Consider the following 144,179-nt stretch of genomic DNA (forward strand, 5'->3'; position numbering starts at 1 on the left):
CCATCCTATGGGCTTCCGCTTTGTGGTTCAGCTATCGTGGGCAGCCATTTCAGATCTTCAGGGGTGAGACCCACTTGGCAAACTGGCCACTAGAGTGAGCTGAATGTGGAAACATCTGGGTGGATCAGAACAATGTTCTGCTGCTGAAAAGAGAGCAGAAGTACAGTAAAGTGTACAGCTTTCTACCTCAACCAGAAATTATTTGACACCTCACAGGGAAGAATTGTTCCAGTATAGAACAAACACAGAAAAACAGAAACCATTGCTAGATTCAGGTAAGTCTACAGATTTTACTACACTAGTCTCCCTGCTTGGGCAGAGAAGCCTAAGTCAGCCCTGCAGTGTTATGTGGGCTGAACATAACATCGCATGAAAGTTGCCAGCAACTCACGCCGTCCATGCTGTGTAAAGAGTGGGGTTGCACCAAAAGCCTCTTCCTCTTCCTGTGTGCTCTGCAGAAAACTAATTGGGCCTGAGGCTCAGGGGAACTGAGAGGAAGACTGTGGGCTTGCTGAGAGAAGCATGCCAATTCTAGACCATTGCTTGAAAATACGAGCAACGTACTGGAAACACTAAACTGCTTCCTGAATGAACAGGACATGATTTTGGACAACTGCAGTAATAACATCACTGTGGCTTTCAGCTTGGTTCCCTGGCAGCTTCTGAACAATATACAGTATTTATTGTCTTTATCAACTCTCATCTCTGAATTCTGCTATGACAGAATTAAATGCTCTCTTAACTAATTCTGACTTAAAAAGCCTACTTTGTCTATCCAGAAGTGCATATAAGAGTACTTAATATTGAGAACAGCTTTATAAATAACAAGAGGGACTTGCCCTTTTCCACTTCAACAGACAGACTCGTGCACAGCCACAGGAGGGGATGGGGGTGATGGGCTCTGACGTGAGCATTCCGTACTTGGCTGCACACACCCAGGCAAGAAATTCCAGCGCCCGGAGGCAGCTGACAAAACACGTTGCCCTGCCCTGCTTCCCCTCATAGGGCCTCTCCCCTCCTCTCCCCGGCCTTCTTTTGCTCCTGCACTGCCTGGAGCCGTGGGGCTGAGCGAGGCAGCAGCTGTCTCAAAACCCCCTTCGATACGGCACAGTGTGCACATGCATCAGGCTTCTGGTTGTATTGTCAGTTCTTTGTTATTTTTACTGTGATTGTTCTCGGTTATTTTTTATGTGCCTTTCAATAAAGGGGTTTGAAATTGTGCTTTAAGATAACACTTCAAACAGAAAGTGGGAATATTTGCTTCTTAGCATTTTGCAAATTCCACTCGGTGAGAGAGAATCCAGAGAAAAGACTGTTAACACAGAGTGCAATTTATCAAGTTCCCACAGCACATAAATTACCTCTTATCAAGTGATGAAGAGCACTTTCATGCAGGGAGTTTGTACCCCTCCAGAATCGTTCTGCACCAGTCTGATCTCAAGGCATCAAGAGTTGAACCAGTTCATTTCTGGCTCATCTGTGGTAGGTTTGAAACTCCAGCAAAACCAATTTTTCTTCCAATTAATTTGGCTCTATAAAGCTTGGTGTGGTGCATTTCGTGGTGTGTAGGAACTCTTGCCTCATGACATCTCCTACTCCTGAGCTCCTTCCACCTTTCTCAAGGAGAAAAATGGCTTCATCAGAACTGTTGGATTAGCCAAATGCGTACAAGATAAAACAGAATGTAGATGGGGAAGGGTGTGCCCGCATATATGCAAGCAGTTAATTTTATTTCTTTTTGCAGGATGGGGGTGACTGAAGTTCTTCCTCCAAGACCGCTGGAAACTTGAGTGGGGTAGTAATAAAATGTTCTGCACTCCTTATTCTTTCAGGAGATCTCAGGCTTTTGAGTTGTGGTGACTTCCTAAAATAATAAATATATTGTATGTGTTTGACCCCTTCCCCCATTATGCAGATATGGTGAAATCAATAGTATTTGGGATCTTCTTGACAACTATGTTACTAGTCAACTTTGCCAGTATCCAGACGGACTAGTTATTGTTGCTGGTGATTTGAATGCTCGCACTGGGGAGTCAGATGCTTTCTTACAAGCTCATTTTAAATTGGTCTCTCTCCACCCCTCCCACAAAGATGGAGACTGCCCTTTACAGGCTGGACAGTCTAAACACTGTAATACAGCAGGGTTCTGACTGGCCCGGCTTATAAATAGTATGGATCTGATTATACTAAATAGCAGTGCCAGGGGATGCTTAAATGGAGAACTATTATATTAGGAACACGGAGAACTTAAGATGAAGGCAGGAGAACAACTGACTGCAGAGGGGTTTAGTTTTCCATGGTTTTCATATGCACAATTAAGAGAAAGATTTAATATAGATAAAAAGGTAACAGGAATTGAACAACATAGATGGAATTTGACACTGAACTTCATATAAATGATGAACATGGGATTGCTAGAAAGTATAAACTTTCATTGAGATTTGAAATGGAAGAAGAACAAGTTAGAGTGCATCATAAAATGGGCTAAAAATTTTGGTTATAATACACAGTTGGACCAATGGGAGAGAATGTGATTAAAAGAACAGAAATTCTCATTATGTTATAATTTAAGAGAGAAGTTTTATAAAATGATGTACTGTTAGTATATGACACCAGAGAAATTATCTGTATAAAAGTACTTCTAGTTAGTGTTGGAAATGTGAAAAACATGGACATTTTACCATGCATGGTAGACTTGTGAAAAAGCAAAAAAAAAAAAAAAATGGATACAAATACATAGGATGATACAAAGAATTTTAAAGATCAATATTCAGATGAAAGCAGAACTTTTTTTATTGGGACTTATGGATAACCAATTAGAAAAGACTTATGGGAGGTTGGTTTTGTATATGGTAACTGCGGCAAGACTACTATATGCACAAAGATGGAGAAATCCTGAAACACCCACAGCGGAGGAGTGGATTGTGAAGATGGAGGATTTTGCAGAAAATTGTCCTGTTCGATCAGGGATAAAACAACAAGTATTTTCATAAAAGACTGGAAACGTTTTAGGACCTTTTGTTGAAAATGGAGAAAAATGACAAGGTGATTTTTGGATTTGCTGATTAAAAAAGGTTGAATATGGGATAGAAGGGAACTATGTAATGTAATTTTAAAGAGGGAGGAGTGATATTAAGTTGGTTTGTAACTACTGTAAAGAAGATTGGAAGTCACTTCTTTAATTACCTTTTTTCCTTTTCTATTTGTATTGTTTTCCACACTTTTTCTTTTAACTTTTTTCTTTTTCTTAACTTTTCTTTATATATTTTCATGTTTTACCCCTGTAAAAATAATAAAATAAAAGTTACATAAAATACACTTTTTAAAAATAAAAATATATATTTTTATCCCGCCTTTTTAATATATAACTCAATATAGCAAATATACCTAATACTCCTATTTTCCCCACAACAACAACCCTGTGAGCTGAGTTGGGCTGAGAGAAAGTGACTGGCCTGAGGTCACCCAGCCAGCTTTCATGCCTAAGGCGGGACTAGAAAGGCTCCTGGATTCTAGGCCAGCACCTTAACCACAATACCAAACTGGTTGTTGAAAAAATTAATTTGGAGGGGCTCCAAAAGAACCAGTGTGGTCAATTATATTATGGTTCCATGTAATTATGCTCATTTAATAACCCACTTCTGTACTGGAAATCACCCTGTAGTGGCCATTGATTTATTTTATTTTATTTTGTTCAATTTATATGCTGCCCAACTCCCAGTGACTCTGGGCAGTTTCCCATAAATCTGATGGCTGACTCCTAAAGTAACTACTAAGTTTCTAGGCATAGCTCTCTGTCCCCCTGGGGCTACCATAAAAGGACATATTTGGAAATACATAAATGGTCTTTCAGAGTGGCAAAAAACCTGTCTGCTCTGTTGAATTCAGAACCCCTTCCTCAACTTCACTCCCATATTTCTTCAGCTGACTCCTCTGAACAGGTATCATCGTGAGATCAGTCAATCGTCCATACTCTCCAGGCTCTGCTCTCTAGACTCCCATCAATTTGCTCTAGCCTCCCTCATAGGAGATCCAAACCTTGGTCTGATGCAGATTATTACAAGGCAAAAATGGCCCTTCTTGCTGCAGTATATTTTTTATATACTGTTTGATCTCACAACTCATTAGATTCCTTTAATGAGCATAAGAAGATCTGTAATTCTCTTTTAAAATCTAAGAAATAGCAAGGTTGAAAGAGGATTGGGGGAGATTAATGGCAGCAGCTAAGCTTAAGAATACTGCCTGGTTCTGGCACCTAGTTAACTGCTTTCCTATGGGTAGTTGCTTGTGTCCTGTCTGCCAAATGCCTGCAGATATTTGAGAGTTACTTTCAAAGCCCTTTCCACTTAGGACTACCAAATCACTGAGTGGTGGTCCCCCATTGCAATGCACCTCTCAAATGGCCACCTGTGTCTATAGCCAAGGTTAAAGATTTCATCACACAATTAAAAGTCCCCTTTTCGGGAGAGATGGGGGGGGGGTGATAGAAATTTGAAATATCAATCAATCAATCAATCCTGGGAAAGCTCCTGGAGGGAAATAAAATAAATAAATAAATAAATAAATAAATATATGTCCGTATATTCTTCAGCAAAGGATCATTACCTTGTCGTGGTGCTGGAGCTTGAGCACCTCAGTGATGCCATGAGCTAAACCGTGAAGGGCCACCCAAGATGGGAAGGTCATGACAGAGAGGTCAGACTAAATGTGATCCCTGGGGAAGGTAATGGCAACCCACCCCAGTATTCTTGCCGTGAAAACTAAATGGATCAGTACAACCAGAGATATATCGGTATACCATCGGAAGATGAGACCCCCAGGTCGGAAGATGGTCAAAATGCTACTGGGGAGGAACAGAGGATGAGTTCAACTAGCCCCAGACGTGATGACGCAGCTAGCTCAAAGCCGAAAGGACGGCTAGCGGCCGACGGTGCTGGTGGTGAACGGCGAATGAAATGTTCTAAGGATCAACACACCATTGGAACCTGGAATGTAAGTTCTATGAGCCAGGGCAAATTGGATGTGGTTATTGGTGAGCTGTCAAGATTAAAGATAGACATTTTGGGCGTCAGTGAACTGAAATGGACTGGAATGGGCCACTTCACATCAAATGACCACCAGATCTACTACTGTGGACAAGAGGACCACAGAAGAAATGGAGTAGCCTTCATAATTAATAGTAAAGTGGCTAAAGCAGTGCTTGGATACAATCCAAAAAACGATAGAATGATCTCAATTCGAATTCAAGGCAAGCCATCTAACATCACAGTGATCCAAATATACGCCCCAACCACAGATGTTGAAGAAGCTGAACTAGAGCAGTTCTATGAGGATCTGCAGCACCTACTGGACAACACGCCTAAAAGAGATGTTGTTTTCATCACAGGAGACTGGAATGCTAAGGTGGGCAGTCAATTAACACCTAGAATTACAGGTAAGTATGGCCTGGGAGAACAAAATGAAGCAGGACATAGGCTGATAGAATTTTGCCAAGACAACTCACTCTGCATAACAAACACTCTCTTCCAACAACCTAAGAGACGGCTTTATACGTGGACTTCACCAGATGGACAACACCGAGATCAGATTGACTACATCCTTTGCAGCCAAAGGTGGCGGACATCTATACAGTCGGTAAAAACAAGACCTGGAGCTGACTGTAGTTCAGATCACGAACTTCTTCTTGCACAATTTAGGATCAGACTAAAGAGATTAGGGAAGACCCACAGATCAGCTAGATATGAGCTCACTAATATTCCTAAGGAATATGCAGTGGAGGTGAAGAATCGATTTAAGGAACTGGACTTAGTAGATAGGGTCCCGGAAGAACTCTGGACAGAAGTTGGCAGCATTGTTCAGGAGGCAGCAACAAAATACATCCCAAAGAAAGAGAAAACCAAGAAGGCAAAATGGCTGTCTGCTGGGACACTAGAAGTAGCCCAAGAAAGAAGGAAAGCAAAAGGCAACAGTGATAGGGGGAGATATGCCCAATTACATGCAAAATTCCAGAGGTTAGCCAGAAGAGATAAGGAATTATTTTTAAGCAATGCGTGGAAGTGGAAGAAGACAATAGAATAGGAAGGACAAGAGACCTCTTCCAGAAAATTAGAAACATTGGAGGTAAATTCCAGGCAAAAATGGGTACGATCAAAAACAAAGATGGCAAGGACCTAACAGAAGAAGAAGAGATCAAGAAAAGGTGGCAAGCATATACAGAAGACCTGTATAGCAATGATAACAATATCGGGGATAGCTTTGACGATGTGGTCAGTGAGCTAGAGCCAGACATCCTGAAGAGTGAGGTTGAGTGGGCCTTAAGAAGCATTGCTAATAACAAGGCAGCAGGAGATGACGGCATCCCAGCTGAACGGTTCAAAATCTTGCGAGATGATGCTGTCAAGGTAACGCATGCTATATGCCAGCAAATTTGGAAAACACAAGAATGGCCATCAGACTGGAAAAAATCAACTTATATCCCCATACCAAAAAAGGGGAACACTAAAGAATGTTCAAACTATCGAACAGTGGCACTCATTTCACATGCCAGTAAGGTAATGCTCAAGATCCTGCAAGGTAGACTTCAGCAGTTCATGGAGCGAGAATTGCCAGATGTACAAGCTGGCTTTAGAAAAGGCAGAGGAACTAGGGACCAAATTGCCAATATCCGCTGGATAATGGAAAGAGCCAGGGAGTTTCAGAAAAACATCTATTTCTGTTTTATTGACTATTCTAAAGCCTTTGACTGTGTGGACCATAACAACTTGTGGCAAGCTCTTAGTGGTATGGGGATACCAAGTCATCTTGTATGCCTCCTGAAGAATCTGTATAACGACCAAGTAGCAACAGTAAGAACAGACCACGGAACAACGGACTGGTTTAAGATTGGGAAAGGAGTACGGCAGGGCTGTATACTCTCACCCTACCTATTCAACTTGTATGCAGAACACATCATGCGACATGCTGGGCTTGAGGAATCCAAGGCTGGAGTTAAAATCGCTGGAAGAACCATTAACAATCTCAGATATGCAGATGATACCACTTTGATGGCTGAAAGTGAAGAGGAACTGAGGAGCCTTATAATGAAGGTGAAAGAAGAAAGTGCAAAAGTTGGCTTGCAGCTAAACCTCAAAAAAACCAAGATTATGGCAACCAGCTTGATTGATAACTGGCAAATAGAGGGAGAAAATGTAGAAGCAGTGAAAGACTTTGTATTTCTAGGTGTGAAGATTACTGCAGATGCTGACTGCAGTCAGGAAATCAGAAGACGCTTAATCCTTGGGAGAAGAGCAATGACAAATCTCGATAAAATAGTTAAGAGCAGAGACATCACACTGACAACAAAGGTCCGCATTGTTAAAGCAATGGTGTTCCCTGTAGTAACATATGTCTGCGAGAGCTGGACCATAAGGAAGGCTGAGAGAAGGAAGATCGATGCTTTGGAACTGTGGTGTTGGAGGAAAATTCTGAGAGTGCCTTGGACTGCAAGAAGATCAAACCAGTCCATCCTCCAGGAAATAAAGCCAGACTGCTCACTGGAGGGAATGATATTAAAGGCAAAACTGAAATACTTTGGCCACATAAGGAGAAGACAGGACACCCTGGAGAAGATGCTGATGCTAGGGAGAGTGGAGGGCAAAAGGAAGAGGGGCCGACCAAGGGCAAGGTGGATGGATGATATTCTAGAGGTAACGGACTTGTCCCTGGGGGAGCTGGGGGTGTTGACGACCGACAGGAGGTTCTGGCGTGGGCTGGTCCGTGAAGTCACGAAGAGTCGGAAGCGACTAAATGAATAAACAACAACAACATGTCTGTATATTAACAGCACAGCACATTTTTCATCAGAGTGGAATGAGGCCATAGACATCCCTTTCTGTAAGAAAATAGACTTGACCATGCCAATTACAAACCTATTAACTTGCTTAATACAATAAGGAAACTATATACAAGATGAGTCAGTTTGGTGTAGTGGTCAAGGCACCGGGCTAGAAATTGGGAGACCGTTTTAGTCCTGGCTTAGGCCCGAAGCCAGCTGGGTGACCTTGGGCCAATCACTCTCTCTCAGCCCTAGCAAGCAGGCAATGGCAAAGCACTTCCAAAAAACCTTGCCAAGAAAACTCAGTGACCAAGAGTCACCACTAACTCGAAGGCACAAATACACACACACACACACACACACACACACACACATGAGCCTCATGTGGTGCAGAGTGGTAGGCAGCAGTATTGCAACTGAAACTCTCCCCACAACCCGAGTTCAATCCCAGTGGAAGCTGGATTCTTGGGTAGCCGGCTCAGGTCGACTCAGCCTTCCATCCTTCCGAGGTCAGTAAAATGAGTACCCAGCTTGCTGGGGAAGGTGACGCCTGGGGAAGGCAATGGCAAACCACCCTGCTCTATAGTCTGCCAAGAAAACGTCACGAAAGCAGCGTCCCCCCAAAGGGTCAGACATGGTGCTTGCATAGGGGACCTTTCACTTTCTCACACACACACACACACACACACACCCTTTATTTAAAACTATTGGATTGGGTCCAAAGTGAAATATTCTTGTTGAGGAGCAGGTGGGATATAGAGGGGACCATTCAACCTTGGACCAATGGTCCTGCACCATTTACCCGAAAAGTGCATCTTATTGTCCAAAGGCACCTTTTTGCAGCTTTTGTGGATTTCAAATCTCCTTGTGATTTGATTCCAAGGGAGAGGCCATGGGAAAAATTACAGTGATCCTCCATGGGTATAAAACTGCTCCTTTTTATCCAGACTCTTTATGCTAATACCTCGCTGAAAATCAAATTTTCCTCCTGGGTGCATCTTTCTGCGGCTGTTACCACCCAGAGAGGGGTAAGGCAAGGGTGCGTTCTAGCCCCCCTACTTTTCATTCTATACAATAATTCAATGATTGAGGCTCTCATGTCATTTGCCATCACTCTGCAATGTTAGCAGATTCTGCAATTGCAGCATTGCTATATGCAGACAGCATAATAATGTTGTCTGTCTGCCAGGTGGGAATGAGAAGGTCAGTGAGAGCATTGGTTTCCTTTTGCCTAAAAGAACAACTTGTAATAAATTATAAAAAAGATCTTAAAGTGTTAGTTTTTGTGTGGCACAACTATAGGATGCATAAATAGGACCCCAATAGAGCAGGTGGATACTTATAAATATCTTGAGGTGCAGTTCCTGGCCTCATTATCTTGGAGCACATATTTTTCCTATCCAGGCAGTGTTGCTCAATGTAACTCCTCAGCTGTCTTGAGATTTTTCCATTCAAAGGGAGCACATTTTATTCCTGCAGCTTGCAAGGTCTTTCTTGCTGAGGTTATTTCTCAGCTTCTTTATGGCGTTCAGATCTGTACTTTTACAAAGTCTAATACCCTGGAAGCTTACTCTCAAAGAATTGAAGCTGGTAGAAGGTAAAACAATTGCAGATTGTTTTCAAACTGCCCTTGAAGGACAGAGGAGGAGAAATGGTGGCATTAGGAGTTGAGAGCAGCCAGTGTCTGGGAGGTGGATTTCTGAAGCTGTGGCTCCAGCAAGATGGCATGGGCCACATGATGGCAGTGGAGATGGCGGGGAAGATGATCCCTCCTGGATCCCTCCTGGTCTCCGCCGAGGGTGGCAACTGGAACTACCTGCAGAGATGCTGGAGGCATTGTGGAGGAGAGCGGGCTGCTGGCTGGACTTTCTGCTCCGGACATTAGAAGCCTTGGACTCTTGGAGGCGATGAAGACAGCAGCTTTGAAAATCAGCACTACATGATGATTGGCTGGTGCCAGCAGCAGCAGCATTGGGTGAAGTGCAACCTGTTCCCCAGCTGCTGAAGAGGCTGCATGGCCACCCCACACTGCTAATGAGAAGCCCTGCACTGTGTGTTTTAGGAGGTTATTCCTGGACTGCTCTGTGTGTATGTGCAGAGCTTGTCATCTTGCCCCGTGAAGCTACCTAGGGATGATTCAGGGGCTGTGGGGTGGTCAATGGGGATTGTAGTGTGTGTGGTTGATCCTCTCCTCTGAGTGAGAGGCGGGGGGGGGGGGTTGATGGAGTGGCTGCCTGCTGGGGGGGTGAGAGTGACCAGGCAGCGAGGTGCTTGCATTTGGGGATACATGTGGGGGTGGGTGATGACCTACAGGTGCTGAGAGCTAGTGCTATAGCACCTGTTGGGTTTTTACTTTGCCCCTTGGTTGTGTGTATTCTGTATGTATGCTGTTTGGAGGGGGGTTCTCTTTAGATCGAGAGGGGAGGTTCGAGGATGGGGGATGGAGACACTTGTGGGGTGGATAGAACGAGGGAGCAGATCTCTGTTATGTCAGGTATGGGGAAATATGGTGGGAGATGTGGGGGTCGTTTTCAGGGAATGCAACCTTGATGCCTCATACCGATCTTGCATTCCACCCCACTGAGCTTAACCCAATGGCCTGGTCAGCAGATCTACAACTGCCCGGGTTTTTGGCTGCTGCTCCTGAATGCCAGATCTGTCTGCAATAAGGCTCCTCTTACTGCTGATCTTATCATCGCATAGAAGGCTGGGGTTGGGTGGGGGGAGGTTCCTCTCTCTGAAATGTGCCCAGCCTGTTTTCGAGTGTGGCACCAGCCTAGACTGCAGGCAGGGGAGGAGGTGTTGCTGTTGTCATCCGAGAAACTCTGGTGGCTACCAGGGGCACTGCTCCACAAGTGCCCGGTTGTGAGACCCTTTTTCTTAGGTTGGGCTCTAGGGATCAGCTGGGATTGCAGCTGCTGTACCAGACTCCCTGCTGCATAGCAACCTCCCTACCTGAGCTGCTTGACCTCACCGCAGGGTTGGTGGTGGTTTCCCAGGCTTATGGTTCTGGGAGACTTCAACCTGCCTTCCCTGGGAGTGGGATCAGAGGTAGCTTGGGAGTTCATGGAAACCATGACTTCCATGGGCCTGTCCCAAGTCATCCACGGCCCAACTAGGAATAGTGGTCACACTCCTGATTTGGTGTTCTTGTTGGAGCATTGCTTATGTGATCTGGAACTGGTGAACCTATCTTTGGTCCTCCTGCCATGGTCAGATCACCCCCTGGTGGCTATGAGCTTCTCTAGGGCCACACCCCTCCACAGGGAGGCAGGACCTATTAGAATGGTCAGCCCCCAGCGACTGATGGACCCAGTTGGGTTCCAGAGGGAGCTAGGGGTTATAACTGAGGATCTGCTGTGCAGTCCTGCTGAGACCTTGGTCACACCTGTCTGGGGCTCTAGACAGGATTGCGCCCATGCGACCTCTCCTGACCCATGGACCTCATCGGGCCCCGTGGTATACAGAGGAACTGAGAGGAATGAAATGGAACAAGAGATGTCTAGAGCATCGCTGGTGGAAGATGAAGAACGAATCTGACAGAACACGGGTAAGAGCTGCTATTAAAGCCCACCTTGTGGCAATTTGTGTGGCGAAGAGGCAGTACTTCTCCGCACGAATTGCATCTGCAGATAATCGCCTGGTGGCTCTTTTTAGGGTGACCCGTCTCCATCTGGGTAAGGAGGATTCGGGGTTGTATCTGCAGGGGTGCACTGAGGAATTTGCAGATTTTCTGACAGATAAAATCACTCAGATTCATTCCCAGTTGGATGCCAGTGTGGATAATGGTCCAGGGGAGATCCCTGGGGTAGGTTCTTGCCCAGTTATCTGGGAACACTTTGACCCTGTTGCTCCTGAGGAAGTGGACAGGGTCCTAGGGACTGTGAGCTCAGCCACCTGTGTGTTGGATCCATGTCCCTCCTCACAAGCCTCCTGGGAGGTGACATGTGAGTGGTACTGGTGGTGACTAATGCACCTCTGGAGGAGGGAGTTGTGCCCTAGCCTTTTAAAGAGACTGTGGTTCGCCCCTTCCTTAAGAAGCCATCGCTGGATCCCACCCTGATGGACAGTTTTTGTCCTGTCTCCAACCTCCCCTTTTTGGGGAAGGTTGTTGAGAAGGTGGTCATGCTGCAGCTCCAGAGGATCCTGGATGAAACCGATTATCTGGACCCCATTCAGTCAGGATTCAGGCCCGGATATGGGATGGAAATGGCATTGGTCACGCTTTTCGATGATCTCTGGTGGGAGCGGGATAGAGGGTGTGCAACCATCCTGGCTCTACTTGACCTCTCGGTGGCTTTCGATACCATCGACCATGGTATCCTTCTGGAGCAGCTTCGGGGGGTGGGGGGCACTGTGTTGTCCTGGTTTACCTCCTTCCTCCAGGGCCATTTCCAGTCAGTGTTGATTGGGGGTGAGATGTCCCACCCTCGGCCCCTGCTTTGTGGGGTGCTGCAGGGGTCGGTGTTCTCTCCGCTCCTGTTTAACATCTACATGAAGCTGCTGGGTGAGATCATCCGTCACCGTGGGGTGAGATAGCGTCAGTATGCTGATGATACTCGGTTGTACATCTCTGCCCATGGTGAGTTAAGTGATGCCTTGACCGCCCTCTCTCGGTGCCTGGAGGCTGTTGAGGTCTGGATGGGGAGCAACAGGTTGAAGTTGAGCCCTGGCAAGATGGAATAGCTGTGGGTTCGGGGCTCTTTGGTTTCCAGAGAATTACCATCTTTGGTCTTGGATGGGGTCACACTGCCCCAGACAGACTCTGTGTGTAACCTGCGGGTCCTCCTGGACTCACGACTCCTGCTTGAAGAGCAGGTGGCAGTCGTGGCCAGGAGAGCCTTTGCACAACTACATGTTTTGTGCCAGCTACGCCCATTCCTGGACCAACAGGCCCTTCTCACAGTCACCCACACCCTAGTCACCTCCCGTTTGGACTACTGTAATGTGCTGTACATAGGGCTGCCCTTGAAAAGTATCTGGAAGTTTCAGTTGGTTCAAAATGCAGCAGCCTGCATAGTTTTGCACAAGCCTAGATTTGCCCATGGGTTACCTCTTTTGCGGGAGCTGCACTGGTTGCTGATTTGCTTCCAGTTCCAATTCAAAGTGCTGGTTATGATCTTTAAAGCCCTACATGGCATGGGGCCAGGTTATTTGCAGGACCACATTTCCCAAGTCACATCCACCTGGCCCACCAGAGCGGGAAGGCAGGGCATATTGTGGGTCCCTTCTGTTAGGGAGGTACATCTAGTCAGACCAAGGAAAAGGGCCTCTTCCATAGTGGCTCCCTCCCTTTGGAATATCATTCCCCCAGATATTAGATTGGCTTTCTCCTTGCTCCTGTTCCAGAAGGCTCTGAAGACATGGTTCTCTCAACGGACCTGGGGACCCCAAGCTGCTTTGGAGCTAATCAAGTGGCTGGTATGAATGTGTTTGCTGCTGCCAGGGGGTGGGGTGGGGTTGTCTATTGTGTTTTTATGGTTCTTAATTCTGTAAGCCGCCTGGAGTCACTGTGTGTGAGTTGGGCGGCCTTATAAATCTGTTTAATAAACAAATAAATAAATAAATTAGAGGAGTGCTCTCAGATGACCTATTAGGCTAAGGCTTGAATCGTTTACCCTCTTTTCTACTGCTTCCCTAGCTTTGTGTAGAAGTAGGGGGGAAATTGCCTTATAATTTAGCAGGATAGTCCAGAAGCCAGACTTAAGCCAAATAAACACAACCCTATCTCCATGGCATAGTTCTAACATCTTCTATAGCAAGGCCCTTGGGACATGGCATCAATCAAACCCAAAAATATGTGATGGTAGCAGTAGCACATGAGCGCAATCTGGAGGGTGTTCTCTCCCTTCCTATTGTATTGTTTGTGGTTGTCTTTTTGGTCCCTTCAGATAGTGAGACTAGAGGAATCCTGATCATGATGGCTAATCACTGAGAGGGCAGAATCAATGGGATTCTAAACTGAGCAGAATCTGCTCCCAAAGAGATGAAGAAAAAACCAAAAACCAAAAACCCAACCATCACATCAAGACCACCATCTGACAAAGCAGACTGGGATCCACAAATATATAAAAGATGTGCTAGTTTTTAAGGTGCTATAAAATACTTCTGAAAGTACTTGCATAGTTTACAATGCTATGAGAACAAATAAATGTTATCCCAGTATCAGGAGGTCAGCAGCGTAAGTACTTCACTGGGGAGAGAATTCCAGAGATGAGGCACCGCCATGAAGACATCTAGTTCCTGCAGAATAAGCTCCCCAGAGAACGGAAGGTATCCTGGACATGGAATTCAGAGTGCAGGGGAAGGAAGCTTGTTACCTAGGCAACCATTTAATGGTTATTCTAGTCTGCACTATTGGGAGGTTGGTATGAGGAATGAGGAGCACAGTGGAATCTGTATTATTCCTGGAGTGGTGGGATGGCAATTGAATGAAAGAACTGTGAAATACATTGTACGCTTATTGCTGTAAGGAACTATCTCTCAGCCTCATGTCTCCCTTCTCATACAGCACAAATTTTAATCTGCTCACTTGTGTGTACAGGAATTAGGACAACAACACTGTTTTGCAGCATGCTTAGATTTTACCGAAAGCAAATGATGGATCAAAAAAGGGGATTGGTATGCACTGCGCTTTCAGAGCCATTCAGGGAAGCTTTTCCTGACCTTCAGTTGCAGCTGGCTTCAGTTCCCATAATCCACAGCCACCATGCCCAAAAGAAGGTTGATGTAGTGCGAATGAACCAAGATCACAAAGGCCGGGGTTTAAATTCTACCGAACATTACACTTACTTTTCTGTTTGCTGTTCCTTGCACAAGGCTTTTATGATTATTTTTTACGAACATGTGAACAAGGAAAAAATTATTTGCCTAACAGCTGAACTGAAGTTTTACTTTAGTAAAGGTCACATTTGTGATTTATGACTAGACCTTGAGAGTTATGTGCATTTTTCACTGCAATGTGCATCCAAGGGGCCATACTTTTCATACAAGGTCATTCTAGCACCAACTTGTCCAGCATCTTTCAAATTCCAGCATTGTCACTGGCTGCTTCTTTTATCAAACCATTCTAATTCATTTTGCCAGTGTTTCATTTTGCTGGCTTTCAGAGCTTCCTTACTAATCAGTGACCAGCATCCTTCTTTATCTACCCAGAAACTTCTAGCCAAGCTCTTCCACCTACCTGGGAGTGATGATGTACAAGCATGTGAGTGGGAATGAGGGAAAGGTGGAGTCAGTCACACATCTCTCATGTAGGACAGAAGTATATTGGCCAGGTGGGAAAGATCAAAGTGACTTTTTCTGGGCACAGGTGTAGTGGTCAATCAGATACTCTATAACAGCCAAGAACAAAACAATGGAGAACAAAATGGTTTGCAAGCAGCTTGACATCAAAGGGACCTTTCAGTTATCTGAATTAGTCACTCTCAAACTTTCACTAGTAGAATTCTCATAGAACTCACTGTTTCTGCAGAGGTTGGTTTGTAGGTCATTCAGAACCCCCATGAACCTCATATGCAAATTAGCAAAAGGTGTTCCAAGCTCTGAAGACAGAAAAGAGCACTGAGGGGTGTGTCTGGCCACATCCTTCCACCTTCCTATTCTGCCAGGTGCTGGAATTATTCTTCTATCCCCTTCCCCCATAGCTTCTCTGGTAACCTTGTGGGTGCTCGTTCATAAAATGTTCTTTCTGTGCAGAACAGAAGTGCTAGATTCAAAATCGATAGATGGCCCTCAGATTTTGGTACCTTTAAAAGTACTGATAGAACCAGAGATTAAGCAGCTGCGGTTCCTGGCGCCCGTTCTGCCCTCAGCCGTTTCCCCTGCCTTTCTCCCCTCTCTGTTTTGTGGCCCACCTGGAAGAGTGGAGGCAAGGACATCTGCAACAGCTCTTTTGGAAGTTCTCAGGGTGCATATGAAATCTTCATGCTACATCAGACAGACTTATTTGCCTCGTATGTTTTCTCCTCTTCTGTTACAAATCTAACCAGGGCAATATTTTTTGTGGGTCTAGAGCAGCCTTTTCCAACCTGCCATCTTGAACTCTCCTAGGAAGTTGCCCTATTGTAGAACATTACAACTGATCAAATATTTTTCTATACAATGCATGTGACACATTGTTATGGGAGAGTAGATTGGTAAGTATCTACACTAAAATAATCCCATTCCTTACTCAAAATTGTTTTCTAGGAAACCTAAAACCTAAAGCCATGGTGATTCCAGTTCCGTGAAGGGTCCCCATTGAGAGAGGGAGGAAACGACGCCTAAATATAGTTCAGATTGTTATTATTATTGTCGCTGTTGTTCTTCCTCCTGAAAGAGACTGCAGGGATGTACAAAAACAAGATAAAAGCAAATTCTCATAAAAGTAATTTGAAAGCAAGAATTAAACTAAGTCCTATAAATCACAGAAAATGACTGGGGGACTTTAGGCCAGTCCAATCTATCTCAAAAAGTAGGTGTTGTGAGAATTGAAGGGAGATCCCTACGCAAGCCACCTTGAACCCCTGGAGGACAGACTATACACTCGCACAGGCACACATGCACACACACAATACAATACTGTATATACAAATAAAACAATAAAATAAAACAACTGAGGTACAACACTTCAAACTTAAGGTTAGGAGGCAATAGGGGTCTGGGCAGTTGTGCAAAAGTCCAGTTGAACAAGTATGTTTCCAATTTATGTTTAAATCAATAGAGTGTTGGGAACAACTGTTCATCTACTCTGAGAGTTCCACAACTGGGATGCTAAAATTTGGAAGGCCCTACTTTTGCCATAGCATTGCGAGCAACATTTCTTTTATGATTTTATTTCTTTTACGAATTTCTTTTATGATCCTACAGATACCAGGTATTTGTGGCAGGGTATTCAGACCATCACCGATTACAAGGGTACTCCGTCACCGAGTGAGGAGAATATAGATTTTCTTAATGAACTTAATATGTTTTTTGGCAGATTTGAGGCATTTAACAATATCCCTGCGAAGACGGCTGTTCCTCGTCCTGATGAACAGACGGTTATCCTTGATGTAGTAGATGTCCGGAGGACCCTGAGAAGAATGAATACGCGGAAAGCTGTGGGCCCAGATAATATTCCAGGGCCGGTACTCAGGGTCTGTGCTGATCAGTTGGCCAGTGTTCTCATGGACATCTTTAATGTTTCATTGCATCAGGCTGTAGTCCTGGTATGTTTTAAGATTGCAACCATTATACCTGTGCCTAAAAAACCTACGATCTTAATGACAATCTACCACGTCTTAATGATTATCGCCCGATAGCACTCACTCCTATTATGATGAAATGTTTTGAGAGGCTGATAAAGGACCATATTGTCTCCAGACTTCCTCCATCATTTGATCCACTTCAGTTTGATGCAATCTTCTCTGTTCTCCATTTGAGCTTGGCACATCTAGAGGAGAAGAACAGCTATGTGCGATTGCTGTTTGTTGATTTCAGCTCAGCATTTAATACAATTGTTCCTCAGCATCTGGTAGATAAACTGGGCCCTCTGGGTTTTAGTACTCCTTTGTGTAACTGGCTACTTGGCTTCCTCACTGATAGACCCCAGTCGCTGTGAGTTGGAAACAGTATCTCCAGCCCTATTTCCTTGAGCATTGGTTTTTTTCAGGGCTGTGTCTGGAGCCCACCGCTGTTCACCCTGATGGCCCACGACTGTCGTACCAGGTTCACCACCAATTCCGTTGTGAAGTGTGCAGATGATAGGGCGGTGGTGGGTCTTCCCAGGGATGGCAACGAGTGGGCTTATAGGGAGGTGAAGGGTTTGGTGGATTGGTGTAATATGAACAGCCTGGTTCTAAATGTTGAAGAAACCAAGGAGATGATTACCGACTTTAGAGAGAACCAGCCCAGCCAGACACCACTCTTTATTCATGACATAGCTGTGGAGTCAGTCAGTAGCATTAGATTCCTGGGGCTGCAGATAACGAACAGTCTGACTTGGTCTCTTGACACTGCATTTTTGGTAGAACGAGCACAGCAACGTCTGCATTTTTTGTGCCGGATGAGGAAAGCACATCCTCCACTTCCCATCCTCCTCACTTTCCACAGAGGCACTAGAGAGAGCGTTTTGACCAACTGTATTTCCATCTGGTCTGGAGGCTGCGGTGCCTCGGATAGGAAGGCTGTGCAGAGGGGGGTGAGGGCAGCAGAGGGGATAATTGAGATTTCACTTCCTCTCATTCAGGATATAGTGCATACACACAGTCTGTCCAGAGCCCAAAATATTGTTATAGTGACCCCTTCCACCCCCATCATGGCTTGTTCTCCTTGTTACCCTCTGGGAAAAGGTTCTGTTGCATTCGATGTAGAACAGTTAGATTAGATAATAGTTTTGTCCCCTGGGCTATTAGACTCCTGAACTCTTAATAATCCCTTCTCACTCCATGGGTACACATGCTGTGTGTAGGACTGATATTTATTAGGGATCAAGATTAGAGGAGTGGAATGGGTAAAGAATATATATTACATATTATAGTAATTATGGTATTCTTATTTTCTTCTTCTTCTTAGCGTTTTTCCCGTGCTACGGCAGGGTCCGCTTGTCGGCATATCTGTCTCCATTTGGCTCAGTCCAAGGCATCTTCAGGGGTGACATTCATGCATTCCATGTCCTCCTTAATGCGGTCCATCCACCGTTTCTTGGGTCTACCACGGGGCCACCAGCCGCCAGGGTCCAGGCACATGGCTGTGCTTGCCACCAAGTCTTCTTTGCCGCTTATGACTTGTCCATACCATCTAAGCCTTCCTTCCCGCAGTTTTGCCACGATTGGCGCGACTCCCAGTCATCGCCAGGCGTCTTTGTTCATGGCGTGGTCACATTGCGTTAGTCCAAGGCACCATCGGAGCATTCGCACTTCCATCACTTGCAGGGCCTGTTCATGCTTTGCTGTCACTGGCCAGCACTCCAATCCATAGAGAGTGACTGGGTGCACTACCGTTCTGTAGACCTTTGACTTGAGGCATAGGGGCATCCAACGATCACACAGGACTCCAGTCACCTGGCGCCACTTCATCCAGGTGGCATTGACACGGGCACAGGCATCCGGAAAGCTATCGCCGTCGCTGCATATGAGGGAGCCGAGGTACTTGAATTGCTCTACTTTCTTCAAGTCTTCTCCACCAATGTTGATGGTTCCATCAGTTTCGGGGCCACATTCCATATATTGTTTTCTTGATGTTCAGTTGAAGTCCAAATTCGCCGAGTCGTTCATTCCATTGCCGCATTTGCTTTTGGAGGCCTGCACGTTGTTCATTCGCCAAGAAGACGTCGTTGGCATAGAGGAGTTACCATGGATGAGGCAATTGGAGGTCATGCGTCACAGTGTCCATGCAGAGGACAAATAGTAGGGGCGAAAGCGCCGATCCTTGATGTACTCTGACGTTGATGGTGAAGGGAGGCGATGTTCCCACTGTGCATCGGAGCATGCTGGTGATGCTGCGGTACAGTAGTTGGATCCACTGGATGTAGGCTTCAGGGACATTATGAGATTGTAGGGCGTGCCAAATGAGTTTGTGTGGGACACGATCAAAGGCCTTTTCCAGGTCGAGGAATGCCATGTGGATGGGCTTGATCTTCTTGCGGTGCTTCTCTAAAAGCAACTCAGCAGCATGAATGGCGTCTGTCGTTCCACTCCCTTTGACAAAGCCACATTGGTTCAGAGTGATGGAGACAATCTTGCAGAGCCTGGCATCAATAACCCGTTCAAATATTGGTATTCTTATTTTATTGCTCAAGCCAATTGCAACGAAATTTTATTTTAATGTACACTTTGGTGTATAGTGAAATGACAATAAAAGTTTATTCTATTCTATTCTGTTCTGTTCTATTCTATTATTCTTATTCTAAACATGCTAAGGGTTGTTTTGCTTGACCTCCTTTTAATGGCCAATGTTGGAGTGCTCTCTTGGCTAGTATTTTCCTAGGATGGCTTTCTCTATGCCAATAGAACATTGCTTTGGAGACTTACTGTTCTAGATCATGCTATTGCCCTCTTGATAAATTGTTAGCTAAATATTAAGGATCAGATACAGGGCAGGACATTTATTGGGGACTTTTGTTTCAAATCCAAAGCTTGGCTTATATGTCTCAGATCTTCTACTTGTAGAGGGAATACGGAATGGCCTTGAAGGAAAGGAAGAAGAACCACTACCAAGTCAATGGTATGATAAGAGGGGTTTGAGTCTGGGCCAAGAAAATAACTTGAGAAAACATCTCAGGCAAGCCCTTCCTTAATTCACATGAAGATAAAGTGAGGGAGGGGGAAGCACATTCAGACTTGCAAAATTCTATTACTATGGCTATTACAAAAAAAGTAGTCCTGACATATGTGGCATTAGTTTCTTAGTCTGGTCTATCTTGTTGGGCTGACATTACTCTACCTGCCCAGCAATGCTCCAAATGTTTGGCCAGTCTGGAACAGCAGTGGTCCTATTTGAGCTAAGTTGCCAAACCAACTGTGTTCCATGACCTGTTCATATTTACTGCCTCCTTGACCAAAGACACTGTGCAGCAGACACAGGTAAGGGCTCAGCAGAAAGTGTTCTGGCAGGACAACCCTGGGGGTTGCAGTTAGGCCAAGCCATATACAAGGCAACAGGGCAGGAGAATGCAAACAGTATGCCTAACTGAATTCCCACACTTAGGGGGAGGGGAGAGGAGGGGAGAAAGAACAAAGACTAAATGATTTCCATGGGTCACTGCAATAAACAATAAGCAATAAACAAGGACAAACAGTACTGGAAGACAGCATCTTTCACCTGTGGTTTTAAACTACTACATTTATTGAATTTTATGTTCTTTCTTGATCTTTTTCCCTGCTGGGAAGCAGAATGTAAAGAATATACTCATACAGATTTTTTTAAAATGCAGTAATAAGAAAGCATCCTAAGCCTGTGATGGCCAATCTGAACAATATACAGTGCTCCCTTGGATCAAACTTTCTATCACTGTTTTGTCATGTACTGAGTGCAAAAGTGATAATTTATGTGGTAAATGATAAATTGTATAATTAATCTGTGTACCACATAGTTCTTCATATCAGTTATAATTATAATATGGTTATTATAGACCTTGTTTGTCACTGTGAGCATCAGATTGTCACCACTGAATGCCATCTGATGGTTACTGTTCAGGTACCTGAACACACCTCCTTGCCCAGGTCTTCCCACTATGAATGTTTCATTGAATGTGTGTTTTTTAATATATAACTTTGCCATACATTTTATTTCTATTTTCACTTTAAACTGCTTTATTGATTTTATGCCTAAATTATCACTAAGTAGAAGGGTTCAATCTGCATTCCAATATCCCCCAAAAAGAAGACTTTTTCTGCAAGGCAAGCTACTATAAAATATCCCCATTTTAGTTTTTTAGAGTCAAAAGTGTAGGTGAATGGTAAACATACAAGTAACGTTTTCATCACAATTGTGTCTCATGTTAATTCTGGGCAAACCGTATACAGCAGGAGTACAAAAAGTACAGCCTGGGTATCAGAGGTGACCCACTAGTACTCCTTTTGCAGTTTCCAGTAAGATGGGCCCCCGAGTTTGGTCATTTTTACTTTGGATAGGAAGCATAGATGCTTTAAGATACCCATTTATCCTCATAAAATCCTAAACCCAGCCCCACCCCTCAAAATCAGGTCCACTTTGGTTCATGTTCCCATCAGCTTTCTGGATGCAGGTTTTAATTACAGAAATCTAGTGTGCCCAAGATAAACGTTTTGAACCCAATGTACAGAGATGGCTGTGCCTTTAAAATCCAGGGTTCAACAGACAGTAGTCACTATGTAGCTCACTTAATTCAAGTTTTCATAGAAATGGAGGGAAAAAAGAACCACTTACATCTTTCACTAAAGCAATCCCTATTCCCAATATTGCACTAAGTAATAAGAAGGGATCCAACCTCCTAACCACCGAGGTATCTAAACTACTTCAAATGAACATCACACATGATGACCACATGCCAGTACTGAACTTCTTGTTGTAACTTGAGCTTTTGCACAACTGCTTTGATTCCAGATAAAGTAGCAGTAAAATATTTACTGTTAGGAAGATCTGACTGCTACTCTACTGCATGTGTAGTAACACAGACATGCTGAAGTGATGAAACAGTAGTAAATCCAAAAGTCAACCAATTAAGTGATCTGAACAATTATATTATTTTTTTGTTAAAGGGGGTGTACTTGTTAAGATATGTCACAGTATACAGTCAGGACCAGAAATATTGGAACAAGGATAACTGTTTTGGCATTTGGCCTCTGTACACCACCACACTGAAGTTGAAAGGAAACACACCCAGATGGGAGCGAAGTCAGGACTTTCAGCTGTAATTCAAGGGGTTTGACAAAAGTGGGACACTAACCATTTAGGAATTACAGCCTGTGGCATACACACACCCCCATCGTTGGTGGCTTGTAAGTAATGGAATGAATGGCTGACAAGCAGCTGCATGGCCAGGTGTGGCCTGTTTCCTGGATACCCCATGACCAATCAAGCAGATAAAAGGCCTGGAGGTGGTTCTGAGTGTTACATTTGCATTTGGTAGCTGTTCACTGGAACTCTCAGCATGAGGTCCAAAGAGGTGTCCATGTGAATGAAGGCCATCATTAGGCTGAGAAAACAAAATAAACCCATCAGAGAGATAGCAAAAACATTGCAAGTGGCCAATACAACAGTTTGGAACATCCTGAAAAAGAAGGAATTAACTGGCAAGCTCAGCAACAGCAAAAGGCCTGGAAGACCACAGAAGACAACTAAAGTAGATGACCGCAGAATTCTGCTCATGGAACCCTTTCACAACATCTAGCCAGGTCAAGAACGCTCTTGAGGAGGTAGGCATGTCATTGTCAATATCTACAGTCAAGAGACAGCTTTATGAATGTAAATACAGAGGCTTCACAACAAGGTGCAAACCATTGGTAACGCTCAAGAACAGAAAGGCCAGATTAGACTTTGCCAGCAAACACCTAAAAAAGCCTGCCCAGTTCTGGAATAAGATTCTTTGGACTGATGAAACCAAGATTAACTTCCACCAGAATGATGGGAAGAGAAAAGTATGGAGAAGGAAAGGAACAGTGTATGATCCAAAGCATACCACATCATCTGTCAAACATGGTGGAGGCAGTGTTATGGCATGGGCATGTATGGCTGCCAATGGAACTGGGTCACTGGTGTTTATTGATGACCTGACTGCTGATAAAAGTGTATATGGCTGAATTCTGAAGTGTATAGGGCTATACTTTCTGCTCAGATTCAGCCAAATGCTGCTGCCAAACTGATAGGACGCCACTTCATATTGCAGATGGATAATGACCCAAAACATACAGCAAAAGCTACCCAAGAGTTTCTCAAGGCAAAGAAGTGGGATGTTCTTCAATGGCCAAGTCAGTCACCTGATCTCAACACAACAGAGCACGCTTTTCACTTACTGAAGGCAAGACTGAAGGCAGAAAGACCCACAAACAAGCAGCAGCTGAAGGCAGCTGCAGTAAAGGCCTGGCAAAGCATCTCGAGGGAGGAAATTCAGCATTTGGTCACGTCCATGGGTTCCAGACTTCAGGCAGTCATTGACTGCAAAGGATTTTCATCCAGGTATTAAAGGTGATCCTTTTGTTTGTAATGATGTTGGTTTGTTCCATTACTTATGAGCCACCAACAGTGGAGGTGTCTGTATGCCACTGGCTGTACTTCATGAATGGTTAGTACCCCACTTTTGTCAAACCCCTTGAATTACAGCTGAAAGTCCTGACCTCGCTCCCATCTGGGTGTGTTTCCTTTCAACTTCAATGTGGTGGTGTAGAGGCCAAATGCCAAAACAGTTATCCTTGTTCCAATATTTCTGGTCCTGACTGTAGATTATGTAACAATATCAATTTAAGTGATCTTTCCAACAATGCATTGCTCTTCTAACATCAGGCAAGCAGAAATCAAGATGTTAACATTAGATCTTGTTATTAGTTCTATTCATCAGCTGCATTGTAAAGAACACGCAGAGAAACACTGAACAGTCAAATTAGAAATTAATGTTTTATTGAGTAACTTCCATTTTGTGAATGAATTAACACTGCTGCCATTTTTCCAGCCTCTGGACATTGTGCCATCCTGATCCATTCCTTTTAGAACTGAAGAAACAAAGGGCAAGGAACACAATGCATAAAAGGAGAGGAAGGAGTGTTGTTTGATGCTTCATAGAACCTATAGAAATAAGTCAGAAAGAGACATGGTCAGTAAAATATAAAACATACTAAGGGAAAACTTAAAAGGGAAAAGGGAAATATAAGCATCACTAAAACCACCCGAGTAGCTGGCTTCTTCGTTGGTAGCCACCAGAGACTCATCAAGGATACTGATTAGCCTTGAAGATGATTCTTCAATATTGGGGGGAAAAGGCACAATAGAGAATATGAGCAAAAACCAACTGTAAAAGCATGCTGCTGCCACCGCCTCCTTGTCATGCATTACCTGTTCTGCAGTGCAAAAATTTCAGTCTCTGGGCTGCTGACCTAGCATCAAAGAGCCCTGTGAAAATATTTAATAGAAAAGAGAAATGTGCATAAGTGATTTCACAACAACTTAATCATAATCTGTTTCCCTGACATTCCCCCAGTTTTTCTTGGAAATTGCCAACTGATACAAAACTATTTCTAGAATTCTGAGAGAAGCAGTTTGCCTGCAAGGCCGTCGGGAGGAAACTTGCTCATGTCTTCAATAGTACCAAAATATACTCAGTCACAGTGCTGAGTTCTGTTACCCATGTGTGGGACAAATGCATCTATGTGAAATCTTCTCTTGAAGATTTCCCTTGAAAAGAAAAGGATAAAAATGAAACCACCTTAGATAAAATTCTCATTCCTTTAAATGGCTACCTCCAGATTGATGATACGATCAGGAATCTAACAGTCCAAGAACAAGATTGATAAATTCATTACATATGGAAGAATACATTTATTATATGTAAAATTATCTTGCTATGTTGATTAAACAAAATATATGATTGAAATGCATTGAATTTTAAAATGTAAAATGAAGCATGTCAGCAAAACTAATCCCTTCTGCATTATTTCCTGAATTGAGCTCATTTCTGCTACTGTAACTGAATTAAGAAAATTGTTTGAAATAATGGAATGCAGGTCAAAAAAGCAGGGGCCTGGCTTCATTCCTTTCACCCACACTTCATTTTACATCTTAAAAAATCCAGCACTCTTCACCCTTCTGTTTAATACATGGAGTTAGAAAATACACCCGTCTGTCCTATAATACATAATTTACTTATAGAGAGTGATTTCATCTTTTGTCAGGAAGTGGAATTTAAACGAAAGAAAAGTTTCATGATGTCTAAGGAAAGAAAAGGGTGTGTGCTATTGGGATGAAGAAGAAGAGTGAGTTCACTTCGAGAAGAGAAAGCAATGCTTGGTAAACAAATTAGTTGGGAGCTTAGAAAAAAGCTCAAGAAACAAGGGTACAAAAATAAGAGACAAGATGATTGAAAAAAGAAAAAGCTTGATCATTTATTTAATTACAGTGATAGACCACCTTTCTTCAACAGTGGATCTGAATATACTATACATGGTGTCTCTGGGTGATCTTCTATCCAAATACTGGTCAGGGACTGACATGCATCTTTAGATGACTATTAAAAGTTCTTACATGCAGGAGGGTTTTTAAAAAGTAACTAATAAAACAAACTTGATGGAAAGAATACATGGATCTAATACTATGGGAAAGAGAGAGCAAGCACGACAGAAAAACTTACAGAAGAGCAATGAGAAAGACCTACCTATATTTCGTATGTCAAAAACACCATGAAGTACTCAGCTACATACCTATGACACTCACTTTACATATTATAGGTATAATTTCAAATATAAAGAAGAGTCAAAAGATGAGCGTTCTTGGGTATCTTTATTCATTTTTCCTTTTAAAATAAAGATATGGAATGACACACATTATCTTTGCTTCAAAGTCATCCAGAGGTGAATGCATTAGAGCTATAAATTAGACAGAGACCTGTGTCTTTCCTGAAAAGCTGCACAGCACTGTGGGGAAGCTGCTTTCTGCAGAGGAGGTCTGGTGTTTATCTTCTCCCACTTCCTTTTTCTACAAACCTGCAGGGGAGAGGCTGTATTGGGAAACATCAGAGGTAAGGTAACTGATCATTTTACATTTCTCCTGCAGTATACTCCACCTGGGACCCTTAATATGAAGCTTCTTCTTCTTCTTTGCTTTTATGCAGAGAAAAAGGATACACCTGGATTTCAGAATTTCCTTTTTAAATGCTGCAAAGGCAACACTGTTTTAAGCAATGCTACCTTGGTCCCTTTGGGGCCAAAAGGAAACATAAAAATAAACAAATGTTACAAACTAACACAAATCTTCCTTTAAACTGCTTATGAAAAAAAAATGTTACCCTGGATCCAGATGAAACCTAAATTCCAAAATGGATTGGATAATTCAGGATAGATTCTTGTTTGCATAAGGCAGAATGGGTGGCGCAAATATGCTTTGTTCTAATGCAAAGCTCTCACCCACTTTCTGATTCCTAGTCATTCCTGTGCTTGACATGCTGCAAATGGTGCCACTGCAGCAGCCAAGCTTAAAGAAAGCTTTCAAATGCTTGTATGAAATGCCATAACAGAGCAGAAGGAGCAGGACTGGATTCAGTTTTGGACAAATCAGTCCTCAAAATCAGGCCATGGTAACATACCTAATCAGAATGATATCTTCAATCAGTCCATTACAGCAGCATCTCGAATGGGCAACAACACACAAGATCAGACTATTCCCAACCTCTAGAGAGCTACGGATATAAACTTGCATGGTTTTGCATGGAAAATACAGCCAGTCCTGCCCTCTGTTGAGGATGTCTAAGGAGGAGCTGTGTTCAGAAGCCTTAAAAAGAGGGAGGGTCTATTTCCTTTTCAAAAGGGCTAAGGTGCAAGGTCATTCTTTCCACCAGGTATACAGGGCTCCAACTATTCCCTCATGTTATGCATGAAGGAATTTTTTAATGCAACAGAAAGAATCTTTCCAGTAAGATTATAAGGTAATGTTTTGATACCACAGTCCAGAATTAGAGAACAAATTGAAATAAACTACTCCAGGACAATTCAACTACTTCCACAATCTTGAGTCCAGCTCGCAAACTGAGTCATACAGCCTCAGCACAGCCTTGTTATATTTTTCCTTGTGGCTCTGTTTTCTCTGTGATTTAGGCTTTCCTTGAGATTTAGGCTAGGAAGCTCATTTCCATTACTACAAAAGATCCAGATGCTCATAAGTATAAGAGATGTAAGCTAAATTATCATTTTCAGAATCACAATTAACCTAATAATAATAAAATAAAAAATCAGAGATCTTGTATAAGGAACAGGTTGAATCATTCTTGTTGCTATTTGACATTTCATGTCGAAAGAAAATAATGTCTGGTTACTTTTATTATAATAGACCCACACTGTTTAATGTATGTATGTATAATCAATTCATTCATCAGTCCATCCATATTTGACTGGTGCCTTTTCGTAAGCATAAACATTTGCCTTTCCTGTTAACTGATGAAATCAAACCTCCTCGTTTTTATCATATATCAATAGAGGTAGTCTTTGTTTAGCAACTGACTTGTCTAGTGACTGTTCGCAGTTACGACAACGATGAAATAGTAACTTTACAATCAGTCCTTCACAGGTCTGTGAAGCAAAGGAAAGCTGAAGTACGATCATAAGCACACTTGCGGTTTCACTTAGCAGACTGCTTTGTTTAATGACTACATTGCTGGTCCCAACTGTGGTAGCTAAACCAGGACTACCTGTATACGTAAGTTTTAAAAACCCAATTTTATATATTATGGCTATATCTCATTACATTTTATCACCCAGATTTTTTATGAGTGTATACTTAGGGCTACCTATAATATTTTTTTTATCTGTTCAATCATGTCCGATTCTCGGAGACTGCCTGGACAAGTCCCTGCAGTTTTCTTGGCAAGGTTTTTCAGAAGTGGTTTGCCCTTGCCTGCTTCCCAGGGCTGAGAGAGAGCGACTGGCCCAAGGTCACCCAGCTGGCTTTGCATCTCATGCAGGACTAGAACACATGGTCTCCCAGTTTCTAGCCTGATGCCTTAATCACTACACCAAACTGGCTCTACCTATAATTAATTTCTGTTAAACAGTAAACTAGCCAATAACAATAACAACAACAGTAAAATTCGAAGGCATATAATAGGTTCACCCAAATAAACTTTGCATCCTATGCTAAACTATAATCAGGGTAGATACTAAGCAGAAGGTATTTCATAAACTAGAGCCTCACATAAGCAAAGGCCTTATCCTCCACCATCACAACCTGTCTAAACTTCTAAGGAAAATGCAGGACAAGGATCTTAAAGGACCTTAAGAGTGGTAAGGTGTGTATGGGAGAAGACTTTCATGGTTTGAACATTAAAAATTAGCACTCTGAACTGCACCTAAACCCCAACTGCAAGCCAAAACAGATCTTTTAACCAAGAAATGTTTGTAATGGTGGTTCCTGACTGCTGCTGACCAGTTTCCAAATGCAAAGGCAGTCCTATTTTTAATCACTATGCTAATCTGATTAATTCAAGTCAGAGTGCCACCTAGGTTTGCACAGGCTGAATGCTATCTTCCTGGTTAGCTTAAATTTGCCCAACAGCACTTTGTTTTGCCCGAGCTTTTGCCCTCATCCATACCATTACTAGAATCTGCATCATTCATTGTTTCATCTGAACTGAAAAAAAAAGTCTGTCTCATCCATACATTTCAACTGCTATAGCCTGTTCAGCTATTTTTTCCCAAAACGAACGGCTTGAGCTACAAACACAGGGCCTATCTGCTACCTCCTTCAAGGAACTGGGAATGCCTCCTGTCTTTCTGAAGTACTTAGATCTCCCAGACCAAGACAGTTGTTCCACTTCTGCAAAATGTTAACTAGGTGGGGCAAAGTTAAACACAATTAGCAGGAAATATTGGGTGCAAGAACTGATGTTCATTCAATCACCTAAGACAAACTTGCAGCATTTGATATGGATGCAAGTTTCAATAAAGGAGATAGGGGAAATAATACTTTTGTCTCCAAAAGACTTAGTAATTTATTTAGTTTATTATTTATTAAATTGATTTACATGGCCGCCCATCTTGCAGATGTGAACCTGGGTGGCTAACAACACATCAGAAACAATACAGAAACCAGTATCAATAAAAGCCTAAAAACCTGCAATGGTCACCAAGAACAAACCCAATAAACATTCAACAATAACATGGACCATTTAACCTCCCAACCCCATACCCTGGAACACATCCAGGTTTTCAGCACTTTGCAATCTAATTTTGTGGGTATGGTATTCCAGAGGGCAGCTGCTGTGACTGAAAAGGTCTGCTTCCTAGGTCCCATTAGGTGGTATTCTTTAATTGAGGAGACCTCAAATAATTAAGTCACTATTGAGGATTCATTATGATCACCCTGAGAACCTACAGCATAACTGGGAAATCACCTCTTCTTCAGGGCCACATTTCCTCAGACTAGTGTTGTCCAGGGCTACGTATCAGTGGATGTTACAAGTGGAGACAGTTGGCACATGCTATCATTCTTCCTGCTAATTTATTGCCATGCATGTTCATTCCTCTATCTACCTCTTTCAAATGCTACCCACCCCTCAGTTCCATCTGCAAGAGAATAAGGCCTGAGGGGAGGGGATGGAGTACCAATTAAGCATTTTCAAAATCTTTTTGCCACATGGGCATTTGCAAGAAGTGAACTGTTGCATGGAAGCCAAGGTGAGGTCAACCCTTGCCTCTCCATATATAACCCTTTCCCGTGAAATTGCTCTCATCAAGCAATTACACTAATTTAAAAATGCTTTTACAGATATCAACTACATTTTAAAAATCTGATAGAAGGAGAGGCAGGAAGTGAGACTGCTGGCACCAAACACCTAGTCAGCCAAAAAGTTCTAAGTGGACCTGATGCTGGCAAAAAGACGTAGCTCTAGTTCATGACTGGCTGGACCTATCCTGTTATTTTCTCTCACTTAGATTTCAACAGTTGTTTTGCCATTCCATCACAATCTGTAGTGCATTACTTATCTTAGCCAATTAGCCTCATTTATTTGTTTTTTATTATCAAGGAAATGCTGTACATATTTGTATGTATTTTGTAAAAAGTAGAAAGAGAAAATAGGATTTTTCAGAGAGTGAAAGAGAATGACAAATATTTGAAAATATCACACTTGCTCAATATAAAATTATCTTCAAGCATAATCCTAATACTACATTTACCCAAACAGTGATGGACTCAGGCCCCCACTCTTAGCTGAAAAGAATCCTATGCATATCCAGGTACACAATCTTAAGTTAACAAAGTGGGGGAATTCAACCTATTTCTATAAACTTATGCACTGTATTTCTATATTTTGGAAAAGTATGATACTTAACTATATTGTTCCAGCCTTCCTTGCTTTTTAAACAGGCTTGGCAGGGGGCAATAATATAAAATGGTTACTACATGAAGCTTGTCGTTATAAGAATATTTAAAATTTCTATATAACTTCTTTCTTACAAAGAGACAGGCTAGGGTTAGAATTATAAATCATATTGCACTTCTCAGAGATGCAGCAGGAATTTTAGCCAAATACACACCAGATACGCAAAGAACATTTAAAGTGGAGGAAACACCTATTTAAATGCTTATAATGTAGCAGTATACAATATTAATGAATAATGTAAATCTCCTATACTCCTTTGTGACTCCCTCCTTCCCTCCCTCTTTTGCATGTAATAAAAACAAAACAAAACAAAAAAATTAAAATGCATGGGATACTTTGTCAAACTATATACCATGTTCACATATATGGCATCACAAATAAATTACTTCTCCTAGGACATGTTTCCTGCAAATGGCAATACTGCATGGATTCTAGTGATTCCTACAATTATCACAGTCATTCAACTGTGAGGGAATTGTTATTTTCACAGAAAGCTCTTCAACTGAGGAGGTACTGAATGATTTACATTGTGGTTAAAATACATGGCTCCCAAATTAAGGGTGATATGCCTTTTAACTATTAACAACAGTTAAAAAAAACTTTCTTAATCACAATTTTTTTTTTTTTGCAATGCTACAACTAATTTCTAATAAGCTTCAAACATTGGGAGGTTCAAAGAATGATTTTAAAGGCCAATAAGGAAAATTTGAGAGCCCGAGGAAATTAATTTTGATCTTTTAAGAGCATATGTTCTTGCTTGTCATTTATTTAGCTGCTGAAACTTTCTTCTTAATGAGTTCTATTTCTGCTTTTCCATTTCACACAGTATATTAGCTTTGGGCAAATAGTCCTATGGGGATAAGTGCTCCTAAGAAATTGCTTCATTTCCCTTCCTATTCACACTGTAAGCCAATTTTCCATCCTTAGTGTCAGCTTCCTATGTACATGAATAGAATCAATGCAAGACAGAAGAAAGTGATAAATTATCTACAACATCACTTTTGTATATTTAACATAAGGAAGTGGCTGCTACAGGAAAAAAGTTGAGAATAATTGCTTGCAAACCTTTTTTTTTTAAGGAACTGGTCAAGAAATCAAGAGAAATGCCTAAATTTGTCAGCTCCCTCTTAATCAGCATTCCAGATTAAACAGAAATGTGGACTTAAGATATCCATTATGGTGGATAAGAACTGATCAAGGGTCAGACTCACCATGCAGAGTAACAAGTCAAGGAAGCTGTCTCTCATCTTTGCACGTTACATCAGCTAATATTTTGGAATCCATCTCTCCCCACATGGCAGCATTCTCTGTTCTCGGGTGCCATCTGCATAAGCTCCTTCTTCTGCTGCCACCTACCAGTTTTATTATTCTGTTGCAGCACAAAGGCATATAGAAGAAGTTCTTGTTCAGCTCACAGAAAAATCATACAATGGGGATCCTTTAAAGGCATGAAGCTCATTACAACCTTTCCTCCCACACCTCCCATCCCCTTCAGCAAAATATGGGACAGAAGACCCAGATAATGGTCTTAGGAAGGCATCCTTACGGACGGAGCTATTAAACGGCAGATTAAAAATACAAATGCCACAAGGTGCTTCTCTGTTACCGTTACACATCTCAACAGAAAAGCTTTTCTGCTGCATTAAGCATACCTAGTTTCTATTTTCCTCTTTCGTAGTACACTATTTCTTTTTTTTTTTCAAGTATTTTAACAACACTTTTCCCCTTCTCCCACCAATTCCAGCAACCATTAATTTGCATGAGCTTTGACAATTATAAGGAACAATTTGCAGCACGATCCTTTCTCCTCTTTAGCTTTTTTAAGTCACAGAGTTTCACTAGGAATCGGGTTGTGTCAAAAAGCCTGAAAATTGGCAAAAGAAGGGGAAAAAAAGTCTGTTCACTAGCCAATTCTAATCTAATGTTTTTCCCTTTGTGCAAGTGCCTCTGGGTCAAATATAACATAACAGCGAAGTCAATTTTACAAAAGCTTTGCAGAATAGCCTTGTTTTGCTTCTAATAACTTTGCAAAGAAGTTAGCTACGCCAAGGACACGAAGAGAGAGATTAAGTGTCTGTGAAAAATAGAAACTGTAGAAATAGTGTGCAACAGTATCCGTGAAATCTTGCACATAACAAAAATAAATACTGCTTTTAATGTATTTTAGCAGAATAATTTGGCCCTTTTAAATTTCAAAGCATTTGATACATAAGATTAACCTGACAGGAAAAAAAAATTTTTTTTCCTTGATGTAAGAAAACATGTGTGGGCACATACGCAAAATGACTTGGGGGAGTGTTCATCTGAAGCATTTTGTTCTTTCATATTAGAAATTATTTCTACCACTGGCTGTATCATTGCTGTTGTATGTTTATGCAGATACTTGGATGTTAAATCAAATGTAAAGTATTAAGAGGTCATTCAGATCATTCAGTATTACCATTAAATGGCAGTATGTTGAGCGACACGTATGGAAAATTCCTGAAATAAAACCCCGCTCTGAATCTTCACAAATAAATACCCATTGCCCTCCACCCAAGCCCTGCTATGAGAAATAGAAAATTATATAACTTTTTACACCTAATTTTTCATACCTGTTAACTGATGCCGATTAGTTTTGTGCTGACTGTGCCCCTGGAAAGCACCAAAGCCCTGTAAAACTTAAGCCAAGAATGTATATTGGGGGAAGGGGCAGTGAGAAGAGGGAGGTACATGGGAAGGTCGAGATGGCAGAATCTGTGGAGTTACACACCATCCCATCCCTTCTTTCTGACACTGCACACTGCTTAAATTTTCCCTTGCCATGATCCTACTTGAACACATGGATCATGACAAGCTTTAAAGTCTGACTCTAGTAAATATATAAATAATTAAGAACAAGAAAAGAAGAAATACCATTCGCTTCCTAAGACTCATTCTTTTACAGCAGTAATCATATTAAGACTGAGGGAGAGAAGAAAGGAAAGCAGTGTTAGCTAATATGGGATGATCAAAAGAGCTGAAAGTTACCTGCCAAGGGGTCGGTACTGGATGCCACCAGGCTGCTGTGTTTATTGTTTTACCACGGGGGGGGGAAGTTTAGGGAGGAACATTCTCAAGGATTTTCACAAGCTCTCTCTCTCTCTCGTCATCAGAAAGGGGAGAAGGGAAGTTTTTCTCTGGATTGTTTGACTTTTTTGGCTCCTGAAAAGTTTTGCAAAGAACAGTAAGAAAGTGTGAATTGTTAGAACCTTCAGAAAAAAAGGAGTATGTATTACATAGTGGTTCATTAAATGCTACAAATTCCCACCCCAAAACATCAAGTTATTGACAATGCATTAAGGAAATAAAAGACATTCAACTGAAAACTGTAACAGGAGGGACACAGAAATTTCCAACGATGGTCCAAGCCACCATTAGAACATCCCAAAATTCACCCTCCAATATCAGGAGACTCAAATATATATTAAAAAAGAAAAGGAAAGGAAAGCAAAAAGATAACCTTTTGTCATAAATTCTATAGTACTTTACAAATTCCTAGAACAGTGAAAAATTAAAAATGAAAGAGACAGTAGCAGCAGAGGTTACCTGTCTGAGCACCTACAATTCCATAGAGAGAACAGGAGTGGGTCGTGAGTCTCACACCAGCCAAATAGCTCATAAACCTTCTCAAAAAGAGTGAGCCATGAGAAAGAATTGTACACGTTGATACATCTTACATAGTTTAAACCCTTATACATTTAACCAACTTGAGCTTTGCTTTTATTAAATGGGAGGATGTGAAGTTTAAAATAGTTTATCCAACTCATCAAGTCTGGTACATGTCCAATGCAGCACTTCTAGAACTGTCTTTTTATTTTTTTTCCAAACTTCACAGGTTCAGAGCATTTTTCTTGGCCGATCTTCTATGATATATTGCTGAATAAAGTCACTGTAGTTTGATCCAACAGCTTGAAAGTTTGGTGGAACACAACAACAACAAAAGTAGTCCACAAATATGCTGTCCTCTCATCATCTGTTATTAATGCTCTATCAAAGTGTTCCAGAATGAGAGGGTTTATCAACAATGTAAAATCTGAGAACATACAAAGCTACAAACACAACCTGTAATTCTATACAGTACAAAAAGTATAAATATAGCACTTTGATCTGCAAAGTAGAAGCACAAACAAAACACACAGTACTCCATCAAACCCCATCGTTACCATCCAACCCCAAACCTGGTTCCATTTAAATGCTATATGCAATCACTGACTGTGCTGACGTTCACTATAGCTTCTATTTTCCCAACTGTTCAATTCTGTTTTACTAGCTGTTCATTTCAAATTATGGTAAGTAATGTTGGTACTCTTAATGTATTCATCAATTTTTCCCCCCAGGGAAGTATGATATGTAGCACTACTCCCTACAGAAGTTAAACCCTAGTTATTAGGAACTCAGTTCATTTTCTTCACCAATAGTAATGTGTTTAAGACTTCCTCTACAACATTTTTCTAATGAAGTTACACTACATAGGGAGGGAACGTACTACCCCATTTTCTAAAGCACAGAACTTCCTATGTGATTTTAACATGCAATGCCAGCTTCTATTTCAACAATGTGTGAGACTTTTCTTTGCCCAAAGGTTATTCAGTCTCTTTCCCAACTTTCCAATACAACCACAAGGTACCCATGGCCATCTCATGACAAGCAGATAAACCAAAGTATAAAATCCCTTAATGTTTTGCTTGTGTATGATTCGGAACAAAGTGTATGTGTCATTCCATTGCATTTATACTGGTGGAAATTGGGTCTACACATTTTGAAAAAGTTTCATGTGAAAAACATTTGTCATAAACTGTTTTCCTCAAGCAATGGAGAAACTCAGTATAGCCCAAATCAGAAGTGTCAAAGAGTTGTCAAGCTTCTTTTGGCATCAACTTTATTTCCTGTGAGTGCTGCAAATTTTGTGAAGTTCTGTTAGTTAACAACAGTTAATTCTTTGCTCATGTTCTTGAAAGGTGTGCAATGCTTTAAAGAAACCTTTTAGAAAGCACACATCTAGATAGCAAAGGGGTGAAGGGCCACAAAGCAGAAGGAAAGAAAACCACTTGGGAGTTTTCTGAGTTTTTTTAAATGAAAACCTTTGTATTTTTCTTCAACTTAGACACTCTAAAATACTGTATTTGTTTCACCAGCTAATGCCAACAATCAACCTTCTATTTTGCTTTTAACAGTAACATTTAATTCTACAAAAAGGTCATTATTACATTTAAAAACCTGTACAAAGAGGCACAACCAAACCTTCATGAAAGCAGGCTAATCCTTTTCTGTTTATTCCTAGTGTCTCTGTAAAGTGTCCGCAAATGGTAAGTGTTTAATAGCCGAGTGGAAGTAAGACAGCTGAGTGGTGGAGCTGGCCAGTGGCATGGAGCTCAGAGCCCCAGAGGGTAAATTGCTCCTTTGAAGCCCTGAGACAAAAACAAACCTGCACACAGAAGCTGCCCACCCTCCAAAACCCTTTTGTCAGCCAACTTCCTGTTACAAATATTCTACTGTGTGGTGTTGTGGATAGCTGTTTTTAAAGTAACAGGGTTTTTATTTACATTTTTCTATAGTTTCCATACTGTATATTCCCCAAAGAAAATAAATGAGTGAGAAATGGGTGAGGAGGAGGAGGAAGATGAGGCCATTAAAACAGACCCAAAGCTGTTGTTTTGGTTCTTTTATCAAATTTAATAAGAAAATGCACAGCCAGAAGTATCAGGGATGGATTGGGAGAGGAGATCATCAGGCATTCTGGAAAAAAGACTGACGAACTGGACAGACAAAAACCAATGACAAAAACAAAGCAAAATACAGACACATACAAAGGGGCCTGAGATCCACACACGGGTGGCCTTAAATCATATTCCCATTCTGGCTGGGCCTTACTGGCAAAGTGGTTCCCAAAACCAAAAGCAAAACCAAAACCTGTTTGTTTCTCTCGGGATTTATCCTTGGTAAATCACGCCACTTTAGATTTTAATGCCTTCTATAAAGGAAAGCTACTATCAATAATAGTAACACATTAAATTTACGAAAAGTAGTTTTGAAATTTGCAACCATTTCAACCCTCCTCCACACCCCCTCCCATATTGTCTAGGCATCAGATTTTTTTTAAGTGTTTAGGTTTATTACTGTTAGTGGTGATGTTGAGTAGTATGGGTATTTTTCAAGTTGGGCCGCTATTAAAGATGCAGGCATGGAGAAGGAAGTGTTGGACGAGCATGTATTAAAAATGAAACATTAACACAGCATATATCTTGCAAAAAGGACTAAAACACTAACAAATACAAGTCAATGCACGTTTGTTTTAAACTAGTGTTATTCTTTTTCACATTGGATTAAACATTATTTTGTACACCAAAAGTTAACAGTGCTGTTTATCTTGGTTCCTGTGCAAAAGAAAACATGCCACTTCTGCCATCAATGACCCAAACTGAATTTTATACACAGCTTCTCCCCTTCCTGACCTAAACCTAGGATTTAAAATTATTTTAAAAATCCAGACACATAGTAAAATTTTTCTCCCAGGGAAAGTGAGTTTTGTTTTAAAGCATGTGGACATCTGTTAATACAGAAATGGCAGAAGTTGCAGGTTTATTTCTAAAGCTCATGCTGAACTAATCAATGTTGCACCCTGTAAAACTGCTTAAAGGTCGGAATTTCAGAGGCCATTATGAGCTGCATGTCAGGGATACAATTTTACAGATCTTACTGATAATAGATGGAACCTTTGAATGAAATAAAAATTGGCTGTTCTAATTTCTCTCCACTCCTATGGGACATAAAGCAAGAGGCATAAAGTAACTAATAGGAATTAGCTCCAATGAGGTGAGGGGATGGTTGGCAAAGTGTTAGTTCACAAGTGCTTTTGGGGTGTTAGCTTTTCAAACTGCAAAAGCACAAATCAAGATGAAACATTTTCCTATGAAATGAGTTTAATGATCATAATGGCATCCCTATCAAAAACAGAAACGTTTTATCCAGTTCTTTGTCCCCCATTCCCCAAGGCAGACTTTAAACAGAGCATTATCAAATGATAAATAGTTGTTAAAAATAACAACTAAACGTATGTTCTGCAAGGTTAATAGGTAGCAAAAGCAGCATTCACAGAACATGCGTGTTTTGATTCTGACCCCCAGGCTAAAACCCTCACCTCACCTCCATAAGCTGCTTCCAATAAACAGCACGACAAGTTGGTTGTATTTTTAAAAAATTTACAAGAAAGTTGGTCGTAGTTATTTACACGTGGCATCACTCCACCAGGAGCTTAATCTCATTGGCTATTAGCTGGTTCATATTGAATATCCCCCCCGGGAGCTTGGTGAGCAACTCTCTCTCTGTGGTTTCAGGGTCGCTGTCGACAGAGCTGGAGCTGGCACTCATGTTGTCGACAGTGGCACTAGCTGGAGGTCCCAGCTCTGGCTCGCTAGTCTCGCTAGCCGTGGACACCACAGAGAGCAAGGACATGCGTCGTGTCAAGCGGCCGGGAGGAAGCAGGGAAGCGGCATAGTCCGCTATGATACCAGCTACATCTAGATTGCAAGCCTTGTCAAAGGCAATGAAACCTACATTTGCATTGGCCTCACAGACGCAGAACGAGCCATCATCCTTCATCAGGAGGTCGATGCCACACACATCCATCCCCAAGATGTTAGAAACTTGGACTGCCAGTTGTTTGCCTTGTTCACTCAGCGAGCACATCATTCCTATACCACCTGGTAAAAGAAAGAAAGCTAAATCAGAGGACACGAGTGTTCCTGCTCAAATTCTCTATCTACAAACCTACCTGGGCCACAGAGAGCACTGTGAGATCTTAATGTTTGTTACGGTATTGAGGCTAGCTTTTAAGAAATTTTGTGGGGACTTTACACCTTAAATGACAAAGGAATCTGACTGCTAGTGTTAAAACTAAATGCGTTCTAAGAAAACTTTGAGGGGTGGACAAGACGGTAACCCAACAGAGGCTGATATTACTTATTTAATATCTGCATATTATTTTCAATCATACCACTTCTTTAAGTAATTTACAATTACACAGTTAGGCTTACCTATGTTTGACAGTGCATTTGCCTTTGGTTCCCCACTCTCATCTCTGAGAGATGAAATAAAGGGCTGAATGAAATAAAATAGGACTATGGAACACTTACCAAAGCCAATGAAGTAGTGTTAACCTTGGAATAAAGGCCCACAAAAAAGAGAATTGATTAGAATATGGGCCATTTCAGAGTGTTAATTTCCAGATACAAGAAATGATTGTCCACTTTATTACTACTACAAAGGCAGTGTGGCACTCCCAGACACCAAGGCACCTGCAGTATTCACATAAACCCATTTTAAAAAACAGGTTTTTGAATTAAAAATAGCAGAAATCTCATGAGATTTCAGTATACTCACATATACTGACTCTCATGATCAGGGCTGAGAAAGTTAAATTTTTTAAGATCTTGAGGTGAGATTGTTTTAATTCTTCAAGATTTAATGTTGTGAGATGTTGGTATTAAAAAAGGTTCTGGTGATTACACAGTTGTATGAAGTTGCATGAAGTTGCCTGGCACATAACATGGCCTACTGATCCCTGCTACTTCTTAAACGCAGTTAATTGACAGGGGAGAATGTTCCAAAAAGAAACTGAAAAAACAATGTAAATGCGAAGACAGTCTGTGAGAATACAAATAATATTATATAGCAAATCCTTAATTTAGTGAGCACAACTCCTATATGGTACCCAGCTTGGTCCCTTCTCCAATTTTGCATCATTGGAACTTGTGCAATCCAAATAGAAATTTATCCAAAATGTGTCTCTAATGCCACTCTGAGACTAGAGACAGGCCTCATGAAAGTGGAGGCTAGGGTATGGGTGGTCACACTCAACTATTGGCTCAGATTATCCCTTCTTCCCCTTGGCCTTGCCCCATTAACTATGAGGGATGACTTTCAGCCCACATGGAAACAGGCAGTGGCAACTAAAATCTCATCCCTGGGCTTCTCTCCGGGTCTTCTATTCAGCATGGGATACGATCAGGCCAAAGCACTCATTAAACAGTGTGTAGCAGACACAGAGCACCAATTGGACATAGCCAGGTCCCCAACCTTTATTGCCAGTGAATCCAGCAGGTATTCTGCCTCCCCATGACATACTTAAGTAAACTCAAGATACCTAAACACCAGAGGGCCTTTACTCTGGCACGATGTCATGCCCTCCCCTCAGCTGTCCTTGAAGGCTGATACAGGAAGATTCCTTACCCAGAGAAACAATGCCTCTGTGACTCTGGTCACACAGAAGCAACAGAGCACGTGCTCCTCAAGTGCCTGTATTATAGACATATTCGTACTAGCTTACTATTCATGCTCATCTTACCATTACTGTATAAATACCCAGGGCGCTCAGGACAATTTTACACCTCCCTGCTGCTGTCAGATACCAACCCTGCTACAACATACAAGGTTGCCAGGTCTGTGCAGCAGCGCTTAAAATTCAGCAGATGATGACTGGTGCCATAAACTAAATTTAATGAGCATCTAATTCATCACACTAGAGTACTGAACTGACAGATACACTAACCTTTATGCTCCCCTACACCCATCTAATGCTCCTACCCCTCCTTTTAGATTCTTTTCTTTTTCTTTTAGACTTCTGAGAGACAGACAGACAGACAGAGAGATGTAAAGATTTTAATGTATTTTCTATGCTTTTAATGACGGTACCCCACCCTCCTTATGCTGCTCTTTGACCATAATAAAGATTTGATTTGATTTAATTTGATTTAATTTAGTGGACTTCAAATTTCATGGATCAAATCTGCTGGATCTGAGTTTTGGTCAACTTTCAGGGCTTTGTCCCAAACAACAAACCAAATCTGTTGTTTGGTAAAACAGTCCATATAATAATCACTGGTTCTCCTCAAAACAGGTACTCATGTTATTAGTTTTCCTATGTATAAGTGTGTTTTGGGACTTGAAAAATCTGATTTGCCATTTAGTGCATTATGTGGGCTTTAATAGACACCCTTTCCCCCTTTAGTCCACTAAATCAAGGTTTACTGTATTCAAGTTTCTTTCAAGCTAATCTTTAAATTATTTAAGACAGCACTGTATATGAAAAATGTATGCCTTAAATTAGAATTTAAAAATTCAACATACATAGGGAATTCAAACACATTTTCATTCTTACCAAGTGAGCAATTGCTCTGCATTCTACCATCTGTTGAGCAACGCAGCATAGTGCCCACGACACGGCCTCCCACCACGATGACACGCACATCTTTGCCGTGAGACTCCTGGACATATTTTTGGAATAGGTAAGGGGCTTCGTGACGAATTAGATGGCTCAGGTCTGCCAGATGGTGTTTGTCTCTGGCTAGAAACACAGCTTTGCCTGCATCAAAAAAACACAGGAGATGAAGAGTAGTCAGTGATTTTCCTGCCTGTTTTTTAGAGTTGGAAAGGCAGTGTGTCTATACATCCTCAACTTCTGTACTGAAAACATTATCCAGGCAACAACTGGTGAATGAATAAATATAAATAAAAATGGCAAACCACTTTATACATTTAGTGCTACTAAAACAGCAAAATTTGGAAAATATTACCTTAAAGTACACTCACAATTTCCAGGGCTTATTCCAGTTCTCAACTCCCTCAGTATAGATCTCTCAGTATCCTTCAATCTTGGCCTGTACCATTCCGTGCTATTCTAGTAGAACTAGGTTGCAAGAGTGTTTTGCAACAGGTTTGGGATTCTCTAGACACATAAAACAGAGGGCTGCACCAATCACAGTCTAAAGATGGCAGAGATTCCAAGGTGCTGTTCATGATTAATCGATGAATCAAAGCAAACCAGTCCCAATTAAATTGCAATTGCTGATTAAAGTCATTAGTATAGCAATGGAATACAAAACTTATTTTAAAAAAGTTTGATCTTGCCAAACCAAAATCCATGACATAAATACATTAAGATTCAAATGTTAAATTTACTGATAAATATCCTTTAGTTGCATACAACCATATTTAGGATAGTATCATTAATAAATAAAACTTCTTGCAGTCTTAAGGAGGATTTTATAAATAATCAAAAATACCTCTTTAATTCATCATAACATTATGCCCCTGAAGAAATAAGATCCTTATTATCCAGCCTTTTCTTCCACCCCAATTGCTTTAATTGATAGTTTTAATTTTCATCCCATGAAACAGAAGAGGCTCTTTGAAGAGAATTTTTTTTAGCAACTGATATGAAAGATATTGCTTCTATTTAAAATTTCTTCATTAGGGAATCTGATTTACTCATCTATCTATTCAATGAAATTCTACATAAGTCTTGGGTGGTAAGCCTGTCATAGATTACAAAGCATACCCTAACATAAACAACTAAATAATTACTAGAAATGAAACAGTACAAAACAAAACCCACAGACTGAAATCAACAAATAAGCCTAGGTTCCAACCCTTAGATGAAGCTCTAAGCAAAATAATAATAAACACACATTATCTACAAAAATTGGTGACCTATATACATTTCTGCTTTCATTCTCTAATACAGCAATTCAGCATAACATGGATGAACTGATGCTGATCTCTTGGATCTGGAGAAACATCAGTTTCAGTATTGAAAATAGAGATGCCAGTAACATACTGTCCTTATATAAACCAATGGTGCAACCACATCTGGAATATTGTGTACAGTTCTGGTCACTACACCTAAAAAAATGACATGGTGGAGCTAGAGAAGGTTAAGAAGAAAGCAACTAAAATGCTCAACGTGCTGGAAAAGCTTCCCTATGAGGAAAGGTTGTGACACATGGGCCTTTTTTGGCTAGAAAAGTGAGAGAGGGGATATGATTGAGGTGTACGAAATCATGCATGGTGGACAAGGATAAGCTGTTTTCCCTTTCCCAAAATACTAGAGCCAGAGGTCACCCAAGGAAACTGAATACTGAAAGAATCAGGACAGATCTTTTTTTATACAACATGTAATTAAACTCTGGAATTCGCTAGCACAAGATGCTGCACTGGCTACCAGCTTGACTGGCTTCAAAAAAGGGTTGGACCTATTCCTGTGACTCCTCTGAAGGCTACCTGCTGGGAGACTATTAGGCTTCCTTGAGCAGTCAGTTGGCCACTGTGAGAAATTTATTCCACTGCTGCTGGTCTTAGGAGTTTCCTTTCCCATTCTCTGGCAAAATTTTGATCCCCCATACAGAGGTACTGAACTCTTCCTGCAGCAAATCTGTAGGTTCTCTATAATCTTCCCTCCTACTGAGCTGGGAAGATATGAGGGTGATACAATAATACCTTCCTTTCCTTTTAGTGCCTGCATTTTCCTTTTCAGCCATCCCCATGTGGAACTATTCCCCTCTCCACCCCAAGCGAGGTGGCAGCCTTGGATGAAGCTTAAATAAACTCAACTCCCTACCCAGGCATCCCTGGGATGTAACTGTTCAGGATTTAATGCTGAATCGTCCGTGATGTTTCATGGGTGCAGTGGTGTTCTTCCTTTTGCTATGGTGTTTTTTCTGGCGACACAGAGCAGCCCACCGTAATTTATACCACCCAGTGACATGACAGCAGAACAAAATCATAGGATGGGCCCACTTGAGTGATACAATTATTTCAGAATTGTATGTTATTTTTTTTTCTTTAGCTACTATTGCATTATTAACTGTTAACTTAAATTTCAAAAGGTGTGTTCATATTACCTATTCTTTTCTGAAAAAGAATGGTTCCCCAAATGCAGTAATTTCATTTTGAAGTCATCCTCAAAAGCAACATTATATCTGAAATTGTACTGAAGAACATCAGGCACTTTTAACAGCAGAGTTAAATCTGAAGCCTCCTTCTGTAGACTTCTGCAATACCTGTAATATAATCATCTTACATTGCTCTTCCAAGAGTTCTCACTTTATTTTACTCTCTTCAACTACCCTATTTTAAGTTGATTTAAAACAGAATGTTCTCACTTGCTTTTGGGGAGAAAAAAATCAGATGTAACTTCAAATTAACCTAAAGTAATTATAATTTTACAAGATTGGATGGATGAAACTGTATCAACAAGCTGCATGGAGATGAGAAATACTACAGAGGCTATGTGAGGAGTTATTTACGAATTTATTTATTTATTTAATTTGTCCCCGCCCATCTCCTCCCATTGGGGGACTCTGGACAGTTTACAATAAAATAATTGATTAAAACAATGAACATACAATATAAATACGATGTATAAATATAGCATTATAAAAATAAGAGTAAGAATAAGAATAAAGTCCAAGTGGCAGAAGAATCCGATACAGCCCGTATGTGGGAGGAGTGGTCTAAGATACCAGCCATCCCCATGTGGAACTATTCCCCTCTCCACCCCAAGCGAGGTGGCAGAGCCAAGTCTTCAGGCTCCTCCGGAAGGCCAGGAGTGACGGGGCTAATCTCACCTCCTGGGGCAGCGTGTAGGAATGAATACAGTGAAACAAATTACAAGTAGCATAATTTATTTGATTTTTTAATTTTTTTTCAAAAATCCTAAGAGAAAGTGTAAGTATATTAAATCATGATTTTCCTGCCTAGAAGATATGTAGGCATTACAATATTCTGCTGCATTTATCTAAACAGATGCAAACCATTAATCCTCTGCAATGCTTAATTAATCTAGGTTGGACTTTAAATAAATCCTCATGATCATCAAACTTAAAAAGGGAGATTTTCACCCCTATGACATCACCACATCAGTGGAGACACTCACAATGGCTGCTGCTGCTGCTATTATTGTTGTTGTTGTTGTTATTATTATTACTTGCAGAACTGAGAAAGAATTATGGCCATTTCTTTTCTTATTTTTATTTTATATCCCGCCTTTATTGTTTTTATAAATAACTCAAGGCGGGGAACATACCTAATACTCCTTCCTCCTCCTATTTTCCCCACAACCACAACCGTGAGGTGAGTTGGGCTGAGAGAGAGGGACTGGCCCAAGGTCACCCAGCCGCCTTTCAGGCCTAAGGCAGGACTAGAACTCACAGACTCCTGGATTCTAGCCCGTTGCCTTAACCACTAGACCAGACTGGCTCTTTATCAGCAGAAATTTATTCCATTAACAGAAATATAACAGGGGTTTCCATCTATTGTCAAGTTCTGTTTTATTTCAGAGAAGAGCCATCTTTTATTAATTTTATAAAATGAAAATTAAAAGTAACTTGAAAAATACTAATACGGTGGGATGGAGTTCGAGGAGTTGAAAAACATCTCAGAAGGCGGCAATTGTAAACCACCTCTGTGCTTTTTGCATAAAAACCCCTACATGAACACATCCCTGAAGTTAACAAAAGTTACGCTCAACTCAAGGGCATTTTGATGAAGAACGCTTCACTAATTCATATGGAGAAACAGACAGACACAAAAGTTGTTCAAAAAACTTGACAATTTAAATAAAAACTTTACATTTAAACTGAACTGTTGGGCCATAATTCATATCAATGAATTATGTTTTGTGGTAGTTGAAAGAAAAAAATGTTAATTTCTATTATTACAATAATTCATTATGCAAAACAGTAGTGTAGCTATGTGTAGTTAGACAAAAAAACCTATCTAATGTTGATAAATGCATACAAGATAAATTGGGAAATGTAAATATGTTCAGCATATTCTGAAAGCAAGAGTTGTTAATACTATGTTATTTTAACAACCTTTGCATTTGTGATAAGACTAAATGTAAGATATTCTGAGCATTTTGTACGATTTTGTAGCTAGAAATAGAAGAGTATTTTGGACAAACCAACTCTCATATACAGATTCTCACACTCACCTCTATGACCTCGGGTGTTCTTCACGACCATGGGGAACTCCAACACTTCTGCTTCATCAATCATTTTGGCAAAATTTTCATGACCCCCTAGAAAGAAAACAGACAAAGCTAAAAAAGTAGGGATGTGCACAAACATGTGTGTTTTGGATGTTTTGTTGTGGGTACAATGCAAAATTCAGTTATTCTAGCCAGAAAAAAGTATATTACTCTCAAGTATTCCAAGGATACACCCATTCTAATAATGTTCAAAAGTTCACATCAATGCATAAGGGGAGTTTGAAATCTCCACATCTCAGAGTTATGGTATACATCTAATTGTGCCCTGGATAAAAAGAATTTCATATAAATACGTATCTTTTAATACAAAATTATCTAACATTATATTGATACGTTACGGCTTTCCCTCTCACAATTTAAAAGGCCTAAGAACAGAGCTGAAATAAGCACTAACGTTGGTGTTCAAGCTCTCCTTTCTGCATGGCATTGCATTATGCTAAAAAGTCTGATTTACAACCATAGGCAATTGGCTTATACTGTACAGTACAGCAATTTGCTGAAGGCCCAGTGAGCCTCTGTATGCATTGTCTTGTCAGTTAAGAATGGCAGGCTATCTATAACCTTTCTTAAACATAAAAAACTTGGCCACAGCAACTGAACTATTCCAATGCATTTGAAAATCTCCTCGAACACTTGAGTAACTAGAGTGCAACTGCTGTACTCTTTATTAAAACTGCCCCTTCATTTTTGTAGATAATCTTTTTAACAAACACAGAGAAAGAAGAAAATACCAAATCTACAGATTAAAACCTTTGGGCAAACAAAGATACTTAGCTAGCATTAAAACAACTGTAATGCTGGTGCCAGATTGGGTTTGCCACTGTGAGGGCATCATAACCTAAAGATTCTCATTGTTGATGATGCATAACAAACCCTAGCCAACTTGGACAAATGTCAAGTCACAAGGAGGTTGACATATGCAGACACTGGTTCAAATGTTTAGGCTTCAAGCAGTTTCAGACTTTAAAGGCAAATATCTTTGGTTTGAATATTGTGTGCAAATGCTGAAGGTCAGCGCTGAGGCCATTCTGCCTGATTGTTCTATTTACAGTTTGACCACTGCATTCTGAACTACTTGAAGCTTCCAGACGACCTACCAGCACAATCCAACATTAACGCATAACCATATTGAGAAATTACTGGGGCACGATTCACTGTGGCCAAGTCATACCCACCAAACAAGAGTTAAAGCTGAAACAGCCATAGCTGTAAAAAGTAGGGATGCAAACAAACTTGTGTTTTGGATGTTTTGTTCTGGGTATCATCTGAAATTCAGTTATTCCAGGCAAAAAGTGTTTCAGTTGTTCGGTTTTAGCTACTGTGATTGGTGGTTGTCTCTTGCAAGTTGGGTGTTATCATTTGAATTCTCCTGTGCAGTGTTCTGTACTGCCTGACTGAGCCAGAGGAAGGTGAAGGGACAGAGCCTCTCCAGTACTGAACAACCAGACTTGTAACCGTTGCCTACAGTACATCTCTTCTCCACCAACCAGCATCCAGAACAAAAGAGTGTTCTCCAAGGCAGATAATGAGGTATTACTGCATTATTCAAACCTGGAGGCTTACTTGCTGGAGCACCTTGTTTTCTTTTAGAACAATCTCCCCTTGCTAGATTTCTCTGACTCTGAGGAGGACTAAGGGTAGCCCCTTAATTCACTCTCCAGACTGCTACCAGCAGCCTGTTCACTGGTCTTATATAGCCAACAGTGCCTGTCCCCAAGCCATCAATTTACCTGGGTCATACTCTGAATTAGTCACTTGCTTATTGAGCAACACAAATGAGTGAAACTCACTCGGGGGGAAACTCCATCATGTGAGTCTCACTATAAGAGTTATGGAGGGATTCACCTATCCTCCTTTGACCCCACTGGCATGACTTACCTACCTTAATGTATGGCCGATGAAGACTCAGCAACAAATGTGCTGATTCTGATACATGATGCTCTGACTAGCAGCAGAACACAAAGCCCAGACAGAAGAAAAAGGACTGTTCTTCTCAATTCAGCAAGCTATTGCCTAACTGCCTGGAAGATAAGCTACTGCAGTTTTTTGGAAAGATTCCTGTGGGAAAGCTGGACTTCATGTGGATGGGGTAATGTGGGTGGCCTTCAAAAAAAAAAGCAGGCAAAGTACATGCACCACTGTGCTTAAGGTCAGACACAAGTGAGGTAAAAGCAAAAAGAACCCGTATGTCCTGATTTGGTTGGTCTGCTGCCTAGCTGTATTTATGTGTATTGTGTATAAACTCTGTGCATGGTGTTTGTTCCTGTTGATCCTGAGCTTCCAGATGCCTTGATATACACAGTGTCTTTATCTTTAGAGACATTCTGAAAGCTCCACAATCAACAGGACAAAAGAGCACGCACAGAGCGCATATACACAACTAACCTCAGCAAGCCATAATCAATTCAGTTTACTTTTTTTTCCCCAAAAAGTTATTCATTGTTGTTGGTTTGCTGGTATTTTTGGAATTTTTGATTTTGATTTAATTAATCCTTTTGCAACCTGTGCAATGCATTCTCTTGGGCCTGGGAACCCCTTATAGAGGCATTTGGGCTAAATGAATCCCACTTTTATTCTGCTATGTGTGAGTGGGAGGTCAGAGGGAAGGAATCTGGCTTTCTGGTTGTTTGTCTAATATTATGAAATGTGTCAGAAAAATGGGGAACAGTGGGGCATAGAAAATGACCTGGGGGCAAACACTAAAATAGCAACTGGTAGGAGGAGATGTGGTAGGAGGGCTGCAACCCATCCACTGTAGGGAAAGGAGGACAGGTGGGCCTCTGTCATTCACAGACTAGAGAATCTACCTCAAATATAACCAGAGGAAGTTATACCAAATAACCCAAGCTAATCTTTGCCCTTCAACAGAGTTCCACTGCTCTCTATCACAAATATGAAATTAGGAAAAAAGTTGTTTATCATGTGAAAGAATACAACAGCCAGACTGCTATCTGCCATTCTGTCACTTGAGTTTACAAATATACACACTGTTCTTTCAGCTGATAACACAAAATTGGAGAAGGGATTACACACTTTTTTCACAGGCAGCAACTTTCTCACAGGAAAGGGGAAGACAGGAAGTTGATATGGGCTAAGCTGACTGGCTAAGGAAAAGGGGGAGGAGTGAGAATTCTAGAAAAGGTGATGACTGGAGAACCAAGATGGATTATAGGCAGCAGTGGCTGCTAAAGCCTTGTTAGTTCTAGAGGAGACTGGGGTCAAGGCAAGAAACGGAACTGGTTGAAGTCAGAAAACCACTAAAAGAAGAAGGTGTGGACAACAAGGACCTATCTTTCTCATGAGATGGCTTTCATGAGGCTGGAGAAAACTATGTCCTACCAGCTAAGGAGAGATTGCCAGCTGACATAATTTATGCCAGACAGCATAATCAATGCTATTACTTAGATTTAAGTGGGGAGGGGTGTGGGTGTGGGTATACATCCCCCCACCCCAGAAGACAGATTTTATCAGTAGCAGGAAGTTGCTTGTGCTAAAAAAGATTACAAGAAGGGACCTGGTGTGCTATGTGGTGGATCATTTCCTGTCAACACAAAAGCTCTCATGATACGCTGGATATCAGTTTTAGTTAATATTTCACAGATGCATAATAATTATGGAAAGTTTCTTGGCTTACCATAAGAAAAAGTGTCTGGAAGAGGCACACCATGACCAGCCAATTCTTGGAAAGTCCAGAACTTGTTGACACAATTTAGTATGGCTTGGGGACGGTTCATCAGCCGGCAGCCCATCTTCTCCAGATGGCGAAGAACTGTAATATCACTGTCACTCTGCACCCATGGTGTTGGTACACGAACCACCACTACTTGTGGGTAAGCAGTGATGAGTTCCCCATTGACTCGAAGACCTGCAGGAAAGAATAACAAAAATATGCAAATTAGAAGGAAATCATGATTAACAAGGAAAAAGCACTATATTTAATCTATCAGAATGGTATATACAGTCCACCTTCTTTTAAACTTTCAGAAAGAGGCATACAGTATGAGGTTTTACATGATTTTCACATGCACACCCAAGCTCCTGGTGGTCTGCATAAGTAAAAGCACTATCAATTATATACTATATATACTATAGTATATATAATGAATTAAAACAGTAACAAGCCAGTTATAGGACACTGGAACCCTTGAAAAAACATGACCTGGATAGTTCTGTTTTCTTCCAAGCTCAGGACAACACTTCCAACAGTTCTAAGCTTGGTATCTTTCATTTAAGCTTGGCAACTTTCAATCTGGAACATTTTGAACTTGGAACATTCAGGAAAGCTTCTATTGCTGGAGATAGAAGAACATGAGCTCTTGACTTTTTATTGCTTCTCTTCCTTTTTAAGAAATTGTATTTTGTTGAATTGTGTTGTTGCTGTATTATGGTCATGGGGTCATGCCACCAGGCATCTATTTGCCTTTTTGTAGTTCAAACTATTTCCCATACATTCCCCTTAATATATAGACAAAGAAATCTGTGAATTTATGTGCCAATGTTCTGATTTTATACTGAATGGTTGTAGAAGTCTCATTTCACTGCTTATTTGTGTTTCTACAATGCTCTGTGAAACGTCAGGTCTTTTACTTTTGTCTTGCACAAAATTTAGTTTAAAGCCTCCTATTCAAGCTTGCTGGGCTTTGGCCAAATACATTTTTACCAGTCTTTCTGAGGTACAAACCTATTTCATGTCAGTACTCTGAATAACCCAGACCATGATTACAGAAACCAAATTTCTCACACCATTTGTGTAGTCCCTGACTTGGAGAATTCTATTTTCTCTTTCTGGTCCTCTGCCATGAACTAAAACATACATGACAGCACCACCCAAGGCCTCCAGTTTTGACCTTTCTTCCAAGATTTCCAAATACCATGACAATACAGTTGCAGTTGTTCTTTGCAATATCATTTGTCCATACATGTATGAGCAGAAATAGAAAACTGTCATGTGGTCTGGATGAGCCTTGAATGTTATCCTAACACATCCCTGATAGAAAGTGTGTTTCACAAGCTGCTGGATCTGGTCAACATTTGTTTTGTGGAATTTCTCATAGCAGTGACTCATCAAGTCATTCTCTCTCAGCCCAACTCACCTCATACGGTTGTTGTTGTTGTGTGGAAAATAGGAAGAGGAAGGATTATTAGGTGTGTTTGCCACCTTGAGTTATTTATAAAAAAAAACAATAAAAGCGGGATAAAAATAAAATATAAATAAATAAAACTACCATGAATCAGGAGTCTAGCACCACCTTTTCCAACTAATGCACCTTATTGCAGGTATCCTCACTTAACAACCATTTGTTTAGTGATGGTTTGGACTTACGACGGTGCTGGAAAAATGATTTGTGACCGGTCCTCACACTTATGACCATCGCAGTGGCCCCCCCGTCGCATGATCACAATTTGGGCACCTGGCAACCAGTTCGCATTTATGACCGTCACAGCATCCCATGGTCACGTGATCACCATTTTCAACCTTCCTGCCCAGCTTCTGGCAAGCAAAATCAGTGGGGAACCGTGTGATTCGCTTAACAACCACGTGGTTCACTTAACACCCACAATGATTCGCTTAACGACCACCACAAAAAGGTCATAAAATCAGGTCAGATTCACTTAATGACCACTTTGCTTAGCAATCAAAATTCTGGTTCCAACTGTGGTTGTTAAGTGAGGACTACCTGTAAAAGCTTTTGTGAGCTGTAGCTCACTTCTTCAGAAGCACAGAATGGATTAACTGACTTGAAGATGAGATGAGGCAAGCTGTGGTCAAGAAAGCGTGCTTATGCAGATTACATAAAGACAGATTATAAATAGCCTTTTCAAACTCTTTTTAGCTTTTCCACCTCACTTGTTCAGTAGATACTATGATGTAAAACTGCTTCTGCAATGCACTCTACACATGGCTGTAGACCATTCAGAAACTGCAGTTGGTTTAAAATGCAGAAGGCCACTTGTTGACTGGTATTAATTGTTATGAGCATATTGTAACTATTTTATGGGCTTTGTGTTGGATATCAATAATTCCAAGGTACAATTTGAAGTGTTAGTCTTGACTTAAAAGGACCTATATGGCTTGGCACATAGGACTGCCTACACCAATTGGATTCAACCCGACTGAGGAGATCCTCTCAGGAAGGAGCTGCTTGTGATACCCACTTCCGTATTGTGAAGGGGATTAAGGCTAGAAGACACTGCTTTTCCTTTGTGGTACCTACATTACTGAACAGTGTTCCTTTAGAAATTAGGCTAGCCCTCTTTGTTAATGGCCTTCCAGAAGTTTTTAAAGACTAAGCTTTCCTGGACAGCTTTTGGCGAACAATTGGGATGTTTCTTAATATATGATATTATAATCACTGTCATTATTAACTGTATTATTTTAATGTTTTATTACTCTATAGATATTTTTGCTATGTTTTAGTGTAATATTAGCTATTGTGAGTTGTGAAGATTTGATGACATACAAATTTAATACATACAGAAATAAATAAAATCATTAAAAATTCAAACATATCTTTTAAGGGGACCTTTAACATATAACTGCAAAGTTTTTAATTAAGCAAATGGAACAAGAAATTGTAGAGTTGTTATATATTAATACAGACACGGCTACATCTCTATCTTTGGTGTAGGACATTTTCAAAGCATTTGAGACCGAGTTTTCACAAACACTTATCTTAATTGGTTTAAAATTTAAATTTATTAATTTGGCTTAAGTTAAATTCTTAGAACACAAAGTTAAAGAATTTTTAGGTTTTGTGTGTCCCATCCATATTCTAACTGATATATATTTTGTTTTCTGCTAAATGTGAACATAGGTTTTGTGCTTTCAAAACAGTTTTTATTGTATGGCACATTTAAAATATTAAAACTGGCCCACAGGTTAGTGTTTGTTCTTCAGACAACTCTGCACTCAACTCAGGTTGGATTTATACAGAATTGCCAAATTTCTGACAATATTGGATTTTTAGTTATAATTTCTTTGGAAACTGAGAAAACTTTTAGTAATTTTTTGACACAGGTTTTAACTTTTAATTTATACTTTTAAGTTAACCTCTACATCCCCCCCAAATTGTTTAACTTCTATTGGTTAAGTTTACGCAGCGGTACATGCCAACGTTTTTTCCCCCCTCCCTTTCTTTTTAATACACCTTTAGGACCTCTTTCCTACCTAATTTAGAAATTACAAAAACATTAAAGTGTGTGTGGGGAGGGACCTACAGGATTTTACTGTGTGCTAATGGCATGTTTCTTAGTTAGACCAACACTTTCTATTCCTTATCTTATTTCAGTGATACATAAGCTTGGTATTCTGTCTGGTTATTGCATAAATTAGGAAAAAACAAATTTGATAATGTCACTGGATCATAGCAATTATTTCAATGAGTATATTGATTGAGGTTTTAGGCTATGTGGGTTGTAAGTAGGTAGCTGGATTACGTATTTTATTTCTGTATCATTCACATAAGTAGTGCTCAAACAAGCTGAAATACAAAATTATAAATATACACATTTATAAAATATAAAACCAATTCTGTTAAATTTAAAAAAAGAACCCTCCCTCCAGAAAACTTACTTCGGCAAACAAGTCAGCCTATAAACCATTTTGATTGGCTAAAATTCTTTATGCCAGTCTATTCAGGCAGACAATTTCGGTAATAATAGTAGTAACCTACGAAGACTCTTCTGATTGGAATGGGTGGTAAAAACAAAATAAATAAATAAGCAACTATGTGGATTGACTTTTTTGACTTTCTAATGGGAACAAACAGGACAGAATTTAACAGGGAGAATGTAAAGTTGTACATCTGGATAGGAAAAATGTAAGGCTCAAGTATATAATGGAGGAGACCCTATTTATGGGCCTGGTCCCATAAATACTGCTATGCATTTATGGGTTTATATAAACTGATATAAATTACAAAATAACTTGTGAAAGGGATCTAAGAGTCCTTGTTGACCAAAAGTTAGCCCCTATCTGGATACGTCTGGTATTGTATGAGAGGTTTTGTATGCAGCATTCACTACCCTTCTCATAAAAAGGAGAGGATGAGGAAAAGGGAGAATTGTAGCTATCATTCTTCTTTCATGTGCTTCCACAGGGTAATATGTACAGGGTGGGTGAAATAAAGGAGGAAATCACACTACTGGTAGTAGTGCAAACATTTTTTTTAAACGGGTAGACAGCAGATCTCCCAAAGACATTTGAGTTATTTCCGCTCAGCAACTTGGCAATTACCTCTGGGTAGTTGCTTATCATTAAGCTAGTATTCACACGCTCTATGTACTTGCTGGATCATTTTGAAGCTGCTGATGTAAAGGGAGAGCCAAGCCACTTTGGCTGTCTTTAGTTTGTGCTTCCCCTGGAAGCAAATGGCTCCCCCTTTGAACTGACATTAGTTTCTCCCCTTTCTTAGAGGAAGTAGAGGGTGAAAATGGATAAACTTGTTCGACATGTTCATGAACTGAGTTTCAGGAACACCTTCCCCAAATGGAATGTGTGAAAGGTGCTTCTGTGTTCCTCATCATTCTAGAAGGGAAGAAGAGAAAAGGAAGAACACTGTTTTGCCCTTTCTAAAGAATTCTCCAGTCTATTCTAAAGAATAGAGAACATTGCTACTGTCCCTACCTGCTCCATTAGATCTGGTAGGAGGGGCATGATCTAGGTTTCATTGATTAGAGAATGTCACCTGGTGGGACACAAGAAACATGCTTGTTCTGTCATGGTGTCTTCCCTTTGGAACATCATACCACTCAAGTTTAGATTGGCCCTCATCTTGCATGGGGTTCAGGAAGTTAGTGGAGCTTGCGTGTTTTGTTACTGTAGGTGAGGAATTACCCTTGGCTGCCATTTTTTGTTTTTAGTATATGCTGAAAGATTTTGTTATTTATTATCAATGCTGTTGTTTTAAAATTCTGTTTCCTGCCTAGCATCATCTTGGTGAGATGGGTGGCTTTCTAAATTAAATAAATTAAGTTAGGCATTATCCCCCTCTTTCTGTAAAAAAAAAAGATTCAAGTTTCTTTGAAAAATAAAAGTAGAAGATAAACAATCTTTCTTTTTTAAAATATATTTTGTGAGATAGTCAATTACCTGTTGCTAACAGGGCAATTCTGGGAAGCCCCTCTCCCTTGCCATCCTAGAAACTAAATATGTCTTAGCAAAGGAGGTGATAAGATTTGACAAATTTCTTCCAGCACTTTAGCTTGAAACATAGTTCCTTGTTTCTCTTGTTCTCCTGCTACCCAACATACATTTCAAAGTTCACTCTGTGGCAAGGATAAAAGACTTTAACTATACACAGCTTATGGTGCTTTCTGCTCTGCCTATCTAGACATTTTTCCATATCAATGCTTAAAAACCACAGAAGCCAAGCCAATTCATTCACTGTCCTTCTTTCAATCCTGATTTTTCAAAATGTTACAGAAAAAAACACTACTGTAAAGGGCAGATTTTGCTGTAAGATACTTGGTTAGCTGTGAAGCTAGCACTGCTGCTGAGCTGTGCTTAGACATTTACTGCACAGAGATGCACTAATTTCCAAGAGTTTAACTTAATCAAACCAAACCAAACAAGAACATTTACAGATAGTCCTTGCTTAATGACCACAATTGGGACCAGCATTTTGGTCGCTAAGCGAATCACATGGTCATTTAAGCGAACCATGTGGTCGTTTATTGAATCATTCGGTTCCCCATTGATTTTGCTTGCCAGCTGGGAAGGTAAAAAATGTGATTGCGTGACAATGCACCATAAATGTGAAATGGTTGCCAAGAGCCCAAATCACAATCATGTGACCACAAGGACGTTGCACCAGTTATAAGTGCAAGGACTGGTTGCAAGTTGGTTTTTTCAGTGCTGTCGTAAGTCCAAACTGTTGCTAAATGCATGGTCGTTAAGTGAGGACTACCTGTACAGATAACTAGAAGGCTATCATACCCTATACATATTAAAGGATTATTCTAATTTGGCACTCAGGTCATTTGATACTGTCAGTGTGGCTAGTTACCCACCATATTGTACAATTGCAAATATAGCACTGCACATATGCAGTTATGTAAAGGTTTTGTGAAGTGAGAAATGAAGAGAAACAGAAGATTTCACACCACAACCTATTTTTTTTCTAAGATTTTTTTCAACTTTCTAGTGGGAAAATTGGAACATGCTCTCCTAAACACCATGTTTTACTTTTAGAGTTATGACTGAAATGCTTTTTAAGGCAGTTTAAAATTATGCTAGCTGAACTACTATGAACAACTGGTTTCCAAAAATGACCTAAGTTAATCTACAGAGTATTAAAAAATTACAATGACAATATATTGTTGATAATATACAAACAATAAATTCTTTAAATTCTCAACAAATTTATTAGGAGAATTAAAGTTCAACTAGACTTTAAATGACATTATATATTTCATAGAACTGGTACAGTTTGAAATTGGGACAGTTGTTAAGCATAGAGTTAAGTCATATTACTGTATTATCTTAAGTAGCTGACATAGATTTTTTTACATTGATTCTTCATGATGCTAAGTGTGAAGACTGTTACAAATCCAAACATCTTTTTGTTTTCTCCAATTTTATGTTGTCTGAACAATATTTTTATTTTCTCAAGTAAAACTAAGGTTATCTTGGTACTTGGGGATGCTGAATCTTGTTGCACAATAGCACCATTGCACTGTTCTTATTGTTTTGGTACAGTACACCCAAAATATGAGGATTTTCAAGACTCCATACTATCACCCATGCTCTTGCACTTCTATATAATGCTGGGAAAATCAAGCTGTGTAGAATGGAATGTTTTCAAAATGCTGACAATACTCAACTATATTTCCTTGTCACCTGAATCAGACAAGACTGTGAAAGATGTTGAACCAATGCTTGGATTTGGTAATAACAAAATGGGAGCTAATAAACTGAAGCTAAATTCTGCTAGCATAGACAAAATGAGTACAAATGATCCTCAGGTCCAAATGACTTCTTTTTTGTGAACAATCCTATATCAGCTTTCTTACCAGAGATCCAGAGAACATTTCTGTCTCTGGTCAGCTATGATAATTCTTGGAAAAAGGATATCCTGGTCATAGTGATTCATTCACTGACAAGCTCTCTATTGGTTATTACAATGCATAAGTATGCCTTCTAAGAAAGCTCTGATCATTCTTCTAGTGAAGAATGGCCACCACAGATTGTTCATGACTACTTCAAAGTTCATGCATTTTGAAATAATTCCATCAGGTATTTGTTTGCTTCTTGCCCTAATTAAAAGCTGATATATATATTTGAAGGCATGAGTGAGACTCAAATAACAATAAATAACTTCCAATATTGATCTTCACGTACTTAAAAACTTCTGCTGGTTTTTAATGGTAGTATCCTAACTATGGAAAATACACCTTGGCCAAAAATAATTCATCTGGCATCAATTTGACAATACTCCTGACACTGGGAAGACACATTTTTGCTTGCACACGTATTTTAATCTGTTGAAAGTTAAACAGAATTTATTCAATTTATTATTATTTATTCCATACCACTCTATAAAGCAAGGAAGAATGAGAGGGAAAACATTTTAAAAAACAAATAAAAATAATGTTGTAACTTCTTGTCTCTTCAGAAAAAAAGTTCCAATTTGAATATTAGAAGTAATAATTCAAATTGAAGAGAATGCTGGAGGGGTGCATAAGAACTGTTGGGAATCTATAAAAAAAAAAGCCATAATTTTTTTTATTTATGAGATGTAAATAACTATGTTATTATTTCTGAAGTCACAGATAAAAGATTCAGGCAATAATGGTATTTTTGCTATCTGGGACTTTACTGAACAATTAAAATCTTTTAAGCATCTCCTGGTCTCAGAAAGATTAGTACATGTATGATCAGGATTCTTAACGGAAGGTTTCTTTTAAGGCCACCTTAGAATCACAGTCTTGAAAATAAAAATAGGAAGAAAAGCAACACATTAAAAAAGGGTTAAAGATAGAGCTTCCGTTAATGTAGCTGTATGAAAATAACTAAGCAAAAGCACTCTCTCAAACTTTCTAAATATGTGCATAAAGAGTAAGGGAAGTAGAATCAAAAGCTAATTTCCTGTCTAGAGGTGAATCAGCACACAATCAAAATGTGAAGCTACACAGAGAACATGAAAAAAACCTACCTATTGTAAACTAATGGGAAAAAATAATCTTACAATAAAGACACGCAATGGGACATTCCACAAGGAACTAAAGAAAAGACATTTGCTACTACTGCTACAATTTTACTATCCCCATTCATTTGTTTATACCTGGTAACTGAGAGCCACATTCCTACTCCAAATACTTGGGGAGTAAGTATATACTCAGCAGTATCTTTTAGCTTTGTGGCTGCATTGGTATGATCGTTGATATTTAGAAGGCACAATATTTTGACACATTCTCATTTTCAGTAACAATCCAGGGGATGGGATTAGCTGACAGAGAATGAAACACTTTTCTTTTGGCAAGATTATAGAATCAGAAACATACTTGAGACACAGAGAACATGTGCAGATATATGAACAGTTCTGCTTGTAGTGTTCCGCATGGGCCCCATCTGATATTTTGTCTTTTACTTTAAAAAAGGAGTAGACACAATGGATAATTAATAGAAGACACACAATTCCCTCACACTCTTTAAACAATAAATGCCTTTCATGGGATTAATGGAATATGGCTTCAGTAATGTGGAAGAAAAAACGTAATAGATCTATTTTCAGAATTCTTCTGAATAGGAATAGTTTTGTTTTCTTAAAAACTGTCATGCACTTTTTCAAATAAATATTAACAGTTTTTCAAATACAGTATAACATCAAAATAGCATCATAAATAGCTTTCAAGACAATTTGGTTCAACAAGCATATCATTTTTATGTGCGTAGATTCCTGTTAATCACTTGCACACCGTCAGAAAGATTTTTATAACCAAGCTTCACTTATAATCATGAACAGATTAATGATTTTCACGCAACAAGAGCAGTATTATATACACAATTTATCTGCTATCCTTATTTCTGTTATTAACTCCAGTAAAGATTCAAGTTCAAGAAAAGCAATAGCTAGACAGAGTGCCATCATGCATTAACAGTGGAAGGAAGGAAGGAAGGAAGGAAGGAAGGAAGGAAGGAAGGAAGGAAGGAAGGAAGGAAGGAAGGAAGGAAGGAAGGAAAAAGAAGAGAAGGGAAGGGAAGGGAAGGGAAGGGAAGGGAAGGGAAGGGAAGGGAAGGGAAGGGAAGGGAAGAGAAGAGAAGAGAAGAGAAGAGAAGAGAAGAGAAGAGAAGAGAAGAGATCCTAGGAGAAAATATAAGTTATGGAAAGCCTTGAAGTTTATGTGAAATAAACTGGCTGTAGTAAGTCAGATGAGAGAAATGCAATTATGTTATACAAACTGATTAGAGGTGAAAGATGACTTAACAAAAAAGAGACATCTAGATAGATTAAGATTCTAGTATTAAATGCAAATGGAAATTTGGCTCTTGTTCATGCAGAATTGGCAACAGGACCAAACCTGGACTTTTGGCAGGAGAAAACGGAAACAAATTCAAGAGAAGCAGTAAAATATTATTCAAACAATGTAACAGATAACAGAAAGAAGGGAATTGTACTTTTTCTATATTTGGATGAGATAGCAGTAACAGAAACAGAAAATGTGACCTATGGAACTGCACAGAAAGTACAAATGAAAGAGCACAGGGTCAAAGTTCAAGGTTGTTAGATATTTAGGTTGTGAGATACCCCTCCATGAAAAACAAAGTGTCTTCTAAAACATTAAAATGTTTCCTCAGAACAGTGAGAAGGAAAGGTAAAGTCAAATCACAGTAACCTGTGTGTTTTCATATGAATGACTTAGTGTTTGGTCTCTTTTATGTGCCTGAACAATAACTCATGCCCTTATTCTACGCAGCTGGACTACATGGCGCTCTACATGGGATGGCTTCTGAAGACAACCTGGAAGATGCAGTTGGTCCACAACACAACAGACTGTCACCTGTCAACAAGAGCACATTACACCAGTGCACTGACTACATATTGGCTGGCAGATGCAATTCAAAGTGCTGGTTTTGTCCTATAAAGCCCTCTATGCTTGGCACAAAGGCATTTTCATGCTTGCCTCCTCCAGTCAGAATGGGCCCCCTTTATGTACAGTATATATCCTGTTGTTGTACACGAATTGTGGTGCACGAGATGGGTGGCAGAGAAATTCAATCAATCAATCAATCAATAAAAAAAATCCTAGGAGAAATTACTACTGGTCCCCTACTTTCTGTAAAGTGAAGGAGACTCAGGTTCAAAAGAGCTGGTTTCAGCGGTTGTGCCTTTGCTATGAACAGCCTCCTTTTAGAGATCAAACCTACTTCATATGGCTGGCTTTCTAAAAATTATTAGAAACAAAACTATTGTTTCTAATGAAGAGAGAAGTACAGCAGCTGTTGTTCTATTGCTTTTGCTGCTTGTATGTTTTTTGGAATTTATTATTTTCTTTTACTGCGGACATCTATTATATTCCTATAATAATGTTGAACTATTTTATTCTTAACATGAATATTTCATTTATATTATATTCTTGTGAATTTTGTTAACCAGCTGATTACAGTGGATACAAATTGCATAAATAAAACAAATAAATCACAATGAATAACTTATTTTTATAGATTATTAATATATGTATGCTTATGTGATATTGCCTTTCTGCAAATTTAATGTGGAACATTGACTCAGAAATTAATTCACTTCCTTCAGAAATTGAACATCCTGAAGATGAAATAGAAGAGCTTTCACCACCTTGAACCACTCCCAGCCAGCCTAACTGAGAATCTGGGGAATTAAAGTCCAAAAATCAGGTGGGCCCACACCGGGGAAGGCTGCAGTAGGAAATATAAAGCACTGGACCAACCAAGAGCTTTCCACTGCCGTTGAAGTATACTGACAGAACAGCACAATGGAAATAGGCCACGCAGCATGGACCAAATGTTCAATGCCAGGACAGAACTGTTGGCAGGACACGCCCATATTACATGGCACTGCCACTATGATGAGGCTACCATGTTAATTTTTAAGCTGTTTCTTAAATAAAGCAGTTTTTCTAACAGAACATGACACGATGTCAGACTGACCAAATACAATCATTTCTGAGATTTCCATATTCTTCTAATTGTCACCAGTTCATTATCTTCTTTACAGTATTCTTACCCAGGTTTCCTTGCTCAATGGTCAAGACCACTTCATCCATCATTAAAGCTCGGAAGTCTAGATCCTCTTCACAACATTTGGCTTTAAGTGCCCTTAGAATTTCCTGCTGAGGATAATCTTCCCGGATACGTCGATCAGTTAAAAACCAGAGCCTTGGAACAACAGAGCTACACATCTTGAAGTAGTTCTGCAGACTTTAGTTCTCCTTTGAAAGGAATATCTAAAAAAAATAAGAAAGAAACTTAGCCTACACTTACATATAAAGCTTTCCAAATGACAGTTCATTTCCTTATAGAATTTGGTAGAAGCTATTTCTTGCCCAAACTGGAGCTGGGGTGGAGTGGGGGACAGAGTAGAAATTAGCTTTAATTATAAAACGATGAGAACCATTTATTATTTAGGGTATTTTGGTTTTTCTGTACTGTTTTAGTATAAAGCCTAAAAATTAGTTATAAAATTAGTTATAAAAGTAAGACAGTTCTCATACGGACATGAAATCAATATAACAGGACTATCTGTTGAAGAAAAATTAAGAAATATTATAAGAGCTGAATTACAGGAACTTTACACGAAAATTATTAGATGATTTACATTAGAGGAATAACAGGAACTTTACAGGAAAATTATTACTGAGATTCAAGAACGATATCTCTGCCCATCCAAACAATTCCTTTTGGAGTAATAGAAGTAATATCAACGGGTGTGTGAGCCCAGGGTGCGTGATTGAGCCCATATCTTGGTCATGTTGATTGTGTTATGTGGTTTTACCTTTTATTTACTGTTTTGCTATTATGTCTTTATCTTGTTTTTATTTCCTCTTAGCTGCCCAGAGCCATATGTCTGAGATAGGTGGCAGACTTTCAGGGGAGGCAAACTGAAGACAGCTCTGCAAAAGTGGAGCTGACAACCACAGCAAAGACTAAGGAACCAGTTCCTGTGCGTAGACTAGTTCCTTGGAATCTCTCCAGACAAGGAGAGGACAAAAGATTGCCCACATGTGCTCTGGATGGCTGCTCCTTGCGAGGAGACTGCAGGACAGCAGTTTTCCATCGGTTTGTGTGTCGGGAGATGATGGGATCAGCCATCTTGCTTGCAACTGTAGCGGAGCCTTTTAAAGGACACTAAGTTCATAAACCTCACTTTCTAATCACTTTTGGAAATTGCCTATTAACCATCTTAAAGCTAATAAATATGATAAATAATAATAATAATAGAGACCTTCAGAACAAGTTTGAAAAGTGTTCATCGGGTGAGTTTATCTTCAACTCTGCACAAACTAATAATTATAAGCTTTAAAGAATTTGAAATAAACAGCAAAAAACTAAGTAAGATTTTCATCTAAAAAGTTATTAACAGATTAAGGGTCCAGATAAATTTGGAATATTGACTTTTAGTATAAGATTTTGGAATAAACAGCTTCTTGCTGGAAACAGATTTGTTTTGGTTATTACAAGACATTACAAAGGTAAGTAATTTTATGATTTTAGAAACTGGACACTGTTAATGTTTTCTACGACAGATTAAGGTTACTATGGTAACTAAAGGTTGAATTTAATTGTCCTCTTTTCGAATGTTAATTTTTGCATCTGGGGGGAAGAACTTGCCTGGACTTGTTTTAGTTTCTGTTTCCCTTCTGTGTAGGCATGTAGAGAGTTAAGCAGCTCTCACTGAGAGCTTGTAAGAATGCAAGAGCCTTTAAATATGTTTGTTTTCTGTAAACAAAATTATTTTTATAGAAATGCCTGGTGTGTGACTTTTCTGATCTCTCCTGGGCCAAAGGCTTTCCTAGCAATCTGCTAAAAGGTTATGGGTCCAGTAAGCAGCCCAGTAAGCCCAGTAAAACCCAGAGAGAATAGAGATCAGCTCCACACCTCATACACAATTTAAAGGCAGGTAGCAAAGACCTGTGAAGATTTTCTTTGGAGCCACCTGGAGATTTTCCAGCAACTGCTGGTCTACAGGACAAAGAAGCCAGCTGAGGTGACTTGCAAAAGAAGGAAGAAGCCATGGCTACCTCCCAGCCCTCAGCGATGCCTCTGGAGCGCCTATCAGAGACCAACTATTTGAATTGGGCCCTGAAGATGGAGATGTATCTTCGCAGAGAGAATCTTTGGCTGCCAATTGGTGAGCAAACCTCCCCAAATCCCAGTGCTTAATGGCTGAGACAGGATGAGTGGGCTAGAGCCACCATTATCCTGGGAGTTGAGGACAATCAGCTAGTCCACGTGCGAGGTATGCAGTCTGCAAAGCAACTTTGGGACGCTTTGAGAGACTTATATGTAAAGGCAACAGCAGGGAGTAAAGTTACCCTGACAAAAAAGCTGTACAAAGCCTACCTTGCAGAAGGAGATAGCCTTCCTGAGCACCTGCATTATATTCAGCAGCTGTTTGTTGAGTTACAGGACAGAGGAATGGAATTTAGACCTCTCACAAAATCATATATCCTCCTGTCCTCACTGAATGAAATGTGGGACATGCAGATTTGTACCCTGGAGGCTATGCCTGAAGCAGACCTCACCCCATCGTATGTTATACAGCGCTTACTCGCTGAATGGGAGAAGAGAGAGGAAAGATCCCCCCCCCATCTCTTCTGGAAAGCTGCAGTACCAGAAAACAAGGGAAAAGAACGGAAAGGAAGCTGAGGCCACAGCGCTAGCCAGCCAGTGATGCTTCACTTGTGGTTCAGCTGGACATTTGCAGAAAGACTGTGCCTTGAGACCCAAGAGTAGAAAGACAGAGAAGAAGAACACAAGGGCAACACAGAAGAAGGCTCTTCAGACAACCCAAATTGCACAGGTTTCTGAGAAGGGTAATTCTGATGTATGGGTGTTAGACTCTGGGGCCAATTGTCACTTATGTAATTGTAAAAGCTCTTTTGTTTCACTGTCTAAAACCGACAGACAAAGTGTATCTTTGGCTGATGGGTCTGTGACCAAAATTACGGGACAAGGTGACTTGTATTTATCCTGCCTGGGAGAAACTGTAAAAGGTGTGTTGTATGTGCCAAATTTACAATCAAACCTTTTATCTGTGGCACAATTGGCTGCAACAGGGTATATCATAACATTTAAGAAAAATGGTTGTGAGATACATAAAAATGGAAAATTGTGTGCTACTGGTATATTAAAAGACTCCTTGTACATTGTGCAAAATGCAAGGAAGCCAAGCTGCAAGGCTGCAGTTGGCAACATGCCATATCATGACCAATGTGTACACCTGATGAACAGGAGATTTGGTCATGCTAATTTCAAGTATATAGCACAAATGCCACAGCTGTGTGCTGACCTAAAGATAAAACCCTGTGATAAATACTTAGACTGTGTAGTTTGCAAAGAATGCAAAACACGAAAAGCTCCTGTGAGTAAGCACAGTGACAGAGTTACAACTAGACCTTTGGAAATTGTACACTCTGACATTATTGGTCCTTTTGCTCCAAGTCTTGGACAAGCAAGGTATGCAATGACCATCATTGATGATTTCTCAAGATACACATTTATCTACATCTTAAAACATAAAGATGAAGCATTTGAGAAATTTAAAGGTTTTGTGACATGGGCAAATAGAAAATTCCCTAGGCCTGTATCTGCACTCCAATGTGATAGAGGAGGAGAGTACCTTTCTCACAAATTCAAAAGGCTCCTAGTGGAAAAGGGGATAGAACAAATTCTTTCTAACCCTTACACCCCTCAGCAAAATGGTGTTGCTGAAAGAAAGGGCAGAACCTTGCAAAATGCGATGGAATGCATGCTTAAAGATTCACATTTACCTTTTAAGTATTGGGGAGAGGCAATATCTACTGCCTGTTATGTACAAAACAGATTGTATAACTCTGTGATTCAAGACACTCCATTCCATTTGTTTTATGGTGTGAAACCAAAGGTAAACCATCTCAGAGTGTTTGATAGCTCTGCTTGGGTTCATATTCCAAAACAACAGAGAAGGAAAGGAGGCCCCACAACAAAGAAAGCCATCTTTGTTGGCTATGAACAAAGCCAAAGGAGCTACAGGTTCATAATGGGAGAGAAATTAATAATTAGCAAAAGTGCTTCTTTTGCTGAACAAAACTGGGGGAGATTAAACTCTAGCTCTCCAGTTGATCTGACCACCACAAGAGAACAGCAAGGACTTACTGATGGTGATTTTTTGCCTGATGAGGACATTAAGCCAGAAAAGCAAACTGAAGATCTGTCTGATGAGATAGATGCTTCTCAGGAAAGTGATAGGAGTCAAAATTTAAGCCCTGTATTACCTCGCAGATCTCAGAGGAGTAATAAAGGCGTTCCTCCATCACGTTTTCAGGCTGAAACAGTAAAGGCATTTCACATATTCACAGAACCTGAGTCTTTAGAACAAGTGAATGCTTTACCATCTGAGATTGCACAAAATTGGCATTCTGCCATGCAACCGGAGTTAGCATCCTTGAAAGAAAATAAAACATGGAAACTGGTAAATCTACCTCCCAATGAACGCTGTCTGGGTTGTAGGTGGGTTTTCACACTGAAAAGGGATGCTGATGGCAAAATCCAAAAATATAAAGCAAGGTTGGTTGCAAAAGGGTTCACTCAAAGGAAAGATTTAGACTTTGACAAGACTTTTGCACCAGTTACTAAAGGTGAATCAATTAGATTACTGTTAAAAATTGCTGCACTCAAAGGAATGTCAGTTCACCACTATGACATTCAAACTGCATTTCTCTGTGGTGATTTAGACCACAAATTATACATGCAGCAACCCCCTGGCTATGAAAAAGGGGAGAATCTAGTCTGTGAACTGCAGAAGTCAATCTATGGGTTAAAACAAGCTGCTAGATCCTGGAACCAAAAATTAGATGAAAAACTGCAGAATTTTGGTTTTGAAAAAGGAAAAGCAGATCCATGTGTATATATGAAGAAAGACAAACAAGGCTGTATGTATCTGTGCATTTATGTTGATGGTTTGCTGCTGTTCACATCAACAGAAAAACAAAGGCTTGATTTTGAAGCCTGCATGAAAAGCCATTTCACATTAAAAAGCCTTGGAACTGTAACAAATTACCTAGATTTGGAAATACACAGGAAGAAGGATGGTAGCTTTCTGTTAAACCAAAGGGGAGATAATGTTAAAATATTGTGAATGGAAAGACATACAGAGTTGTAAAAAAAAATTGGTTTGTATCTTATTCTGTAGTATAAAAAGGGGAGTGTTAATATGTTTTCTACTACAGATTAAGGTTACCATGGTAACTAATCATTTTGGCCTGAAGAGGTTGAATTTAATTGTCCTCTTTTCGGATGTTAATTTTTGCACCTGGGGGGAAGAACTTGCCTGGACTTGTTTTAGTTTCTGTTTCCCTTCTGTGTAGGCATGTAGAGAGTTAAGCAGCTCTCACTGAGAGCCTATAAGAATGCAAGAGCCTTTAAATATGTTTGTTTTCTGTAAATAAAATTATTTTTATAGAAATGCCTGGTGTGTGACTTTTCTGATCTCTCCTGGGCCAAAGGCTTTCCTAGCAATCTGCTAAAAGACACTAGAGGGGACTAAAGTTCCTAAGCAGAGGGAAAAAAATAGAAGACTGCTTTTATTTACTGAAAATATTAAAGGAGGTTTTTGAAGAATGAAGCCAGAAATTGGTAGCCACAATATCATCAGTGTCAGTAATGACGTCTACCTCTGTAGACAGACTATGCCCAAAAGATATTATTGAAGAAATGACAGATGTGGAACAAATTTTGTCTGACAAGATACAGATGGTACCGACAGAGATGGATTAACAAATGAAAGACCAAGAAAACGACTTGGAAAAGGATGCTTTGCTGGATATGCAAAAGAAACTGGCTGATGTTTTAAAAAATCAAAAAGGAAATACAAATGACAAACCAAGGAAGTGACCTGGATGATTTTTTTCTTGTTGGATTTACAAAAGAGGCTTGTTAAAGCGTTGAAGAACTTTGTGTGATGGGACAAAGAAGAATTGGAGAGAAATTAAATCCTATGACAATATTTGAATGAACTAAAGATTAAGACTATTAGAAGTAAAACAAAGGAATATAAAGTTGGTTTCTTTGATCAAGGTTAAAATAAGACTTATTGTTACAAAGCTGGCAACCCTTCATGGACTTTTTGCTGATGTCTGGACTGAAAAGTTGATGCTTTGTGGATTTGCCCATAAATAAGAGATGGGATATGGGATGAAGAGATTGTTTGTAACTTTATAGGAAGGAGGTGGAGAGCCACTAAAGTATAAATTTGTTTATACTTGTGATGAAGGTTGGAAGTCACTTCTTTATATATTTCTTTTCTCTTTATTATATTCTCAGTTTTATTTCTCTTTTCTTACACTTTTTATTCTTTCTTCCTATTCTCTTCTCTTTCTTTGGTTTGTATTAGTTTTTACTATTATAATCAAAACTTTTTAATAAAAAGTATATATATATATATATATATATATATATATATATATATATATATATATATAAAGAGATTGGTGGCAATATAAATTGAATAAATAAATAGCTAAAGTTTTGTGTAATCCTAAAGTTACCAGTTCAGCTCTCATTTTCATCAAGTGTATTTATGAAGACACATAAGAGAACCTGCACACTGCTCATGCAAGACAGGAAAACGAAGAGACAAGTGACAAAGCTTTCATTCTTTTCTTGGCTTACTTGTGCACAAAGCACTCTCCCATCTGTTCTGCCACTATTCCGTTTATGCCACTTGAACTCCTTTGCAAGCATCTCCCTGGTGCTGATCCAGCAACTGTTGTTATTTCAGATCTGCCTCAGTTGCTAGACCTAAATGCTCTATACATGCTTACTGATATACTCCATATCGCAACTTTGCTGGCTATCGTTTTCATACCTTGTGAGATCTTCTTTGAATCTGTTAAGATTTTAAGTCTATGTATTTATTTTGATGTCTGTGATAACAGTAACAGATTATATTCCAGGATTCTGATTTAGCCTATCTTCGGATGGCAGGGGGCACAACAAAAGTGAGTGGTTAGGGACTGCAAATTTTATTAATTTTTTTAAAGTAGTCTAAGCTGCACTCTGCAGTTTATGGGACAGCAGTTAACAATGCCACTAGAGAGACTAGTCTGGAAATATCTGCTGTGTTGCTTTGGGCAGTTTCACATTTCTAGGTGTGCTAAGCCCAACAAGCCTATCATAACACATTCTCTTTTATTTTTCACCAAAAGCTGGTGGGAAGTCACTTAGTTATTTGGTTGTTTGTTTCCAAACTCTGGCATTATGACTTCAGAAGGAGTGTGAGTACACTTGACATCACACACAATTATATGATGGTCCCTGCCTCTTTAAAGGTTGCCAATCCCTGCAACGGTGTTTTCAATATCTTAAAATATAAAATGTGAGTATGAATAAAATCATAGATATGTTACTTTTGCCACATTTCCCAGCCTACAGGAATGGACTCTTGTCACTCAATGGATTTCAGATGTTAATGTCATTTAATATTTTGCTAATTCCTATACATAGATGGAAAGATCTATACAATGGTGGAACAGTCTACCTTATGGTTTGTGGGTTCTCTATCTCAGGAGGTTTTGAAGAAGAGGCTAGACAGCTACTTTTCATGAATATTTTTCCTGTACATTGCAGAGAGTTGTACTAGACGATCTTTGTGATCCCTTCCAACACTAGAGTTCTATGAGTCTATGAATCTAGCTAACTATTTTCAGGTGACATTGCAACAGTATTATTTTCACATTATTTGACACACTTCAGCTTAATCTGGCACAGGTCATATTTGTAAGTGTGTAAGCGTTCCATATTTCTAAGGAACTTTAATGCCGACAACTCAGCTGACTTAACAGAAATTCTGTCCTATTACTTGTCAGCGCCCCTTATATATACAGTTAACCGCCCAGAGTCCCTCTGGTGGGAGGAGATGACGACAAATTTGATAAATAAATAAAATAAATAAGTGGGAATTAAAATCCAGATATTGACACTTTCAAATCAAGACTTAGATTATAAGAATATGATCAAACATGTACAGTATAAATTCTGTGTCTAGTACAATAATAATTTGGAATATGGATTTATATCTATGCAGAGAAAGTTAAATGCGAAGCTCCTCAAAGCTCAGGTTACCAGTACTTTTTGCAATCCAATCCTTTTTAGCACAGCATCATATAATACATGATTAACCCATTATCTTAATGAAAGCTAGAAGCCTCTTACTTTTACATTTTTAAACTTACATTAATCTATAAGGTAGGTATAATTATAGCATTCTACTTTTATAAGATTTAATGTATATTATATGTAATAAATTAATCTAATTGATCCACATTAAAGTAACCAAGCCAATAAACACTGTGAAGTCATTTTTCAGCCCCTTTTAACTGACAAGAACAGGAAGGCCTTTTTTTCTGATTTAGCTTGCTTTGTCTACATTGAAGATTTTGCACTAAGCAGACTACAGATTTTACATAGATCTCTCCTGTAAATATCAAAGTATACCAGTTCTATATTAGAAAACAACAGCTACATGCTGTGTATTTTAACCTTTAAAATGTTAAATTTATGCAAGAACTATGAATAAAACTCCTTTTCACCACGTGGCTTCTAGAACATTTTACTATTTGATATGAGATCTATAACACAAGGCAGTTGAGCCTTGTTCCTTCTCTTCTTTAGAAAGACCTGAAAAGGCAAACAATGTAAGAAAAAAAACAGTTGCTTTGCCTAACACTTGGACCAGACTCTAATCTAGGATTATACAGTGCCTATCAAAACTAGTACAGTGTGAAAGCTTTTAAAAATAAGTTTCCAGATATATGTTGTGGAAATGGGAAGCAAATAATAGCATAAGTGAACCGCCAGAGTCACTGGTTTGAGATGGGCTATATAAATTGAACAAATAAATATAAATAATTTGAAAACACATTTATCTAACTCAATTACAAGTTACCATCAAGATACCATATTTAATCAAGGTAAGGAAGTTACATCAAGAGAAGACTTCCTGAGTAAGTTGATATTGGGACTTCTAGGGAAATGAGAAAATATCCATGGCTCCAGTAGGCTGAAGAAAAGGCCCTATATATTATAGCAAACCTTCAGAATTGTCTGTGTGCAATAGAGTATCCACAATACCATGGCCAGATATTTATTCATATTGCTATGCCAAGGCCTCCAACTTTTCCATCAGCTGCATCTGATCAATTTAACTGATGATTTTAACTTGAAGATAGTCTATATACAAAGCAAATGTATATATAAATAAGCCATTAATGTTAGGGAGAAACTATATCCTGTTATTTTCTCAGTTGCCTTAGGCTACACTTTACTGTTTTATCAAATAGTGTATCCCCTATAAAATGTAATGAGAAAAGAGAAAACCTGTGGCTGCTTTGACCACCCCTCAATCAGTGTAACAGGGCTTTTATAAAGCAAGGTATATTGATACAGTCAAACAGTATCTAAACATGATATTGCTTCCTTCTCTGGGGAGAATTTAATCATCTGAAATATCTATGCCCTGGGAAAAAGTGGGATAATTAGGTAGGTGCATTCCTTTTATCCTATGACAGAATTAAAGTCAGTTTTTGATTTAACTAAGAGAACCACATATGGAAAAAAATAAAAAATCAACTGCCATGTTAGGGAATCATAAGTATTCTCTACACTATAGTAGATTAAAATCATAGTCTGTTTCTCATAAACATTTATTTAAAAGGCCACCACAAATATTACAAAATCAATAGGTGAAAAGAATCAATGCAGAGTTGGTATAAACTATATAAGACATATATTGATTGAAAATGTTGTTTTGTGTTCTATATAAACAGAATTATTTGGAATTTACAAAATGAAAGTTCAGTTGATCTAAAAATATTGATTTACTTTATTATTAGTTCTGATTTATTCTGTATTATTCTGTCTCTCTTTATATACAGCTGTGTAAGTGAAGTTTCAAATTAAGTATCATCACAAAAAGGCAACATAAACATTAGCCAGTCATCGACTCCCTACATTCCTTTTACAGAAATAACCACAGAAACCAGGTGATCAAGCACACACTTTTGACTGCATCAGTCTAGCTAATACACCTCCTCTGCTTCTGTTATTTGCAAAGGACGCCACAGCCTGGAGAAGAGGGAATACTTCTCCTACACTCCGTTCAGCCAACTGTGACATCTTTTTTTTTTTTAACTTTTTCTGCACTGTGCTCTCTTGTCCATAAGGGAAAACCCAGCCAATTACTTTTAGCTACTTATGGAGCTAATTCCCTTTAAATTCTTTTCCATAATTCCACACATCAGAAAGAACAACTCCATTTTTACTCTGTTTATGATATTATGAAAGTTCCTCTACATTCTGTAAGTGTGCCTTCTCTTTGGTGAGATGCCTATTTGGGACATAGAAGCTATTTGTACATCTACACTACATAACCTAAATTCCAAATCATTATTGATTAGAAGCATGCTCAGAGCTCCTCTTCCTCCTCCCTTTCCCTTGCTACGTTAACTGTACAGTCTTTAGCAATATTTCTTCACCTAATCATAAGAGAGGAATGAGGTGAGAAAATTGAATAAATAATCACGGTATAACTTACCAGACAGAGGTGGGGAAAGCAGCAATGCTTATGAACTGTTGCTTCTGCCCTCCTTTCTGAGAAGAGGTATTTCTGGAAGTTTCTTTTTTTTCCTCTCCCTTTTACCACCCACTTGGAGGATAATCAAGTCCTCTCAGTGCCTTCTGACTCTTCAATGGTTTGGTCATTGAGCCTCCAAAAGAAGAAAGGTGTCATGGGAATTGTTTTTGCCTGGTACCCTGATGGTCCACACCTAACTGTTGTTCTGATGACTAAAGTAATTCGGTTTGGGTATTAATCCTCCAATTCCTTCCACAGAAAGGAGAATAAACAAAGGAAAGAAGAATATTAAGCTTAGAAGACTAAGCATTCAAAGCACACAAACTCCTTGTGTTTCCTCTTCTTCAGAACAGGGCCCCTACAAAGACTGCACCTGGCATCACCAGTATCTAGAAAACAAGAAAAAATAACATAAAATAAAGTAAAATAAAATAAAGAGAATCCAAGTTAGCTTTCTACATTTAAGGCCCAACTGAAGAAAAAGAGAATGATACAAAGCTTATACGTTCAAACTGTTAAATATACAGTCTAAGGTTTAGATTAGATTAAGATCCTAAGGGAGCATTCAAACTGGCCTAAGATGAAACCTACATCTCATTAATATGTGATATGAATCTAATGAGATAAAAATCTTTTCAGTTGATTTAGCAAAAACTTGCATTCAAAATCCTCTTATTGTATACAAAGTCTAAATTAAAAAAAGAAAAGGCAAATTTACCATGCACAAAATGCAAACCTGAAGGGGAAAGTAATGGTTTCAGACATACTCATTTCATTACAAACGTATTTTAAAGCAGCACAGAGGAAGACAAAGTATTTTCTATGCAGCAGACTATCTTCTTCCACCTCCAAAGGTAAGTACAGCAGAAAGGGCTTTGTTTTAACAATCCACATGTGAAGGTAAGCAAGACATATTTTCCACACAGCAGCTTCTGCATGTCACCATAAACGCTTAGGCATCTGTACTTAGACAAAGAATTCTAATATAACACACGTATGCACATTTCCCTTCTTGAACACAGAAGATGAGGCAATTTCTAGTCGCAAGGCTTTCGACAAGTCCCACTAACCTGGTTGCTCTTTCCGTCGGCTCCTCCTCCTCCTGAATAGGACTTTGGATTTTAGGAAGATGTGGTGGGGCGTCCAACCGCTCCCCTCGATTATTATGAAAGAGTGTCAATAAAATAAGTATGGGGAAACATAAAAGGGCTGAGGGAGAAGAGACGCTTCAGCAGGGACTAAGGACTCGGCTGCTTTTAAACGCTCTCAGATGGTTCGGTGAATCCCGCAGATGTGGCGCTATTCAATTCTCTGTCGCTAGCATTAGGATTATTTCCCGATGATGATGATGATGATGATGATGATCAAAATTGGAAAAACGAAAAAAAATGGGGAGTGGCCGAAATCGGCCGCTCCCGCCCCACGCGCTCTCCCCCCTCCACAAGACCGTCAGCAAAAGCCTGATGATGGAGGAGGAGGGGGAGGGTGACGTGCCCAGCCTCGGTATTACGGATGAACCAGAGAAATTAATGCCTCCCCACGACTAAGGGAAGAGAGGCAGCGCCTCCGGCCACCCGTAGGGCTCCCGCGGTCGACTGGACGCGCTCGCACTCCCCCAGAAACCGCCACCACCGATCTCGCCTGCCCGCCCTACCGCCCGCCCGCCAGCCTGCCTAGCCCGCTAGGGTCGGAGGGAGGGATCGGAAGACGCAGCTAGCACGCGCACGGCAAAGGGAGGGGGCGCGGCCGGCACACGCAGCGGGTTCGGGGACGCCCCATATCGCGCGCGCCCGTTAGGTGAAAGCCCCCTCCCCTTCCTCCAGCCAATCCCGTGCAGGGAGCGGTAAGGCGCGCAGATCTTTCCCCTCCCCCGCCCCAGTTGGGTGCCGTCTTCTCAGAGGCAGCTGTAGTCGTTAAAGAGAGGCGGGGGGGGGCGGGGTGCGCGTACGTGAGGCATGAGGGGAAGCGAGCTTGTCTGGCAGCCGAGTTGTCCTTTTCCTCTTCTCCTCTGCTGCCAGTTTTCACTGGGCTTCCTTCTCTTAAGAACTTGTGGCCGTTTCCCTGTCGACCCCACCCGCTTTGCAGGCCTCTGTAGGAACACCACGGTATTCTCCCACGCCCAGTGATGTGAATGCACCTATCTCGTGAGCCAGCTTCATTGAAAGAGAGCGCTCGCTCTTTGCCAGCTCAGCACCCAGCTCGACGCTTCTTGACTGCAGCTACAGAGCTCTGCATGGGCTGCGTGGGAGTGTGGGCAGAATGTAGAAAATCCCTCTTTTCCTGTGGCCTTTGACAGCCAGCTGAAGGTTGCATACGTTCACTCGATGTACCCTGAAGATAACATCCCAGCTAATAAATTTCCCACCTGATCCTGTCATTTAAAAACTAACACAAAGAATTAAAGAGGAGTACTTCCTCACTGACAGAGGAACTGTAGAAAAACAGAGTGGCACGTGAGGTGCCAGTTGGATTCAACCTAATTAAGTTTAGCTGGTGATTGATTATTAGTAATCTCCTGATAGCTTTTGATACCATCTGCCATAGTATCTGCTTAGACTGGTTCTGCAGGTTGAGGGCTGGGTTAGTTCCACTTCTACCAGTAGGATTGTTTTCAGCTTGAGAATGGGGGTAGCTTTGCTGTGAAAAGGGACATAATTATTGGTCATTTCTAATTCTAACAGAAAACAAGCAGTTGTCAGCAGGTTCTGGAGGAAAGAAGAAATCTTACTGCTCCATTTCTTTTAATGACCTTGCTTAGGATCATTGGGATGGAGGTGGAAGCAAAGGAATAAGGGGCATTTGCATGTGATGCCTCTGGCCATCTAATCCAGTAGCCTGTGTGGCCCTCAACATGGACACCAATTTTTGTACTTGCAGTGCAATGTCGTACATGGGGACAAGTTTTGTCTCATTATGTCCTAATGCACATTTCATCATTTTGATGAAATCTTGGCTTGTTGTGGCCCTTAAAGTTAGAAAGCCTTCCTACCCATGACCTACTTTGTGGCAACTAGATATTTCATCAGTGATGTCACTATACTGGATAGAGCTATACTGGATATAACTTCCAAATCAGTTGTAATGGGGTTGGGTGGAGACTGGTTTGGTTTGGGTTTTTGTTGACGAGAAAAGTGCTCACAGTATTTTTAATAGCTCTAAACAGTCCAGTAAGGTCAAAACATCTGTGGAACACTGCCTATGAAGTCAGAACAGTCTATTTCAAGGATTTGAAACAGCCTTAAGCTCATCATTCTTCATCACACACCTATTAACCTATACCCAGATGAACAGGAACCAGATAAACAAGAACAATCAAGAAAGGAACAATACCCATTCAAAGTGCAATCAAGAAAGAAACAATACCCCAATCAAGGTTGGTAGGACCAGCTATCATATATAAATGGCCACCAAATGTCCCTCCCCCACACACTAATGATATATATCTTGGTAATGAAACATCTGCAAGAAGAAAAGTAAGCTCAGAGAACACCAGGAATCCAACAATTTTACCTCTGTTTCTTAGCTATTTGCAACCAAATTGGTAGTGTAGTTTCTGCTGAGTGCATTTAAGAAGTGTGGAGAGAGGTGGCTGATGGGATGCAGATTGACCATTCCTGATCTGTATAGAGCTGCAAGTTTTTGGAGTGAGGTGTTGGATTTCAAAAAATGTTTTTTTTAAACAATGTTTTAACTTTTAAAACAATTGACTTTTACTTATTCACTGTTTTTATTTTACTTGTATGCCTCCCAGAGTCGCTTTGTGTGAGATGGGTGGCTATATAAATGTGAACAATAAATAAATAAACAAATAGGTGGAGATGCTGTACGTAAGTGATTCTCATCATGGAATGTATAACCTATTCTAGGTACAAAATATATAGAGCCAGAATAATCCTAACTGGTTTATACATGCCTTTCTATATTATGAGCTCAACTTTTTTATCTCCAATTCTCTAAGCATTAGTATATAGAAAGTGAAGGCCTTGAAGTTCATGCCAACATTCTGATTTTTCACTGAATAGTTTAATATACTCTATTACACTTTACATAATATTCATTTTCAGTATTCTTTTCAGTATTCTTCCATGGATTTAGAAAGAGGGATGAGAACCCCTGCTACTTCAGAATCTCAAACCTCCTTCATACATTAATGGTTATATCCATTAATTTCTCCCCACATATATTTGCTTGATTGTTATTCTTTTTCTATAATAGCTGAAGGTTGTCTTGTTGAACAAGATTTGTATTTTGTTTCGTTGGGGATGGGACAAAGGAAAGGAAATGGGAGGGTTAAAGGAGGAAGGAGTAGAGCCAAAGGAGGGGTTGCTGGTACTGTTTCCTATGACCCATACAAATCTGGAGCCAACCTTTACTTGCTGAAAACACGTCTCAATAAAATGTCTTTCATGTGAGGGAGGAAAACAAGGTGCTTATCTGGAAAAACTCTGATCTTTGCTTATTTGTTTGTTTGTTTATTTGATTTCTATGGCTGCCCATCTCAGCGAGTGACTCTGGGCGGCTTACAACAATAAAACTATAAAACAATTAAACAATTACAATTAAAACAGTTAAAATATAAAATAAATACAAAATAAATATACATTGCTGCCAAGTGGGCAATGCATGGATGTTAATACAGCCAAGAGATGGGACCATCCACACTCTCAAGGCCCCAGGACCGGGCACAAAGCCAGGTCTTCACAGCCTTACGAAAGGCCAACAGGGTTGGGGACATCCTAATTTCTGGAGGGAGGATGTTCCAGAGGGCAGGTGCTACGGAAGAGAAGGCACGCCTTCTAGTTCCCACCAACCGACACTCCCTGGCTGACGGGACCCACAGCATACCCAACCTACTAGATCGAATTGGATGGGCAGAAATAACTGGGAGAAGGCGGTCCCTTAGGTAACCCGGCCCCAGGCCATGAAGGGCTTTAAAGGTGACAACCAGCACCTTGAATTGCACCTGGAAGCACACTGGCAACCAATGCAGCTCACGTAGTAGTGATGTTACATGTGTCGAGTACCCGACACCATTTACTATCCGTGCAGCTGCATTCTGCACCAGTTGAAGCTTCCGAATGCTCTTCAAGGGCAGCCCCATGTAGAGCGCTTTACAGTAGTCCAGACGGGAGGTCATGAGGGCTTGAGTGACTGTGAGCAAAGCCTCTCATATCATTGCTGATATTTACTCCATTCTAATTTTCTACTCTGCTGATTTAGGTTCTTTTTAAAGGAAGTTAGTTTCTATTTTACTCACATCTGTGGAACACTGCCTATGAAGTCAGAATATCCATTTCAAACTTGACACTTGAAATAATCCTAAGTATACCTTTACTCCTCATAATCTATTAATTTATAGCCTTTCCTTCAAATTGTAGGATTTTCTTATTGCATTTTTATTTGCTGCAAGACATTGTTAGACTAAAAAAAAGCATAACTATTTTTTCTAAATGACTATTCTCACATTTCAGAGTTATGGAAAAGCTACTTTTTGTTTGGACTAACAAACTTTCTTAAATGAAGAGTAGTTCCTAACAATTCATGGCCACCCATCACTACATTACTGGCCCAACTACTGTAAACATTTATTCAAGTTTCCTGATTTACAGTGCTTTCTATCTCAATCATTCTGATATAGCAATTATATGTAGTTGCACTGAAAGTCTGGGGGGGGCGGGGAACCTTCTTACCTATTGTATTTGTGCTATTTATTTGGCTAGGACATTCCAGGTTGGGCTAGGTTAAGACATTCCTGACTGGATCAGGTTCTGCCTCAAGGACTAGGAAAGCCAGTTTGTGTAAAAAGGGAACTAGCCTACAGCGTGAGTCAGAGAAAAAGGAGACAACAAACTCTCTCTGTTACAACAAGATGAACATCCATGATAAAATAACAAGAAACAAAACCAACAGATAATTAGATTGTAAGTCTAGTAGAAATTGAATTAGTATTTAAAAAAGAACCAAAATCAGGAAAAAAAGTAGAATGGAACAAATATCAGAGATGGGCAAAATGTCTTCTTAGCAGCAAGAGCAGAGTTTCACCAGATAGGAAGTTTGTTTTCCTCCCTCATGTGCAAAATATTTTTTCATTGGGACCTTTAAAAAAATCAACAACTATTTTTCCAAATGAAAGCAGGATGAACACCAGCACTCTTTGTGTGACTGATGTACTCTTATCATACAAGCCAACATACTGTTGCTTATGTCCCACCAATTAGGAGAGTAGTAGTATTTAGAGTTCTAACATACATTCAGGATGCCGCTGCAGTGCCTCAGAATATCCCAAAACTGAGCAGCCTTGTTCTTACCATTAACAGAAATGGGTGCATGTGGCACGTGACTAGTCTATACTTTTATCTTATTGAAAACAGTTACGTGAAACCCTCAACTAACCGAAGTCCTAATGCAGTCACTATCTCTGGGCTCTTCTGGTAAAAATAATGCCATATGGAAGATTGTGAGATGAAATTTAAAGCGTAAAGCGCATGAATTAATATATGAAAGAAAGAAAAATAGGTATGTTGTTTATGTATGAAACTAAAAGAAAGGGGAAGGATGTTAGAGAGTTGAATGAAAATAGTCTGATCTTATGAAGTCAGTGAATACGTGGAGAGAAGTGAAGTTTTAGATTGAATTATATATGGAAAAGCTAAAATGTCAGAAATTATGAACTGGCATCATTTAGATGTTGTGAATGCATATGAAAGTAGGAATTCACAGGTTGATGACAGCTGCATGTTATACTCCAGTGACTAGTAATAATGGAAGAACCAGAAACCAGAAATGAGTTTGGGGGGAAAAAAGCACGCATTATGCTGAACAAATGTAACCCAAGGGAAATAATTATTGGGCTAAGTAGTATGAATGGAAGGGTAAGGTTGGAGAATTTATAGAACAAGATGAGAAAAACATCCAAAGCATGGCTTCTGGAATTTTTTCCATTTCCTTTACCAGCAATGGTAAAAGGAGACATCAGTATTTTCTTCTTTGTACCAAAATAATGTGTTGTGTCTATTTTCTGGGTATTTGCTCTCCCTTCCTATTGCATGTGTGTGTTCTTGTATATGCACACTGGGAAGTAACAGGGCAGGCTGACCTGACTTAGAATGGAACAATCAGCAACATTCTGAGTGGCTGCCCAATAGCCTCCCCCATAGGGATGTGCTGGGGGATTTTTGTTTCTGCGGTGTTTGTCTGCAGCACCAGCCAGATCTGGGCAGTTTCAAACTCAATCTTTCTTGGAATGGATAGGATCCACTCTGGGGATGGGATCCCATCTTGGATGGATCCCATCTTGGATCCCATCTAGTCAAATTTTCACAAGTTATTCTGCTGATAGAGTCCAGAGCCCCTTTACATATTTTTATTTCACAATTCGGTTGCATTAGAAAGAATAAAAGTAATCAGGCCATTTGGAGACATTTCTTGCATTTATATAACTCGGCTAGGGTTATATTAATTTTATATTTTTATTTAACGTTTTTAACTTTTTAAATTTTAATACTTTCCCCCTTTCTATTTCTTGCATTTCTGACACGAAACGAGATCAGAGGCCATTTGGAGATCCAAGAATGAATGAGAATGGTGACTGTTCAGTGAATACACATCTAGAAGTAAGTCTATTTGTTTCCAATGCATTTTGTTGTTTATTCGTTTAGTCGCTTCCAACTCTTCGTAACTTCATGGACCAGCCCACGCCAGAGCTTCCTGTCGGTCGTCAACACCCCCAGCTCCCCCAGGGACAGGTCCGTCACCTCTAGAATATCATCCATCCACCTTGCCCTTGGTCGGCCCCTCTTCCTTTTGCCCTCCACTCTCCCCAGCATCAGCATCTTCTCCAGGGTGTCCTGTCTTCTCATTATGTGGCCAAAGTATTTCAGTTTTGCCTTTAATATCATTCCCTCAAGTGAGCAGTCTGGCTTTATTTCCTGGAGGATGGACTGGTTTGATCTTCTTGCAGTCCAAGGCACTCTCAGAATTTTCCTCCAACACCACAGTTCCAAACCATCGATCTTCCTTCTCTCAGCCTTCCTTATGGTCCAGCTCTCGCAGACATATGTTACTACTGGGAAAACCATTGCTTTAACAATGCGGGCCTTTGTTGTCAGTGTGATGTCTCTACTCTTAACTATTTTATCGAGATTTGTCATTGCTCTTCTCCCAAGGATTAAGCGTCTTCTGATTTCCTGACTGCAGTCAGCATCTGCAGTAATCTTTGCACCTAGGAATACAAAGTCTTTCACTGCTTCTACATTTTCTCCCTCTATTTGCCAGTTATCAATCAAGCTGGTTGCCATAATCTTGGTTTTTTTTGAGGTTTAGCTGCAAGCCAGCTTTTGCACTTTCTTCTTTTGCCTTCATCATAAGGCTCCTCAGTTCCTCTTCACTTTCAGCCATCAAAGTGGTATCATCTGCATATCTGAGATTGTTAATGTTTCTTCCAGAGATTTTAACTCCAGCCTTGGATTCCTCAAGGCCAGCTTGTCGCATGATGTGTTCTGCATACAAGTTGAATAGGTAGGGTGAGAGTATACAGCCCTGCCGTACTCCTTTCCCAATCTTAAACCAGTCCGTTGTTCCGTGGTCTGTTCTTACTGTTGCTACTTGGTCATTATACAGATTCTTCAGGAGGCATACAAGATGACTTGGTATCCCCATACCACTAAGAACTTGCCACAATTTGTTCTGGTCCACACAGTCAAAGGCTTTAGAATAGTCAATAAAACAGAAATAGATGTTTTTCTGAAACTCCCTGGCTCTTTCCATTATCCAGCGGATATTGGCAATTTGGTCTCTAGTTCCTCTGCCTTTTCTAAAGCCAGCTTGTACATCTGGCAATTCTCGCTCCATGAACTGCTGAAGTCTACCTTGCAGGATCTTGAGCATTACCTTACTGGCATGTGAAATGAGTGCCACTGTTCGATAGTTTGAACATTCTTTAGTGTTTCCCTTTTTTGGTATGGGGATATAAGTTGCTTTTTTCCAATCTGATGGCCATTCTTGTGTTTTCCAAATTTGCTGGCATATAGCATGCATTACCTTGACAGCATCATCTTGCAAGATTTTGAACAGTTCAGCTGGGATGCCGTCGTCTCCTGCTGCCTTGTTATTAGCAATGCTTCTTAAGGCCCACTCAACCTCACTCTTCAGGATGTCTGGCTCTAGCTCACTGACCACACCGTCAAAGCTATCCCCGATATTGTTATCCTTCCTATACAGGTCTTCTGTATATTCTTGCCACCTTTTCTTGATCTCTTCTTCTTCTGTTAGGTCCTTGCCATCTTTGTTTTTGATCATACCCATTTTTTGCCTGGATTCCAATGCATAGTTTAAGCAAAATATATATGCTACATACATGCACATGGCACCATATACATGCATGTGGCACTACATATGAGGAATTAATACTAATATATTATATATTAAATATATAACATATAATATAAATATAAATATAAAACTATTATTGATGTGCATATTTATGATGAAGGATTGAGAGGAGTTAGTGGTGGATATTAGGATGAGAGGTTCCAAATGTGTACCCATTTCTTGGTAGTGTCAAGAATGAATGTTCTTCCTAGCGTTTTTCCCGAATATGCAGGGTCTGCTTTTTTTTTTTTTTTTTTGGATCAACCAAATGATTGCAACAGGAATTTACTGACTGGCTTGTTGCCTGAGCCTGATATCATGGGCTGAAAGAGAGTAACTCGTCCAAAGTCACCCAGCCGGCTTTCAGGCCTAAGGCGGGACTAGAACTCACAGTCTCCTAGTTTCTAGCCTGGAGCCTTAACCGTTAGATCAAAGTGGCTCTCAGTGTCAATAATGAATCTTGAGAAAAAATGGACATGAAAGAAAAAGAAAGAAGTGACAGTAAAAGTAGAACTTCAAGAGAGAAAGTACAAGTCCTGTATGAAAAAGTATTAGCAGATTAATCTCCCAAGGAATGGACAGAAAGAAGATGTGGAAGCTGGAATAGATTGAAAAGAATTATGTTACAAATGGTCATGGAAGTGTGTGGTATTACACTAATGAATAAAGGGATGATGAAGTGAAAGAGGCTATGAATGAGAAAAATGCATGTGATTGCTGCAAAAGATAAGAATGAGAGAAATTATACAGAAAACAAAAGATTATTGCAAAAATTTAGTCAGAGCAACAATTCTTCTTGATTAAAAGAATTATAAAAGGGACATCTTATTTTATAAGCACATTATTTAAATTAATTCAATTTATGCACATTTATTTTATTGTCCTGACCCTGCTTTTTTTTTGGGAGTGTGTCTTCTAGAAGGAATGTGCATTCACACTATATACCAGTGCATCATATACTTGCTGGGCAAGATGGGAGAATATCCAGGATGGTTTTCAGCTAGAGTTAGAAACCCTGCGATAATCTTAAATTCAAGGTAATCTTTTCTAGACACACAATGAAGGCTATGGAGGAGCAATTTGTATTAATAAGTTATGGTCATTTAATTTCTCAAGAAGCATTTGTATCAGTCACTCAACTAAATGATTCAGTGTTATTTCTGTTCTATATATGGTTGAAGAATATATTTTAGAAGCACAAGTCAGCTGACAAAGATTAGTTTTTAAGGAAGAGGAAAAAAGGACAAGTTCATTGTTGTTCTACATATAAAAATACTTTCATATAATTTCATAAATTATAAAACATTGCATGTGTATGTGTGCATGTACACATATATTTGACACTTATCAAGGAAAACCATTCCTCCCTCCTTAAAATACATACTAGTAGTTATATCGGCTAGATATGGAATTGCTGTAGTATATGATAATTTTCTTCAGCAAAGGATCGTTACCTTGTCGTGGTGCTGGAGCTTGAGCACCTCAATGATGCCATGAGCTAAACCGTGAAGGGCCACCCAAGACGGGAAGGTCATGACAGAGAGGTCAGACTAAATGCGATCCCTGGGGAAGGTAATGGCAACCCACCTCAGTATTCTTGCCGTGAAAACTAAATGGATCAGTACAACCAGAGATATGTCGGTATACCATCGGAAGATGAGACCCCCAGGTCGGAAGATGGTCAAAATGCTACTGGGGAGGAACAGAGGATGAGCTCAACTAGCCCCAGACGTGATGACGCAGCTAGCTCAAAGCCGAAAGGACGGCTAGCGGCCGACGGTGCTGGTGGTGAACGGCGAATCCGATGTTCTAAGGATCAACACACCATCGGAACCTGGAATGTAAGATCTATGAGCCAGGGCAAATTGGATGTGGTTATTGGTGAGATGTCAAGATTAAAGATAGACATTCTGGGCGTCAGTGAACTGAAATGGACTGGAATGGGCCACTTCACATCAAATGACCACCAGATCTACTACTGCGGACAAGAGGACCACAGAAGAAATGGAGTAGCCTTCATAATTAATAGTAAAGTGGCTAAAGCAGTGCTTGGATACAACCCAAAAAACGACAGAATGATCTCAATTCGAATTCAGGGCAAGCCATCTAACATCACAGTGATCCAAATATACGCCCCAACCACAAATGCTGAAGAAGCTGAAGTAGAGCAGTTCTATGAGGATCTGCAGCACCTACTGGACAACACGCCTAAAAGAGATGTTATTTTCATCACAGAAGACTGGAATGCTAAGGTGGGCAGTCAAATGACACCTGGAATTACAGGTAAGTATGGCCTGGGAGAACAAAACGAAGCAGGACACAGGCTGATAGAATTTTGCCAAGACAACTCACTCTGCATAACAAACACTCTCTTCCAACAACCTAAGAGACGGCTTTATACATGGACTTCACCAGATGGACAACACCAAAATCAGATTGATTACATCCTTTGCAGCCAAAGGTGGCGGACATCTGTACAGTCGGTAAAAACAAGGCCTGGAGCTGACTGTAGTTCAGATCACGAACTTCTTCTTGCACAATTTAGGATCAGACTAAAGAGATTAGGGAAGACCCACAGATCAGCTAGATATGAGCTCACTAAGATTCCTAAGGAATATGCAGTGGAGGTGAAGAATCGCTTTAAGGGACTGGACTTAGTAGATAGGGTCCCGGAAGAACTCTGGACAGAAGTTGGCAGCATTGTTCAGGAGGCGGCAACAAAATACATCCCAAAGAAAGAGAAAACCAAGAAGGCAAAATGGCTGTCTGCTGAGACACTAGAAGTAGCCCAAGAAAGAAGGAAAGCAAAAGGCAACAGTGATAGGGGGAGATATGCCCAATTAAATGCAAAATTCCAGAGGTTAGCCAGAAGAGATAAGGAATTATTTTTAAACAAGCAATGCATGGAAGTGGAAGAAGACAATAGAATAGGAAGGACAAGAGACCTCTTCCAGAAAATTAGAAACATTGGAGGCAAATTCCAGGCAAAAATGGGTATGATCAAAAACAAAGATGGCAAGGACCTAACAGAAGAAGAAGAGATCAAGAAAAGGTGGCAAGAATATACAGAAGACCTGTATAGGAAGGATAACAATATCGGGGATAGCTTTGACAGTGTGGTCGGTGAGCTAGAGCCAGACATCCTGAAGAGTGAGGTTGAGTGGGCCTTAAGAAGCATTGCTAATAACAAGGCAACAGGAGACGACGGCATCCCAGCTGAACTGTTCAAAATCTTGCAAGATGATGCTGTCAAGGTAATGCATGCTATATGCCAGCAAATTTGGAAAACACAAGAATGGCCATCAGACTGGAAAAAATCAACTTATATCCCCATACCAAAAAAGGGAAACACTAAAGAATGTTCAAACTATCGAACAGTGGCACTCATTTCACATGCCAGTAAGGTAATGCTCAAGATCCTGCAAGGTAGACTTCAGCAGTTCATGGAGCGAGAATTGCCAGATGTACAAGCTGGGTTTAGAAAAGGCAGAGGAACTAGAGACCAAATTGCCAATATCCGCTGGATAATGGAAAAAGCCAGGGAGTTTCAGAAAAACATCTATTTCTGTTTTATTGACTATTCTAAAGCCTTTGACTGTGTGGACCATAACAAATTGTGGCACGTTCTTAGTGGTATGGGGATACCAAGTCATCTTGTATGCCTCCTGAAGAATCTGTATAACGACCAAGTAGCAACAGTAAGAACAGACCACGGAACAACAGACTGGTTTAAGATTGGGAAAGGAGTACGGCAGGGCTGTATACTCTCACCCTACCTATTCAACTTGTATGCAGAACACATCATGCGACAAGCTGGCCTTGAGGAATCCAAGGCTGGAGTTAAAATCTCTGGAAGAAACATTAACAATCTCAGATATGCAGATGATACCACTTTGATGGCTGAAAGCGAAGACGAACTGAGGAGCCTTATGATGAAGGTGAAAGAAGAAAGTGCAAAAGCTGGTTTGCAGCTAAACCTCAAAAAAACCAAGATTATGGCAACCAGCTTGATTGATAACTGGCAAATGGAGAAAATGTAGAAGCAGTGAAAGACTTTGTATTCCTAGGTGCAAAGATTACTGCAGATGCTGACTGCAGTCAGGAAATCAGAAGACGCTTAATCCTTGGGAGAAGAGCAATGACAAATCTCGATAAAATAGTTAAGAGCAGAGACATCACACTGACAACAAAGGCCCGCATAGTTAAAGCAATGGTGTTCCCTGTAGTAACATATGGCTGCGAGAGCTGGACCATAAGGAAGGCTGAGCGAAGGAAGATCGATGCTTTTGAACTGTGGTGTTGGAGGAAAATTCTGAGAGTGCCTTGGACTGCAAGAAGATCCAACCAGTCCATCCTCCAGGAAATAAAGCCAGACTGCTCACTTGAGGGAATGATATTAAAGGCAAAACTGAAATACTTTGGCCACATAATGAGAAGACAGGACACCCTGGAGAAGATGCTGATGCTAGGGAGAGTGGAAAGCAAAAGGAAGAGGGGCCGACCAAGGGCAAGATGGATGGATGATATTCTAGAGGTGACGGACTCGTCCCTGGGGGAGCTGGGGGTGTTGACGACCGACAGGAAGCTCTGGCGTGGGCTGGTCCATGAAGTCACGAAGAGTCGGAAGCGACTAAACGAATAAACAACAACAACATGATAATTTTATGGAATATCCTGGACATTGTTCACCTACATAAACAAACAGTGGCAAATCCATCCAAGTTTAGTGTTGCATCTTCCTGATATAACCTCTGACTCACCTCTTTAAAAATATATTCTATCCTTTGTCACCAAATAAATTATATCCATTTGGGGGTAAGGATATTTCCTATTACTCTACAGGTTATATTAATCTAGATCAGCTATTTCCAACCTTTTAGTTTAACATGAGATTATGGTTTGATTCATTGTGTTAATGATTTCAATTTGTGTGAACCTAACTATTGTGGTTTATTCCATAAACCATGGATAAATGAAACATGGGTTAATAAAATGTGTGAGCCCTAGCTTATGTCTACAAATGCATAGTTTATATTCTAAGAGAAAACACTTCAAAATCCCTATTAAGGGAATACTCAATTAAGCCAAATAAAACATCACCCCAACCCCCCAAATGGGCAATTTTGCAATCCCCAAATACAATGATTATAAAATCTTTAGAAAAGCAGCAGCTTGGATTGCCTTGATGCCAATTGTGAAGTCTGAGCTAACCACATAGTGCATCCCCTTGCATTTCATTCCACTTTTACAATCTTTCCTTTCTCTCCCCCACCAAGGAACCATGGGTGAATATATACAGTAGAACATATATACAGTATTTCAGAGTAATACGCCATGAATTTGACAAAGTGGGCTGTGATCCACAAAAGTTTATGTGATGATAAACCTATGAGTCTTTACAGTGCTATAGGATGCTTTATGCTATTTGACCTTTTTGGCACTTTCCCTGTTGAGGGAGGTTTTGATTAGGAGCAATTTGAAACATGAAGTTCCTCATATGAATTCTGAGTCAACACAGTCGTTTGAGAGGACTGTTTGATTTCAGAATTGTTATAAGTTAATTAGCAGATGAGGAACGAACCAGATTAATTCCAATAATCTGGAGAGAAAAATAAGAGAGTAATACAAAATCAAACAAATCACATTGCTACTTAGTGTGATGTATGAATTCAACCAATTCATTTGTGCATGATGGTAGTAGTTAGGGGATAAATTTCTTGGATGAGAGACCACAAGGAAATCCTATAGCTAGTCAGGAAGTTTTTAAAAAATCAGGAAAAATGCAATGGCAAATAGTTTCCATATTGCCACAGAAATTATTACATGTGGATATGTAATCACTAGGAATCGAGCTCTGCTTGCCTGAACCTTAACTTTGTCCAAAATGTTGGATATCAACATAATATTAGCTCTATATTGTATAACATATAACATATATGACATCAGAAAAAACATCAAGGATTAAGTACAAATCAGTAAAATCAAGTAATTTTTCACTGCATGTAGGATGTATCATATTACATTTTCAATTTACAGAAATAGATCTGTTCCTTAAATTAGGAAATCGAAAAATAGCAGTGCACTGTGATGAACGGATGGAATGTTGATTTGGGTCATCAGAACCTGGGTCTGATTTTCCCAAGTCGGTGTCTAAAACAATCTTCCCTCTAACGTGGCACTTTTAATATAATTTGGGACTACAGCTCCCAGAATTCCAAGCCTCACGCACTTGCTCATTTTTTTTTCTGCCTTCATTGAGACAAAACGTACTTCTGGAAGAGAAAAAGGATATTGAGATTCAGTAGGCAATAATAGAGACGCCGCTTGCGATTCTGACCATTTTGCCCCATTTGGCACTAGCGAACAGATTAGATTGGGTGTGTACGGTCACAAAATGAAATGCGTAAAAGCATCATCAGGGCGCAGCCCCTTCATTTTCCAGACGTTCTGGAAAGGGAGAAAATTGTCGTGGCAGATGTAGGTAAACCTTGAAGGGCTGCCAGATTAGGGAATGCATAGTTTCTTCATCCACTTCATGCATCTGGCCAACGCAGGCGGTTGCCTTCTCAAGAGATCACATTGAACCAATAGATTCGCCTCTACAGCTTCCCCCTCATCTTTGGGGAAAGCTGTATTTCATCCGAGAGCAAGGCTTTGCATTGATATTCCAAGGTGCCGAAGCGCGTGAAAATCGCGTCCGCCCACTTATGCTCTTTGCTCTATTCTGGAGTGTGACCCAAGCACGCAACGAAGCCTCCGGCAAACAAGCCCCACACGGTGAGCCTCAGCGCTCGGTGGAGAAGCGTAACAAACGCTTCCAGCGGGGCTCTTGCTGGGCAGCAGCAGCTGGAGGAGCGGCTCAACCCGGGGGAGACGTGACGCGCGGGCGCGCTGTAGTGCCGTTCATTTTCTCTCCCCCTTCGGCGCCAGCTGGAGGAGCGCGAGCCGCGGCGTTCCAGTTTTCCGCAGTCTTCCCTTTTCCTGGTATAAGCCAGCTAGAACCGGCCTCAGCAGCAGCACAACGTACTCGCGCAGTCATATGCGCTTGCTGCTCCTGAATGACTCAATGCCTGCAGGTCTCTCCTGCCTTCATCAGCCCCGCCTTCCTGGCAGACGGTGCCGCTGCGGCTAATGTGCTGGAAATTAAAAGAGGGGGAGCCGATGCTGGAAGAAGCGCAGCTTGTCTAAATCTCTTTCTCTTTTGCATTTGCTTAAAAAAACAACCCTCTGGTTCATTAATTACCCGAGCCACTGAGATAGTGTGACCACACCTGGAATTCCACACGGATTTGGATTCCATATATCAGAAAAGTTTTTGTGCAGAAAAAGACACGTGAAGAGGAATGGTGGGAGATGACCATCAGATAAAAAGAAAGTGCTTCTTTCCTCGTGTATTTAACCTGTAAAATTTGCCTCTGCAACAGTGGAGGGATAGACAACCCCCCCCCCCCAACCACTGGGATTAGACAATCTCATGAAGCTAGTATGGTGACCATGATGGCTGTGTATGCCCTTCATTCATAGCAGCAGCTGCTGCAAACTGGAGAGGCAGGATGGGCTTTCCATGTTCTTCAGGTCTGGGTCGATAACATTTGTTACCCGTTTTTGTAAGGGTGGGCGCAGAATCTCTGAGGGTTGCGAGATTGCATTAGGAAGAGGAGTATTTTGGTTCTAACCATGGTAGAAGGACACTGTGCATCTGATGAAGTTGTAGCTCACAGCAGTTTATGCCTTTTAATAAAATGTGTTAGTCCTAAAAGGTGCTACCTGACTCCTTCTGATTTTTGGCTAACATAGACTAACACCACTCTTCTCCTACAACATCCTCAGATTGTGTGTTGCTGGAGAGAAACAACTAGCCATTTCTCAGCTGAATGTAATTAAAGGGTAGATTAGTTTCATGGAGTTGCTGAATTTGCTGTTGTTGTTTATTCGTTTAGTTGCTTCCAACTCTTTGTGACTTCATGGACCAGCCCACGCCAGAGCTTCCTGTCGGTCGTCAACACCCCCAGCTCCCCCAGGGATGAGTCCGTCACCTCTAGAATATCATCCATCCATCTTGCCCTTGGTCGGCCCCTCTTCCTTTTGCCTTCCACTCTCCCTAGCATCAGCGTCTTCTCCAGGGTGTCCTGTCTTCTCATTATGTGGCCAAAGTATTTCAGTTTTGCCTTTAATATCATTCCCTCAAGTGAGCAGTCTGGCTTTATTTCCTGGAGGATGGACTGGTTTGATCATCTTGCAGTCCAAGGCACTCTCAGAATTTTCTTCCAACACCACAGTTCCAAAGCATCGATCTTCCTTCTCTCAGCCTTCCTTATGGTCCAGCTCTCGCAGCCATATGTTACTACGGGGAACACCATTGCTTTAACCATGCGGACCTTTGTTGTCAGTGTGATGTCTCTGCTCTTAACGCTGAATTTGCTAAGTATTAGAATTTGGCCAAGTGAAGTTACAACTACTTTTCAGATTTGATGCACAGTGAGGGAACTCTTAATACTTGTGTATGCAGCAATATCCACTGCTTTTCTCCACATGCTTCATAATAGAGTTGGGTGATGGCTAGAACACAAGTGAAGGAAAACTCCTGCTGAGTGCGATTGGGCCTACTTGGTTGCGCTGAGGCTAGTGAAGAAGCATTTCTTCTCCACCTCCATTGTGTCTTCTCAGTGTTGCTGGGTAGAACTTTTTGAGTGATAAGGGGCTTGTTGCAGTCCACACCAAAAAAAGAAGCTGTTGTACCTTCAGTTGCATGCTGCGAGAAATCCACAAAACATTTTGAAAATACAGTTGCTTGCATTCACCTCAAGTTAGTCTCCGCAGTTAATGCAACTCCAGAAGTGGAAGTATCCAGAGCACTAACCTGTCCTGTAGTATTGACTGAGTTTCAGTTGCTGAGGCCTGCGGTGGTAGCAGGGCCGCAACTGGGGGGAGGGGGGCAACCGGGGCATGTGCCCGGGCGCCGTGCTGGTGGGGTGCCAAAATGGGTGCGGAATCCATGTTTGCCCCAGGTGACACAGACCCTAGTTGTGGCCCTGGGTGGTACATAGAATATTTGGATATGTTTGATATGATTGCTTGTGTGCTTGACCCTTGCCCTTCTTAGCTTATCAAATCTAGTAGGGAGGGGGAGTCTGGCTGGGCCCAGGAGGTTGTAAATGCCTTATTGAGAGAGGGAGCAATTCCAGCCTCTTTAACAGAGGCAATGATCAGGTTGCTCCTGAAGAAACCAAATCCGGACCCAGAGGCTATAGGCCAGTGGCCAGTATTCCCTTCCTGGACAAGGAGTGAGTGGTGGTCAATCAACTCCAGGCATTCTTGGATGAAAATGATTTTGAATTCTGATCCATTTCAATCGGATTTCAGGCCTGGCTATATAACAGAAAACACCTTGGTCATCCTGTGGGATGACTTGTGCCAGGAAAAAGATAGGAAGCACAATCCTGTTGGTTCTCCTGGATCTCTCAGCAGCTTTTGAGACCATTGATCATGGTATCCTGCTGGACAGACTGTCTGAGTGGGCACATGGGGAGATTGAACTGCAGTGGTTCCACTACTACTTGGATGGCCATTCCAGAAGGTGGTGCTGGGGGTTACTCTTCTGTCTCGTGGTGGGGTTACGGAATCCCTCATTTTATCTTTTATGCTCTTTAACATCTACATGAAACCTGTGGGAGAGGTCAACTGGGGATGTGGGCTGAGGTGCCATCAACATCTGGATGATACTCAGCTTGGCCGCCTCTTTTCATCTAACACAGGTGAGGCGAATATGAACCTGTACCTGGGCAGGGTAATGGACTGAATGAGGGCCAATAAACTCAGACTCAGTTCAGACAAGATATACCCAGTTTGTGGGCGCTGCACCTTTCAGTCTTGGAGGGATCTGCACTTCCCCAAAAGGAGCAGGTTTGCAGTTTGGGGATGGTCTTAGATTCATCACTTTCACTTGAGGCCCAGGTGGCCTCAGTGGCATGGAGTACCTGTTAGCAGTTTTGGCTGATTTACCAACTACAACCTTACCTGCACAGAGATAGCCTTGCAACAGTTATTCATGCCATGGTAATTACTGCAATGCCTATATGTGGGGGTGTCTTTGAAAATGGTCTGGAAACTTCAGTTAGTTCAAAATAGAGTGGCTAGACTGCTCATTGGAGCTGGCCGATACAACTATATTATGATACAAAGTGCTGGTTTTGACCTTCAAGCCCCAAACAGCTTATGGCCAGTTTATCTGAAGAATAGTCTGCTCCAGAATATACCTGCCTGGTCTTTAAGATAATCTAATGATGCTTTCCTTCAAGTCCTCTCACTATAGGAGATAAGGTGGGCCTCTACAATGGGGGGGGGGGAGCTTTTTCTATGGTGACATCCTATTTATGGATTTCCTCTGCAGAGAGGCTCAACCGGTGCTCATATTAGCATTATTTTGAAGAGCTTTCTATTTTCCCAGGCTTTTAAATTGGCTTTTAATTCATATGGTTTCAGTTTTTGAAGTACTGCCTTGCTGCTGCCTAGTTTAGATGGCACTTTTATTTCATATTCTGTATGATTTTGTTGTATATGTTTTTAATCAGATTGTATTTTTTAGTGTGTTTTATTGTAAACCTCCCAGACAACTTTGGCTACTGGACAGCTTAAAAAAATAAAGCTTTAAAACCCCACAAAACTACAACCAACAACCCTGGTCTTTCTATTTATCTAACTTATTATAGATGATGAGACCTTGAGATTCTTTGACTAGACTTCCATCACCCACATTCAGTGTGGCTACAATGCTAACCCATGTTGGTTGGGAGTGATAGGAGGTATGGTCCAACATGAAGAATTCCAGGTTAAAGTAGGCTGTATTAAGGTAAAGGTAAAGGTAAAGGTTTCCCTTGACATTAAGTCCAGTCGTGTCCGACTCTAGGGGTCGGTGCTCATCTCTGTTTCAAAGTCGAAGAGCTGGCGTTTGTCTGTAGACACTTCCGTGGTCACGTGGCCGGCATGACTAAACAGAACGCCATTACCTGCCCGCCGAAGCGGTACCTATTGATCTACTCACATTTGCATGTTTTCGAACTGCTAGGTTGGCAGGAGCTGGGACTAGCAACGGGAGCTCACCCTGTCACACAGATTTGAACCGCCGACCTTCCGATCGGCAAGCTCAGCAGTTTAACCCGCAGCGCCACTGCGTCCAATGAATTTTGTTAGAGAATTTCGTTTTCTATATTTCTGTAGCTCAACAATAGATGCTGAATGTGTTCAGAGAGATCTGGACTTCATTATGAAGATTATGCTTCACCATGAGCAAAATAGTTACGTTTTTCTTTTATAAAATGGGGCCACTGATAACCTATCTTATAAAATTCCTGGAGATTGAACAAAGATCAGATTGTAGAATTGGTGAAGGAATTTGCTAGTCCTTCCAATCAGAATATTATGGAGAAATCCAGCTTTGAAGCCATTTAGTAGGGAACACATTCTAACCAATAATTCCATGGTGGTAGTTGGAATGGGTTGGTGAGGTCAGGAGCTGCTTCCCCTTTCCTATTGTGGTGATGACCATTTAGGCTAGGAAGGTGATAGCAATGGATCATAAAAGAGTTGAACCATTTGAAAGAAAATTCTTTGTGTTGCTCTTGTCCTGTCTGTGGTGCCTGTGTGCCTTAGCCATCATGGCTGCATCTGTCTTGGGCTGCTTCTTCTTGCAGCATCAATATGAAATGCAGATAGTATACCTGCAGATTTAAACATTTGTGTGCTTGCCTAGGAACCCCCAAGCAGAGACATGTGACTGTTTTTAAAGGCATGTGCTATTATCTCCACTTTACATTATATTATTTATAGGAATATGAATATAGCTGCAGAATATAGTTTCTTTGTATTAGCATATTATATGTGCTGCAAAGTAATAGCATAACTCTTGACAGAAAACATTTTAAAGTTGTAGAACTTATTTGCAACATTTTTTCCTCAGGTATGAAGGAAAAGTTTGCATGCAGGGTATCCACACACATTGTGGGGGGCGGTATCTGTGTATCTAAACAGCTGTGAATAACCACATCTTCTTTATTTTTAAACCTTTCCTGTAACCAGGAACCATTGATCTTTTAAGCAGCTTGAAATGGCAGCATGACATCCAGGTTCTCACATCACTGCAGAACTATTCTGTGTTATGCTATGAATAGAAGCAGTAAAACACAAGACATTTCAAAGTCTACCATTCCTCTTGCAATTACAGAGCTCTGCATTTAAGTATGGCACTGTGCAGCATTTTAAGATAGAAGATACAGTACTATATTATCTAATGGATTCTAAACAGCAGTTGCATTAGGAAAAAATGGAGATGCCAAGAAACAAAAAACATTTCAGTACAGATCATGTCCTGATTATTGTGACATAAGGCATGGTGGAGGAAGAACAAGCAATCTTATGTGGAAGAATGTTTTTTTCCCTCCTATTTTTCTCCAACTGTATTCAAATCATTTCTGTTCTGAAAATAATGACCTACATTTAAAGATGTATTTTAAAAATAGTATTTTTCTTGGAATAAGTAGCAAACGTTTGGTGTATAGACCCTTTCTTCACCTCGCTGAAAACAGAAGGAAGAGGAGGAGATGTCTTGCAGAGAGAAATAGGTCAGTGCCTGTGATGCAGTATGAGGCTAGGGCGGGAGGGTGTTTGGGGGCCAAGAGGGGGGAAGAGAAGGAAATAGTGGAAAGGGCAGTGCAGCCTGCTTTCAAGAGAGGTTGCAGGGGCAACAGGGAGGCATGACCTGTGCAGGGGCTGCTGGCATCAGGTATTGGGGGGGGGATTGTGCTAGGCATACTGCCTCTCTGCTCCTTCACCCATGATAGCATATCCGAGTCTCAGTTAAAACTTTGTGTTATTACTGCTTGTCTGGATCAAAACATCATGCCAGGAAATAGATTGGACTTGTTTTTCGGAACAAAATGGAGAAGCTGCAAGAATGAAAGAAATGAGGAATCAGAAGGGAAGATGGCAAAGGAAGAAACTGGCATGAACTTCAAAAAGTTACAAAAGCATGGGTGGAAAAGAAAGAATAGTGGGCAGGAGAAGAAAATAAAAAAAACAAGTTATTAATATGATTGGCTGTGCATATGATGTATAGGGGAAAGAATGACTGGAAGGAAAGCTAGGGAAGGACAAAATGGAGAACAGAAGGGGAAACAATCGTTGTGCAAACTCTAGGATTATATCAACAATCACTGTGTATGGAATGAAGTAACCTGGTATGCCAAAATACATTATATGGAGTTCGCTGCTTTTTTATATAGCTATTATGTACATTCTCACACAACTAAACCCCCACATTTCATTACATACCTTGAAACAAGTTAGCCATTTCTGGCTTACTGTGTAACACTTCTCCTGTTCCTCTAGTTCTGGCTAGAAAACCTTTATCCAGCCCAAGTCCTTCGAACGGTCTGGCTTCTTGTTGAAAGTCCCTTGTGTTTTGTGGGCCACCTTCATTTCACTCAGCCACTCTTGTGCTTTGTGGGCTAAAATCACTCAGCCAGCTTTCCTTGTGTGGACTGGAATGTCATTCTGTCACATTTCCCTACAGTAAGCCCACATCTCCAGGGAGTGGCAATGACCATTCTTCAATCTTTCTTTAGCTTCTCTTTATATTGCTTGCGTGGGGCTGTGTTGTTAATGCATAAGCTACTGCTAAGAGGCAGGCAGCTGGGGTACATCAGTCAGATTATAAAGGGCTCACAATCCTTATACATTCCAGATTATAGCCTAGTTTTTCTCCTCCCACCCCCCCCCCTATGCTACTTTCTCTCTTTCTGCATATGCAGCTTTTTCACACACACCCTCTTATGTACTACTTGAGATGCCTGTGCAGCAACTGGTTGTACTAGTTTGCCTTTTGGCTGCCCTTCCCAAATGCCAGCATTATTTATTCAACCACAGATAGAATTGTGTCATCCTCAGACTGATAAACCTACATACACTGAGGGAAACTTCATCCCTCTTTTCCTGCTGCTGCTGCTGCTGCTGCGGCTGACAGCATTTCCTCCTTCCCTTTCCCTTTCCCTGAGCCTCTTTTTCCTGCAGTCCTTGTAGCCTCTGCTGCAGTGTAATCCATCACTCCCGGGGTTTGTTAGGGTGGGGTGCTAGAGAGCATAACTATTCCTTTACTATGGAGAAGAAAGAGTTTCAGAATGCAGAAGCCTCAGCAATAGTTCACTAGCTGGGTGTAAGATATTTAATGGATTTAGTTTCTTTGTTTCTCAGTTGTGCGTAGTATGGGGTGAGGGTAGGAAAATGTCATTTGCTACCTACATTCCAGAGGAAGGAAACCAAGGAGACAGGGTGAGTGAGAGGCAGCAAGGAGCACAGATGGACATTGTGAGAGAGATCAGCAGCACGCAACAACAAAAAAGATGCAAGAGAGGTGAAAGAAGGGAAGAGCCTTCATGGAATATGAAAAACCAAAATGGAGAGCAACACAGGGAGACAAGAATGTGGGAGCAAAATTACGGTGAATTTTGAATTCACTGTAGTGAATATAAGCAATGGAAAGATAGAGAAACTGATGAATGTAAGAGGGAAAACGGCCGAAACATAAATTTAAAAGGACAGGAAGAGATAAATGAGCAGACAGTTGGATTAGCAAAATGCCTGCATTGGTCACCATATTGCTAAGATAAATAAAACTTTAATAAAATTAACTTCTATTGTTAGTTTGGTCTTGGACAATAATAATAATAATAATAATAGTGATGCTAACATCCCTAATAGAGAAGCTCTATATATTGGTAAATACCTAAGATTTTTAAAAAAAGAGATTTAAAAGAAAATTAGGTTAGAGCCCAACCTTGGAAGAGATTGAGGGACCCCTGCAGTGATGTGTAGAAAAAGATGATTAAGCACCATTTGCCACCTAAGGTTTCATTCTCAGTTTCACCCATTTGCTGAGCAATAATGGATAAAAATACAGTGTTCCTTGAATTTACAGCAGTTACTCTCTTACTGGAGGGAACTGAAAAAGCCTAAATACAGGCAGAATTCATGGAGCTGATGCATGGGTACAGATAATCAGTGCAACCCCCCTTCAAATTCTAAAACACAAACATGCAGATCAACCTCTGTCAAGTTTGAGTTAAAGACAAAATATTATAATCATCTTGAATCCATAGTTGCCTCAGCCTACTGGAGCCCAGGTACCTTGGAGAACTATAGATTTTTATTTGAGGAAATTTATGTTGAGCGACTGACACTTTATTGGGGTTGTAAGATATTGTTCCTTGTACATTTTTGTAATTGCTTAAAGGAGAAGTACAGTAAATTAAACAGAACTGTGTGAAATTAAAACTGATGGAAGTAAGTAGAAGAGGGTATGGCACTGACTTGAGTTGGGGAGAAATTGGAGCTAACACACCAACAATGGAATTAAAGGTGGGAAATGCATGCATAGAAAGATGGCACCATAGAAAAGATGTGAATGGAGGCTTTCCAACTCCATTTCTGCATAAGAATCCAATTAACCTGATGTAGCAAAATGATAGTATCTCCTTAAACTATTAATGTTTCCTTAAACAATTAATTAATGCAATACTCTTCTAGAACTTTTGGGGTAACACTCTGATATTCCATACCTATCAATGCAAGCTAAAGCTGTGCAAATAATGATAATATAAGGAATGGGAAGCAAATAAATTAAAAATGATTTATAAGATTTGCAGAGAGAAAACCCACTGGAGCTGGGGAAAAAATTCAGCTGCATCCAGTTAAAGTGTGGTTTTAAGTCTGGTCTGGAAATAGCCTTATCTCTGATTTTGTATTGCTTATATCTTATAGCTTGGGGGAGAATTTAGGTTTAGAATTGGGGGTCTGGTGAATTTGTTCCATTAGAGATGATTATTTCTTTCCATGGGAATTATTCTGCAGGATTCCTTAGTGCTCAGTACTGTCTTGTATGCTTTTAAACATGGCTAAATTGGTGAAATGTTCAATATGTTGAATTTAATACCATAAATATGTTAATGGTACTCAATTCTGCCCTTTCATCAGACTTTGGAGGTGCTGTGATGACCTCCTTTAAGGAGAGGTAGATGCAGATGAGTAGAAGTGAGAGATAGTGATGATGGTAGTGGGAAACTCAGTTTACTGATTGGTTGAGAAAACAAGGCAAATATTTGCAGTCTGGAAGCTCTCCACACACCTAGCATCTGTGGCCTGGTTGTAAATTCTGCTGAAAATTAGTGCCATTCATCCTTTGGTGACTTATACTTTTAGTTCGCACAGTAAACATGAATCACCACTATGTAATGCAGCAGTTAAGAAGATAAATGTAATTTGAAGCTGTATCAATCTAGACACTAAAATCTAGATAACAAAAAATTATCCACTTTGATCAGATTTTACTGGGAATATTATGCCCAGTTATAAGCCCTGCAATTTAAAAATGACATTGTCAAACATGTCCAGAGGAAGAAAAGTTGAACAAACTGAGAATATTTAGCCTGGAGAAGAGCCAGTATGATAGCCATGTTCAAATATTTGAAGGGTTTTTGCATAGATTGTAAAACAAATTTGTTCTCTATTGCTCCAGAGAGTAGGTCCCTAACCTACATATTCAAATTACATATTCGACTAAACATTAGGAAGAACTTCATTCTTATATTCATTCTTCATTCTCTTCCTAATCCATCTCACTAAAATAGTAATTCAGAATCCAAACCGAATAGAAACTTTGTACATCTAGCCATTTGTTAGGTCTAAATGTAATGACAATTATGCCTCTTTGATAAAATGAAAGATCCCCCCCCCCGCCTTTTCTTATGAGCACTATGTCCTAGGAGAAGCTCAGCCTGCATGGGCTACTCTCCCTCTGCCCAGCATTCCCTCAGAGTCTGCATTAATGTGGGTCTATGTGACTGGCAATGGGACGCGGTGGCACTGCGGGTTAAACCGCTGAACTGTCGATTGGAAGGTCGGCGGTTCGAAACCGCGCGGCGGGGTGAGCTCCCGTTGCTAGTCCCAGCTCCTGCCAACCGAGCAGTTCGAAAACATGCAAATGTGAGTAGATCAATAGGTACCGCTTCGGCGGGAAGGTAACGGCGTTCCGAGTCATCATGCTGGCCACATGACCCGGAAATGTCTATGACAACGCCGGCTCCAAGGCTTAGAAACGGAGATGAGCACCGCCCCCTAGAGTCGGATTCGACTGGACTTTACGTCAAGGGAAACCTTTACCTTTACCTTTTATGTGACTGGCCAGTATCAAAGCCATGGCGGCTGCCAACTTGTCACAATAACAGTTCAGTAAGGTTTGTGCAAGAGCATTTCACATGGACCCCACACCTTGTTGATGAATGGGAAAAAATAAAATGCCATTTCAGTTTTCTCCTACAGGCATTATAATTGCATTTGGCCAGTTCAGGCTATAGTAACCATACTCCAATAATGTCAGTTTATAAAAGCACAAACTTAAAGTTCCTCAAAGGTTACATATAGTGGGATGCCTGGGAGCAAGTTGCTCACACTCAGTTCTGCAACAGTGCATCATGTTAAGTGGTTAAGATATTAAATAACTCTGGAATGTATCATAGGTACTAAGACTTTTTATGTTTTCTTAAAAAATCAGTAAAGGGCTAGGTGGATTTAATCCCACTGTCTTGACTGATGCTTTGGAACCTTCTGGTGGTTCTGAGGGTACAGTAAAATAATCGATAAAAGGAGAGGATACCTGGGTTATCCATCTCCTTGGGGAAGTCTACGGATTTAATATGCTCTTTGGGAAAGAGGAAATAGATATTTTAAAAAGATTTCAACCATAATGTTGATATTATAGAGAGAGATAGGATCAATAGAGATAATAACATTTCTTACATGAACTGCAAGGTGAAGGGCACAGCTACTATCCAAAGAAATACAGGTGAGAAATAACTTGATTGCTAGCACTGCTCCCATGTAAAAATTAGCATAAAGTTTAAGATGGAAATGGCTCAGACTACCAGGTTTTTCATCTGCCAATATTTCTCAGTTTAAAAATCCACTCTACATCTGAATTTCACCACTATTTGCAGATTTGGCATGAAAAGAATGTAGGCATGTTCATGTTTAGGCATGTTGGTGAATCTAAAGGTTACAGAGGACCATCAGCTAATCAGTGGTTGTTCATTTCCCCCTGAAGCTGGCCAGTAGCTGAGCACTGAGAATAATCAGCCAATCAGTGCTCATTCACATTCCTTTCTGGTTGACCAATAACAGATTATCTCATTCCACCCTTCAAGTTCTTCATGGTCTTTGATTTATAAACATACAGGTAGAACTTGCTTACTGACTGCTTCGTGCAGCAACCGTTCAAAGTTACGACAGTGCTGAAAAAATAACTTTGTGACCAGTTGCACATTTACAACCTTTGCAGCGTCTTTCTCTCATTCTGTGTTGACCATTACAGTCAGTTAGTATGCATTGTCCTGTGCCTGACCTGTTTTTTTTCTTTTCTTTCCCCCTCACAGAGTGGACAGATTGCCTAAACAAGTGATCTCCTTTAAGCAATTTAACCAGACCTGTTTTCCCCCACCACCACCGAGCAGAGAGATTGGAGAAGAAGGGATTACAAGAGAGTAAGCAGGCACCCAATGGGGAATGCACATCAAAAGGAATGTGCAAACCCCATCTGTTTCCCTAGCTCGCTTGGGGCTGGGAGCCATGAGTGCACTAGGCAAACAGCCCACTCCAAAAAGTAAAAAAAAAAAAAATTACTTACCAACAGTAATTGGGACCAGGAACTCCATTGTTAAGTGACATGGTCATAAGTGGAAAAACCACATGACAGCACCACTTAGCGACAGGAGTTCCAGCAGTCCTGGTTGCCATCATTAAGTGAGGACTGTGTAGGTCATTAAGTTAGGACCTCACATGACCGTAACTTCCAACTTCCTGCTGGCTTCCCTATTGACTGTGCTTGTGGGAGCCTGGCAGGGAACATCACAAATCATGGTCACTTGACTGTGGGGACGTGCTGGCCATAAGTATGAGGTCTGGTCGTAACTACCTCTCGTTCAGTGCCATCCTAAGTTTGAATGGTTGCTGAATGAGTGGTCATTAAATGAGGACCACCTGTACTAGCATGTTCCTTGCATTTCTGTATTATATTTCTGTGCATGTTTTCATTGTTTTGCCCCAATTCCTAGAGGCAGTTTAAAAGGAAGCTGTTAAAGGGAAGGCTGATCACTAAAACAAATACTGTAACTGAAAACTTTTAATCTACAGTAAGTTTTAACAGAATGTTACCTCTTTGCTGGCTTATCCAGCAAATGAACTCTTCTAGTGATCATGATGGATAATGAGCTTAATGAACTATATGATAAATACTAATGAAGTAAATACAGTCCATTTGAATGCATAGTGCATGGAAGGGCAACTTCGTGCTAGGCTGGACTAAAACAATGAGTTGTCAAAGACAAGGAGAAGGTTGAAGTATGACCAGTGGATAAAAGCATAAAGAGTCAGGACATAAACTTCCAGGATCAAGAAGCATCCAAGAACAGCCCAACTCTTTCTAAATTGTAGCAATATTCCATGACACGATTGATGAAAATCAGTGGTCAGGGTCCAATACTTTTTGATTATGGAATAGGAGACTTAGAGCAACTCTATATGTAAACTGGGAGAATGTGTGGAGTTCGTATGGTGTGCATGTAGAATGTCAAAGTTGCTCTATTCTATAGCTTACAGTTTGTTTTGCTCTTCTTTGCTTGCTATTTCTCTTGCTGTCTTTTCGACACTGGGAAATTAAGGAGCTCCAAGGCCATTTTTGGTAACTATCTTATTACTAATTTAGATAAACTCTGCTTGCATGGTGGGTGGGTGGGGAATTGTGTTGATCAACAGTGTGTACCTCTAATAAGTTGTGCTGGAACTGAGAAATGTATTAAAGGGACAACTGTATCCAAACTTTCATTCAGTAAATCTATATATGCATGATTGTGTACTGTTGCCTTCTGAGATGATTGTGCCTACCAGGGACAAAGATCCTGAGATCTTTCTCCTACCAAGAGAAATCCTCAAAAGCTTTTCAGAGGCCAAGATACTAGATTTCCATTGCATTCTTGTAATGGTAGTAGTGCCCACAATGTTTTCCAATGGATATGACCATGCTGAAAGTTGCTATATGGGTTGAACACGGTGGGCGAGTGAAGGGAGATAAATTCTGTACATATGCATTTAAAGTTTTGTGGACCTCTTTTGATGGATGAAAGCAGTCTCATTGCAGTGTAATGACTGACTTGAACTTAGCCAATGAGATCAGATTGCCCTCTAATGGAAAATCAGCCTGCTGCCCTTGGCAGTTGCAGAACTGAAGCAGGATCTTCTGACAAAGCCGGTGATTCAGTATTTCAGTTCACTTCAGCCTTTCTCAGTTTCCAAAAATAACAGAATGGAAAGACTTTTGAATCGTGCCTGAGATGAGTCTTCTTAATGTGGGCATGAACAAAAGGTAACCAATATCCTAATAGATTAATACAGATTTGTGGAAGCTCCTTTATGTGCAGATGCGTACAAGTTCAAACTACTGATTTTGATATAGTTTAAAAGGAAAAAAAAATTCCTTTCCTGCCCATCAATTTCTTGAGGAGAAGCTGAGAATCAGGGTGCCCTACCTCAAACTTCCCCTTGGTGCTCTGCCTCTTTTATAGTCAATTTCACATCCTAAAGAAAACCCTCACCTTATATAAAAACCTTGCACTTCCCCCTGCCAGTGTGACACAAGTAAACCTGACAGTACAAGAATTTTATTCAGTATTTGGCTAAACACAGAAGCTGTGATGGCCCAAAGACCAATCATAAAGGCAGATGGGAAAATGTTTTGAAGAAAAATAACACATGTTCCATTCTTTGAGGCAATTAATACATTAATAAAATATGCCTATTTAGAGCTCAGCATAGAATTTGTTTCTTGATGACATTTAGAGGGACCTTTCTCCCTTCTATCATCCTAGACCAGCACATTGTCCTCAGTTTCAGAGAGGGCTCTGGAAGACAGATCTAGGTCAGCCTCAGGAGACCCTCTGTTCCAATGCTTCCTGGTTCAAGACTGTCAGTCAGGAAAAATAAACCGTGTTGTTGGTATTTAAAAATATCTTTAAAAAATTATTCTTGGGTTTTAGTTTCTGCCTTCCAAGAAAATTAAAAGCATACATAGTGGTTATACAGTGAAAAAAATCTTAACTACTTTATGGTGGTTAAAATAAACTGAACATGACCAAAAAAGGGGGAAAAGATTAATTAACAAAAGAGGGAGAGAGATGATCCATATAATATCCACTGGTATCAGTTAAAATTAATTCAATCCTTATGGTTATCATTAAATCCAAACTATATAGAAACGCACTGCTTCCTTTTCTCATTTCTAGAACACAGATAAGACACATCCTGAATCTATTCCTTAATATCAGGAGGATACATTTCTTTCCATTTACATCAAACTATCCTCTTTGCTGTGCCCCTGGCTCAGAAAAGCCAAAATTCTTCATTCCATGTTTTAGGAATATAATTCAACATCATATTAAGGCCTTTAATTATAATATTTATTTCTGAAATCGTATTAACATATGTAATATTTCTTTCTAAAATTGCATTAATATATGTAATAATTTGAAACCAAACCAAAACTATAACTGGATAAAACTAGATCATATGAGTTAAAAAAAACTTTTAATTTCTTAATACACCAGCACAAAATATCTAAAATCCAACCTTTTTAAAACAGGGTCCAATAAATATAAAATACTTTCTTAATTAATTTAATAATTTAATCATAAGTATTTTTCTCTTTTCTTAATACCTGGACCCATTAATTCTCCAAAATTGGATATTCTAGTTCTTCATTCCACAATTCAGTTATAAGTAATACTTTTATTTTACTTTTTAATTCCTTCCTTATAAAATTGAATTGTTGAATTCTGTTCAAGCACTCCATCTCTTAAGATCCTAAAATTGCAGGTATCTCTCAAAGTCTTTGCAACAATCACTAAAAATCAACTGATATAAAATGTTGATCCCTTGTTTGCACCTAGCATTTGAATAAAACATTTTCTCTGCTATTTTCAAATTAGGGTTAATCTACAAAGTCAGTTTTTCATGTTATTTGGGGTAAAAATAATAGCTTTATCTATTAATTACCTATTATGCCTGGTGGCTTTCAATGGCAGAAGTGAAGATCCCTGTTGAATATACATGGATCCTAAAACTTGCCAAGATTTTAGGGGTGTTACACACTTACTCTTCAAGTAGGCCCCAAAAGGGGAATATTCATAAAAGGTCTCATTTCAGAAGAATATAGATATTAAAATAAAAACCCATATAGTTTAAAATCTGGTAGGTTAAAGTGCCTTCATCATAAAGTTACCTCAAATTGGCCAAGAATATTTGAGAAGTTTTAGCCCACCATAATTCTTATTAATTTCTCCATCTGAGTAAAGTATCAAATAGGTATTAAGCTAGAATCCCTCTTAAAATATTATTATTATTATTATTATTATTATTATTTATCCCGCCTTTATTATTTTTATAAACAACTCAAGCGGCGATCATACCTAATACTCCTCACATTAATCTGGATGTAATATTCATTTTAATAACAATCTTATCCCAGATACTTAAGGAAGTTTTTAATCATTAAGTTATGTCTCTTGAAATTACATCAATATATTTAGTCATATTTAATTCAACATACTGGGATACATTTCAAGAAGGATATATAACAAAGTATTTTATAGAGTCCGTACAAATAATCTCTTGCAGCAGTCTGTAAATATTATGGATCCCAAAGGCTGAAAATTAGGTATTTTCCAGTTATTAAGATAACTGGAGTACATACTATATTGCTATAAGATTTCAATACATTTTGGTAATGATACTGTGTAATTGTCCAAAATAGCCATAATATTATCAACATAAAAACAATTTATATTCAGAAATATAAAATAATGAAATAATGTTACACTCAAGTTATTTAAGGCAAACAGCCCTCAGCCTTAACCAACAGGGAGGAGTGAGAACTGGAGAGAGTCCTACTGTATCTAATGAAGAATTTGCCTGCCCCTAAACTCCAGTGTCATTGCAGCAAAATGGTTCTTTTTTGTAGCTGAAACAGAAATTAATTGAGTCAGATGCCAGAGAGATGATGGTATGATAAAAGTATAGTGTTGAGATTCAAGCACAAATAGGAATGAAGTCTGGCCACAGAGTTGCAATTTTTTTCTAGATATGTCTGTGGGTGACATGATATGAGTCATAGGTAAAAGTGAATATATGTTGCTGTCTCTCTTATGTTCCACCTTTGATCACAAGTGTGACTTTGATTGAACATCAAATGGAGTGTTTCACTTCTCTCTCCACTAAGATGGCTGAGCTCTGCTGCTTTCAGTACAGTTGGCATGGCACTATTCTTCGCAATATATACATTGGTGATGGAACCTCATGGAGGCTTTTGAACTGGGACAGGCATGTTAGAGCCATCCATCCAATTTTGAGTGAATTAAAAATGACCTAAATTGCCCTATCCTTGAGTTGCAGCACAGCTCCATTTCCCTTTGGTTCAGCCGGCTTGATAGTATATAAAATAACATAGTGCGGTTTTGGTAAAATGATTATAAAACAGTATCAAATTCCATCAGATTTTCTGAGTGCAGATCAGATGCTAATATATGTACTGTATGAGGCAAGGAGATAGCCCAGATGCTGTACGGGGCTGAGATTTGCAGGTGGAATGAGAAGGTTATTGCTCAATTGGAAGTAGTCCAAAACAACTTTATAAGGAAGATCTTGGGCCTCCCCCAGGGCACCCCTGCTGCCTATTGAAGGATGGAGGTAGGGCTACCTTCCATCACTGTTACAATACTCCCTGCATTGTTGAGCAATGCAATGAGAAACTAGAAAGCCTTCAAGAATCCCATCTTGCCAAACTCTATTTTTTCCATTACACAGCTGGGAATCAATGGACTAAACTTTCATCACCGATTCTACAAATGTACTCCCTACCACCTTTGGGAGAACTTAGATCCTGGAATAGAGAAAATACTAGAGATTGGCTTTTTGAAAGGGATGCTAACAAAGATGCCATTGTAGTACAATCATCCAAATTCTCATCTTGGTATCACCATTGTAAAAAACATAGAAGCCTCTCCCAGTACCTGGTGAACATAACCAGTGCTTCACTGAGAAGGGCTTTAAGGTCCCTTCGCCTGCAGCCCATGCCCTCCACATATCTCGAAGGGAGGTTTTGTAAGCTCCCTGCTGAACAACGCTTCTGTCCTTGTTGTGTTGGTCAAGTGGAGGACGTCATCCAATATGTCCTCCACTGCCCCATATACAATGAAATCAGGGCCAAATTATCAATGACAGATGATAATTTCAAGGACTCTGACCTTGAAAAACTGATTTATTTTCTTGCAGATGTGTTTCAAACTGTCAGCAATCAAGCTGCTACTTTTGCTCTGCTCTTGTCTAAACTTAGGAAGAAATACTTAAGTTCTTGCTTTGGCTTTATTTTGTTGTAACCGTTTTATATCTAATGCTTTTATTACTTTATTTTATTATTTTACTATTTTATTGTTTTATTATTTTATTTTATTGTATTGTATTTTATTGCAGTCCTATGTTATGATCTGTGGTTGCAATGATAAACTTAGTTACTTACTATATATACTGAATGTGAAAGAGAAATGTGTATTAGATGTAAGAAGGAACAAATCCCAACACGAAAATGCTTTATAAGCATCATGAATCAACATAATGATTGCCTATATTGGTGATTGCCTTAAGAAATTATGAATCATAAACTGTAAGGGTTGGAAGGAACCTTAAAGATCCTCAAGTGTCACACCCTGCCCAGTGTCTAATTTAGGCAGTGCTTGCCTAATTGACTACTACTGAATCTCTAAGAAATGGTCATCCACACCCCTTCAGGTCCCCCACCTCTAGAGGCATCCCTGCTGTCTTCTGTAACAACTCTGAGCAATTCTGCCACATCTTCTTCATGACAGCTTTCAGTTATTTGAAAGCGACTATCATTTCTCCCCATAGTTTTCTGTTCTCAAGGCTAGAAGTGTCCACTACCTTCAAATTTTCCTGGTAAGTTTTTTCTTCCAGGCCCTAATCATTTTCTTTGCTCTCTTCTGGACACAGTCTAGTTTATCAATGTCCTTCCTAAACTGTAATGCCCAGAACTGAATGCAGTATTTTAGGTATAGTCTGACCAACACTGAATGAAGAGCAACAATGACCTCTCTTGATGCTGACAGATTGCATTTGTTTGTTTGGTTTTTTGCAGCACAACAGCATCAAGCTGTTAGTTCATGTTCAACATGTGACCCTCCATTACCCAGATTCTTTTTGCTTATACTTCTGCTCAGTACAGCCCCCCCTCCCATCAACATTAATGCCTTTGATTTTTCCTATTGAAATACAAAGCTTTCCATTTGTCCCCATTCTTTGCTGCCCATTATTCTAAATTGTCAAGAACATTTTGATACTGTTCTCTATGTGTTTGCTAACCCCCTATCTTTCATCTGCAATTTTTGTAATATTTTCTAATCCCTCATCCAAGTCATTGATAAATATAAACAAATGTAACAAATAGGCAGTGTATATTTAACAAAGAATGTGTTGAATGGTATACCACAAAGCTTTATTCTAGGCTCTGTACTTTTCAGTAAAGCTTTGTGATACACCATTCAACACTTCCTTTCAGTTTGACATAGAGCCATTGTGTATTTGTTAAATTCAGTTGCTCTTTATACATCTAAAATAATGGTTCTATGATTATATTATGACTGTGTTGTATGTGGTCACTAACAGTTGACAATGACTTGATGGCATGTAATCATCAATCATGTATTTATGTTGACAGGTATTTATCATTATCATTTTTTTTCTTCCTAGTGTTTTTTTCCTGCAGGTGCAGGGTCCACTTTTTTGGATCAACCAAATCTGTTGATCTGTTGGTTGTGACAGGAACTGACTGACCAGCTTGTTGCCTGAGCCTGATGTCATTTTATCATTATCATTATTCCTTGAGATATTTGATCATTAATTTTGAATTATTGTAATTAATGTATGTTTTGCCATAAGCCACTTAGAATCACATTATTGAAACATCACAGAAGCATTTTAAATAAATAAAATAAATACATAATGGTTGCACTATCTAGCCCACATTTTGCCATCTTCTCTATTACAACCTTATGGAATACTTCGTTGAATCCTTATTTGAAGTCAAGAAATATTATGTCCTCCACATTCCCATGGCCAACATAAAAAAACATATCAGAATGGTTTGACATGACTTATTCTACCTCCTGTCAAGCAGGGCCTTCTTTTCTAACTGCAGATGATGTGTTTTCTTAATAACCTGTTTCAGAGTTATGGGAGGTATCAGTGTAAAACTGTCTAGTCCAGTTTTTCTCAATCTCAGCAACTTGAAGATGTGTGGACTTCAACTCCCAGAATTCCAAGCATCCTGGCTGGGGAATTCTGGGAGTTGAAGTCTATGCATCTTAAAGTTGCTGAGGTTGAGAATCACTGGCCTAGCCTGTAGTTACCCAGGTCCTTTCCTCCTCAGCTTTTTCAAAGAGAGGATCAACAGCTGCCTTTCTGCAATCCTTTGCAGAGGATTTCTCGGTGGCTTCTCAAAAAAGGGGCTCCAAGGTGACATTCCTGAGCAGTTTCAGGACTATCAGATGTAATTGGTCAGCTCCTGGAGACAAAAACTTCCTCACGTTAGTGAAGTGCTCCCTAGTCATCTCTTTACTTCCCTTGGGTTGCCACTCCTTTTGTCAGATGTTCTACTCATGTTCATTGGAACACAGTTCCTCTTGAAGAAGACAGTAGCAAAGCAGCTGCAGAGGAGCTCTTCTCTGTCCTTGTTAGCTGTTACTCCCCTATCAGCAGGCCCACCTTTTCCCTTTTAATTCCTTTTGCTACTGATTTAACTAAATATTCCATTCTGGTTGCTTTTAGCTTCTCTGGAAAGCTTGAGTTCCTTATATACCTTAGTCTTTTAATTTACTTTTGCAAAACCCATATTCTATTTGCAAAGCATATCCTTTTCTTGCAAAACCTATTCTGGAAATTCAGAACCTTATAGTCTACAATAAGAGTGAAAGCAATTTAGGATTGCAATGGGATTTAGAGCAATATGTCCAAATGTTGTTGTTTATTCGCTCAGTCGCTTCCGACTCTTCATGACTTCATGGACCAGCCCACACCAGAGCTTCCTGTTGGTCGTCACCACCCCCAGCTCCCCCAGGGATGAGTCCGTCACCTCTAGAATATCATCCATCCACCTTGCCCTTGGTCGGCCCCTCTTCCTTTTGCCCTCCACTCTCCCTAACATCAGCATCTTCTCCAGGGTGTCCTGTCTTCTCATTATGTGGCCAAAGTATTTCAGTTTTGCCTTTAATATCATTCCCGCAAGTGAGCGGTCTGGCTTTATTTCCTGGAGGATGGACTGGTTTGATCTTCCTGCAGTCCAAGGCACACTCAGAATTTTCCTCCAACACCACAGTTCCAAAGCATCGATCTTCCTTCTCTCAGCCTTCCTTATGGTTCAGCTCTCGCAGCCATATGTTCCACAGGGAACACCATTGCTTTAACTATGCGGACCTTTGTTGTCAGTGTGATGTCTCTGCTCTTAACTATTTTATCAAGATTGGTCATTGCTCTTCTCCCAAGGATTAAGCGTCTTCTGATTTCATGACTGCAGTCAGCATCTGCAGTAATCTTTGCACCGAGAAATGTTCAAATGAGAAAGCAGAAAATTTTGTATATTTGTTTGTTTTTAATGCAAGTAATATTATAAAGACCAACTAAAAGTGTGCCTTCTTATGTTGTGATCCTGCAGTGCCCTCCAGTGTTTGCTGTGTGTAATGGTGTCATAAGATTTTTTGAGAGCCCTCTTGTAGACCAGGAAGGATTAAAATTGTAGGTTTTGCTACCCTCTTAACAGTCTGTCCATGTTAGCAATAACAATGTTCTCTAGTAATAGTGGTAAATCATGTATATTCTGCAAATGATCTTCTCTAGTGGATAATTTTCCAATTCCACATGTTAGGGATGAATGATCCCAGGGAGAAATATGACCCTTCACGCTCATCCATTGTCATATTTCTCCTATTTACACATATCCTTGAAGATACCCAACAACATTTATACTTGAAAAACTGCATCCCATCGGAGTCTATGTTTTTTTTAAAAAAAAATTATTATTAATTGTTCAAGATATAATTAAGGCATGTAATGCAGAATATAAGACTGATAGAATACAAGTCTAAAAAAGAAACAGGAATAAGCAAAAAAGCTTATCAGACCAGTGGGTTCTGACCTGGAAAAGCACAGGTATAAAAGTATATAAAAGTTAATCTCTTACTATTAATTAAACATTTAGTAACATTGTATCTCTAAAATCAAACCATTCGATCATCAAAACCTAAAATCAAGACTTCTTTCTTTTGTGTTACAAGCGAATAGTCCAAGAGTGGCTTCCAGATGGAAATGAATCTAGTTACAGTGGTTTCTCTTATCAGTGCTGTCAGTTTAGCCATTTGCTCCAATTCCATCAACTTAATCATCCAGTCCTCCATGGAGGGGATTTGTGCATCCTTCCATCTTTGAGCATAAAAGAGTCTTGCTGTTGTTATCATGTATAAGAACAGAGTTCCATGTTGCTTCTCAAACTGTTGGTCCATCAGACCCAAGAGCAACAGCTCCGGTTTCAGCTGTAAGTCCACCTTAAGCATCTTTTGAATAGTACTTCATATTTGGTTCCAGAATTTCTGAGTTTTCCCACAAGTCCACCATAAATGATAGAAAGTTCCTTCCCCCTGTGAGCATTTCCAACAGACATTTGACATCCCATTATACATTTTAGACAGGTTATCAGGAGTTAAATACCACTGGTACAGCATTTTATAAAAATTCTCTTTCAGATTATAGTTCAAAGTGAATTTCAGACTTTTGTTCCATATATTTTCCCACTGTTCTATCGTAATATTGTACCCAAAATTCTTAGCCCATTTAATCATACACTCTTTAACATATTCATCTTCTTTGCCCCTATTAAGTCTTAAAAAAAATCAAACCAACTTTGAATCATTATGGAAAAATAGATTCATACAGCCTTGAAATCAGTCCACATACTTATTCTTAATTTCTTATCCCACCTCATAATAAACTGGAACATTTATTTGTCTCCATATTATACACAGGACATTTTTTATAAATGAATCAAGGAGCCGGAGTGCCCCCCTTAGAAAGTCCGCAAAAGACTTCCCACATAACAGAGCTATCTCATTCTCGAAACAAACCCTGAGACAAACAGACCAGTCGTTATCTTGCAAGTCGTTATCTTGCAGCTCCTTCATGAGCAGCACATATTCATCAGCTAGCATTTCTTCACATTCTGGATTCTCACAATCGGGAAAAATGCCTCCTTCTTGATAAATCTCTTCCTCTCCAGAAGGTCCTCAGCCAATTGATACATTTTAAAAATAATATCCCTAACATCTTGCAAAATAGCTTGAGTAGTTTCATGGAGCATTTGTTTGAAATCCCCACGCAGCTTGGCACAAAGTCCTGAAACGGTCCACTTAAGGTCTTCCATACTCCAATAAGTAAAATCTAGCTCCCTATGAAAGACTTCCAGAAGCTATTGAATGATGTTGACAAAACAAAAAGTATGCAAACCGGCAGATACAGCGTCCAAGGAAAGTGAGCAGAAAGCTGAAAACTCAAAACATCAAATTAAATGTGTAGGAAAAAGTTACATCCTTCAAGTCAGATACAAAAATAGTAGCGGAGAGGTGCTTATTTTTCCCTCAGTCCACCTTAAATTTTACATGGGAAGTAAGCCAGGAGTTAAAGGAAGATTTTAAGAGTAATCCAGCAACATCAGCATTTAACAGCAAGAGCTTTGTTTCGTCTTGCTGTGGAGAGTTTCTCTTGAGGTACAAACCTTAAAAATATATAAATTGGGTGGTGTAGAAATGAGAAAGGTTCGACCTAGTGTCCCAAAGGGGCTGCAGCATGGTCTGGAAAATGGTGGTATCCCCCGTCTCCCCTTACTGGATTAGCGCCAACGCTGTTGACAATCCTCAGGCTACGAGGTGACGTTCTGAAGTACAAGTGATTCTGAGTGTCTTCTATCCATGAAAGCACTCTAGGGCAACAGGAAAAGCCTGCCTGCGCCCCCCAAAAGAGTCACTCACTGCCAGGTCTGCCGGCTGAGCTCGTGGGCAGTCTGTTCAGTCGGCCATCTTTTCTCTCTTCCAAGATGTGTCAGAGTCTATATTTTTTAAGGTGATAGAGTACAGTACATCAGAGGAGGGCGACAAAGATGATATAGGGGTTGGAGGTCATGGCCTGTGAGGAACTTGGGATGCTGTGCCTAGAGAAAAGAAACCTGAAGGGTGATATGATATGAGTGTTCTGGTACATAAAAGGATATCATAACAGGGAAGATTGCCAGGAATTGTTTTCCATGACAAGAGAAACTAGGACCAGAGTAAGGGGTATAAGATGCAACCACATTGATTTTGTTTCAATATAAGGAAAAACTCGGTAACGATAAAATCTGTCCAATCATGAAACAGTTGGGTTATGGGTTCTCCGTCTCTGGAATTTTTCAAGAAGAGGCTAGACAGCCACTTCTCAAGGAATATTTACTTGGTTTCTTGAACACTGGAGAGGGATGCACTAGATCTTTGCAGTCTCTTCTAATTCCATGATTCTGGGATTCTATAATATTGGATAAGTAAGTATGAAGATGACAAAAATGGATGTGCTCTAGCCATGAGATCCATAGGACTATCTGGCTGCCTCGTATATGATAGACCATTTAGCCACGCCCAAAAATCTTAGGAGGCCCAGGGGACACTACATGGAGGCGGTCTATCAATTGTCCCCCAATTGCCTATCAATTCTATCAGTCTGTCAATTGTCCCCAATGAAGAACTGATGATGCAAAAGACTGTATTTGTAATCTTAATGTTTATTTTTAGTTATAAATTTTTATATACCTTTTTATATTCCCATTTTTAAAAATATATTTGTAATATGTATGTGCTACCATATGATAAATAAATAAATAAATAAGAACAGTCAGACAAGCAGTAAAATCTTGTGAGGCTTCCCAGTTTATTATAGCACTTGATCTCCCTCTTCCTTTTTCTCCTGAAACTCACTCAGCTAGTAGAAGGCTTTTTTCGGCCTTTGGAGGGTTAAGGATGGCCCAGGTGAACTGGGGGGACTCACAGAAAATCTGCTCCATGGGCTGCTTGTTCCCCACCTTTTTTCTGTTGCCTCACTCACACATTATACTCACTTACCCCTTAGACTCCAGCCCCAGCCATTTTTCCTGGCTTTTTCAGATCCAATTATTTTCCTTGGCAGGTTGCACTGACATGCTGCAGGTCATGGTATCTCAGTATTTAACAACATATGTCTTCAAATGATCAATTTTTAGAATTCAGAATATATAAAACTAATTGTCCATGAGTTCTTTCTAATTCAGTATCTTTAAGTCCTAATAAAAAAAGTTCTAGATTCATCTGAATATTAATTTTTAAAATTTGTTGCATTGTTGTATGCATTTGGGCCCAGTACTTTTTTGCTTTTTCACATGTCCACCATTCATGATAAAATGTCCCTTCATGCTTTTCACATTTAGTTTATTTTAATTACTGTACAGATAGTCCTCACTTAACGACAGAAATTGGGACTGGAATTTCTGTCACTAAGTGATATGGTCATAAAGTGCAGTGTCTTGTGACTGCGCCATTTAGTGATAGAAATTCCAGCACTTCTGTTTGATGTTGTTAAATGAATCACCACAGGTCGTTAAGCAACGATGTCATGTGGTTGCCATTTGTGACCTCCTGCCGGCTTCCCCATTGACTTTGCTTGTAGGAAGCCGGCAAAGAAAGTTGCAAATGGTGATCACATGACTGCGGGACGCTGCAACGTCGTAACTGTGAACCAGGCATCAAGCACCTGGATTCCAATCATGTGACCATGAGGACACTGCAACCACCATAAGTATGAGGACCGGTCATATGTACCCCTCATTCAGTACCATTGCAAGTTTGAATGGTCAGTGAACGAGTGGTCGTTAAGCAAGGACCACCTGTAATGTATGTTGTTTCTTTATTGTTCTATCATAGATGTATTATTCTTTGGTTTGTTTCTTCTACTTCATAAATAAATAAATAAATCAGCAAGCTGGATGTGCAGATCAGCCTACAAGCAGCTATAAAGAGTGCAATTTGGAAAAGTCTTTAGTTTCATCTGGCATATTCTGGAGATTCAGGGCAGCAATCAAGAAGCTTTGCTTCCAGGCTCCCGCCCTTTCATGTGCTGGATTATATGTTTTATGTTGCAAGCACTTCAAGAAAAATGCAGGCTTCAAGGTGCCTAGAACATAATAAATGGACAGACGGGTGGGTGGGTGTAAAGGCAAGCAGAGAGGCAATTGGAGTGGAACCTAAAGTAAGCCCAGGAATGAAGCCAGGAGGAGAAGCAAGCGGAGAAGCATTTGCTGGCTCTGGGAGCGCAGCCCAGCACAAATGCTGTCTTTGGTTTTCTTTAGGAAGCCACAGAAGGAGAAACAGCTCAGCTGGAGTAACACATGGAAAGCTGTAAAACCTTTGGCTCAAACCCAAGGAAAATGTGAGGTGAATTGTCAGATAGGAAGAAGCAGGTTATAAATCTGATGCATCTTCACCATTGCTGGCTTTTTCTCCCCCTCTCCCCATTCCCCAGGCCACCCTCTATTGTGTCATGTTTCACTGCTAGAGGGGCAAAAAAGCCCAGAAGCGCCCCCTTCCCTCCCCACCCTGGCTATACATTCCGTCCTTCCCCCCGGTCTCTAGGGCCTGGTCCCACCCGTCCCAAAGAAACGGCCAAAGGGAGGATGTTGTGCTTTGCAAGCATCTGGCTTCTCAGCTTTCCACTGATGTCATTACATGATCTCCCAGCTGATTGGCTGACCGCCAGAGCCTCCATCTGATCCGAGAGCTGCACCACAACCACAGATCTTAATTCCAGGATTGCCTCTCCTATTTGTTCTGTTTTTCTATGTAAAAAAGCAAGTGCAAGGACAGAGATTCAGTCATGTGAAAAAAGAATGAAAATTGGGCTCCATCTTTAGCGTAAATGAGTCCTGCATTTTTGTGCTTGCTTACAGTTTTTGTGGTTTTGTACTTGCTTACAGAAGCCTCCGCTTTTCATATATCTTTTAGTGATAGTCTCTCCCTTTAGGCAGGGGGTAATATCATGAGGACAATGGCCCCTAGCTGCAAACCATTCCCCAGTTTTTTGTGCATTTCCTTGACATAAAAAAGGGAGAAACAAAATTGTTAGAAGGACTCAAGGATGAACATGAGCTGAGCAAACAGCTAACAATCTAAGACTGATGTCTGTAAGGACAGAGTAGGGAACATATCTGGGTAAGTTGTTAGCCCCATCAGGAGGTGACCCAGAGGTGGCAAGAGGAAGGGGGTGAGTAGATCCTGGATTTAAGATCAAACATTTTACGACTTGTCTCTGGACGGGACGGCTCAATTTTAAATGACATAATTAAATCACTGGAATTTACAAGCAGAAAAGAGAAAATCTTATATTCTTATAATGCTTGAATAATCTGCTTGTTAAACCATACACAAAAATGTGTTCGGTAACTTAAAGAGCGCTCTGCATCTCCTCAGAAGTAAGTCTCCCTTTAAGTTCATTCCATAATTCCTCTGGTTCTCTATCAATGAAGTTCAGGACTTCAAAGTGATTCCTGATGTTCTCCTTGAAAATGGTGGGTACTGTATATGTTCAAGATCATATTATGGAAACTGACTGGTTTTCTTCTTCTTCTTTAGTGTAACTTGGAGCCTGCACATGAGCAGTTCATGATCTGTTCCACAGTCAGCACCTGGCCATGTCTTTGATGCTATAATTGACTCCTCCACCTCCTTTTAGCAATAATACAGTATATTCAATTTGATTTCTATATACAGTACTCCATCTGGTGACATCCATGTATAAAGGCATCATTTTGGTTGTTTTAAGACAGTGTTAGCTATGAATAAATTATTGAAGTGGCAGAAATTGGTAGGTCGGTTTCCTGCTTCATTTTGGTTTCCTAAGCCATACAGTCCAACTACATTCTCCTCTTTCCTGTTTCCAGCTTTGGCATTCTGGTCTCCAATCACAAGCAACACATCTTGCCTGCATGTTCTGTCGATTTCAAATTGAACTTAATCACAGAAGTGATCAACTTCCTCTTCTGCCTCAGTGGTTGGAACATAAACTTGAATGATTGTCATATTAAAGGGCTGTCCACAAAGTCTAATCAATTTTATTCGGTCACTAATTGCTTTGTAGCCAAGTATTGTTTTTGCTATACCCTTCCTAACTATAAAAGCAACACAGTTTCTTCTTTGTTTTTCATGTCCTGAGTAATAAATGGTGTGATCTTCTGACTGAAAGCATCTGATCTCAGTCCATCTCAATTCACTGATGCCTAAGATGTCAATATGCAGTTGATTCACTTCATCTTCCACTGTGTTGAGCTTTCCTGTGTTCATGCTTCTTACATTCCATGTTCCTACTGCAATTCTGTTTTTGCAGCTTCGGATTTTCTTTTCCTGCATGGCAACATCAGCAACTAGATGTCCCAAAGGCTTTAATCTAGCCACATCATAAACACCATCAGTACTCCAAAAGATCCTCAGGTCTTCCTCAGTAGCATGTTGAATACCAACTGACATGAGGGGCCCATCATCTGGCACACAATTGTCAATCATTTCATACTTTCTAGCCATGTGGTTTTATTGGTAAAGATACAGGAGTGGTTTACCATTGCCTTCTCCCATGCAGTAGGAATCGATGCATTTGCCATTGTCACTAAAATAATCTTCTGTCTCCAGCATCTTCCTATATCACTGCCCAATGTAGGTGGCTGCTTGTTTGAACTGGGCAGCTGGCACCCTGCTGGGGATATATACTCTTGGCATACATTCCCAATGTTTTTGGCTCATCTCTTACAGGAACACGCTCCCCACTGCCACAGTGAGGCAGCAGAGCAGGACTTGGTAGGATGATATACATTGCCATTTCATAAATTAAATGCATGAAGAAATAAAATAAATGTTCTGCTTCTAGAACTGGCCAGTGATATTTATTTATTTGATTCATATCTAATCTTTCCTTCAGTAACTCAAGCCTGCACTAATGGCTTCCCCCTCCTGTTTTCCCCCAAGACAACTGTTTCAGAGGTCTGGAAGAAAAACATGGAAGCCTCATTAGATATTATACTCTGATATACATTTGAGAGGTGTATATACATACTTTCACTGACCAATATTTTTCTTCAAATTGGAAATTATTCTGAGCCCACTATGTGTGGGTATATGCATCTGCACGGTTGCCCATGCATATACACATACAACCTTGTCTTTCACATTAAAAAATTAAAAAGATGGAAAAGATAGAAAAATACCTGAACGCAGATATAGAGGAAAAGTACTCACATAGCCAAGCCTCTTCAGCAAACAGAATCACCTGACAGAGAGAAAAGAAACCATTTCAAGTCCCCAACACAAAAAGAAAATGCCCACCCAAGCAAACTATGTTCACATTTCCTCTTAAAATGGCAGTGAGAGGGCCAGATCCTTACACCTGGAAAAGTCAGGGCATAATCAGCCACTAGGGCCCAGATTATGGGGGACATTGTGACTAGAGTTAAAGGTGGTTCTCTCCCTACTGCTGTTTAAATACTGATTTTCCCAGGTCTTTTAATGCTATTGCTTCAGTGTTGTGTCTTACATCTATGATGATTTAATTTTATTTTAAAACTATGTTAAGTTTATCTTGCAAAGTGCTCAAAGTCCAGAACTGGCAGCATATATATTTTCTAAAGAAACAAATAATCTGAATACCAGGATGGAAAGAGTAATTCTCCTGTCCCAAAAGATGTTGGTGTCTAAGATGGAAACTCCCAGTAGTGGTCCCTGTGGCAGCAAAATATTAATTATGATTGAAAGTGTTAACAGTTTGTCTGTCTGATCCACTGCCTGGGCACGGCTACTTCATCCTGCCTTAAGATCAGCTCTGGTTTATTTGTATGGTTTTTTTCAGGAAAGGGTTATATTGTTTTGGAGAGAATTTTCCTGGAAAAACGAATGCTTCTTCATTGTCCTAAGAGCAGGGTGAACCAGGACATGCATGTCAGGCAGACAGTGGGACTCCATTCCTGTCCATTCTTCATCCAGTGGGAATAGGAGGAGCTGTGGCCTCTGCAGTTACAATAAGCTCTGGAATGAGATCGTGGTGGGAGAGATCCCCCCCCTTCTCCTCATTCCATTTAGATGATGATATTGAAGCTTTCTAACTTTTCTTAATTAAATTTTGAAGACAAGCCAAATAAGAACATTTTCTGGGGCTGGGAGCGGCTAGGCACTCTGGCCAAAATAGGGGATTAGTTGAAGGGGAAAGGAACAACGTCTGCAGTGAAAAGAAGCGGAGTGCATGGACAGCAGTGAGTGGAGAGTGTTGTGTCCCTAAAAAGAGGGTGATTTTTGAAGGAGAAGATGCAGATGCAATCAACATAATCAGAATCAGAAATAAACGAGTGGATAGGAGAGAAAGATGGAAAGGAATGTAGTGTTATGTTCAACTTAAATTATTTGGTTTTCAGATAGAGTAGTTGAGCAGCTGAGTGGGGAGAACAAGTAGCCTGCAATTGTTGCTGTGTGTCAGTCAGTGAAAGAGAAGGATGTGTAAGATGTATGTAAGGAACTCCCATTTATTTTCTTTCTTTCTCACTTTGCAGGGATGGTGGCCTGTGGAGCTCAGATGCTGCTGTGCCTCCTACCTCTTGTTGTCCTGCCATCTGGTGAGTTTGTCCCATGAAAGCTACATCAAAGCTTTCCTTATTTACCAGGAGTTTATATGGAGAGAGAAAGAGAGAGAGAGAGAGAGAGAGAGAGAGACATTACTGTTCTGCAGTAAAAAGAGGGTGTTTTAGAAGTTGCAACAAAAGGAAAAAAGAGATTGAGAAGGTTGAGGTAACAGGAACTTTTGCCCTGAATGCAACCCTGGTAAAGTACAAACCTTCTTTTGTTCCAGCTTAAATCTGGGTTAGTCCATAGTATATTTTTAAAAAATTGGGCTAAGATTTGTAGGAGTTGTAGAATTACTAAACTACAGATATGGTATAGCTGTTTTTTCCTTTTCTCTTTAATGGAGTTTCTATGCTAAGGAAAACAATGGACTGAAAGACTGGAAAACCCAGGAAGGTACCATGTGGCTATGATGTCATCTCCCCACCCTCCCCAAAATTCTGCGAAGGAGGCAGGGTGTTTGCACAACCTGAGCCTTCCCTGCAAGAGCCCCAGGCTTCCTTAGATAAACTTGTGAGCTTGTATAGTGTGTGTGTTCATATAACATACTAAACCAAAACCAGATGAGCCTCAGTGTATTGTTCACATTAGTCACTGGGCCCAAGGGTTAGGGCTCAGCCTTAGCATGGCATGCTAGCCTGGTGTGAATCAGTCACCATCTACCATCTATTCTGTTAAATATTGAAATGAAACAAGCAGCAGCTATTTGGATTTCCAGAAGAAAGCCCTCGGTGTTATTTGCGTCTTACAAGTGATACTGTCATGAGTAAGGATGGCGAGCAGGGGGCTCCCTTCCAGACTGTTAAGCGCATGCGTAGCACTGAGGAATTGGTGAGCCATTCCAAGAGGCACAGATTGGGACCGCCTTAACCTGCGGGGTTTATATGGCTGGGTTTTCCCACGTTTGTTCAGTTTGTTAGGATTACTGTTATGTATTAGCAATAAAACATTAGAGACCAGTTCCCTGTCTCAGAGTGTTTCCTGGGAGTCAGGACAGATACACATTAACTACTCACATCAAATTTTGTAGGGAGAAGAAATCTAGAGGACACTAGGTTGGGGTCCCTCATGGCTGTGAACTTGTATCCACAGATTAGAACCGTGGCTGAGTTCACAAGTTATGTTTGTCATAATGTGCCTTGTTTGATTTGGCTTAGTGTTCTGTGTGAGCCAAGATATTGTGGTTTGTAGAGCATTAACAAACATGTTAACCCAACGGTACATTATTCAGGAAATCATGGTAAGTAAACCATGGTTTAATATAATGTGTACATCCTGGTTGTGTGCCTCCATTGCTTCACTCATGCTGTGGGGCCTCAGAAATTAATCTGATTAAATTCATGGACTGACCTTAAATTAAGTGTATAGGAGCTTTCAGTATAACATTTATTTTAAGAAAACTTTTCCTAAGGAATCATTTGGACCTGGGAGGGCTGGGAATTTCTAACAGAACATTCTTAGAGTTATCACCCAGTAACAACTCCCATGATTCATTCAAGGACACAGGATAGTTAAACTGATATAAAACCATAGATACATGTGGTTTGGGTTTGCCGATTCCTGCTGCCTCTCATACCGAGCAGATATTTTACCCTGTCCAACTCTGCTTTATAATTGTACCCTACACATACCCTGCACCCAAGAAACATGTCTTTTTTGAGGAGTAAGAGTTTCCCAATGTTGCTGGGCCCATTTTTGGAGCTGAGAGCACACCCGAGTTCCTTGGTGCTCTTAATATACATTTATTTTTAAAAGCGTAGATGTTGAGCATCCAAGCTGGAAAAAACCACACTGACAGATAGCATTAGTCCAAAGAAATTACAGCACCCCAGAAGCTACAAGCCTGCTTCTGTCTGCCAAATATGAAAACTTCAAATTGCCCCCCACTCCAGCTTCTATTCAGTGTTAATTTAGCTAGGCAGGAGAATATGGGCTGAACCATTTAATACAGAACTGTTGCATAGTATATTCTCCTTTTCTTCAAAATTCAAAGCTGATGTGGGGACTGCTTGTGTCTGGAAACCATCACTGAGATAGGGAGAAGAGTGTTAGCTATGGCATTTTGCTCTCCAGTAGTGCTAATTTTGATTAGAGAAATTTACTCTCACAAGCATATGGCCATCAAACATTTACCAACAAGGAAATGATGCCTTTTGCCATTATTGTATCTTGGTGCTATGATCAGCTGCAAAGAGTAGAAAGAACTAACACCTCTTCCCACTATGTCTTTCTCCTCATAAAATTAGCAAACTCATCCTCTTTCACACAGATACTTTAATGTAAAGAAAAGAAAAAGTTATAAGATCCAGTCCAGCCATCTGTGTCATGTCTACCTTTAACTAAGACATTTCCTAGGTATCTTGGAATAGATGCTGCTCCTCTCAGCTCCCCAGTCTGAATCCTATAATTTACCATGAAAGACAAGCTATACAAAGTGAAACCCAACAATGGAATTGGCATAGCTATGATGATACCTCTTTAGCAGCCTGGAAACAGAAGCTCCATCACCCAACTAGTAGGGGAAGAAAGCCATGACTTTTTTGTAGCAATTATTTTATGTTCATGTATACAAATGAGAAATGCTTTTCCTCTTTCTGTTTAGATTGGCTTTTGCTGGGAGTCGTTGCTCAAACGGCAGCAGGTACATTTTGACTGATTCTGCACTAATGCTGCAGTTCTAAGCTAATGTGTAACTGCATGGAGATTCTGACCTGATTTCATGCATAATATTAACCTCTTTGGTATAATGTGATTACTTTGGTCTAGTGGTTAAGGCACCAGGCTAGAAACCAGGAGACTGGGAGTTCTAGTCCTGCCATTAATGTAAATCTATAGATTTGTTCAGTGCTGTGAGCTGGAAATAGGGTCAGGTAGACTATGTTCTCATATACTATCTGCCCTTATTTCTTACTCTCCCAACAACATTTCATACAGTTGGAAGTCTGAACTGAGGTTGGCCAAACTATCTAAAAATGAGGGCTTTTCTCTACCAATGTAATTTTCACCTGTAAATTGCTACAGAGTTTCTGATTTGAATCAGGCTTAGCTGGAGAGGGATCTAATTTTTTCTCCCAATGTGTCATAGTCCTTTAATCCACTTTCCTGCCTTGTAACTGCAGTGCGTAGCTTAATGATTCAAATGATTAAAAGCTGTGTTCCCTTTTTTATTTTTCTAAATTATTATTCACGAGGAGACTGATGATGATGATTGCATTGTTTCACCATCCTGCCCCTAGACATATTTGCAGTACAAATATTTATACAACTTATATCAGCCTTTCTCAACTTTTTGATCTTGGAGGAACCCTTAAAATATTTTTCAGGCCTCGGGGAACCCCTGCACATTCAGGCTCAAATATAGGCCAGAAGTTACAAAATTATTATATTCTTTTCATGTGTAGGCCTGTGTATATGCCTTAACAGTGTTCTTAAACTAAAAATAAAGAATGAAACTTACCTCTTTAATGTGAAGTTGCCTGAATTTGAAATAATTTTTTAAATAAATCAAGATCACCCAGGAAACCCCTAGTGAACTCTTGTGAAACCCTAGGGTGCTATGGAACCCTGGTTGAGAAACCCTGACTTACATCATGGCTTCCTCCAAAGGATTTTGGCAAATGTGGTTTGGTGTAGATGCTGAGCAACTCCACATCCCATTAAAGAAAGGATAACTATGAAACAGTGAATGTGAAAGGATCTCAATTCCTCTCTTGCTCCACTCCTTTTTTCTTTTCATTCCTTCCTTTCATGCTGTTTTTGCTTATTCTAATTTTCTGATTCAGAACAGGAGTCACTTGCAATATGAAAGCATGAATATTCTGGATGTGTTTCAAAATTAAAACGGTAGAGCTTTCCTAAGGGCAGCAAAACAAGAATGAGGATTCATAAGCACGTCTGACTTGCCTCTAAATCTGCTAAGACAGTAGTCAGATGTGCATTGCTATCACTGCTGCATTGCTGCACACTGTGCAACTGATTCTACAAGCCTATCACCTCTTGTTTCAGGGCCTCTAGAAATACCCACAGATCCAACCAATGACTTGGGTGAGTTCTTCCTACTTTTTCTACATCTATGATAAGTATCAATGCTGACTCACACACTGCATTTGCTAGATACGTGGCTTTGTGAAGTTTGCAGCTTGATGAAGTCTAGGTATTTCATGCCAGCCTCTTCCCCTATGCCTGCCAGATCTCCAGGTGGATCCCTGTTTTGAAGACCTGGCTTTGAAAGCATAATCAGCTCAACTTATAAATGACAGGTTCTGGGGAGGCTGTCTGTCTCCTCCAGGTCTGTCTTCTATTCACTAGGCTACTTTTAAAAACAGTCTTACTTAGACCTAGGTTAAAAATAGTTTGACAGTTTGTGAAGACAGGTTACTCAGTGTGGTGCTCCAGTTGCACAGTGCAACTCCCCACTTCCCAGATGCCTGTCATTTGTTAGTCGCGCTACCTTTAAATATGGATTTAGCGCCATTTTAAAAGACTGTCCTTTTGGGGCTCCTTGTTACAGATGACAGATGTGCAGGAGGGTTGAGCAATGTGTTGCCCTGCCCTTATCAGCAATCCCCCCACCCCCACCTCGATGTGTCTGTCAGCTGTTAATTGTCCTAATAACAGGTGACAGGCTCAGGGAGAGGGCTTGTGTGGTGCACGGGGTGGCCACATCCACACACCTGCTTTGCTGTGCTGTTCTGCTGTCTGTATTGCTTAACATGCAACTTTCTAAGGATTGTGATTGATGGTTCCCTCAGCTGAAATTCCAGTTCTGCCCAATGGACAACACTCTGGTTACCCCATGAATTGCATTTTTTTCCTTTTCTATTGTACCATTATCTAGATGAACTTTTAAACAAATTGTTATTATTCCTTGAAATTGCTGACCACAGAAACAACTTGGGGGTCTGGGTATCTCTTGGTTGCCATCTAGCAGCCATCCAGATTTGTGCCGCCACTGTGCAGTCAATGCTGCAGAAGAGCTGAAGTTTGAGAAAGCTGTGAGGATCTGGGCAGGAGCTGTAAAGTACCCTAAAAACATCAAGTCGGGAGAGAAAATTAGGAGTCAGGAGGAGGCTTCCCTGGAAGCAGCAGCCACTGGCAAAGGAATTCCCTGTAGGCAGTTTATAGGAGCACAAAAGCTGAATACTTTGAATTCTACATTTGTTAAGCCCAGCACATGCAGGTCAGTTTCAAAATCAATAGGCCAACCAGTTGACCAACCCATTTAAAAAAGAGTAAAGTGCCTGCTCTCCCTTGTAGCCAAAAGAGGACTGAGAATAGGGTGCAGAGGTTAGGGATCAAGGTTGAAGGGGTTGTCCCATAGTAATTCAGCAGAACCAAGTGGAGCCACAAGATTGTCAGCACCAAACTGACTCTCTAATGCACATCAATGCATCCTACATTGCCTGCCCACAGCCCTTTGAGGATATTAGGAAAAACATCACTTCCTGTCATGAGTACTGATGGCGAGCAGGAGGGGGCCTCTATCCAGGGGGGAAAACATATGCGTAGTACTGAGGAATTAAGCAGCCATTCAAAGAGACACAGATCAGACCCTCCTTAACTTTTGGGGTTTATCTGTCTGGGTTTTTCCCACGCTTCTTCAGTTTGTTAGGATTTTCTGTCTTATGTAGCATCAATAAACACTAGAGACCTATTCCTCGTCTCAGTGTGATTCCTGACTGTTAGGACACTTCCAGAGTGTAGCACCTTAAGCTGTCCCTGCACTTTCTCAGCTGTGGGCAGACATTGAGATATATGTGGATGTGTTTTCAGGAAATGATTAGCAGGCCATTCCTGTGCCCGGACAGGGAGACGGTGTAGATTTCCCAGAAAGATAGTCAGGCAGAAGCTGAAGCTGCCTCCCACTTCACCACATGGCCGCCCCACAGCATCTGTCACTTTTAGTCAGTCAGAACCTGAAACAAATTTTGACAAATGGTTAAACCTGCTGGCCTGGCCATCTGTCACCTCCCCCTCAGCCCAGCCCCAGTCCATATTAAGGAGAATAAGTGTAGGACGCTTTCCTGCTGCCTGGTGTTGTCCAGTGGGAGAAGAGGAACCAAACCAGGGGAATCCAACCATTCATTTCCTTAAGAATCCCAGCCCCCTACTACCATTATTTGGTAACATGACTCTGCATATTGGCATTTAAACTATGAATTTGTACTTTGAACACGAAACCTTATTTTCACGTTTGAAATTTAAAGTTTTTAGAACATGTTATTATCCCTATAGTATACAAATGTAGTAACAATTGAATATTCTATTCAATACATAAAAGAGTATTGATATAAAATGCTATTAACTTCAAAATACTGTCAGATCAGTTCTGCTGTAGTCAAGTGAACCACATGGATGCATCCATAACCTCACCACGTGTGGAGCTCATTTAAGCAACTGAATCAAATACTTTAAAGCAAATGCCAAAACTTATATGACTAACCCTGTCAAATATGTATGCTAAATGTTTATTGACTATTCAGGTTAAAGCTGAGTAATATGCATTGCAATGTTATTTATCAATCAGTTCAAACAATGTACAATGAATATTTAACATCACAAACTGCTGAGGACATTATTCAACTGGCTGAGCTAACTGGGATTCATGGGAAGTAGAGTTAAATCTAGAGGGCACCAGGCTGTGCTATTTATTTTATTTTAATTTTATAATTTTCCCTTTTTTGTTCCAGATGATAGTGGTACAACAGCATCACCTGGTAGGTTTAGTTTTACCACTCTGTTCCTTGCTCCACCCCATCAGAGTCATATGGTTTCCCTTCTGTAGCTTAGTTTTTACAATCATGGGCTTGCCTTCGGTATTCTAAGCCTGTGTCTTCTTGTTCCCAGGCACTGGAGGACCCAGTGAACTTAAAATGCTCCATTTGGGAGTTCAGAAGACGAGGAAATTTGCTTGTTTGTTAGTTTGTTCAACTTGTATGGCTGCCCGTCTCAACAAGTGACTGGGCAGTTTCTTGAACAAACTCCATGAACCCCTTGTGAGAAGCCAAACATTTATTCTGTAATTAAACAGGATGAATTTAGTTGATCTACCTCTTTTAAGGGAAACAGATCAGTGTGATGGATAGCAAATATTTAATCTCATTGCAATGTTACCTGGCAGCCACTTTTAAGGCATTTTTGTGCAGGTGATTTATTTGGAGCACTTACTGGAACTCTGGTTTGCCCCCAGAATGCCGTGAAGAACAGTTTCCTTGCACACGTCTGTACTCTGTTCTCAAGCCCATGAAGCAATGCATCAGTTATCTGTGTGTCACCAGGTAAGAGGGGAACCTATGAATATTATGTGTCAAGAATAAATGACATCCTGTTTTAGTTCAGGTTGTGTGAAGTAGGTTGGATGCTATTTCTGTTGCACAGTAATTCTGGCAAATTAGTGGATCTGAATATTTTTAATTTCTGGGAACAAAATGGTGGGATAATAGGAAAGAGCTAATGAGATGTTATTGATAGGCAAAATCAAGAAGCCATTAATGATACAAAAACATGTGAAGAATTAGCAGTGGAACCAATGCCGTTTTTTGAAGCACTTGGGTAGAACGGGCTATCTATTTTCATGCAGACATTTTCTGCAAACGTAAGTCCTAAAGATTTGCTCTCCCCCACACCCCAAAGTTCAAACTGTTCATATTTCTGTGCAATTAACATGGGCTGAGATGATTGCATCTCCGTATATAGATATAGCCATCCAAAGTTCTGAATGTAAAATTGATTATGAATTATCCTGACAGATGGTTTTAAATTTAAAAATTGCTGAACAGATTTATTAAACTGAGCCTACAAACCTAGGTGAACTGTTATAACACCTTATGAAAAATACAGATGTTGAAGCAAAAGGATTGGTGGTGGCCAAGAACAGAGTCAAGCATTAGGATCAGGCGTTCAACTGATTGCTTGGGCAGCTGGGTAGAGAACAGGCCTTAGCGTACAGGCCTGAGCATGCAGCCCTGCCCTCTGCTCTCCTCAATTTCCGTATGTTCACCTGGAGCTCTGAGGCAAAACTGTACTTTCCTTTGCTCAAATGCCAGTACAGCTCCCTGCACGATCCAGTAGCCATATATAGCAGGGTCCCAGATTGGGTGGAGAGCTCCTGTTGAAAGTTTGGAAGCTGGGGAAAGAAAGGGATGGGATTGTGTGAATGGCCTTGTTCTCTACCCACTGTACATTTACCTCAATGCTAGTATCACTCTTAGCCCCAAGACTAGCAGCTTTCCTTTTTAATTAAAGTTACTTGTGGAAAGGGAGATCTGAAACAAGAACTGGAGGAGAAAATGCATGAAATCATTTTTTCAGCTGTTGCCTTTCCACTTCAGACTGATCCTCTTCAAGTCCATCAAGTTTCCCCTCTCCCCGTTTTGAATATGGATATGCACAAAATGGGAAACTTGTTTTATCACAGATTCTGAACAAAAGCTCAGTCAGAAATTCTATTGGAACAATTGTGTTCTGTAGAACAAAACCAAAAGCAGCTCAAGGGTTTTGTTGCAACCCTCAAATAAAACTCTCAAAACATACACACTTTGTTTCAAACTCAGAACCCTCAAAATGCTGCCCCTCAAAAGAGCAGTGTATTTGGTTCTAATCTTAAAACATGTGGAACACAGAAGTTTTATTTTGCACACTTGTAAATTTGAATGTAAAGGCATGGCAGCTACATGTCCTGACAGCTTCAGTCTTATGATGTTTCCTTCATCTCCTTCCCAGGTCACACTAGAGACAGCCTTACATTGTCCTTGGCTTTTTGTCATTGAAGTAGTTACTTTCCTTCTTATTCTGAATTGTTTTTGTGATGGACAGAATTTGACATGCTCAACTGGCCATTCTGTTGATGGGGTTAAGGGATGGGATTGGCCTTGCTCTCACTGACCACTTGAGACTGGTGAGGACACATGCCCTCCTCTCTGGTTCCCATGCACTGTCCACCAGGTGCATTCTTGTTATGGCAGTAGACGAGTCCAGCTATTCTACTAGCCTCTTCCCTCTCTATGTACTAGGCCTCTGAACCGATCAGCTTAGAGACCTGGCTTTGAGAAAGGATCAGCCTGGCTAATAGAGACTGCATGCTGAAATAGGAGAAAGAAAACCGGCTCTCTGCCACTTCACTGAACAACCACCCCCCTCAAATGCCAGTCGGTTGTTATTCAGGCTCCAGTTGAATGGAGCTTGTTTCTTGAAGAGAGCTAAACCATATTGAAAAGGAGCCTTGCTAAAGCTGACTGGCACAAACGCAAGGGAGGAGGGATGCAGTAAAACAATGAAAAGCTCTCTCTCCACCAACCCATTGTGCAACCCCACCCCTGATGCAGTGCTGCAATTAATGAGTGGTTTCCCCCATGGTCAGTGACACTGAGGAGGACAGCCAAGCCAAAGGGATCTAATGGTCCCTTTATTTAGTGTGCTTTACAGAGGAAATTAGGATGGCACACTCCAGCTGCAAACCAGTACAAAGGCAATTGGCATTTGCGGTGCAAAAAGCAAGGGCTATGTTTGTTTTGTTTTTTGACAGCTTTCATCAGCTAGAAAGCACTTTTACTCTGCTGTGCAGAAGAGCCCTGAATCTGCTAAGCTTGGATACTCTTCGGAGGAAAGCAGCTGGTATAAGCTGGTGCAGAGGCATGATCATCCCTTCCTCTTTTCATACTGCTTTCCCACTCCACAGCTTACACTTTAGCTGTGTTTCCTGAAAAAGTGGAGCACTCTGGGTTAGTTATGCATATTTGTGTGTAAGGTATAATAAGGCCCTTAGATTAGCAATTATGTGTGCCTAGTGCTGGGTTCTCATGGATTTTTTTCTTCTGTTGCCTGTCCTTTTTGTCCTCCCCACTGCTGGTGGCAGTGTCCGTCGGGCATACATGATAAACAAGGAGATCTGCTTTCGTATTGTTTGCAAAGAAGATGAGGCCATGCAGGGTAAGTGGTGATGACAAAAAAAAAAAGGATATTTTTATCAAACATTCCCATATCAGAAAAATGCAAAGAAAGAAATGATCATATCTCTTTTAGAGAGGAAAAAGTCATTCATATCAGAGCTGTACAGTAACATGCTTCCAGTAACATTCAGTTGTCAGTGCTATAATCCAAAAAGTCTGCTAACAAATTGGAGAAGCTGCAGAAATGATAAACACACCGAGTGGGCACAGGAAGGGGTGGGGTCGGGGAACCAGAGTTTGTTTAGCTGATTAATAGGTAACACATTGTGTCCAAAACAAGTACCTGGATATTCTCCAATTGTGTTTCAGTGATCCCAAGGATATATGAAGTATACTACACTCCTAAACAGATGTAAAATAAATAAAATGGGGCACTGCTCAGCAGAGAAAAACCTGGCAGACTATTATGGAAATGAAGTATCACAGAGTCTGGAATAAGTGCTTCTGAAACTGACAGATTGGAAACAGTGTGATTGGTCCATCCCAAAAATATATATAGTAATAATTAAGAAACTGAACTGTGTACAAGGAAATGATCAATTCAGATTTTGTCTCACCTGTAACTTGCTAAGAAGCCTCAGCATGTAAAGAAGCAGGTTTAGTTTATCTTTATTCAGGAGCTATAATGTGAAGAGTAGAATAGAATTTGCAATGCTACTTGCATCCCCTTCTTTTGTTGTTTATTCATTTAGTCGCTTCCGACTCTTCGTGACTTAATGGACCAGCCCACGCCAGAGCTTCCTGTCGGTCAACACCCCCAGCTCCCCCAGGGACGAGTCCGTCACCTCTAGAATATCATCCATCCATCTTGCCCTTGGTCAGCCCCTCTTCCTTTTGCCTTCCACTCTCCCTAACATCAGCATCTTCTCCAGGGTGTCCTGTCTTCTCATTATGTGGCCAAAGTATTTCAGTTTTGCCTTCAATATCATTCCCTCAAGTGAGCAGTCTGGCTTTATTTCCTGGAGGATGGACTGGTTTGATCTTCTTGCAGTCCAAGGCACTCTCAGAATTTTCCTCCAACACCACAGTTCAAAAGCATCGATCTTCCTTCTCTCAGCCTTCCTTATGGTCCAGCTCTCGCAGCCATATGTTACTACGGGGAACACCATTGCTTTAATTATGCGGACCTTTGTTGTCAGTGTGATGTCTCTGCTCTTAACTATTTTATCAAGATTTGTCATTGCTCTTCTCCCAAGGATTAAGCGTCTTCTGATTTCCTGACTGCAGTCAGCATCTGCAGTAATCTTTGCACCTCGAAATACAAAGTCTTTCACTGCTTCTACATTTTCTCCCTCTATTTGCCAGTTATCAATCAAGCTGGTTGCCATAATCTTGGTTTTTTTGAGGTTTAGCTGCAAGCCACCACTAAGAGCTTGCCACAATTTGTTATGGTCCACACAGTCAAAGGCTTTAGAATAGTCAATAAAACAGAAATAGATGTTTTTCTGAAACTCCCTGGCTTTTTCCATTATCCAGCGGATATTGGCAATTTGGTCCCTAGTTCCTCTGCCTTTTCTAAACCCAGCTTGTACATCTGGCAATTCTCGCTCCATGAATTGCTGAAGTCTACCTTGCAGGATCTTCAGCATTACCTTACTGGCATGTGAAATGAGTGCCACTGTTCGATAGTTTGAACATTCTTTAGTGTTTCCCTTTTTTGGTACAGGGATATAAGTTGATTTTTTCCAATCTGATGGCCGTTCTTGTGTTTTCCAAATTTGCTGGCATATAGCATGCATTACCTTGACAGCATCATCTCGCAAGATTTTGAACAGTTCAGCTGGGATGCCGTCGTCTCCTGCTGCCTTGTTATTAGCAATGCTTCTTAAGGCCCACTCAACCTCACTCTTCAGGATGTCTGGCTCTAGCTCACTGACCACATCGTCAAAGCTATCCCCGATATTGTTATCCTTCCTATACAGGTCTTCTGTATATTCTTGCCACCTTTTCTTGATCTCTTCTGTTAGGTCCTTGCCATCTTTGTTTTTGATCATACCCATTTTTGCCTGGAATTTACCTCCAATGTTTCTAATTTTCTGGAAGAGGTCTCTTGTCCTTCCTATTCTATTGTCTTCTTCCACTTCCGCGCATTGCTTGTTTAAAAATAATTCCTTATCTCTTCTGGCTAACCTCTGGAATTTTGCATGTAATTGGGCATATCTCCCCCTATCACTGTTGCCTTTTGCTTTCCTTCTTTCTTGGGCTACTTCTAGTGTCTCAGCAGACAGCCATTTTGCCTTCTTGGTTTTCTCTTTCTTTGGGATGTATTTTGTTGCTGCCTCCTGAACAATGCTGCCAACTTCTGTCCAGAGTTCTTCCGGGACCCTATCTACTAAGTCCAGTTCCTTAAATCGATTCTTCACCTCCACGGCATATTCCTTAGGAATATTAGTGAGCTCATATCTAGCTGATCTGTGGGTCTTCCCTAATCTCTTTAGTCTGATCCTAAATTGTGCAAGAAGAAGTTCGTGATCTGAACTACAGTCAGCTCCAGGTCTTGTTTTTACCGACTGTATAGATGTCTGCCACCTTTGGCTGCAAAGGATGTAGTCTATCTGATTTCGGTGTTGTCCATCTGGTGAAGTCCATGTATAAAGCCGTCTCTTAGGTTGTTGGAAGAGAGTGTTTGTTATGCAGAGTGAGTTGTCTTGGCAAAATTCTATCAGCCTATGTCCTGCTTCGTTTTGTTCTCCCAGGCCATGCTTACCTGTAATTCCAGGTGTCATCTGACTGCCCTCCTTAGCATTCCAGTCTCCCGAGATGGAAATAACATCTCTTTTAGGCATGTTGTCCAGTAGGTGCTGCAGATCCTCATAGAACTGCTCTACTTCAGCTTCTTCAGCATCTGTGGTTGGGGTGTATATTTAGATCTCTGTGATGTTAGATGGCTTGCTCTGAATTCAAATTGAGATCATTCTGTCGTTTTTTGGATTGTATCCAAGCACTGCTTTAGCCACTTGACTATTAATTATGAAGGCTACTCCATTTCTTCTGTGGTCCTCTTGTCCACAGTAGTAGATCTGGTGGTCATTTGATGTGAAGTGGCCCATTCCAGTCCATTTCAGTTCACTGACGCCCAAAATGTCTATCTTTAATCTTGACATCTCACCAATAACCACATCCAGTTTGCCCTGGCTCATAGATCTTACATTCCAGGTTCCAATGGTGTGTTGATCCTTAGAACATCGCATGCGCCGTTCACCACCAGCACCATCGGCCGCTAGCCATCCTTTCGGCTTTGAGCTAGCTGCGTCATCACATCTGGGGCTAGTTGAACTCATCCTGTGTTCCTCCCCAGTAGCATTTTGACCATCTTCCAACCTGGGGGTCTCATCTTCTGATGGTATACTGACATATCTCTGGTTGTACTGATCCATTTAGTTTTCACGGCAAGAGTACTGGGGTGGGTTGCCATTACCTTCCCCAGGGATCGCATTTAGTCTGACCTCTCTGTCATGACCTTCCCGTCTTGGGTGGCCCTTCACGGTTTAGCTCATGGCATCATTGAGGTGCCGAAGCTCCAGCACCACGACAAGGTAACGATCCTTTGCTGAAGACCTCCTTCTTACTTAAAAGCAAAAAGGAGGAATAGATTTAGAGTAGAGAGTAGAGTTAGTTAACACTTTTTCCACCCAAAGTTTCCTCACTCCAATTCCTTTACTAAACTGTTTTCAAAGGACGTTCCAAAGGCATGTAGTACTGTATGTTCTCAAGCATCCCAGGAACCCCACTCTCCAATTACATTTAGTCAGAAGTGATTTTAATGCTATGGATTCATAAAATGATAGTTGCAAATGAAACTGCACATGTAAATTATGTGAAAATGATTAGGCCTTTCTTTCTCTGGCCTGTTTCTAGAGGAGATTTGCCGCCAGATGGCTGGCCTGCCACCACGCCGTCTCCGCCGCTCTGGTGAACCTCGAGGACCACCCTGTCGACGAGCAAAGGGCCAATCTCAGAACATGCTTGATTCTCAGTGATCAGGAAGCTGTAGGAATGAGAAGAACAAAGAGGAACTGAAATCATACTGACAACCCATTCTAAATTTGCCCTTTTCAACACAATCCCTGTCTCAAGACATGCTTCACTAGTGCAGGGACCTTCCTTGAAAACATGTCACTGATGTTATCTTTGAGATGTGGTCCTAAGACCCTCATATGCACCTGCTTCCGGGTTATTTTGACCTAGGGCTTTTAATGTAAATCCTACCCAAAATCTGCCTTAAAATACACATACAAAATGCCTGCTTCCTCAGTGTTTTTCCACCCAGTCAGTCTAGAGCCAGCTTGCCTACAGATAATTAATATAATCTGTATGGATGTGGATGCACTTATAGTCTCTTCTTCATAGGGTTTGATTGTTTCTCTGCAAAATCAGAGGATAATAGCCATATATTGAACTCAGTACTGTGTTTATGCACACAGATGAACCTGCCTAAGAGAAGGAGACACTGGAATCATGGAATCAAAGGAAGTAAGGGACCATACAGACCATCCAGTCCATCTTTGTTCAGTGCAGGTAGCCACTACTACAGTATCCCTGCTGTCCCAGCCTCTGTTTAAACACTTCCATTAAGAAGGGTCCACTACTTCCTGAGGCCATCTGCTCTACTCACTGTTAGGATGTCTCTCCTGACATCCAGTCAAAAGCTACTTCCTTTTCATTTATCCCACTGTTTTTTGTTCTGTCTCCTGGAACAACTTTGAACAATTCTGCCCCAGGTGTTACATGACAGCAGCCCTTCAGATATTTGAAGACAGCTTCCATGTCTATCTACAATCTTCTCCAGGTGAAATATATCCAGTGCTTTCAACTATTTCTTGTAAGGTTTTCCTTCCAGGCCCCTAATCACCTGATTGCTCTCCTCTGGATATGCTCCAGTTTGTCAGTGTGACTGCCTTTCCTAAGACATAGAACAGGATGCAACATTTTCTATAAAATCTGACCAACACTGAAGAGAGAGGAATGGACTTCTCTGTCTCACAGAGAATTCAATTTAAAGCAAGGTTTTCGAGTTGCAAGGTGTCTACCAAAAATATTTTTCTAGTTCTTGTGAGGTGGAGCCCATCTCTTGCCAGGAGCCCCCAATCTCATAAATGTATCCCATCATCCAAATCATTCCCATTTGCATAACCAGTTATTCACATCTAGTATTCTCCTCTCTTCTCTTGAAGAAAACACCATCTGTATCCCCAGCTACTTCATCCTCTTGCCCAGTACTTCACAATCCCTTGAAACATCTTCAAGAATGTAGGGGGTCCTGGGAGCCTTTCCATCATATCGAAATACATGCCCCAGGAAGGGCACTTTTCTCCTCTTGATAGGCTCTTCAGCTGACAGATTGCTTCTTCAGGCCCTCACAGCAGGGACTCTCTGATCATTACTAATGGCTATTTCCTCCTCTTCAGGCCAGAGGCAGAAATCCTTCCCTTTGCAGAATCCTCTTCCTCAGTCCCTGAGGCTTGTGGCAACTGACTTTTGTCCAGGCATCCAGAAATATCATCAACAGGGATGCTGTAGAATCTGTAGTGAACTGTCAGAGAGCAAGGGCTCTTCTTGACAGACTTAGTGCTTGGTCTCACATTCTTCTCTCTGTCTAACTTTCTACTTGCCTTTCTTCTATCTCCTGGAAGGCTTCTTGGTACTATTGACCTTGGTGCTGTTGACCTCCTGTGTTCATTCCAAGAATTCCTTACGGTCCTTCATAAGCTGGAGATTGGACAGCTTGAATTCTAACTCTTCTCTCCCGGGAGGGCAATCTGCCTGCAGTTGCATCATGTGTAATTCTTGTCATTTTCTGGGAGGAAAACAAACATGGCAATTCTCTTCAAGTCACAAGAGTAGTTTCTTCTGTCTCCACTTTTCTCTGATAAACAACAAACAAAAAAGCCTCCCTCCACCTACCTGACTTGTGCGAACTCCCCATAGAAGCACTGAGGCTGCCTTATCTTGAAGCGTGGGCATTGGTCCATCCTACCCAGTCTTGTCTACTCTGCTTGGTAGTAGCTGTCCAGGATCTCAGGAAATTCTTTCACAGCCCTCCTGCCCTCCCCCACTTTTTTTAAATTTAATTTGCTGAAGTGTGAATTGGAACCTTCTTTCTACAAATATGTAATCTATCACTGGTCCCTCTCTTCAACTGCAAGTATTTGAACAAGCAAGTGCTTAACTACACAAATGTCCCACAGGAAAACTGGACGTTTATTTCTACGAAAGCTTAGAATTCCTTGGTGAAGCTGTTCATATGACATATTTGAAATTCTCACCTTTCAAATATTCCCAGTAGTAATGGTTTCCTTTACAGCTGCATCATGAACAGCTGTAAAGGAATTGTTACTGAGGAGCAAGGTTCTGGCTGTCTTTAACATGCCTTCTGTCGTTTAATCCTATTCAGCATGCTACCATTGGATCCTAGAGGTGCATATCATTAATTTACCAGTGCTAATGCCAGCAGAATGGCAGAATAGCACTTTGCTTTGTACTTATCATTATGTAACACAAACCTACAAAAGATGAGGCACTGACTGAGCCTTCTGTGAACGAAACCTCTTGCTTTCAGATCGAATCTAAATGATTTTTATATCAACTCACTAATAAAGAGAAAAGTAACATATGAATACCCACCTTGATATTCGCTTGCACTGATGAAATTGGATTATGCAAGAGTACTACTGGTACTTCTGTGGCATTTGTGCAGAAAAGCTTCCCAGTGGATTGTGCTACAGGGCCACATCACTACTGTAGTATGTGCAAGCTGAGCTTAACTGGCCAAAAATGGTTGTTTCAGAGTATAAACCCCCAGCAGCCCCAGTAATGCACTGCATAAAATAATAAAATAAAATAAAATAAGCAGAGTATAGCCCCCCCAGCAGCCCCAGTAATGAATTGCATAAAATAAGTGTAGCATGTGCCATTTTGTAAGAGCAGCAGATCTTGAAAGAAAAGCGTTAGAAGGAAGGCAGCTATGTCATCCATTCTTCATGGAAAGTAGCAGGGACAAATCACTGTACAAAAGCAATATTTCAAAAAAAGTAATATGGAATAATTCTGACATGGAGTGGCTACTATGGGTTGCTGTTTTTTAACTGGGCCTCAGGTCTTATGCCTCACTTAACAACCCTTTGATTATTCTCCAGAACTGCAAACTTGCTCTATTATGTTTGTGAGGACAAGCAGTTAGTATTGCTTGGTGCATAAGTGTTTTGGAACAGCGACTTCACACACCTCTATACATCACATGATCCCCCTCTGCACTTGACAACTCTTGACTGAATGGATGAATAATTTGTATTGTTTGTTATCAGGAAATAGGAAGACTTTTTGTGACAGTCTGCTCACATACACAAGCAATTCTTAGATACTGTAGCTAGTAAATGATGAATTTGTATATGTGAATTTGGCTATACATTAGAAACTGCCTTTTGCCTTTGGTAGTAGCTTGATAAGGAGAAATGAATAGGCCACTTCTTTATCATCACTTTAGGAAAAACAATTGCCTATTACATTTCTGCATGATACCTAGTAACTATTAAAGCTAGAGATGCAGATCTAATTAGAAAAAAAGGCAACACTCTGTCATTATAGAGAATAAATATCTACTTTTTTAAGAAAGAGATTACTTTCCTATGAGAAGCTGGTGCACCTATGCTCTTAGAGGTACATATATAATAGTTTTAAATCTGTTCTAAAAGTGAAATATAGAATCAGTTGTAAACACCTACAAATGTATTGTATAGCTATTACACACCATATTTTAAGAGAACACAAGGTATTTCTTATGCAGCTTCACTGTTCTACTTTATGCATTTAGGATGATGAATGTTAGTGGAATTTGTAGAAAAGAGCAACTATATAAATAAACTTGTATTTTGCAGAAAGCTTACACAAATATATTAAAAGATAATCTGAATTCCAATTGCTTTTGCTCCAGTGTATGATCTGTTCTCTAGTTTTATTTCAACAGAGTTCACTAAATAACTTCTTCACAGAAGGAGCAAAAGTCAAGGGGTAGGCCCTCCAAGACCACCACTTAAAGCAAACCAAGTTTGCTCAAGAAAAGGGGCACCTCTTTCATTATGAAATCAGGTGGCTTGGGCCTTAATTACTAAACGTGACAATTTTCGGATTACAGCCCTTTACCTCTAGAAAACAGAAATGTGTGTTTGATTTGGACACAGTCAGCACTGAAGCAGAGAACTGGACAGATTTTGTGGCTGTCTGGGAATGGGATTGCCTCCGAACCGACTCTCGGTTTCCAAAGTTGATGGGGATGGTGTGGTTTGTTGAGCTATAGAAAGGCAGACAGTGGCTGCTTTCACATAGCACATGAAGCCAAAATGTGGTTTGTTGGGTTTTGTTATCACATCATTTGCAAATTTAGCTAGAGTAAGTGCAAAAAAAAAAAGTATAAGAAAGAAAACAAAATTCAAGCTGCTTTGAACTGCCTTTATACAGGTTTCCCATTTGATAGTAAAGTACCTGCTGGTATTCTTGAGCTGTTACTTCAACCTTTTTAAAATGGATCTTACTAATAGGAGCTCAGTGAGACTGGGTCTTGGGATTAACTATTTCCAAGCCAGGCTAATAGTTGACAACATGAAACACCTCAAGTGATCTACTGTAGGGAACAGTGAACAACACTTGAAAAAAGCCCCTTCCTTCCTATTTATCATTTTAGGGCCAGTGGATGGAATGATAGGCCATGCTGAATGCGACCTCCTGCCATCCAGATGATTTTTTAAATTTTTAAACATTCTCCTGGAATCAGACTTTTCTTCTAGTCCACCTGTCCAAATAACCACAGAAACCCAGCAAAGAGCAGCATGCAAATGATACACTTAACATAACTCATAAGCAATAATAGCAGCAGCAGCAGCTTTTGAAAAATAAAATAAAATAACTTGCTGGCTATTGGTCTCTCTTCCAGTTGCACAAGCAAAGTGCACACCACTGAATTTGCAACCTACCAGCAACACAAAAATAAATAAAAGTCACCAAATCTTCTCTTATCATACAGCCTGAAATTTTAGCATCAATCAAGACATGCGTACAGTGTATACCCTGCAGAGGCAGAGTGTTCCCTCTGTGTGGTGGAACTCATTGCCTTTTATTGTTACCCTACGTTTTGAAATCACAACAGAGTATCAGCAACAGTTATCTAATGCATATGGAGAGGAACTTTTGCAGTTGTTTATTCATTGTCTCCTTGCAAAACTACCCACTTCACCCAGTGACCTACAGGCCTTGGATTGTATCACTGGAATTTGGGCTCATGGCTACCACATCTCAGAGATGCAACATTCCACTTTTTAATGCCCCCAAATATACAAAATAGGGGCCCAAATCTCCCCTCTCAGTAATGTATCATCAAACACCCCCCGCCACATCCTTCATGCTATTCCCAGTCAAAAATGTTCTCCAGCCTTGATATGATGGATAATTGAGCCTATGGTGACAAAGGCAGCCTTGGGTTTTGTTCTCTTCTAGCAGGGCTAGAGAAATGAGGGCCTTCCAGGTATTAGTGGATCTTAAATCCCATTGGACTCAAGCCAGCATAACCAAGAGCAGCTACATTCCAAAAGTCCTAGGAAGGCCTCAGGTTCAACACACCTGCTTTTGATATTGTAATTTGTTGCCAAAAGAAAAGCTTTTTGTGGACAGACTCAGAGATCTTTGTATGCTGGGATGTCAAGAAGATAACTGCTTCTACCATGAAAAGTAATTTACATCTAACTATTAGTTACTACATGAATATGAAAGGACAATTTCTCGACTTCGTAAGTGCTCCTTTGTGGAAGTGGAAGCCTGTTATCTAAGGCTGCATGAAATAGCTTTAAACCCAAAGCTAAATTTGACTGTGTAAAATGTTACACAGAAACTTGGTATCTTTTCTGTGGTGGTTACAAGTATTCAGCCTGGCATTACAGATGCCAGGTTCCCTTTCTTTAAGAGCAAGCTCCAGACTGCTGCTGGAGTCTAAGTTTGCATCAGACTCTGAGTTTGTGCTGCAGGTACGAAATTAATACTTTTCCTGGTGCTGTGGTCTTCTGTTCAAGGGGATTGCTATTTTGCTATGGTGACCCTGAAAGGAATTCTGCGGAGAGTCTGAGCCCCTGAGAGTTTCATCCTTGCCAGTAAGGTCAAAACAAGAGTGTTGAAGCTAAGAATAATCTATTAGTGGGAGAAGTGGGGCTCTGCAGGAGAGAGGAAAGACAATCCAGGTTGGAGAAAGAACTCCAAAACCAAAACTAGAAGAAAGTAATGGAAAGCCACTTCTGTAGGGACATGGCTCAATATAAAGATGACTGGGTACCAGATGAGGAGACCCTTCAGGTTGGAAGCAACTCTTTTTGTTATTTTTTTTAAGAAAACAAATTAAATTTTCACGAGTGGATCTACAGGTGACAACAGGCCTGAACAAAGCCACAAAAGAGTTTGTTCATTGGTGGTGCCAGTGCTGAAATAGGCTTTTCTCATTTTGCAAAGATAAAAATGTAAGATGCGTGGAAGAAGAGAAACCTGAATTTTTCATTGTGGAAATAAAATATGCTAAACTGGATGTTTTAGGAATAAACAAACTTAGGATACAGCCTCTTTAAATTGGATGATTACATACTACACATCAACTTATTCCTTTAAGTCGATATGAAGGAATGAGCAGCAATAATACTTGCATAGAATAGTATGAACATGCCTGGAAATACTGTTTTTTCTCAACCTTGGCTTTTTTTGCCATTTGCCTCTCTTTTATAAAACAGCTTCCCTTGTCATGAGAATTTCTGCCTTACCAGCTTCAATCTTTACCATATGTAGAATGAATGAATGAATGAATGAATGAATGAATGAATGAATGAATGGTTGATTATAACTCCACAAGCAACAGCTTCCCAATAAACTGCAAGATTAATGCAGTAATGCAGGAGATAGGCTAATCAACTTTTGTGAAGAGTATTCTTTATGCATTGTTACCTGCTTCAAGCAGCATAACCTCATATACAGCTATAAGGCTGCACTGAAGTGCTATCCTCTGCCCTGGAGCTGGCAGAAAAGTATGCCAGCATAAATTGCACTCTGTTTCATCTGTTTGATCGAAGATACAATTTCTGCACAAGTTACTGAAGCCCATTTAGTGATAATGTCTACAGCTATTCACAGTACAACTGAATCTGGGCTTGGCCCGTCTTAGTATACACTGCATGAAAGTGTTGCTCCCATTCCGCAACTGGGCTGTGACACGTTGCCCAACCAAGGGAGTTCTAATTCTCCAGAACAAAGTCAGATCATAAAAGCAAGCTGCTTCTATAAGACATTGCTGGGCTTTTCTGCCTGCCTCTCTTTTTCTGTTTTCATAATCTCTTATATTGCTTTTTCTGCTGTAATAATTCTTGCGTATTAATTTGACCTGGGCTTTGCTTAGAGAGGGCAAAATATCTTATCGTGGCCTTTTTCGCCAGGTGCAAAGCAGCCTCAAACCAAGATTTGGAATGGCCTGCCTTATTCTTAAATTTGTGGACTTTCACCTTGCTTAGCATTGGTTGTAACATCAGCAGCAATTTACTAGAATAGATCCATCCAAGTCTTCCTTCATAATGGCAGAATGGATCTGTATAGCCTCTTCAAAACCCAATATACTGTACCTTTCATCATATGGACCTGCTGAAGGGCCCGTTTAACTGATGTTGAGCCTACTTTATAATCCATCTGAGGGATAGTGCTAACATCCAAATAAACTGTGGTCTTAACTGAAGAACATCTGGAATTGATCACTATCAGGGCACATACCAACTGTAAATGTTAGCAAATGTGAGACTAGGGTCCTCGACACCGCGATATAGTTTATCAAAGAGGGCTTTGTACCAGCCCAATCTGTATCCAGTGTGCCATTCAGAGCCCCAAGGTCTAAACTGTACACCGATTGCATCAGATGCAATCTTCATAGGTTTGGAATGGGGTTTCTCGACTGACAAGTTAGTAAGAGATACACTGCTATAAAATCCGGAGGGTAGCTATGAAACTTTGTATAAAGCTTATGATCGTTAAGTCCAATTATCTCATTGCAGTCTCTTGGCCACTATCATATGAGCAGCCCATGCAAATGGTGAGAGTAATTTTTGAATGCTTCATTAATCATGGAATGTGATATCTTAAGGGGGTATAGGTAGATCAGTGAATAACAAAGGGATTACCATGTAATAGTACTGACATTGCATGTCACTCCAAAGGGGGCAATTCTAGCATGTCTGCCTGTAATGCTAAAGAAACCAACAGAGCCCCCTATACAACCTGCCTCCTCCATTTCCTGGGAGAGTATATGGAGACAACGGTTTGGATCCCTTTAAAAAAGGGTCTTCATCAATCCATGTCTCCCGTAAAAGAATAAGATCATATTTATTCACATAATTTAGAAAGGCACCATCATCCTACTTGGCAGTCCACCAGCAAAAATGTCTTTGTTGCCAATTCCTATTCTGCCTCAATTCTGAGGACAGTAACAGATGCTGCCCATACTATCTTAATCTGGGACCAGTTTAGGAGAATGATGCTGGATTCCTTTCCCCTCAAACTGAGCATCACTTGCTGGCTGGAAAAGCAATTGCCAAATGCTTTCCTTAAAATAGGGAGGTGTGGCTGGCTGGTGGTTACAGTGGCTGCTTTTGCCACCTGTCATGTGGCCTAATAGGTCACGGGGATCCACACTTGTTCCCTTCTGAAAGTTTAAACTGTGCTTGAAAATAACTAACTGATCAAAGGTACAGAGGAGGAGCGTAGGGTGAAGTGTAAGGGAGTATTCGATAAGGTGTGGGCGATATCCTCAACTAGTCCTGCAAAGCAATGATGACCAAGAAATAGCCTGTGGAGCAGGCAAAATGGCACCTTCCCCCCTAGTAATAAAACAGTTAAAAAGTGCAGTCTGTGAAACCCCTGCTTGGCTAGAGCAGCAGCAAACCTTGTTTCAGAACCAGAAGCATACAGCAAACAGAACCTGGCCCTTTCCTGGTTTAAGTCAACTTCTGTGCAGCACGGAACTAGCAGTCTTGTCTTTAAACACAGATCTAGCACTCTTTCAAGGAGCACTGCACCCATGTACGTGAGGAAACCACTGAAACCTGACAGTGGTTAGGAAAGCACCAGTCACGCATGCTGTGGGCAAATGCATTCCCCATGGAAGTTGATGTCCAATCTCTCCGGCAGGCCAAGCCAAAGTGGCCATGCAAGACAGTTTCCAGCAACTGTGGGGGAAAAGCCATGGCCATGGCCCCTTAAAGTGCCCACACAGGAGCTGGACAGTGCAAAGGAAGATAGAACTGGCCTAGAAATGGGGAAGGAGTGAGCAAACTGTTAAGAGGTTGGTTTCAGAAGAGATTGCTCAGTGCTGAGAAGGAAGAAAGAAACTCAAAATAGCCTTGCTTGATTTTGTTTGAGAAGAAACTGAGAAGCTTTCAGGATTTTGTTGTTCTACCCTGCAGCAATAAAGAGCACGCCTGGAATCCCTGCCGTGCCTGCTCTTGACCTTGCCTGTCGCACAGGGCTGACGGCAGATCCAAAGGCTGGGCACATCATCAACCATTAGGCTGAATCCATGGCAAAAGGAGGAGGAGGAGAGGAAAAACATTTAAGCTGCCTCAGCCATGGGCTCGGGATGACACAAAGGCAATGTCTTGGGGACATGGCACAACAAAGTTTCTGGAAAGTGTGCATGCTGTGGTTAGTACAATGGGAAGATGAGCCTTGAATCAAATTGACTAGAATAGGAATGATTTCCTAAGGTGGAGAAGGGCAATCCAGTCAGCTAGGACAGCTTCAGATGAAGATTTTGGAGCAGATCATGTATTAATGCGTGATGTATCTGGTAGAGAAGAGTTCTTGACCTGTAAGAGCATTGTAAGGAACTTATTAAATATATTCAACTAATGTGAAGGAGAACCTTAAGAGCTGTTTGAAAAAATAAGAGACACTGTAAAAACCTAAAATAGTCTCAATATTCCAAAGATGAAAAGTTTTAAGTGTCTTTCAGAACAGTCTACCATGGTAGCTAAGAAAAAGCCTGGGACAAAAGAAGGACATAACTAAATGAAGACATTCAGTGTCAAACAAGGATGTCAACAGAGGAAAACAACGAGAAAAGGAAAAGGTACCTAACTGACTTATAAGATCACAGCATATGGCTATACCAAATAAAGGAGATGCGATATAATGTGCTGATTACCAGAGCATTCCACTAATAGCAAGAACAGTTTGTAAAAAAAAATCTAACAACAAAGAGCGCTGTATGTGGAGAAACATATGCAAGATGAACATGCAGGTTTCACAATACAGTAGGCAAGAGGACACAAGATCATACAGCTAAGACAAGATGAATAATGGAGAGAGCAAGAAAGTTTAAGGAGGTCTGTCTTTGAGCCAGTTTGGTGTAGTGGTTTAAGGCGGCAGGCTAGAAACCGGGAGACCGGGAGTTCTAGTCCCACCTTAGGCACAAAGCCAGCCGGGTGACCTTGGGCCAGTCATTCTCTCTCAGCCCTGGGAAGCAGGCAAGGGCAAACCACTTCTGAAAATCTTGCCAAGAAAACTGCAGGGACTTGTCCAGGCAGCCACTGAGAATCGGACATGATTGAATGGAGGGAAAAAAAAATATTTGCTTTATTGAACAGAGCAAGGGCTTTGAATATATAGATCATGCCAGAAAGTGGAATATATATTAAGGCTAATGGACATCTGATTGTTATTCTGAGGAAACGTTAGAAGGAACAAGAAGCTTCTGTAAAAATAGAGCTAGGAGAAACTGAAGGTTTTGGAATAAGGAAGGGAGTGAGACAAAGATGCATATTTAACAAGTACAGAAAATATATTACAAGAATGGCAGGCATCAAAATTGGAGACAAAAATATTAGCTGTCTGAAAAATGCAGGCAATGTAACTTATTACGTGAAAGTAAAGGAAGAAGAGCTCACAAAGAAAATAAAAACAGAAAGTGAAAAATCTGGCTAAATATTGAATAGTGTCAACTAGCATGCTTAGAGAATTCACAGTGGATGATTGACAGTATTTTTGAATTCACAGTATTTTTCCCACTTGGGCTGAAGAACAGATGCAACGGACAGTGTGTTAGAGAATGTAAACAGCAAATTAATCTTACGGAGGAAGACAGTGACAGATTTTGACAAGATCATGAAAGATAGGGGTTATTTTGATGATAAGAAAGATCAGAATAATTAAAGCAGCAGGTTTCCAATGGCAGCATCCATTGAGACAATGAGAAAGTATATGAGAAAGAAGACTGAACTTTTGAATTATGGATTTGGAGATGTTTAGCAAGTATGCTATGGACTGGGCGAAGAATCAGCCCTGTCTGACATAAAGAGTCGCAGCTGCACTACTTCTCTGATATAAGCAGATGATGAACTACACAAAACTACTGTCCTTAGGTTGAGGGAAGGAGAAGACAACAGAGAAGGTGGACAGACAAGATCAGGAAGATGCTTGGAAAAGCTTCAGATTGCCACCTGGAACAAATTAAGATGACGAGCATTTGCCAATGTACTGTAACTAACTTACAAACTATGGTATTTTCTTAATTCAGTGCCCTTCTGTTTCTTGACCTGGTCTACCTCGAAGGACTGGCATGAATTTGGAAAGCCTGTCCAAGTTTTCTCTGCCCCATCTTATACTGAACAAAAGAAAGGTATTTTGAGTTTCTTTCTCTCTCTGGACTGTGAAAACGTTTGTCCAAGGGCCTCCTTAATAGCTCTCCCTGAAGGTCAGCTCTAAACCCCTTTACCCCCTTCCACTGAGAAAGAGCTGGCTCTCCTTCCCTTACAGCATGCAGGTGGGAAAAAGAGATACAACGTTTGATCCTTGGGACTGAGAATGAGGGAGAGGTGGCTTGAGGCTCACAGCTGGCAGTTGCTGATTTTCTGTTCTAAGTATCTTTAATAAAGCCAGCTTATCGAATCGCTCTGTCCTGTTCTGCTGTCTGCTAGCAAGTTAAGGTTTGGGTGAAGCACATTACATTATCAAAGAGAGAAAAAACTGACACCCTCTAACCATAGTCTTCACTGCAGAGTTACCCTATTCTGGTCCCCCTCTGTTCAGTAGTGTTGAAGTCCAGAGCAGGGCAGCAGAATCATGTGAAACCCCATCAGAGACAAAAGTGCTTTGTGTAGGACTTTAGGTCAATCTGAATCACTATTATCTGGTCTGTGTGTATGTGTGTATGTGCATGTGTGCATGCCTTCAAGTCAGTGTTGACTCCTGGCGACTGCCTACAGTTTTCTTGGCAAGATTTTCAGAAGGTATTTGCCCTTGCCTTCTTCCCAGGGCTGAGAGAGAGTGACTGGCCCAAGGTCACCCAGTTGGTTTTGTGCCTAAGACAGGACTAGAACTCACAGTCTTCTGGTTTCTAGCCTGGTGCTTTTAAGCACTACACTTAAACTGGCTCTCTATTATCCTGTCTTAAGAGCTTTGTTTATTTGTTTATTTATTTTTAGCCCATGCTTTGAGAAGACAGGACACCCTGGAGAAGATGCTGGTGGGAGAGTGGAAGGCAAAAGGAAGAGGGGCCGACCAAGGGCAAGGTGGATGGATGATATTCTAGAGGTGACGGACTCGTCCCTGGGGGAGCTGGGGGTGTTGATGACCGACAGGAAGCTCTGGCATGGGCTGGTCCATGAAGTCACCAAGAGTCGGAAGCGACTAAACGAATAAACAACAACAAAAGCCCATGCTTTCTTTAAAAGCTCAAAATGGTATGCTGGGGTGCCCCTAATTTTACACCACTACCATCAACTCTGTGAGGTAGGTCAGGCTGAGAGAGAGGGAGAGAGGCTGGTTGGCTGAAAGCCATTCAGGGGTTTCCCTGGTCCAGTTCAACCTCTTACAGCAACTGCACCGGCAACCTGAGATCCTTTTGTTTGTGATGGCCAGCTGACTGTGTTGGCACGCTACTGTAACCCCATGACAGAGTTCTT

General features: G+C 40.5%; 2 protein-coding genes across 4 annotated transcripts; one reads left to right on the top strand and one right to left on the bottom strand.

Moving 5' to 3' along the window:
• Positions 1-23,852: 23,852 nt before the first annotated feature.
• Positions 23,853-72,666, bottom strand: RIMKLB (ribosomal modification protein rimK like family member B). Of its 2 annotated transcripts, XM_063294528.1 has the most exons (11): positions 72,059-72,648; positions 70,950-71,377; positions 60,384-60,603; positions 48,815-49,045; positions 45,124-45,210; positions 40,510-40,713; positions 37,908-38,053; positions 33,342-33,515; positions 31,544-31,701; positions 24,302-25,958; positions 23,853-24,034 (listed from the first exon to the last, which is right to left on the bottom strand). In XM_063294528.1, exons 3-8 carry the CDS (start codon positions 60,556-60,558, stop codon positions 33,411-33,413), a joined length of 948 nt encoding a protein of 315 aa, XP_063150598.1. In that variant the 5' UTR covers positions 60,559-60,603; positions 70,950-71,377; positions 72,059-72,648; the 3' UTR covers positions 23,853-24,034; positions 24,302-25,958; positions 31,544-31,701; positions 33,342-33,410. The 2 variants fall into 2 exon arrangements, with proteins under 2 accessions (XP_063150598.1, XP_063150597.1); XM_063294527.1 differs by lacking the exons at positions 23,853-24,034; positions 24,302-25,958; positions 31,544-31,701 and having other exon boundaries at positions 33,900-38,053; positions 72,059-72,666.
• Positions 72,667-116,769: 44,103 nt separating this feature from the next.
• On the top strand, positions 116,770-135,130 carry MFAP5 (microfibril associated protein 5). 2 transcript variants are annotated; one of them, XM_063294529.1, is made up of 9 exons: positions 116,770-116,904; positions 117,199-117,261; positions 119,871-119,909; positions 121,274-121,312; positions 123,958-123,984; positions 124,458-124,545; positions 127,122-127,195; positions 131,074-134,003; positions 134,071-135,130. In XM_063294529.1, exons 1-8 carry the CDS (start codon positions 116,895-116,897, stop codon positions 131,193-131,195), a joined length of 462 nt encoding a protein of 153 aa, XP_063150599.1. In that variant the 5' UTR covers positions 116,770-116,894; the 3' UTR covers positions 131,196-134,003; positions 134,071-135,130. The 2 variants fall into 2 exon arrangements, with proteins under 2 accessions (XP_063150599.1, XP_063150600.1); XM_063294530.1 differs by lacking the exons at positions 123,958-123,984; positions 134,071-135,130 and having other exon boundaries at positions 116,771-116,904; positions 131,074-133,838.
• Positions 135,131-144,179: the final 9,049 nt, after the last annotated feature.

This window comes from Candoia aspera, chromosome 2 (genome assembly GCF_035149785.1).
Source record: "Candoia aspera isolate rCanAsp1 chromosome 2, rCanAsp1.hap2, whole genome shotgun sequence".
Lineage (NCBI taxonomy): Eukaryota > Metazoa > Chordata > Lepidosauria > Squamata > Boidae > Candoia > Candoia aspera.

Bases quoted from the DNA above. Each gene is read 5' to 3' on its own strand.
- RIMKLB (XM_063294527.1), bottom strand. From the start codon at position 60,558: ATGTGTAGCTCTGTTGTTCCAAGGCTCTGGTTTTTAACTGATCGACGT. The intron at 45,211-48,814 runs GTAAGCCAAGAA...TTTTCTTTCTAG, and splicing joins TCCAGACACTTTTTCTTATG to GGGGTCATGAAAATTTTGCC. The intron at 40,714-45,123 runs GTGAGTGTGAGA...TTTTTGATGCAG, and splicing joins GAACACCCGAGGTCATAGAG to GCAAAGCTGTGTTTCTAGCC.
- MFAP5 (XM_063294529.1), top strand. The intron at 123,985-124,457 runs GTAGGTTTAGTT...GTTTGCCCCCAG, and splicing joins TGGTACAACAGCATCACCTG to AATGCCGTGAAGAACAGTTT. The intron at 127,196-131,073 runs GTAAGTGGTGAT...GCCTGTTTCTAG, and splicing joins AGAAGATGAGGCCATGCAGG to AGGAGATTTGCCGCCAGATG.